The sequence below is a fragment of the Malus sylvestris genome, chromosome 15 (genome assembly GCF_916048215.2).
Source record: "Malus sylvestris chromosome 15, drMalSylv7.2, whole genome shotgun sequence".
NCBI classification, from domain to species: Eukaryota; Viridiplantae; Streptophyta; class Magnoliopsida; order Rosales; family Rosaceae; genus Malus; species Malus sylvestris.
Genome location: NC_062274.1, coordinates 51,581,706 through 51,703,601, shown reverse-complemented (window position 1 = coordinate 51,703,601; position 121,896 = coordinate 51,581,706). Strand labels below are relative to the sequence as shown.

Here is a 121,896-nt window from a genome sequence, read left to right as displayed (position 1 = left end):
TTTTGATTGAGATGAATAGTGTCAGGCCATTTTCGTTAAAACTCCCTATATAATATTTAATGTTGTTCCATTTGCAATTGTGGAGACATAAGTTAACCACTTTGAATAAGAGGACGCCACATGAACTTTTAGCTCAATATGATGAATTAACTCTTGATGTCATGAACAGACCCACCAAACCTTAAAAGGCTAGGCCTTTCCTTGCCCTATAGGTCTTGCCATTGTGCCTTTCTTGGCTCAATGAGGTATGGGTCAACTTTTTGGAGTCTTCCTTAGGTGTTCCGCACACTAGCACCTCTATTTACTAGAGGCCTCCCACTAGCGATTTTGAGTAGCTGCATGCGAAGACTTGTTTACACCACACTAGCTACACATAGTGGTCTGCCTAACATGACTTGCAACCTCCCTACCTAGCTGCATGCGAGGAGTCACTTAAGTAGATCAATAAAATCGCCACTTACTACTCAGAATTCTCTATGTTATAGTTTTTCTCCTATTATTTCTGATTTAGGCATCGGAAGCCCTTCGGCAGGCACCCACCCTATTTTCTAAAGTGTTTGTCAATTAGGCTAACGGTGTTTCTTATTTTGTAAGTGTGATTTTGTCAATCCAACCTTAGGAGATTTGCATCCACAACAATGCTTTGAAGTGAAATGGGTTGTTAATTTTTTTGTTGGATGTCTTCTTTGAAATTTCTATTTACATATATATATATATATATGTATGTATGTGTGTGTGTGTGCATTTTTGTGTAATTGTAAATGTGAAGTAAGTGTTTATATTCTATTGGTGAAACTAACTATTTGAAATTCTATCTCAGCATAAATTGTATGATCTTTTCGCTATTGTATTGAATCAATAAAAAAGAGGTCACTGCTATGACCCCCTATTGTTTGATTCAATATTGATGGGGGACGGGGACGAGCCCTAGCCCCAACTTCTATAAGTCCTTGGTTTGACCTCCCTACTTCTAATAAACTGAAGCGGAGAAATTTTCTCGCACTTGCTCGACCCCCTAAATGAAGTACCTCACCCACTTACAAAGAAATAGTTGGAACTGGGCTCCGAACTATAATAGTTTGCTTTTGCTTCACGTTTCGAAGAGCGGTCTAAACAAATTCGTTAATAAATATTAGAGACAAAAGGTAAGCTTTCTACATATGTATTTTTATCAACTGTAGCAAAGAAATAAACTTCATAAAAGTCAAAATATGAAAAAATGGATAGTCAGATTGATTCAAATCAATTGATATGAATTTGACATGAAAATTAAGCGCCTAAGCTCTTCTTAGAGATTGAATTGGGAAACTAAGCTAAAGGCCCTTTGAAGTACACAAAAAATTCACGGAATTGGCATCAAGGACCAATGCTCCATATTTGTTTAAATTCGAATAAAGTTACGATTCGTTTATAATTCAGAGATCAATGCTCAAACTTACTCTTTATTTCCTTTCAATACTTAATTTCTCTTAACCACTTGAAAACTCTCACTAAATAATACTTATCTTTATATCTGGTCATTGGGTAAAGGTGGACATCAGGTAAGAGTGGACATCTGGTGGGTTGGTCGAGTAAGACTTTAGTCTGTTGGCCAACCCAATAGGCTTGGATTGGAATTGTTCAAATCCATTGACACCCAAGAGAATTGGTAACCCAACCCACCCAAACCATTCTTAGGTGGGTTGGATTAGATGGTTTCCGTGAGTTAGGCTTGATTGGTTTTTTTTCTTTTTACTAATGTGAGTATGAGAGACAAATAATCAATACTTACGACAATTTGGACTTAAATGTGAATTTGATGTTGTTATATCACTACATGTTACTATTCCTAGTACATAAATTTGTACTATTCAAATCAAACATTAGTAAACAAGTGCATTTAAGAATTACTGTTACTCAAGTAGGTCGATTTCAATCAGATTAATAACACTTCAACCCAGCCCAACCTAACCCATCCATTGAACGAGTTTTGACCAAAATTTTTTTTTTTTTAAAGTTTAGAACCCAACCCAACCTATACCAGGTGAGTTGGTTTGGTTGGTTGGTAAACACACTAAAATGCCCACCCATACATTGACGCTTTCTCTAGTGCACATCGAAGCTCACATTTAAGTTACGCATCTGGAAAAAATTGTTAGATCATTTAAGTTACACATAGGAAAAAAAATCATTAAATCATTTAACATAACAGAATTTAACGATTTTTATTCAGATGTATAACTTAAATATGCACTATAAAAAGGAGGTCATTTCATTTCCTTTTGAAAATTTAATGATATTCTCAGCCCAAAGCCCACAAACTCAATGTGGAAAGAATAAAGAAGGGAAATTGGGCCAAAAACTAAATATGGAAAGAATGAGAAGCCCCTACACAATTTTCGGTAAAGACCAAATGACCATGAGCGAGACATCGAATCCCAGCCGTCCATCTCACCACAAAACCCTATTAAACCACACATCACTTACAGCCAGCCGTCGATCCTCAAATCCATTTGGCAGGTTCACTATATAAGAGCTACCTTCTGAACCCCAGAAACCCTAGCCGGTTCTCTCCCACTTGGTCTCGTTACTCTCGGCTGCTGATCTTCCGCAATGGTGAGCCCCCTCACGTGGTCTCTGCTACTTCCATGGAAATTCTCTCTCTGCGTTTGCGAGAGAAATAGCATGATTATTTTCTGTTTGGTTGCTCGGAAAATTGATTGATTACCTCTACTTTTCAATTTATGTTAAATTTCCCAATTAATTGATATAACACTTGAACTTTTATGATTTCCATGATTATTTTCTGAAACACTTACATTTTTAGTGGGATGGATTTGTGTTTCTGCTGCATGAACCATTGTTCTTTGTATGTGATTTCTGGGAAGGATTTTGTTAAACAATTTGTTGATTTATTCGTTGTAGGTTTTCGCCAAAGCTCAGAAATCAAGGGCTTACTTCAAGAGATTTCAAGTCAAGTACAGGAGAAGGCGAGGTATCCATTTCGTCTTTCAAGTTGAGGGCCTTTGTTAATTGTTTGTTAGTGTTCTGCATATGATGATAATTTTAATGTCGAATGTTTTCGGCAGAGGGAAAGACCGACTACCGTGCCCGGATTAGGCTCATTAACCAAGACAAGAACAAGTACAACACACCCAAGTATCGGTTTGTTGTGAGATTTGTATCCTTTTGGCTACCAACATTTGGGCTATTCCCGTTCGGGCTTTCATTTATGTTTCATCTTTTGTTAAGAATAGTTTTTAGGGTTTTTTAATGTTTCGGCATTGTATTCTATGGGTACGTTGTTAGAATTTGAAATGACTGTTTCACCTGTGCAATCTGTGATGTGCACCTTAACATAATCGTTAGACCAACAAGGATATTGTTGCTCAGATTATATCTGCCAGTATTGCTGGTGATTTGGTTCTTGCTGCAGCCTACTCCCATGAGCTCCCACGCTATGGGCTTGAAGTTGGTCTCACAAACTATGCCGCAGGTGTTGTTTCCACCCTCTGGTTATTTTGCTTCACTAGTCTGTCTGTCTTGATGCATGAGTTCAACTTGTTGGGTAGTACCAGTAACTGTATATTTATGATCAGCCTACTGCACTGGCCTACTCTTGGCTCGTCGTGTGTTGAAGAAGCTTGAAATGGATGATGAGTACGAGGGAAATGTTGAGGTAGTGTATTATTTTTTTTTTTTTGTTTATTCAATTTGATTCCCTTCATATCTAATTTTTTGTGAAAATTTATCTGGTATTTTAGGCTACTGGTGAAGACTATTCTGTAGAGCCAGCTGAGAGCAGAAGGCCATTCCGTGCTCTTCTTGATGTTGGCCTGATCAGGACCACCACAGGAAACCGTGTATTCGGTGCCTTGAAGGTGGGTACCACATTATGGTGCTATTTATATTTGATGTGTTCCAAGTATTTGTTTTTAACTTTTGATGATGCTTATGTGTAAATTACTTTGTTGTGTACTTTCACTTTAAGGTAAACGTTCCTATATGGACGACATTTTCGGACTAACAGTTTTGTTATTTTTCAGTCATTATTATCAATAGCACTCTTTTTTCTTTTATCCTACGAACCTCGATTTAAACATTTCTTTGGATGCCTGTTGATGAATTTTATATTGATCCTTGGTGGTACCTTATTTTTCATATTGCTTCCATCCTATACATAACATGGTCTTTTCTTGAAAGTAATTCAATTTTTAATCCACTTGGAGTGTGCCTAACTGAGTTGAAGAATTTTTAATTGATTGCAGGGTGCTTTGGATGGGGGTTTGGATATCCCTCACAGTGAAAAGAGGTTTGCCGGTTTCTCCAAGGATGGTAAGCAACTTGACGCTGAGATTCATCGCAAGTACATTTATGGTGGCCATGTTGCTGCATACATGAGGGTAAGTTTGAGACTTGAGTATTCATGTCATGCATTGGCATTAACTCTGTTCTAGAAGATTTATGTCGGCTGGTCAAAATCCTAATTATTTGTTTCTGAATTTTTATGGACGTTGAACCAAAGAAGAGTTCAGAATTCTTGTCAGGTAGAATAATTAATACTGTTTTCTTAAACTTTTAATTTTTTTTTTAATTTTAGACTCTGGCGGAGGATGAGCCAGAGAAATACCAGAGTCACTTCAGTGAATATATTAAGAAAGGCATTGAAGCGGATGACATCGAGGAGGTGTACAAGAAAGTTCATGCTGCCATCCGTGCTGATCCTACAATTAAGAAGACTGAAAAGCCGGCTCCTCAGGAGCACAAGAGGTAAAGTCTGATTGATTGTACCCAGTTGTTGATGTTTTACATCAAGTCCTCGTTTCATTGTTTGCAAGTAATCAGTGGGAAGTTGCTATCAGATGATTCTAATTTTCATTTACGTAACAGGTACAACTTGAAGAAGCTTACCTTTGATGAGAGGAAGAAGAAGTTGGTTGACAGGTTGAAGGCCTTCAATGATGCTGGTGACGATGACGACAGTGATGATGACGACGAGTACTAAGCATTTGATGGGATTTGTGCTCTAGTTTGTTTTCCCCCCTGGTAGGACGTCTGTTAAATTCTCCTCTATAAGATCTGTTATCTGAGTTAAAAGCGCTACTAGAGTTTTGACAATGTTGTTATGCAAGTTATATTTTGTTTTGGCTATCACTACGTACCTCGACTATATCCGCCCTTCGTCCCGTTTTCTACCATCCAACTTTTCTAATTTCCAAATCTTTTCTTGCATTTTTTGTAGTTGTCCTTGTCGGGATAAAGCTGTGTATTTTCTGTTAAAACCATGAATTTTATGCTTATGTGGTTTTTATCCCTTCTTGCTTTCATTTCTTAAATTAGTGAACATGTTCCGTAATATTTTTTTTTACAAAAGATAGTACACTAAACGAAGTGGCGGGGGATTTGAACGCGAGACTTCAGGTGCAAAGATATTCTCCTAGATTCTCTTTCGATTGAATAAGGATTACTTTCCATGCAAGGTTTCTCAAGATCTCTATATAAACCCTAGCCTTTTATTTTCGACTAGAATCTTGTACGATCATCAACCATTCTCTACCATAATCAGTGACTATTCTATGCATGCCGTCGTCTGCGCGTAGACATATGATGATGATTCATCTCTTCTCTATGCCTTGTCATAAGTTATTCGTCAAGGATGTACTCCGATGTAGTACACACTACATCATTCTTTCTAGAACTGTACCTGTGATTTGATTTTCTTCCAAGTAAGCTGTCCAACACGGATTTGATCATACTCGTGATCAACCCCATTCACCCTGTAGTTGGTGTTTGTGGGTGATTCTAACAAACATCGCCACCATTTGCAGTTGTGCGCTAAATTGGTTCAAAAAATGAGGATCTTAGATTAAATGTTCCCAACGAAAGAAATTCCTATTTCACAAGATCTCTGAAAGTTTGGATGACTTATACTTCTTGTTGTACATCTAGTGACCACAATAATAAAACTACAAAGAGGATGGAGTGTCAACAAAAGACAGCAGGACCTTTCCAAGAGCATCTTCAAAGGAGATGTTAAAATTGCCACGTAGGCATACAACAGTAAAAATGGCAGCCAACTCTTTCCAACCGAGCCTTCAATTTCTTAGGTAGTGCTGAGTCATTTGAAGGCAAAGCCTTTTGCTATCAAATTTGACAGTAGATGTCAAATTTATTAAATGATATTTTAATAGATTAATATAATATATAATAAATGTTGTTATGTTTTTGAAATATTTGATTGGTTGCTTTAATCATTGGACTCCATAAAAAGATAAAAAGTTTATTAAATGACATTATTATTTAACATATCGAGTGAAGCAAAATATTGTACAAAATGTCAAATTGCCACATAAGCTATCAACTATCATTTTGATGTTTAAAATTTGTTATCTCATTTGGAAATGCTCTAACGTACCGATCAAGTGGAAATATCGTATTCTTCTTCTTTATTAAAAAAGAATTTAATGTCCATAATTAATACATAAATAGTATTTAGGTAAGAGTACTGCTCTCCACACATCTTTTTTTTTACTTCCCACACGTTAATTTTTGTCCATTTATCTTCTATAGGATATTGGATCCGATGATCGAAAATTGAGAGGATGCATGAGAATAAAATGGGTGTGTGGATAACACCACTCTAAAGTTTTTGGGAGCGTTTATGTTGTCATTGTAGCTTCAGTAGTCTTTAGTTTTATAATAATTTCAATTTGTTTGACAAAATTCTCAAAACATAAAGTAAAAAAAAAAAAAAATCCTAAGAAGCTTTTTGATTTTTTCCGACACAACAATATTCTATACTAGGCGGGATTTGGACTAAAGAACTGCACTATGAGCTACCAGTAATAATTAAATTTCAAAGTTGTCATATTAATCGAATCTTCATTCATGTGAATCGAATCGCCACCGATGCGAGTCAATATACATCATACATTGTAATGCTAATGGCAATAAATCTAACAAGGTAATTGAAAACACAAGTAAAGAGAAAATGGATGTGGAGAAGGCTTGGGTAGTAAGATTGTAGAAAAGTAAGAAGCCGTTGTCCAATCACATTGGACATCACCATCCAATAGTTGTATAGTTTTTTCACACTTTTTATATGCTTATGATGAGCTCCCTTCATCAAACACATCGTGCATCAATCACTAGTCGACGTGAGTGGGTGAACTTCCTTTCGTCCTCATCACTTAATTGAGTGAAACTCAAAGAAGCAAAACAAGTTAACTACTACATAGTGATACAATGGTTAAGGCGAATTTTATGTTCATATTCCACACGGTTCGTTTCGGGTTCGATATCTGAGACTGATGAATTACACGATGATGACCAGGAAGATATTAAAATGCTTCTATGGGTTTTCCTTATCCTCATAAAAGTGAACTGACGTGGCTTCGCAGCCAGTTGATTCCTTTAAAAAATAAACAAAAATAAAAATTAATTAAATGGTAATAATACGTGGCATATGAGTAGCCCAAAAGTTAAAATAATAATAATAGTAGTAATAAATTGGCGTTACTGTTGAAAGCCACTATCAATATGGTCCATGGAACATTTCAAATTCAATTCATGGTGGATGGAGCATTTTTCTCTTCTTTCAACTTTTATAAAATATTATCCATCAATTGCTTCTTCATCTCTCTAATCTTTATGCTCTCCCACTTTCTCTTTCACCTTTGCTTCTTCTCAACGTTCGGTAGCCTAATTACTAAAAATAGTATAATTTACGAAAAGCAGCGGTGAATTGTGTTGGTGATCATAACTTTATTCTTTAATAATTAGAGTTTTAAGTTTAAATTCTCTTCCGAATCTAGTGTCATGTTTATCTTTTTAAATAGAACACTGTTTTTACATTAACGGGATGAAGAATTTGAACTAAATCACATAATGAGTCCGTCATAATATTTAGTTCGAACTTGTCATCGACGAAAATAAATCGAACCCAAAATTTTTAACTTATAAAAGAACGTGAATAATATATATTTTTTTTAACAAATGATATTATTTACACTAAAGGTGTGGGAGAGTATGCTAAGTCTCATAATGAGCTGATAATAATGTGGTTCAAATTCGTCTTTGGCGAGAATTGAATCTAAGATCTCTTACTTACAAGTAAAGAGAAATACTACTAAATCGTAATATTAAGTGACAAAACGTGAATAATATTAAACCGTAGTATTAGCTGTTAGCGTAAACACAAACACATAATATAATATTGTTTGTCGTAATATAAGAAGCAATAAGAATACTCGTGTGTGTGAGTGTGACTTATGAGTGAGAGTGTGTGGTTTAATTTAAACTTGAGAGTGAGAGAGAAGAGAGAGAGGAGAGGAGAGAGAGAGAGAGAGAGAGAGTAAAAAACTAAAAGAAACGAGTAGGAAAGAGGGTTGAAACAAGGCGATACCCACCATGAACACTTGTCCCTCACATCTTCCACCTTCTTCTTCTTCTGGGTCGATTGTGTTCTGCTCTTTAGACTGAAGAAAGAAAGAGAGGGAAAATCCCAGATGCTCTTCGAATGGGGAAGGGTGAAGCAAATCTACACCAGCAGCAGCAGAGTGACGGGGGTCAGAATGCTTCGGGACTCATCTGTCCTGGGTGTTCGACGGTTTTCAACCGAATCGCCAAAGGCTTGAGCTTTAGATGCGTCTTCGTTTTAATTCTCAGTTTGTCAGTTTTTCTCTCTGGGATCTTCTGGATCCTTCCTCACCATGCTACCAACTCTGGGTTTGATGCTACACGGGCAATTAAGCTCAGCGGTATGTCCTCTATTCCCTCTCTCTCTCTCTCTCTCTACTGTAAATATAGTTGGTTCACTTTGATTATTCTGCTTTTTTGAATTATTTTGCCTCATAATTTGATCTTTCTGATGGTTTGAGCAAATGGGTATGTGGAATTTTCTGATTTTTTGAGCAAATGGATAGTGTGTATCTTTCCTGTATAATTGGGGGTTGCTGGATGTTTTGAGTAAATGGGTTTCTGGTAGTTTACCTTGTTGCGTAGATGTTTGGTAGTCGTGTTAATGTGCGATACGGGTGTTGTGGTGGTTCACCAAATAATTAGGGGTTTTTTGGGCGCTTTTTACATAAATGGGGGTTCTTGATTATTTTAAGGATGGGGCAGCTGGTGTTTGACTGTACTGTATAATTCAAGTCTTCGGTTTAAGAGTTTTTGATGTTCTGGGGAGACGGTAAATCCCCTTAAAGTTAGGATGTGGATGGGAAAGGGATTGGTTCTTTCATGATTTCTGGTAATCATGGAAAGACGAATACCATGTTGAGATTTTCTAAATACAGAGCTTTCACTTTGATTTACTTGAATTTAGGAGTGTTTATGATGCTTAGATTCAACGCATCTAGTTAGACATTAAGACCTAAATACATTTTCATATTTCCAGAAATGCTCTCTTTTTAGTTGGAGTTGATTGTAATATGGTTGGAATAAGATTGAGTCAGAATTGGAAGTGCCCGTAACTCCTGCCTTTTAAGAATACAAAAAACCAAAGTTTTGGCTACCCGAATGTTTTTCCTCTTCAAGAATACAATAAACCAAAGTTTTAGCTGTAATGTAACTTGTGTGAAACATGTCGTGCAACACTGCAACCTAATCAACTTTGTGAACTTTGAACAGTGAGTATTCTTGGAGAATATTAAAAAAGGAACCATGTATTTCGAGCATCATCAATGCAAGGCAAAGTTAAAATTTAAAAAAAAAGTTTGTATAGATTGGTGTCATATACTTTTGAAGGGGCAGACTTCATCTTTATATAAAAATATCATGGTAATTCTTTGAGTGGTCAGACCCTATTTTTGGTTCCTTTTGCTTTGTCTTGTTGCTTTGTTGGCCTTTGGAGTTTTTCTGTATGGTTGTTATAAAATTAAAGGTAATTTTGACTTGAGTATAAAGTGATACCATAAACTTTATAAGAATGGGAGACTGGTGGCTGGTCTTGAGCTTTTCGTGTTTTTCTATCATGTGTTTTGCTTATGTTTGATCAAATAGCTGGCTGATAGAGTTTACTGTTCTACGTTCGGTGCACTGCTTGTTCAGTGTAGTGAATGTTGTATTTTTCATCACTTTATTTAATATTATGTATTATATATCCGGGGGACACGCTTTTAACACACATTTTGACACCCATTTTGTAGGGCCCACTAAATTTAATCCAATGGTCATATGATTTCAGATTTGGGTATTTTTGGTAGACATGGTTTTTGAGGGAAGTCTTAAAAGATAGACGGTTCGGATTGTTGAAATACGTTACCGAGTGGGCCCCACAAAAAATGTGTGTCAAAAGCGTGTGTCCCTGGATCGTAACCCATACATATATATATTTATTATTTATTTATAATTCAAGCTCATAATATTAGCATGCCATAAACATTTTAGACATCTTGCAATCCCCAAAAATAAAACATGTCCAATCATATCTAAAACACAATACTTAGGATCAAGACAAGGTTATGCCTCATAGATAAGATTCAATTATCTGTGTTGAGACAGTAATCATCATATATATTAACGGAGAAGGCAGAATTGGTGAACCATTCATAATAGCAAAATTTCCCTTATGTGTCTCTTTATCTTTTTTCAGCCACAGTTCAGGCATACTTCAGATTGGAAAAGCCAGTTACGGACCTTGTTCCACACATTGGAAGATTAGAATATGATATCAATGGGGAAATAGGTGTCCCAGGTACAAAGGTACAGTTTCAATCTTTTGCCATTATAGACCATATCATATTGCTTTTATACAAAGTGAAGTCAAAGTGAAGTCTGCTTCTTGTCAACAGGTGGCTATCTTGTCTATGCACCAATTTCATGCATATAATTGGACTGAAGTGGTGTTTGGTTTTCTTTCCGATCCAATAAATGTTCCAATAGCTCCTGTGTCCTTAAGTGTGCTGAGGTCATCTTTAGTTGAGCTTTTCCTTAAGCAATCCAATCTTACACTGACAACATCAATTTTCGGGCAGCCATCTACATTGGAGATTCTGAAGTATCCGGGGGGAGTTACTGTGATTCCTGGTCAACCTGCTTCAATCTGGCAGTTACCCCTGATTTTATTTAATTTTACTCTCAATAACTGTATAGATGATATAGTGGAAAATTTTGGCGAGTTAAAGCAGCAGTTGAAGTTTGGATTGCACCTAAGGCCTTATGAGGTATAACACCTACTCTAGTAACTTTTTTGCACACTTCTCTTTAGGCATAAAATTTTGGGGTTCTGATGCATTAAGGTTGTTGGTTCACCACTATTTCCTAAACTTAAGTTGTTACAACGAGTTACAACATTTGTTTTATATTCTAACATGCTAGGACCATCATTAACAATTCAAACTTTATTATAGATCCAAGTTTCCTACTATATATGAAATACGTGCAAGAATTGTCTTTGTTATGCAATGGAAGGCATATATTTAACAATAGAGGTAACAAAGACAACAAAAGGGTAGCCGCATAGAGTGCTGATTTTTCTTCCAGAAGTTTAGAAAGGATAATGAATATACATTTGAATATATACTAGTACTGGTTGATGCTCTCATACTTGTGTCTTATTTCAGTGATACATAACTCTGCATTTTTCCTGTTCATGCAGAATGTATTTTTGCAAATAACAAACACAATGGGTTCAACAACAGCAGCCCCAGTTGTAGTTCAAGCTTCTCTAATGTCTGAGTTTGGAGGCTTTGTGCCCCAGAGATTAAGGCAGTTGGCTCAAACAATCACAGGCTCTCCTGCAAAGAATCTTGGCCTGGATAACTCAGTCTTTGGTAAAGTTAAAAGTATCAGTTTATCTTCTTGTCTGAAAGATACACTCTCCGCAACCCCTCCAACTGCTTCTCCAGCTCCATCTCCAGAGCCATCAATTTCTCCCTATTTTGCTTCTCCAGTTTACGCTCCAGCACCCTCACCTGACATTGATCATCTCTCACCGGCACCATCCAAGGTACCTGCACATTCTCGTCCATGTCCGCTTGAAGGTTCTAGAATTCCTCCATCGTCCTCGCCAACTTCTCGTTCTTACCCTACTGTTCCTCCTACATATCCTCCTAGATTTCCACCATCCTCCTCACCACCTTCATCTCAATTGTCCCCACATGTTCCACCTGCTCCCGAAGTGTCTTATGCTCCCAGTCCAGAAGACAAGGAAAGTGCACAAGACTTGACGTCTTCATCACCTGGCCCATCCCTGTCGTGTAAGTTACAAATAAGTTTTTTTCTTCTCTCCTGCTTGTTATGTAGGATATATGGATTTTGATCTATTGCATTATGTGGTTTCTTGTGTATGGTCTTTGAAGTGTTATATTGGTATACAATTCTGGTTCAGAGTTAAGGCCGATGAGAAGATATGATTCTGTGCTGCTTTAATTAGAAAATAAGTGCCTCTTTTCAATAATTTTGTCATTTAGCAACATAGGTTTTTCCTAATAGAAATAGGTCTTCCTGTAAATGAGGTGTTAGTCAGTTATGCAACTTCTGATACCATGGTTTTGAGTGAGTAGAGTTTCCCTCCTTTACTAATGCGTGTTATGAGAAGTTAAACTTGTAGACTAAAAGAGTATTGTGGCATAATTTTTGAAGTGGGGATTATTCAGGTTTAGCAAAATCGAATCTGAATCTGGTTCAAATATACGAATTACACAGTCGATTTGTACAAGTATATACATTTGTAATTATTTGGATTTTGTATACAAAAGAGAACTTAGCAGATTTTGGATATCTTATTGGATTGAATCCAGTACAAACTGAACTTTGGTGCAACCTTATTGGAGACTTGAGAATCAATTTTGAGATTGAATTGGTCGATCATTTGTATGGTTATGCATCTTGATCAATTTTGAGACTGAATTGATCCACCAAAAGCCTAATGTATATGAAGGCAGATTTTGAAGGGCATGGAAACTCTCTTTACTGCTGTTCACGTAGGAGAACTATTAAGCATTTGTCCACATAGACAAATTAGCTAATTGGCCTTGCTTTACATGTCAATTGTTTGATATTTACTTCTGATATCCGAGTTAACGACATGATGAGTGTTTTTTGCTGCAGCTTTAGCAGTAGGACCTTGGAACAAGGAGATCCGGTTATTGGAACTTTCAGGAGTCTTCATCTTTCTTCTCTTTTGTTGGTCACGGTGATCGTTCCTTTCTCTTCAAGAAAATATGCAAGGCGTACACATCACAACGGTATAGTTTTGTTTTTGGCGTGAATGGTGGAGTGTCAAAGTGAAAAGGTGGCAGGTTCCTTATGCAACACATATACAAGTGAATTAGGAGAAGATTGCAGGTCAAAGCCAAACGGTGGCAGGCCTCTCATCTCCCTTGTGCATTTGTGAGGTCGCGATGACGGGATGTTCTTTCCGAAGGGAAGCCTCCTTGAGATAGTGTGACCAGTTGAAGCATAACCTTGCAGGAGTTTCACGAAAAGAACCCTACCTTTTATCAAATCAACTGTAAAATATGCAGGCTCTTTTTCGAGCATCCGCGACGCGGGCAAAGAAAAAATTGTTACAGAGAAAAAAAAAATTGTATACCATATACTTGTGTCTTTAAAAAGAGAGAAAGAAACACAGTGAATCACTGAGGAGGTGCCCCCTAATTTTTGGTGTCTTTTGTTTTTAATCCCAAGGGAAAATAGTAAGGAGCCAATTAATCTCTTGTTTTCTTGATGTTGTTAGTAGCAGCTCCTAATTTGGCACCAAGGCCACTACGGGACTTGGCAAGAGGCCAATTGCCAACAGTGAAGAGGTAATAGGCGATGGGGTGAAGAAAGTGTTTTCTTAGACGACTGGTTTGAAAATGCTTTTAAAATGATTGAAAGCTTTTTTATGAGAGTGCTTTAGGAATCATTTTTTAGTAAAAATGCAAAGTGAGGCTTGAAAAAACACTTGAAATGTTGGTGCTTTTTATAGGAAGCACTTTAAGTGCTTTTGGAATCTAAAACTACTTTCACTAAAATCATTTTCAGTTATTTTAAAAGCACTTTTAAACAAGCTCATGAGATGAAGCGCTTCTTACATAAACAGTTCCAAAGACCTTCCAAACAAGCTCATGTCTCTAGAAAACTAAACTGAACAAAATTACTGTTTGACATCTTACATGTAAGAAGTCATTGCAGGATGACATAACATCGTTTCACTATACAAACGTCAAACGATGAACTAGTATTCTCTATAGCATCATCTATAGATCCTATCTGGAGAATTTCATTTAATTTGGTTACGGTTTAGTAATCAGCTAATGGTTAATAATAAAAATATTAATTATTACTGTAAATATTATGCTCGATACATATAGATGACTAAACATTCTCGAAATTAATATACTATTTTGAAAATGACATTCAATTAATAAAGAAGATGAACGATTTGGATTAGGATGTTTGTACAGTAAAGACTCCGTGAGTACGAAGTCGTATATGTATGTGACTAGTGAGTGACTGTGTGTGGATTACAGAGAGAGAGAGAAGGGAGGAGAGAGAGAGAGAGAGTAGATTGTCCTTGTAAATGGTTTAAACAGGGCAACTATACCCACTATGAACACTAGTCCCTCACATCTTCTTCATCTTCTTCATCTTCTTCTTAATCTCTCCTCCTGCCATTTCTGTACTCTTTAGAGAGAGGGATTGAGGGGAAATCCCAGATGCTCTTCAAATGGGGAAGAGTGAAGCAAATCTGCAGGAGCAGCAACAGCAACAGCAACAGCAACAGCAGCGGCAGACTCAGGAGGCTCAGAATTCTTCGGGACTCATCTGTCTGCGATGTTCGGTGGTTTTCAGCACAATCGGCAGAGAGCTGAGCTTCAGATGCGTCGTCGTCTTGATCCTCAGCTTCTCAATTTTACTCTCTGGGATCTTCTGGATCCCACATTTCCATGCAATCATCTCCCAGTTTGATGCCAGACAGGAAATTAAGCTCAGTGGTATGTCCACATTCCATCTCTCTTTCTCTCTCTACTGTGTTTTATGCTTCACTTCACTTTGATTATATATATGTTTAATTAATTGGATTTTCCTGATGTTTCGAGCAAATGGGTAAGTGGTGTTTTTTGGGTTTAATGTAAAGTTTTGGGGCTTTCTGGAGGTTCTAGGCAAATGGGTTTTGGGTAGATGTTTGGTAGTTTCAGCAATTCAAATGGGTTTAGCTAGTAATTAGGGATTTTGGTGCTTTTTCAGATAAAAATTGGATTTTTGTGATTATTTTCGGAAAGGGGCAAGTGGGATTTCTCTGTGTTGTATAATTCAGGTCTTGCAATGTTTCACTTGACTCACCTGGCTATATATAGGATATGGGCAAGGCACCTTTTTTATGGACCAAATCCAACCCTTGCATCGAAAATGCCTCTCTGTATGATAAAAAACGCAACAATTTCGTTTAATTCCAACCAAAGGTTTAGTAATTATATATTCCTTTTATAACTTTTGCTTCAACGTATATTGTTTGGAGTATACAAGTTTCATGACACAATTGTCAGTGTGAAATTATCGTTACCATATAGTATACAGCCTGTTGACTGACTATCAAGAGGATTCAATATTCTTGGCGAGGCCAAGCATTCCGACAAGAGGATTGAACATTATTGGCGAGGCCAAGCATTCCGGAAGTAAAGAAAATGTGCAAAAAGATGTATAAGATCTTTAGCTAAAAGAAGAACAAAAATAGATATTATATCAGAATATATAGTGAACTGAATTACAATCTACAGGAGTAGCATATAAAAGCATAATTGAGTTAGTTAAACTCATTAGGAATTAATGTTTCTCATGTGGCTAGCTAGTACATTAAGAAAAGTCCCATATGTAACACAACTCCTAAGTGCTAATCATAACATTCCAAAAGTAAATAGGGGAGGAACTTGCGGTAACGCTGTTTGTCTGGCTGGAACATTTTGTTGCTCAAATTAATCTCACATGAGCATACAAGGTATAGGTTGAATTGAGTAACTAGAGTGAGTTGTCGAGTCTTGATCATTTTGATTTCACTTTCTGATCAAGTAGCTAAGTTTTCATGGTGTCTTGCGGATATGGAATGAAGTTCACTTCAATTTAGGATGGGTGGGAAAGAAATTGGTCCTATCACGATTTATGGTAATCTTGTGTGTGTGCTCGCACTCTTGTGCACTGTGTTCTAATTTTCTAGGCAATTTTTTTTATAAATGTTAGACATGTCTGCCTGTGGCTAAATCATGAAAAGAGGAATATCATGTTCATATTTGCTAAATACAGAGTCTTCCCTTTGAATTAGTTGAATTTAGGAGCACTTATGACGCTGACCATCGGTGGATCTATTTAGACATCAACACCTTTATAAATTTCATACTCCTCGGAGTGCTCTCTTTTCTGATGCGGCGGATTGTACTACTCTATGGGTGGAAGTGACTAATATCCTGCGATGTCCATACTGCTTTTCTACTTGATATCAGTAGCTGTACGTTCTTTACTGTACATTGACGAGGATAAGGATTCTGTAGTCGACTGCAGAAATGCAAATCGTCGGATCTGATAATTGGATGTCTCACTATGTAGTCTGCTTTCATGTAGCCGAACCACCTATTTACCTTTAGTGGACGTAGCAGTTTATGACCATTGTAGATTTACAATGGTAGTGATATATGTTATTCTCATATGTATTCTCTGGTGTTGGTTCTTAGAATGAACTGAGAATAATAAAATGTTAGATAGTCAAGGACTCAAGAAAATTAACTTTTTATTTCCTCACAAGTAAGAAAGGAAATAGATCTATACCTACAAAAAAGGAAATGATAAAGGCTTCAAATAGAACATTCAATGGCTCCTAGAAATAGAAAAGACACATTAAAGTCCTACTGGACTCATAGAACTTGTAGAAATATTGGTAGGCTCATTAATAAAAGGAGATTCCTGGAACAGTTAGGGTACGTTTGGATGAGGACTTTAAAGTTCCAAGGAACCTAGGCCAAATTTGTTAGGATGCACTATAAAAATTAGATGGGTGGACTTGAAAATAATTCCTTGAAAGGTGTCATTTTGAAAGTCCCTCATCCAAGATATGGTTAATGACATTGTGTTTTCATCAGATCCAAATAAAAGACTCTTGATATCATTTGACATCAACTCTTTGACTTTGGATTACCTTCTTTTATTTTCTGATTAGTGCATTGCCATAAGGCACATGTCTTTTTCAAAGAGGCTTTAGTTTTAGAGTTGTCCCAATGAGCTTAGTCTTGGATTTATAGTTTACAAAAGGGGTACATATTTTCTAATCAAGATGTACAGATGCAGTTGATGACATCCCCACATTAATAACTTAGTAGCTAGGGTTTTGTGAGGTCGTGATCTCCTTCTATATCACTGTATGCTCCGACTCCTATTTAAGTGAATAGATTTATGATAGACGAACTCTGAGCAGTCTAAGAGTATGCTTAAATAACCTACAAAAAGAACCATATCTTTTTTAGCATCTACGGTTCTGCAGTGCCAAGAAAACTAAAACATTGTTTCACCAAATGTTTGTATTCTAGTATCAAATACGTCTGAACAAGGACGGAAGCGGAATTGGGCTGATATATATGTATACATATTATATTTAGTTGGATTAAGGAGTGGGTTTTAGATATAGGATAGGCTGGATTAGTTTTTTGTCAATATTGGGCTAAATGTTAGTGCTAATTTTAAGTTTTCTCAAGCTGCGTAGGCTACTGCCCATGGGAGCTATGTATGGTTCTGTCCTTGTTTGTGAAGGCTCAGAATACATCTTTAAACAAAAATATCATGGTGAATAGTTGAGTGGCCTGACCCTATTTTTGGCGCCTTTAGTATTTAGTCCGAAAAAGGACTAGAAAACAAAAATATAAGGTGGGATGAAGTGTAAATTAATATAGGAGCTAGATCTGTGATTTTGACTTAAGTCTGTTTTATTGCCTTGTTGGTACCGTGGTTGGCCCTTTAGTATCTTTTTTATATTGTTGTTTTGAGGTAAATTTGACTGAAGTGTAGAATAATATAAAATTGAATCAGAGATGTACCTCTTCTCTTTATTTATGCAATCCATGGCTTCTGAGTCTAGTATTTTGTGCTTTTATACTGTGTTCATGCTGCATAAGCTTTAAATAACTAGCTGATAGACTTTATTATTGTATCTTTTTGGGCTGCTTGTTTACCGTTGTTTGTGTACTTTTATAACTACATCTTAAATAAGTATTTCATTTCACATCGAAATAATAATGGTGGTAAGTAGTAATAATAATCATAATCATAGTAACAATAATAATCTTAAGAATAATCCTCATCATTTGTCAAAACTCAGTTTAGAGAAACAAATTTGTTAGGAAATCCAAGTAATTGACCTCAAATGCAAGACCACTGGAACTTGCCGCATCCTAGCAGTTACATCAAGCTCATTATATTAGCACTGCCATAAGTATGAAATAATAAGTAAAAATAATTAGCACTGCCACAAACATGTTAGGTGTCATCCAATCCCAAAAGCAAGACATTTCCTGCTATACCTAAAACACCTACGATCAACACAAGGTTATGCTTCAAGTATACTATTCATATCTCTTTTAAAAATAATTTGAATACGATTTTCTCTTGAATAAATGTTCAATGGAAGGACAAAAACTTCACCAAGTATAATGCACTGATTTAGGATATAAAATATATATTAACCAACCTGCTAATATTGTGGAGATAATTGCTGCTGAACTAAGACACACTGATTTAAGTAATGTATTTGTACGGTCCATACGAGAAGTCTAGAACAACCTTTTGCACTGGCCTAAAACAAAACTCAATTAATGCATTTAAAAAGTTGAAAGATTAATTGGAATTTTGATAATAGATTTTTTTTTTTTGCGTTTGTATTTTGTATTTTGTTGATTTGGTAACATGTTTGTTCTTTGTTGCGTCAACCATTTTATTTTTATTGAACTTTATGGTTTCTGATTTCTGTTGCGTAAAGTAGTGATGACTGAAATAAATAGGCGAAAGCTTATATATCTATTTATCTTTTTCCAGCTACAGTTCAGGCATACTTCAGACTGGAAAAGCCAGTTACGGACCTTGTTCCACACATCCAAAGATTAGAATATGATATCAATGGGGAAATAGGTGTCCCAGGTGCAAAGGTACAATTTCAATCTCTTTCCTTTATAGACCATATCATATTCCTTTCATACAAAGTGAAGCATCAAACTGAAGTCTGCTTGTTGTCAACAGGTGGCTATCTTGTCCATGCACCAATTTGATGCATCTGATCAAACTGATGTGGTGTTTGGTGCTCTTTCCGATCCAATAAATGTTCCAATCGATCCAGTGTTCTTAAGTGTGTTGAGGTCCTCTTTAGTTGAGCTATTCCTTAAGCAATCCAATCTTACATTGACTGCATCAATTTTCGGGCAGCCATCTATGTTTGAGATTCTAAAGTGTCCTGGGGGAATTACTGTGATTCCTTTGCAATCAGCTTCAATCTGGCAGAAACCCCAGATTTTATTTAATTTTACTCTCAATAATTCTATATCCGACATAGTGGAAAATTTTGTTGAGTTAAAGGAGCAGTTGAAGTTTGGATTGCATCTGAGGCCTTATGAGGTATAACACTATTCTGGCAACTTTTTGCACATATCTCTTTAGGTGTGAATTTTTGGGCTTTTGATGTATTAGGTCCATTGGTTTAGCACTATTTCGTAAAACATAATGTTTTAAAAAACGCGCCTAGGCGGCTTTGGAGGTGGGGCGATGATGAAAACGACTCTGCCCAGCAAGAGTAGGCTTAAACTCGCCTAGACGTGGTTGAGACGCGCCTTAGGCATTTGACTAGGCCTTTTTTTTTTTAAATGGAGAATTGACGATGAAGAAGATGATATTACCTTTGATTTAGATGAATTTTTTCTTTTTTTCTTTTTTTGTGAAGAAGATGATATTACCTTTGAGTTAAACTTGTTTGTGACTTGTGCACTTTTGAATGACAATGGATATTTGTTTCAGAAAGTAATTATATAATATATATATATATATATATATATATTAATAATTTTAGGTAGTGTGAGGCTATCGCCTCACGCTTCAAGGCTTTCACCTAGGCATGCTATCCATGAAGTGCCTATGCCTATGTTTCACCTTTGCCTTTTAAAACATCGGTAAACCGTGATTAGAACGTGGGATTAGCAGTTATTTTAGTTTCGAACATGCTGGGATCCAAGTTTCGTAACATATTTGAATCTATGCTAGACTTGTTTCAGTTATGCAATAGAAAGCATAATTTATTAGCAATCAAGGAAACAACGACGCAAAATAGGTATAAGGTATATACCATCAAGTATAACTGAAATTTAAATGTTCATCTGGATTTTCATAGTTGCCAAGGACCCAAAATATCAGAATGAGCTAGTATTAGTTGATGGTCTCAGATTTTACATATGTATTTTTGTTAATTTGTTTTTTCTTCTCTTTTTGCAGGATGTATTTTTGCGAATAATAAACAAAATAGGTTCAACTGAAGCACCCCCAGTCGTGGTTCAGGCATCTCTCGTGTCTGATGTAGGTATCATTGCGCCACAGAGATTGAAGCAGTTGGTTCAAACAATCACAGGTTCTCGTGAAAAAAATCTTGGCCTTAATAACACAGTCTTTGGCAAAGTTAAAAGTATCAGGTTATCTTCTTATCCGAAGGGTGCACCCTCTTCAACCCCTCCAACTCCTTCGCCAGCTCCATCTCCAGAGCCATCAATTTCTCCATATCCTGCTTCTCCAGTACCGTCCCCTGGCATTCACCATCTCCCACCAGCACCAGCACTGTCACCTGACATTCATCTTCTCCCACCAGCACCCTTACCAGACATTCATCCCCTCCCCCCAGCACCCTCACCTGATATTCATCACCTCCCCTTAGCACCCTCACCTGGTACTCATCTTCTTGCCCCTGCACCGTCACCTGACGTTCATCATCTCCCACCAGCACCCTCACCTGAGATTTATCATCTCTCACCAACACCTTCCAAGGTACCTGCACATCCTCATCCATGTCCATATCATGGTTCTAGAATTCCTCCAGTCTCCTCACCAGCTTCTCGTTCTAACCCTACTGCTCCTCCTACTTATGCTACTAATGGTTCCCCTTACTCACCTTCTCCGAGTCCCTCGTCTCATTTGTCCTCACACGTGCCAGCTGCACCTGTAGCGTCCTATGCTTCCAGTCCCGGAAACAAGGGAAGTGCACAAGATTCAATATCTCCATCACCTTCCTCGTGTAAGTTACTTAAACTCTGAATCTGGTTATTTCTGCTAAATATCGATTGGCTTTTTAGTGGAATAATTCATACGACATATTTTATATTAAAAAACTTTGCAAAGCACATAAGTTACTTATATAGATATAAGCATAAGCATTTATGACTGTTTGAACTTCTGTACAAAACACAAAATTTAAGCAGGTTTTTGATCTTATTGGATTGAATCTATAAAAGCATAAACTCGGAGCAACCTTAACGCAGACACGAGAATCAATTTTGAGTTTGAGTTGGTGGATCTATTTGTGTGATTATGAATCTCAGTCAGTAATGGATCTATTTGCTTATGGAGACGGAGTTTGAAAGAGAAACAAAACTCTCTTCTGTGCCATCATAACTTAAGAATGGTATAGCCGTTTGACAACCGAGACAAATAAGCAAACGTTTGGTCAGATGAATCATGCATCCATGGACATGTCTTATCCAATTTGTGTACATGATTTCATTCGTGTTTTCCTTGCTTTGTTTGTCAAGCTAAAGTTATCTGATATTTACTTCTGATATGTAAGTTAATCACCTGACGAATGCTTTTTGCAGCTTCATCAGCAGGAGCTTTCTACAAGGAGATCTGGTTATTGAAATTTTCGGTACTCCTCATCTTTCATCTGCTTTGTTGGTTTGGTTGATTAAGGCCGTATTAAATATGCGGAAACTGTCGGAGATCCAAAAACATGGAAGCTTCGACAGAGATATCGATAAAATATCGATATTGATAAAAAGTTTGAAAAAAAAAATGATGTAAATTATAAGAAAAATATGGAAATTTTGAATGAACTGTAGGACAAGGTAGATGGATAGTAGTTAAGTTTGTACGATTTGGACTATATACAGTTCGCGCTAACGAACATTGTCTCTCATAAATTGCTTAATATTTAATGCAATTCAATTGTATATACTCGAAAATTTTATCCATAATTATTATGTTAATGATATGTATGTGTGTATGTGATCATAAGCTTACATTCTCAATCCTCTGAACGGGTAATGATACAAGCGGCTTGCTCATAACAATTGACTTAGTTATGAGCAAGCGGCTTGTATGGTCAACTGTTCAGAGACGGTCGTAATACTGATACAAGCGGCTTGCTCATAACAATTGACTTAGTTATGAGCAAGCGGCTTGTATGGTCAACTGTTCAGAGACGGTCGTAATACACGACCGTCTCTGAACAAAACTCTTATTTAGTCGGTTTTTCATAGAATTGGGTATTAACCACCAAGTATGGTATGAACAAATGAATTGAGCATAAGTGAAACTTTACACGACCGACTCTGAACAAAACTCTTATTTAGTCGGTTTTTCATAGAATTGGGTATTAACCACCAAGTATGGTATGAACAAATGAATTGAGCATAAGTGAAACTTTTTTCTTCTTTTATCTAAACTACATTAATAAAATCCTTTGTCAATCAAAAGAAGGTAGAAAGATAATTTTGTTTTCTACCGTAAAACAAAATCATGAGCAGTAAAGTAAATTCACACAAATTAAATTTTACAATTTTTTTTCAAAGGCTCACCCGAGGATGATCCTAATGTCCTCTAATTTTGAAAAATAAAATATACAAAAGAAAACTTCTTTTTCTAATCCGCATTTTTTTCTCCCTTTTTCCTTTCCATTTTAAAATAAAACTAAAAATTATTTTCACACAAAATGTGGGAGCATATGTTAGTGGTGAGAAAAGTAATATTACACTGCAAAGTTTGCACCAGAGAAGCACCCTTTGGGTTTGAGGTGTATGAGAAGGCCCAATATTGACAACAGCCTAACAAAAGCCCAAATAAAGAGCCCAATCATATGCCAAGGCTACCTATCGAAAGGGCGAACAAAGACCGTTACAACCGTCTTTGAACAGAACAAAGAGATTCTCTCGTCCAACCAAGACATAACCTCAGTGGCATAGTCCGTGCAAGAAATGTTTAGGACGTATTCAGAAAGCGCAATAACATGTCCAATAGATGCTTGCGAGATGGTTACAAGAAAATACATGACAATACATGAAGGAGCAGTACCCGCTGCCGGAGGAACTATAGCATTCAGATGGTATTTTGGCTCATTCAGTAGAACTGGGCATCAGAGCTTTGCTCATCCACACATTTCTTTTTACCTATCAACGGTTGAAATTTAACTAAATCTCAATTAGTTAAATTGCAATCGTTCTAAGAAAAAAAGAGAAAAACGTACCCATTAGGTATCAACAGGTAACTTTTAACGAACTGAGGGATCAGTGAACCTTTATTCTTCTTTATGATAAGAAAAATAACATTACACTTGGATGATACAGCCGCCCAAAGTAAATCCAGCACAGGGGGCAAGAACAGTAGTAAATTTATGAACCTTAAGGGTAACAAATAGTAAAACGTAAACGCCTAATCGGCCTTCTACATTCGTACACAAGGGTCCTTGATCACAAGAAGTTTGGGGATGACATTGCTTCTGCTAGACGAAAATGTCTACGATTTCTTTTTTGTGTTGATGAGGTAGAAAATAGGAGCCTTGTCAGAAAAAATTCTTCGCCCGTCAGCGGATGGAGATTCGTACTTCCATGCAGGTCCTAGAAGCCAGGATGTGGCAACTCCACCAAGCAAGCCTCCAAACTGAGATTCAGATGTCACACCCAATGCAAACATGAGGATAACAGAAACGAGAAGGAATTACGTACAGAGGATCTCTCTGCTTTCTTAATATATAAGATACATATAAGGAACCCTGTGCAAGCTCGTATGACTATCTAAAATAGCGGAGGGGAAGTAATCAAGAAACTCAATCCTAGTGGTGAAAAATTAGGGACTCAAAATTGAAAGCAACTGGACTTGCAGTGTCTTTATGTGTATGAGCGAGTGCGCGCATGTGTGCGTGTTACTGTGCAGAGAGAGAGAGAGAGAGAAGGACACGCGCGCACGCGCACACATTAATTAGCTTCCTTTTAAACATTAACCGAAAGACACGTACTGAAGCAGGTTGATTAGAATTCAAACAGTGTTAAGGAGTGAAAAAGAGACAAGAACATTGCTGTTCAGCCTGTTGTACTTACATGTCCCCAGTTATCAATGCCTTTGAAGAAGAAACCAATAGCCTGGAAGAAAAACATACGTTTATTTCTCCATTATTAATCCAGCCAACAGAAAGGAAAGGGGATTAAGGGAAGCTGATTAAGTTATGAAGATAGACAAAAGGCTCGAGTTGTGGAAAACTTCAAGATTTTGTACCAGAGAAGGAGCATACCATATTCAGGACAATCACGTGTGCTATCTGCTGCAGATCTTCTTTGCCACGTCCAACCAAACCTCTATGTCTCATGACAAACACAGCAAGAGATCCAACCTAAATAAAATATCAGACCCACAGGTTTGACTAATGATACGAGATGAGAGAACAATATCATGCCATAATAGCTTGAAAGAAGTTACACTTGATATTCCACAACACTGAGTAGGTTAACTAACATAGGTAGAATTTTAACACTCAATATTTAAACACAAACTAATCTACTTTTCCCAGGGAAGAATATTCGCTCTTGGAGGAAATTGTTTCGTTTAAAAGAGCATCAAATTGTGAAATGTACTGAAGAGGGAAGAGGGGGATAAAATGAAAACCACGGTATTAATTTGCACTTTGCAGTAATATCAACTGTGTCTGTGTGAATGCAAGACAACGAGACTGATTCTACTGAATTCCTATATTGGCACAATTTAATTAACCCCAGCTTCTCTGGTAAGCTGTATGGTGCATCTAATCTAAGAAATTGAAAGAAAGAGTGGCAGAAGAAACAGAATAAGTGTCTTACTAATCCGAAGACTGCTCCTGATGCACCAACTGCAGGTGCCTCACTGAACCCATAACTCATCGCTGAACCTGATTTTCTCGAAACCACTGAATCAGAATACTAGTGGCTAAGCAAATTTTTATTGGCTATTGTAGAGAGATCATGAGCTGTTACTTGCAATTGCTGAGGCAAAGTAGAGTGCAAGATATCTCTTAGGACCACTAATCTTCTCCATGGTAGGACCAACTGAATTCAAAGAATAACAATTAACCTGTAAACAGAGAAGCACATATACATACATCAGATTGAAATGCAGACATTAAAATGACAAGACATAACCAGTAAAATTAAAAGCGTACCAAGAGGTGCCCGATATTTGCATGCAAAAAGGACGATGTAACGAGCCTCCACAATTGCCCTTTGTCGATGAGGCTATTTATCTATGTATATACAACAAGATGTGAGAAAAAGCCCACTTAATGGCTGTTTCTATATTGCAAAAGAACAGGTTCTCACATTTTATTTTGCACTCTTACCTTGGCTCCCCATAGAAGTAACTCATCTTGCGTTGCACATTGCGCAATATAAACTCTGTCAGTACGATTTAACAAACAATAAGCTGTGTAGAGGATAGCCGGGTTCAATTCTAAAAACTTAAAAAGTATAGAGAAATTGGTTAAAGTGATCAGAAATCAAATCCCGATCGTTGAACTGACCAAAATCAAATAAGGATGGCATAGCAATCAAATATCGACAACATAGCGATCAGATATCTACCACATATTGAAAAACTGATGATTTTGGCAAATTTCCGAAAAATAAATCAAGTAAAAACTAAATTATACATTTATTTCATGATTGTTTTGGGAAGGTGATAAAATGATACTCACAAGATGTTAAGAGCAAGGAGGACATTAGTCCATTGTCTTCCATTGAAGAAGCTTTTAGTGGAAAACCTAGAAATTTGCCCTTCATTTGGGGAATCATCGCTAGTTTCTCCTCCTCCTCCACCAAAGAAACTAAAGCAAGCAGAAGCTGAAGCATTGCTACTTGGCAATGGCAGAAAGTTAAATCCTTCCTTCAATCCGTGCAGGGGACTATGATGGGCAAGTTTCTGCTAACGTTTAACAGTACATAAGAGATTGAAGAACCCATAAACTAATTAAAATTAACAAAAACCCTTGTTTTGTATTACCCATTTAAATCAAATTAAGACATTTAACAATCCGAAGAAAATTGAAAATTGAAAATTGAGGGAGGAGTGAATGAATAGCAATAACAGTACCTGAAAGTAGGAATGGAAAATGGAGCGGAGGCGGAAGTGGTGGTGGTGGAAGATGTGGTGACTGAGGCGGAGAGAAGCGGCGGCGGTGAGGTGATGATGTATGGGGTTTGGAGTGGGACCCGCTCTGGGGAAGGAGAACCATTGCGCCTGAAGCTCACCTGATCTGATCATTCCAAACTTCTTAATTTACGTAACTTCAACCGTATATGATATAAAGGAAAACTAATGGAATAAGAAGGATTTTATCCTTGAATTTTGACGATAATGATAAAATAAATGATAAAGTGAATAATATTAAGATTGATTTTTTACTATAAAAATATAATTTTTCGTTAAAGTAAACAGTATTGGAAATTTTTCCGTTAAAGTTCTCTATATATAAACAACATAAAGTCATTAACTTAGTTAGTGCAATTGTGGTTTGTTACCAGTTGTCTTTAAAAAAAAAAAATCAAACTAGTTAGTGAAGTGCTCCAAAATGTACAATTAATATTTCCTTATAAGAAACTGAAAGAAATACAAGAAATGAAAAGAATTAGCATGTATATAACTAGAGCCCACTCTGAGGAGGGTGTACAAAAGATGCCACCGTACACAGCTCCCGATTTTTAGAAGGGCTCGAAATTTTATTTACGTGTACACAAATTTATTTGTACGTATATTAAAATGTGCAAGATAAGACCAAAGTACTTTTCCAGCACTAGTGGTTTAGGCTTTCCAGCATTTTAACATGTAATATTTCAATTTTATAGAACAAAATAATAATAAAGAAAAAGAAGAGCCTCTGTCTAAGTTTAATACTCAGGGCCGGCCTGCACAAAACAATATTAGGAAACAATGGTGTAATGAAGTACTTACCTGGCTGATTTTAGCATATTCAAATGTGTGTTTTCTACACACATACGGGTCTCTTCTTATTAAAAAAAAGTCGTACAAATATAATGTGAAAAATATGGTAAGAATAACATTTTTGTATATCACACCATCTTTACTCTATTAAATAATCTGGCTATAGAATGATCAAGAGGACCACCAGGTTCTGTCTGCACAATATCATCATCATGATCAACAAACAGTAAATAAGCTTTTTTTTTTTCAAAATAAATTAAAAGAAGGCCAAATTGGATCATTCATCCCCGTGGCCATAGGAAACTTGCATGATGACCCCCGTAGTGAAAAAACTAGGGCTTAAACCCTTGTGGTCAAGAATGTTAGCAAATTTAGTCAAAAAGTAAGATTTCTGTTAAATGACTGTTAAAATTATAGGTAAAACTGTATTTTCAGTTCCAATTGACATTTAAAATAAATAATTTTTTTATAACAATTTACAAAAAAAAATAATGCTTAATTTTTTAAATAAAAAAAAGTCTCAATTCAATGTTAATTGGAACTGAAAATACAGTTTTACCCCAACTTTTAACAGTCATTTAACAGAAATCTTACTTTTAGACTAAATTTGTTAACATTCTAGACCACAGGGGTTTAATTCCTAGTTTTTTCACCACGGGTTCATCATGCAAGTGTCCTATGACCACAGGATGAACAATCCAATTTAGCCAATAAAAGAATTAAGGGCCGGAATCAGAATTTCCATTCCAACTTGCAACCCGTAATCTAATACGTTCAAAGTAGAAAATTACCTCCGGTACGTTGTTGGTAATTATCCATAGTAATTAACGTTGCGTCCAATTAACCAATGCAGAAAATGGCCAGAAAATTAAGAAGAGATTCCACCAGCACCGCCAAATATTTGGGCTTTCTGTCACCTCCTCCTCCTCCTCCTCCTCATCTTCATAGTAATCGTCATTCGGGCTGCAGCTGCTGGCTGCTTGAAGCTCGTAGCGGCAAACCGGGCATGTATTGTGTATGTGAAGCCAAGGGAGTATGCAGTCGGAATGGTAGACATGCTTGCATGGCATCTCCCTCGCTTCTCCGCCAACCTCAAACCCTTCCTTGCACACGGGGCAATTTGGCTCGTTGGCTAACTGCCCTTCCGATATTTTCACCAATGGCAAAGCTCGAATGGCAGAAGTTGCTGCTGCAGAGGGACCTGGACGGTCATTCTCAACCATCCAGGTCCCTCCAGTAACATCATTTACCGCATCCTCAAAGGTGATCCAAGACACTCGTTCATCTTCGTTTTCCGTCCGCCAACGAGACAAGGTATCCAGTAACCGGGCAGCGGGGGACGGTTGTTCTAGGCCTGTAAGGTGATCGATAAGCCTAGGCCTCGAAACATCGAGCTCGTGATTAAACTCGGTGTAGCAGTAAGGAAATAGAATTGCATGTGGGTTGGAAGAGGCAATTCTTATGGTACGTAGGCAGTGTTGGCACCAACTTCTTATTCCGTTGACAATATCACGAGGACGATGAGCCTGCAGTGACATTGTTGGAAATTCGAACGAGATTTTGTTTGCCTTGGGAAGAAGAACGAGGGGAGGACACATATATATATATATATAGTGTATATATATGGTGTAATAGCTAGGCAAGATTTGTGAAGGGTTGAAGGGAGAGAAAAGGATGGCTTTGGCTTTCCGTACAGTTGGAGATTCCTTTTACTAAAACTCCGGTTTGGATTTCTGTACGCTTTACTTTCGTTATGGCGTCTTATCAACTCAACAAAGCAAAGAATGATTTAGACTTGATGTAAAGTCGTATGTGCGTAAACAAAATGCTACACTTATCACATGAGTAATGTTACATTTATCACATTTGTACGAGAGATTTCTCTAATAGAGATGAAGCCTACCAACCAATAAAAAGTAGGTTCTACCTCTATTATTACTAATGTGGTACATCAATTGTGGTATAAAAATATATGGTATAAGTAGGGCATAGGTTAGTGCTGTTCGGTTTTGGGGTTAAATCGAACACCGAAACTAAAATTTATTGCCATTTGGTTCGGTTCAATTTGACAGTAGGAATTGAAGTGAAACTAAACCATTCAATTTTGGTTTGGTTTGATTTCAAACGATTTGGTTTCGGTTTGGACCTAACTTATAGGCTTGTTAAAAATTGAGCTTACCTTATAGGCCTATTTCGGCTTGGGGTTCCCAACTTTTTATTTTGTTTTATTTTTATAGTGTTTTCAATTTGTTATGGCTCCCAAACGAGAAAGAAGAATAGTTTTCGGTAAGTAAAACCAAAATTGATAACCACCATACTAAAATTCTAGGATATCCCTCTGAGATTGTTCAAAATCAAATGGGAAATATAAATCCCAGCACCCAATGACCACTATACTAAAATTCAAGTATCCAAATTCAAATCCATGTACGCCAAATAACCAACTACACCCCCAACACTTAATATGCTAATTACATTATTATTATTTTTTAATTTTTATTTTAATTTTTAATTTTATGTGATTCGGTTCGATTTCAGTTCGGTTCCAAATATTAGGAACCAAAACCAAACCGTTATTTCAGCTTTCGGTTCGGTTTCAAACCTAAACCGTTTCGAAACTGGAAAAACCAATCCGTTCGTTGCAGTCCTCTTTGATCCGTGTTTCGTTCTGGTTTTTGATCCCAAGTTCCCACCCTAGATAAAAGTAACATTTTTGTTAAATAATGGGCGAATTGCTTGCTCAACTACTATCCAATGTTACGGATTTCATTTCAAAAACTAGGGTTTTCGTTATCTATTTTATCAGTAACAGTCAGCAGGTACAAGAGCAAATGTTTGTTGCATATGTACAAGCAACAATTGTTTATAGAAGAACAAATCCTTGATTGGTAGGAACACAGTTTACAACTTGGGCAAAAACGTATCAACTGACAACGTTGGCCATGCGAACGTATACGAAATCTTGATCGTATATGTTCATCCTCTCCGTATAAAATTCCGATTCCTAACAGATTCTTTTTCACAGCGCTCCAAGCTTGTTTTCATCTTCATATCAAATCCACAAGAAATTATACTTAAGTTCCGAAGCTTGGTTGCAAAGCATGGAATACGAAATTCCAGTTTGCCTCTTTCTCAGCTTTGATGTAACTCTCTTGACTGCATTCACTGAGGAGTTATTCCTGGAACAAAAGGAACAGCGGGCTTTTTCGTCTTTGTTTTCTCCACCAATACGGCTTGAGTTGTAAGAACCACTCCGGCAATGGAGACCGCAATTTGAAGGGCACATCTTGAAACCCTACAAGGATCTATAACTCCTCCATCAGGGAGATCTTCATAGTTCCCTGTCATTGCATTGTACCCAACTCTCCAATCAGAACTTTTAGTCTTCTCCACAACAACTTCTCCATCATCCCCTGCATTAGTTGCAATTGCTTTTGCAGGAGCAAGTAGAGCCTGCATACGACATTGACAGATTTTCTTGCATGAAAACGGTGTAGGCCTTCAACTAGGCATAACTGCAATATTAAAGTTTTTATAAAAAGAAAACGCATTTAGGCATAAAAAAATTTAGTTTAATTGTAGAAGCTAAAGACTTTCAAATCCAATGAAAGAGGCCAATCATATGATGATTTTTCTGAGATGTAGCTTCGGGTTTTTCTGTGTGTGCTAGCTAGAAAAGTCCAATTCTGTGTTGGTAAGAACATCGTGAGCTTATTGACTCAACGGATGTAGCCCGTTGTTTAACATAAGGTATAACCATAGAACCATGTGTCAGGATTCCTTGCAAGGAAAAACTGAACATTGAATGATTGGTGCAACAACAAAGAGTGAAAAGACTCAGCAACACTAATGGCATTTTCTCCTCTTTCTTGCCCTATATACAGATAGATGCATGTACGGGCCATGTGGGTGTGCATATGTGCACGCAGATTGATAATGTGCCTGTTTGTACGTGTGAGTAAAGGAAAGAAAAGGAGACCCTCACCTTTGCTACAAGGTCAGCACCAATCTGCTCATCTAAATCTTCCATAGAATCCTTGATGGAAGGAATAAATTCTGAGAGATGTACATATGTGGCACCACCACCAGGCACCACTCCTTCCTCCATAGCAGCAAATGTAGCATTCTTTGCATCCTCGATTCTGAGTTTGCGATCTTCAAGTTCGACCTCCGTATGTGCTCCTACCTAAGGCATATGAAAATCAGTTAATAATAAAACCATGATAAAAATAAAATTTAGAAAATAAGCGAGGGTAGCTCGCTGGAAAAGGGTGTGTATGGTAGTCTGTTTTTTTATGAGAACAAGAAGAGCAAATTGACTGCAACAGAACAGTAGATTCATTTATAATTACTACTTTGCAGCACTAATGCACAAACATAAGCTTTTTCTAATTTGTAGCACAAATGTACAATCAGCATAAAGGAACATATAAAATCGAAAAAGAAGAATTTTCAACACATCATATCAGATATTGTTGCTCTTTCATATCGCAGACCTTAATTACAGCAACTCCACCGCAAAGTTTGGCAATTCTTTCGGAGAGCTTTCTCGACAGGTTTGCATTTTCTGTTTCTGCCAGATCCTTCTTGATCTGCAATATTCTTGCCTGAATCTCAGCTTTAGTAGAAGGGTCTGCAACTATCGTTGTTGAATTACTTGTTATTTTCACTTTTCTTGCAATTCCAAGTTGATCTGATGTTGCACTCTCAAGGGTCAAACCAAAATCTCCAGAGAGAAAATCAGCACCTGAAAGTTGCAATTTGATTATTGTTTTTACTGACACAGAACAAATAACCTAATAACATCATGCCGAAATATTAGTAGTCCGATGTAGAGAACCTATAGTTCTCACAAAGTTTGAAAAACGATGTTGTTTTGTAGACCGATACATTTGATAAATGAGATTTACATAATCATAGTAAAATAATTACTAGCTGAATATATCTCAGAAGCATGTGAAAAAGATAAAGATCGGCATGTGATGAATATGTTCACCTGTCATAAGTGCAATATCTTGCAAAATAGCCTTTTTCCCCTCTGCAAATCCAGGACATTTAACAACAGCGACTTTTAGTAAACCCTGCTTTTTGTTCACCACCAGTGTTTCCAGTACTTGCTTTGAGATATCCTCTGCAATGATTAGCAGCGGGATACTCAGTTGGGTTGTCTTTTCCAATAAAGGAACAATTTCTCTAACAGTTGAAATCTTGTGATCAGTTACTAGGACCTTAGCTTTGTCAAACTCCACAAGAGATTTTTCCTGGTTCGTAATGAAGTGGGAGGACATGTATCCCTTGTCAAACTGTACGGAACAAAAAATATTAATGCATTATTTTGAATATCAAGTAAACAAGAATTCTAACAGAAACTAAAAGAATAAAACAATCAACCAGAGCCCAACTCTAGTTTTGAGATTTGCTTTTGTGATTAGGATTTCAAAATACGTAAGCATAAATATATGGCAAACGATCATTCATTTCTATGATAATTTCCGTAATCTCAATAACTCAACTTTTAAATCCAGAAGTTTATATACTTTGTCATAAGTTTTACTGGGCACAAATCATTTCATTACCTTCAGCCCTTCTTCAACTAAAACAGACGTTTCAAATGATGAGGATGACTCAATTGAGATCACTCCATCAGGGCCAATCTTTTCTATAGCTTCAGCAATCAAATTACCGATGAACTCGTCATTTCCAGCAGAAATTGAAGCTACAGCTGCAGAGGGGGGAAAAGACTTAATATTATATCTATAAGAGATATGAGAACGAAAAAAAATAAACTCGAAAATTGATTTTATGTTATTTGAATGACAAGAAATGATCACCTTTAATGTCATTCCTTCCTTTTACCGGAAGACTCTTCTCCTTCAAGATCTTGACCAATTCATTGACAGTCCTATCCATTCCTTTCTTCAGAGAAATTGGGTTAGCTCCAAAAGCTACTGCTAAAAGTCCACCTTTGATCATTTCTCTTGTCAAAATGACTGCAGTGGTGGTACCATCACCTGCCAAATTATTCATTTTCTTTGCAACCTGCATGTAGGAAAGTAAAGATCTAATCTTTCTAATTTTATGCTTGGAAATGCATCAAGATAAGATTCAGCAAGAGAATTATCTAGCAACCAAGAACAACCTCTTGGATTAGCATCGCTCCCACGTTCTCAATTGTATCTGATAGCTCTATGGACTGAACAATTGTTACACCATCATTAATCACTTTCAGTTTTTCAGACTCAGAAAGAACAACATTACGTCCTGCAGTTTCACTTAAGATCAATCAACAAAGCTCACGTAAACACATCACCAACTAATTATTTGTAAATGTGTAAAAAGAACAAATTAGTTGCATCAGTTTCAAATTGGGGGCATCTTTTAGTTTCATATCACATATAACCGGCAACAAGATTCATGTACGCCTCATTGTTCCAAATGTAAACCACTTCAAGTCCTTGGAACATTATGTGTCATAATAACTGATGTTGTATTGGGCCTTGGTATTTGGGCTTCATTACTTAGCCCATGATTCATGTAAGAGGGGAGGAAACCCTTATTCTATAAAAAGGCTCCCTCAAACTCACTTAAGGGAGAGGGAAACAGACAGAGCGGAAACGGAAGAGCAAAGAGAACAAACACTGCCTCTATAGCCTCCATGTATATTCAACATTCATTTACATAGTGAAACGGAATCAACACCAGTGTGGACGTAGCCTCAACTTGAGGTGAACCATGATATATCTTTGTGTTCTTGTGCGTTTGTGTAATTCACGGTCGGATTTACGTTGGTCCAAGATCGACCCGATTTTGTGCATCAACATTTGGCGCCGTCTGTGGGAATCGACACGAAAAGCTATGTCGGTTCTCTTTCATTTTTCATCACACCACCGTGAAACCCTCACAACCTCCACTGTGCCGTGAAACCCTCACAACCTCCACTGTGAATCAGCAGAAACCTAAGAACCAAACACCTGCACAGTCACAGCAAAACCTATGTCTTTCACTCCATCTCCCAGTCATGGCAGCAGCGAAGGAAACACACCACAAGCAACTCACTTCCTGCAATCACAAAGCAACAGTCTGCTCAACTCCCCAGACAAACACCACCAAGGAACCAATGGAAGAACCAAAGCTGGCCGAGCCCACAGCCACCGAAATCCTCACGACCCCTCCGAGCTCCACTGAAATCCTCCATCCACAACCTCCGCAGGACGAAGAAGAGACCTCTCGAAAATGATGCCTATTTCTCCAACTCATCTACCCTCTACCGTGATCAACTCCTACGATGCCACCTCACGAGCCGACTCATCCAAATCGGCGTCACCGACGTGTTCACTGTCCCCGGTGACTTTTACTTGACTCTGCTCGACGACCTCGTCGTCGAGCTACAACGAACTAACGATTACAGGATGAACAGGATTCTTGACCACATTATTGGGTTGCCAGATTTTAGCCAAGAGCTGAGATGCTTTCAGACTGTGACTTGTTATCAGGCTGTGGTGAATAATCTGGAAGATGCGCTACGAAGAAACCCCACGACAAAGAGGAGATGAGATCTTTTTCTTTTGTTATTTTATTATTATCATTTATGCCCCATTAACATGACAACTCATTGTCTAATAATATTATTATTGCTATACATGTGATATCACAGTGATCATTATTATAAAACGTGGTAAAGTCTGTACATCCACTACACCATTTACATTATTTAATGATTTTATCACATGATCACTGTCAAAAACGTGACAAAGCACATCACATAAAGTTACGCATACATATATACTTTAGTGGAATGATAACTAACAAATGGAGCGGCAACTCCTCCTTGTTTTAGGCTCTTTGCATCTCTCTCTTCTCTACCAAAATTACAAGCACACTGCAAGTTTTCAAAGGGAAACCGTATCCACCCAATTCCATCTGCCAAAAGAAATAAAGCACCTTTACTTTTCCCTTTCAACAAACATCGTTATGATGTTTCATCACGAAACAAGGGATGTCAATTTGTTGTCTTCCCTTTTTTCTTTTTGACTAACCAAAAGTGTCTTTTGGCCACTTGGCCACATACTCCAACATTGCTAACACCACATACTATATGGTCAATGCTTATCATTATAATAAGACTCTATCATGATTATTCCACATGACTATTCCACTACATGGGAAGTCTGACACATGACACATTTTCTTTCTTTGAATGTTAGGGCATGGTGGGTACGGTACACATTTTCTTTCTTTATGGGTCCAAAACGTGGCTGTTCAGATTTTACGCTAATTTTACCATTTAATTTAGGATTATGTTTCCTATTTTATTTGATTATTATTTTTAGTTTCCTAGTGGGAATAAAGGACCTGTTTTTAGGGTTTGTGTGGGGGCTTACAATTTTTTCACTACGCTTTATTTTATGGAATTTTGGAGACAGAGAGAATTGCTAGGGTTTTGGAGATTTTCTACTTGAAGGTGTTTTCAATCATTTTCTTAATAATATTTTCTATGATTTCAATTATGAATATGCGTAACTAATTCCTTTTGCTAGGGCAAAGCCTTGAGCCTTAGCATGAAGATTTTTATTTAATTGCTTATGATTGATTGCATGCATACTTTGAATTGTTAATCACCGGGGATAAAAACTATCTAATTGTCTTAATGCCTGATCACCATTAGGATCTTTAGAAAAGTAATTTGATGCAATTTTGGTCGGAAGGTTCCCTGAAATTGATGCTGGCTTCTTGTGATTAATAATTGTAATTTCACTTAGGATGAACACCACGTCTTAAGGATTGCATGGTTTTTCAAAGGGTTTTCATAAAGCATAATGAGTCTTTCATGTTCAAATTTGATCCAAACGTCCGGCCAGGTTGCAAGTTAGATATACGTTATACGTTAAAGGTTCCAAGTAGAATATAAATTAGGAAAACCTAACCTTCAAAGTGGCATGTGTAGATCATAAGTAATTGGTAAAAGTTCATAGGATTGCTAGGTGATGGTGGAACCCTAGTGCTTTCTTAATTTGATTTCTCCAAAACTGTTTTCTTTTCCCTCTAGTTTTAATATTGCAGATTGTCTTATTTTTATTAGTTAAATTTGTTTTATTAAATTAGACCATAAAAATCAATCATCTCAAGTTCTACTTTACAATAATTAATTGGTTTGTTTCGAATTATTTAATAATCCCTGTGGAGAACGACCTCGCGAGATTCGTTTATACTATAACAACCTTGTGATTCTTGCAAGTATAATAGGAATTTTTAGCCCGTTCACATGTGTAGTAAAATCACTATCACCGAGCAACCGCCTCGCCGCGAGCATTGCCTCAAGCCGAGCAGCCTCACAACGTGTGCTACCTCTAGCTGAGTATTGCTCCACGTTAAGCATCGTCTCATGTCGAGTATTAGTTCTGGACGACATCTAGTCACTTCAGTCCGCACATGGATTGGATTTGAAGTCCAGCCAAAAGACTCTTGACTAAAGACTTGGGGGACTTCTGTTGTACCATATATTGGGCCTCATTACTTAGCCCATGATTCATGTAAGAAGGGAGGAAACCCTTATTCTATAAAAGGGCTCCCTCACTCACTTAAGGGAGAGGGAAACAAATAGGGGAAACGGGAGAGCAAACAGAATAGCAAAGAGAGCAAACATTGCCTCTATAGCCTCCATGTATATTCAACATTTATTTACATAGTGAAACGGAATCAACACTAGTGTGGACGTAGCATCAACATGAGGTGAACCATGATATATCTTTGTGTTCTTGTGCGTTTGTGTGATTCACGGTCGGATTTACGTTGGTCCATGATCGACCTGAGATGTCGCCCAGAACTAATACTCGACATGAGACGGTGCTTAACGTAGAGCAATACTCAGCTAGAGGTAGCACGCGTTGTGAGTCTGCTTGTCTAGAGGCAATGCTCGTGGCGAGGTGGTTGCTTGGCTGGAGGCGGTGCTCATTGCGAGGCGACGGCTTGTGGCGTTCTTCATTGTAAGTATGCACTCGACGTCAGCGTGAGCTCATTATGAATTAATTCTCGACATGACTCGGATCCGCTTGTTGGGTTTGTATATGGGTCTATGTGTCGGTGAATCTTTTAGCTGGAGACTTCAAACCCAATCCATGTGCGGGTTGAAGTGACTAGATGTTGTCCTGAACTAGTACTCGACATGAGGCAATGGTCAACGTAAAGTAATACTCAACTAGAGGTATCACACGTTGAGATGCTGCTTGGCTAGAGGCATTGCTCGCGGCGAGGCGGTTGCTCGACTGGAGGCGGTGCTCGTTGCAAGGCGGCTTGGCTCGTGGCGTTCCTCATTGCGAGTATGCACTCGACGTCAGCGTGTGCTCATTATGAGTTAACTCTTGGGTCCACAAGTCGGGTCTTTGAGTCAGGGCCATCCGTAGGGTCCATGAGTCGGGGTTCGAGCTCAAGGATGTCCAATCTCGTAAGTACCCGAACGAATGGGTGTCCAAGCTCACAGGTGTCCAACTCACGTGGTGGAATAGTCATGTGGAATAATCATGATAGAGTCTTATTATAATGATAAGCATTGACCATACAGTATGTGGTGTTAGCAATGTTGGAGTATGTGGCCAAGTGGCCAAAAGACACTTTTGGTTAGTCAACAAGAAAAAAGGGAAACAACAAATTGACATCCCTTGTTTTGTGATGAAACATCATAACGATGTTTGTTGAAAGGGAAAAGTAAAGGTGCTTTATTTCTTTTGGCAGATGGAATTGGGTGGATACGGTTTCCCTTTGAAAACTTGCAGTGTGCTTGTAATTTTGGCAGATAAGAGAGAGATGCAGAGAGCCTAAAACAAGGAAGAGTTGCCGCTCCATTTGTTAGTTATCATTCCACTAAAGTATATATGTATGCATAACTTTGTGTGATGTGCTTTGTCACGTTTTTGACAGTGATCATGTGATAAAATCATTAAATAATGTAAATGGTGTAATGGATGTACAGACTTTACCATGTTTTATGATAATGATCACTGTGATATCACATCACATGTATAGCAATAATAATATTATTAGACAATGAGTTGTCATGTTAATGAGGCATAAATGATAATAATAAAGTAATAAAATAACAAAAGAAAAAGATCTCATCTCCTATTTGTTGTGGGGTTTCTCCGTAGCGCATCTTCCAGATTATTCACCACAGCCTGATAGCAAGTCACTGTCTGAAAGCATCTCAGCTCTTGGCTAAAATTTGGCAACCCAATAGTGTGGTCAAGAATCCTAGTCGTCCTGTAATCGTTCGACCCTCCAACCGGCGTTGAGTTCGTTGCAGCAGCCGATGTTGGTGAGCCCGAGCTCGGTGACGAGGTCGTTGAGCAGAGTCAAGTTAAAGTCACCGGGGACAGTGAACACGTCGGTGACGCCGATTTGGACGAGTCGGCTCATGAGGTGGCAACCAAGAGTGGTGTTGCAGGAGTTGATCACGGTAGAGGGTAGATGAGTTTGAGAAATGGGCATCATTTTCGAGAGGTCTCTTCTTCGTCCTGGAAGGAAGAGAAGACAGGGGAGGTTGTGGAGGGAGGATTTTAGTGGAGCTTGGAAGGGTTGTGAGGATTTCGGTGGCTGTGGGCTTGGCCGGCTTTGGTTCTTCCATTGGTTCCTTGGTGGTGTTTGTCTGGGGAGTTGAGCAGACTGTTGCTTTGTGATTGTAGGAAGTGAGGTGCTTGTGGTGTGTTTCCTTCGCTGCTGCCGTGACTGGGAGATGGAGCGGAAGACATGGGTTTTGCTGTGATTGTGTAGGTGTTTGGTTCTTCGGTTTTTGCCGATTCATGGTGGAGGGTGTGAGGGTTTCACGGTGGTGTGATGAAAAAATGAAAGAGAACCGACATAGCTTTTCGTGTCGATTCCCACAGACGACGCCAAATGTTGATGCACAAAATCGGGTCGATCTTGGACCAACGTAAATCCGACCGTGAATCAGACAAACGTACAAGAACACAAAGATATATCGTGGCTCACCTCAAGTTGAGGCTACGTCCACACTGATGTTTTCACTATGTAAATGAATGTTGAATATACATGGAGGCTATAGAGGCAATGTTTGCTCTCTTTGCTATTCTTTTTGATCTCCCGTTTCCCCTCTGTTTGTTTCCCTCTCCCTTAAGTGAGTGTGAGGGAGCCCTTTTATAGAATAAGGGTTTCCTCCCCTCTTACATGAATCATGGGCCTACGTAATGAAACCCAAATACCGAGGCCCAATATATGGTACAACAACTGAAATCCTAGATAACCTAAAGGGGTTGACCAACTAAGATGCCACTATCGGTCATGAACCCTCCTATTGATTCTTCTTATAATTCGACAAAATGGAAACAGTATCTCCCTAGTACTCCACGATCACCGATCAATTACGAATACAAAATGGAAACAGTATCTCCCTAGAACTCCACGATCACCGATCAATTACGAATCTTTTTGGTAGTACACTACACCAATATTCATCACAACCGTGCAATCAAAAGTTCAAACCCGACTGAAGAAGGTACCAAATTTTATCAGCTGCACTGATTCAATTCGAAAAGGAAACTACATTCCTAAACATATGGATACACACAATCACAAATCTTTGTAAAGTCATGCAACAATGGTTCAACTTCATTCCTAAACATAAGAAAATACATCATAACAGAAAAGTATACGCTTTCGAAAGGATTAAGAAAACAAACCGAAAAGCGGAACACACCTGGAATAATAACAATTGAAAAGGAGGAAAACCCAGATACCTTTAGGTCCTAAGGTAAGGGAAACAGCATCAGCAAGTTTATCTATCCCAGTTTGTAAGGCATCCCTGCATTCTGTACCAAAAGATATCTTCTTTGCGCCGGTTTTGATCACATGCCTCCTCAAAGCCTGTGGCCTTCTCCAAAACCCAGCTACTCGTTGCTTCTGAAAATTGCTCTGAAGCTGCAATGGAAACCATTAGCCCAAAATCACAGTTGAGAGACAGAGAGAGAGAGAGAGAGAGAGAGAGAGTCTCTTACAGAGAAGAAAGATTTTTGAAAGAAGAGTTGAGAGGAGGAGGAGGAGAAGGAGATAGACATTTCTGGGTGCTGGCGGAACAAGGAGGTTGAGGTTTAGGACAACTTTCCCGGAATTTGAAGGATTTTCCTGGAAATTTTTGACGGGTTTTAGTGTTGGTGCGCAGGGGTTTTGGGAGGTGTGGAGGATGGTTTTGTCATGTTATAATTTTATTTTATTTATTCTGTGATTCATTTAATTACCAACGGTGAGCTAGAATCGAAAATTGAAATCAAAACACAAATCAAAATGAATCGCACCGAATGTTTTGATTTTTGTGGTTTGAAGATGTTTTCAGTTTAAAACCAAATCGTAATATGAAAACATGATTTGATTTCGATTTTGAACATTAAAACCATACTTAAATTGAACCGCATCGCAAAAATTAAATAAATATTTAGTTTAATACCAATATTAAGTCATTTATATTTGAGGCTTTCTTTGTTTTTTTTATGAATTTTAATGTGGCTTGTTACTGTCTTAGGCTTTCCAAAGTCTATAATAACTAATGTATTTATGTATTTGTATTGATTTGAATTCAAGAATAGTCTCTCTTACTCTTAAGTCCACACTCACAACAACAAACACCAGGGCTATCTCAAGCTTTAGTACATAAGGCTCAATGGATTTTTATTCATCAGTTTCACTTTCACAAGGTCCAAGGTCTTCCTTAGAACCACCCTCTCAAACCCGTTCACAAGCTCAAAGACCTTCTTAACCTTTGAAGAGTAAGTGTCCAAAAGGAAAAAAAGAACAAGAGAAAGAGTTGAACGGTAAAAAGTAGTGACTTGAAAATTAAAGAATCAAAACCTTTTTGTTAAACTGCATGAACAATTTATTTTTTTTGAGTTGTATTACTAAGGCCGTAAGGCATTTTGTTGTTGAAGTTTGTTTAAACCTTAGTTTTAGCATGCCATTATGCATTTTGATGATGAATTTTATTTCAAGTTGAATTTTAGTGTGGTGATCATAATTTTTTTTTATTGGATTGTATTAATTGCATAAAGCATATAGTTTGCTAATGATTTGAAACTGAAATCAAAATCGTTTAAAACCGAACCGAATCACAACTAAATTGTTTGGTATCATTCCTGTTTAGAGTTCAAAACCGCGCTGCAAAAAGAATTCAGTTTCGGTCTTGGTTACGCGAACCAAACTACGCCCATCCTGTTTACCAAAAAAAAAAAAAAAAACAAAAAAAAAAATCTACGCCCATCCCTTGATGAATGCGCGAATTGACCAATGAGTGCGGGCCGAGGCGACTCACCCAAAAACCCCGAGTCAACTCACCTGGTCAGGAAAATAAAAAACTCGAAAAAAAAAATAAAAAAATAAAGGGAAACGAAGCAAAACTTGGCTTTCGGATTGGGTTGTGGCCGCGTAGTCGGCTCTCTTCCCCTCAAAACCCCCATTCCCCCAGCCCCTTCTCTCCCTCTTTCGTCTCTTCACTTCTCTCCCTCTCTCTCCAGAGAAGTGAAACTTCCCGAGAAATTCACCGCTTGATTTTCTCGGTATCCAAACGGAAAATAAAAATTCGGAAAGAGAAAGAAAAAATAAAAATGTCGCACGCCGTGTTCCAGACGGCTCAAATCATGCCGATAAACATGCAGCTACCGACGAAGCCGAAGCTGGCGGTTCTGCCGACCCAGCTTCGGATGATGGAGCGGAGGGGTCTGGTGCTGAAGGCGAATTGCTTGCCGTCACCGTCTACTTCCGATGCTGTGGACGGAGACTCCATGGCCATGATGGAGCGCTGCTTCGCGGGGCCGTCGGCCCCCGGCGGTTTGGGTCCGGTTATGAAGGGACAGTATGGTGCGTTTGGTGCGGTTACTCTTGAGAAGGGCAAGCTCGATATGTCTCAGAAGCAATCCAAGTCTAGCCCCGAGGTCAGTCTTACACTGAAATTTTGATTGTTTTTCTTGCTTTATTTGAGTTGATTGAGTTGTTCGGTTGGTTAGAAAATGGGGAAAATGGAAAAGAAACTGAGGGGAGTGACAATCCTTAGAAATGTTTAATCTAGGTGCTGGATACTGGAGTAATTTAGAGATTGTAAACAGGATACAAATTTTTAGGAGAATGAACGAAATTGCTTTTATCAAAATCGGAATTAGTTCAATCCCACCTTGCTAATTTATAGTTTTTACCTGTATACAAAACTTGATGGACCTTTTTGTTTTCGATACAACGATATTCGGGGGAGTGGAGGATTGAGCTAACTCACAGAATGGGGTAGCCATAATTTGGTATCAAACTTACCATTTATGGAAGTCAAACATAAAACATTTCACTCACAATTGGAGAGGAATACCACTACACGTAGTGCTAGTGGGAAAATTGAGCGACTTTTGGTGTTTAATGTGTCAGAAACATTGGATGAGCTAAGATATGAATGTTATTAACTAACAGTTATACTAAGTTGACAAGCCCTTTTTGAATTCCTTATGAGAATGAAATTCATGACTCCAACAACAACAAAGTCTTATCCTACTAAGTGGAATCGTCTATATGAATCCTAGAATGCCATTGCGATCAGTTTTGCGACAAGTCTTTAGTTAGCTTCCCTTGTATTTTCTTAAAGTCTCTTTAAAAGTCTTCCTAGGTCCTCCTCTACCCTTTTTTCCTGAGCCTCTATTTCATAATCACATTTTATAACCGGAGCATCTGTAGGTCTTCGTTTCACATGTCCAAACCACCTTAACCGATTTTCTCTCATCTTATTTTCAATTGTGGCCACTCCTACTTTACCTCGTGTATTCTCCTTCTTAATTCTGCCATTTCTTGTGTGCCCACACATCCAACGAAGCATTCTCATCTCTGCTACACTCATTTTTTGACGTGTTGATGCTTGATTGCCTAACATTCCGTGCCCAATGAAAATCATGAGTAATAATGTTTTTATATTTGTCATATTTGATGCAACAACAAGATTGAATGTATGATGAAACTGGCATTTCATAGATATTTGGACTTTATATGAAGATTAGTGTGTATGTGTGATTTAGAATCTACTTTAACTTTAAATTTGTCTCTCTTTTCTGATTGCAGAATTTAATCTTATATATTCCCAATATTATTAGGGTTTACTAGAATTCAATTATCAAGAGTGACCTATTTGGAATCCAAAATAGATAATAAACAAAGCATGATTATTAATTCCTTCACAAAGGATGTAAAATGTCGTCTTAGTTGCCCATTGCTGTTGTGTTGAAATTATAAACTAACATGATTATTAATTCCAACAAAAAGAAAATGGAAGTAACACTCCTGTTAGTTTCATCTTACCTTGATTTGTTGGGGGCAGGAGGCTGTTGCATTGACTAGAGCGTTTCCATTTGATTTTGTTGCTTTTTTTTCTTTTTGTTCCTTTTTAGGTTGGACAATATTGAGTATCCTATTTAGACTAAACACAAGTAAAATAAGATGCATGGCTCATAAAGCATAAAGTTTGAACTTAGATAAGCACAAACAATATAAGATGTATCAACCATAGGACAATGTATGAACTATAAAATAACTCACTGTACCCTAATAAAATATTAAGGAAACTCATTCTTTGACCAAAAGTTGCTCTAAGGTTTCTTAACCATTCAAGTGCTACCAAATTAGACAATTGTTTAATACTTCACTCTGTTTCTTTCATGAAGCAATTATGACATATAGTTGGCATGTTTTAGTGTACTTCCATTTATATTTTGTTCAGTACTCTATGAAAATGCTAATAATTTGAAATTGCAGACTGCAATTGGGGGAGGCGGTGGAGATATTGGAAAGAGAATAAATAATGGTGGTGGTGATGGAGGTGATGATGGTGGTGATGATGATGATTATTTTGATGACTTTGATGATGGCGATGAGGGAGATGAAGGTGGTCTGTTTAGAAGCCGGATGTTTCTTGAAGAGGTTGGGAATATCCTTTATTGATGAACAATATTGCATATTTGCTGAAAGATTTTTTCTCTTTGGGTTATGTTAATCTGAAATATATGTTGCACTGATGATTAATGAATTTTTCTGCAGCTCTTTGATCGAAAATTTGTTGATGCAGTATTGAATGAATGGCAAAAGACAATGATGGATTTACCTGCTGGGTTTCGGCAAGCTTATGAAATGGTGCGTACTTTTGATAGCATATTTTGTTTGAAGTCTTTCAATTAGATACTACGAACCCAACAAATAAAAATAAAGAGGAAAAGAAATACGTTTGGCTTGATACCAACCTAAATTTTGACTGCAGGGATTGATCAGCTCTGCTCAAATGGTTAAATTCTTAGCGACCAATGCAAGGCCGACCACTACTAGGTTTATTTCTCGTGCGCTTCCTGATGGAATATCAAGGGCATTCATTGGCAGGTGATTTTATTAATTTTTGGAGCAGTTTCTTATGTTTCAAGTCTATCCTTTTGCCAATTACTACCCTCTGGACTGTCCTGAGCCATAATATTTCTAGCATCTTTCAGTAGCTTTCTATTCTAATTAATTTTGGCATGTCTGTTTCCCATTCTCATACTGATTGATGTTGCCATACACGAAAGTGGGCAGGAGCCAGTAGTAGAAAAATGTCTGCAAACATCAAGAAACTTTCATGACACCAATATTGTGATAGAATAGAAGTTAGCAGCCTTTTAAGAACTCGAGTCTCTTAAGATCCATTTAAGTAAGGGATTATATTGTCATACTAAATCATATTAGTGTAAAAGTAAACCATATTAGAGAAAATTGGAGCATTGGTCTCTGCACTATGCACCAATTGTAGCTTTGGTCCCTGGATTAAAAATATATGAAAATTGGCCTCTGAATTTGAGGAAATGTGGAGTATTGTCCTTCACACTAACTTCTGGAATTAAGGACTAAGGCTCCAATTTTCTCATCACATTACTTGGGTGGTCTTTAAGAAAATAGTAGATAATGAAAGACATTAACCGTAATACTCAACAGGTTTTACTTACATTAATCATAGTTCTGAACGGATTTGATAGGGCACAATCTTGATCACAATAGGGAGCTACCTGTTAATAAAGCTAACCAATATCCTTGCAATCCTGAATAAAAGAATATTTTTTTTAAATTATTCAACACATATGCAAGCCGGGGCTTAGGTGATACATATCCAGTTTGTTACATGGTAACATAACTCATAAATAAAAATAAAACTAGAAAAATATAAAAGAAGCTAAAACAACTAAACAAGAAAGTAAAACGGATTTCTGCTTATGCTGCTTTGAATGGCTCTGCCTTGTGACCATGAAAATATGATCTTTAAAATGTTCAGTACCCTTATTTTTTCAAAACCAACAAAACTTAAACTCTAAACCTGAACAAGCAGAACTCCCTTTAGGACTAGGTTGAATTTTATGAACTTTAACACCCCAGTACGAGTAACGAACTCTCACATATTAATTAAGGAGCACTGTAACAACATTTGAGCACCGTAGGAGCAAAATATTACCAACATATAAGTTCCAGTAAGGATCTCCTTGAGCACTTGGAAGAATAATGGAACATGTATCAAATCAAGAAGACTTTTCCCTGCAAAGGCCACGACTGGAAACATAACAAAAATGAAGAGACAGAAATGAACTTTAGTAAATAACTGTTTGGGGAAATCAGATATCTAATGGTAAAAATGGGGAGCCATGGATAGATGGATATGATATAATTCAGTGGCAATGCATTTATGTTTCCTCCCTTAGAGATAAGTTTTGGTGTTCGTTTAATTCTTTAATAAATGTATTGTATCCCTTAGCATTGATGTTTGATATGATTTGTTGTGCAGAATGCTTGCAGATCCTGCCTTTTTATATAGGTTTCTGTTAGAGCAGGCTGCGACAATTGGTTCCTCGGTGTGGTGGGAGTTAAAGAATCGTAAGGGCAGGTGCGTTTCCATGTTATGATAAAAGCATGAAATTTTTGGCAAGTCTTTTGAATATTGAATTCATTGATATTTATTTACTCGAGAACAGGATAAAACAAGAATGGGATTTGGCGCTTATAAATGTACTCACAGTAACAGCATGCAATGCTATTGTTGTTTGGTCACTTGCTCCTTCTCGTTCATATGGGAACACATTCAAGTTTGATTTGCAAAATACGTTACAAAAACTCCCCAACAATGTATTTGAGAAGAGCTACCCACTGAGGGAATTTGACCTGCAAAAGAGATTTCACTCTTTCTTCTACAAGGCTGCTGAGTTATGTATGGTTGGACTATCTGCTGGAGCTGTGCAAGGTTCTTTATCAAATTTTTTGGCCAATAAAAAGGAAGGAAGGTGAGTAATGTATTGCTAATTCTGATTTTTGTTATCTATATTCTGATAATTTTGGATGCAATGGAGAAAGAAATTTGAGATGGAATTTGTCTTACTTTTCCTTTAAAAGAACCAGGAGTTGCGTTGTTCTTTGTTGAATACTCCCCCCATTTCATAAATCTTTGACAATTTTGGATCAAGTAATTTATACCACTTTTGTCCCAATACCTTTATCCTTTCATTTTTTGTTGCATGTTTTTCTTAAGAATTGTAAATAGGTGTTAGCTGGTCACTGGATTGATAATATGCTTGTTAAAGTTATTTACTTTTATGGAGAAGGTTCTTTTCAAATAATAACGCATTACGCAACATAGAAAAGAAATGGAAACACCATTACGTCAACTCTTTAAATTTTCTGCAAACGAAACATTGTTTTTTTTTTGTTTATTGTATTGTCAACAGTTCGAGTGTTCCACTTAAAGAAAGTTACTAGAAGAGAAGTGCTTCAAATTTTTTGAAATAAAATTTTCCTTCTCTTGTCCCCCATTTCGATAAGACAACTATTTATTGTTAGTGCCAACTAATATAATTCGTATGCTTGCTCATACAATTTACTTCCCATGCATGTTCAAATAATTTAGTTCCTATCCAATGTTAACTTGTTTGACAGGTTATCTGTGACGATCCCAACTGTCAAAGCAAATGCGCTCGGTTATGGTGCCTTCCTCGGACTATATGCGAACCTGAGGTATCAGCTATTATGTGGATTTGACAGAGCAATGGTGAACCATTTTGATGTTATTGGGGTCGCCCTGTTTTTTAGCACGACACTGAGGTATGTTTTTTATTCTGTTTGGGCACTTGTATTTAAAGCATAGACTGGTAAATTGCTTATACAAACCCTGCCTTAGAGGGTTTTCTCTTTCATGGTCAATGGTGAACCATATGATTACTCATTTCCCCTCCGTCCCCTTCTACCTTCCACATTCTTCTCTGGCCACATTTATTCATAATGCACTCAAAACTAAGCATTTAACATTTCTAAACTTAATTTAGTTTATATTGTTGCCCTTGATACATCTAAAAGGTAAATCGAGAATGAAAAAATGTTCTAGTTTTGTCAAACGTTTGGGTTCATTGGTGCCTGGTGGGGCCAGCTTAGTGCCCGTTATTTTCAAATTTGATTACATACTTTTGAGATAAATAAGAAGCCCGTGCGATACCCTTTTATCCGGGTTTGTGCAGCAATCCCCAGTTTTTGAATGGCTCGTAATTATGATTGCCTGAACCCCACCACCATTTTTCATTTACTTGGTACTGTAATTGGTATAAGTATCCGGACCCTACTTTTGTCCTGAAATGTCCTTGATCACTTGGGCCTTCTTTTGTCCTGAAATGTCTTTCTCACTAGGCAACTCCTATGGCACTGAACAAAATGCTGCATAACATGAAACGCAAAAAACCATCCTTGGAAGCAGTAAATAATATGCCAATAGTAGACGTCGTTCAGTTCTTTCTAAGCTCTAGTGCTGCTATGCTTCAGAATTGGTTGAATTCTCATATATGGATTCCTAGTCAATAATTTCCTCAGTGCAGCAATGTAGCAATCATTTCTATCCTCTTTCCACTACAACTCCTGAAGGAATTGTCTGTTCCTATTTACTTGCACATATCATGTGAGAATCGGATCGAGTATTTTGGCAAAATAACAACTGTAATTTCTGTGACTTTCTCAAGAATGAATGCTGCCTGCAAGTAGGGAGTCCAAAAAAATCTGAATCGTCTCTCTTAAGTTTCATATGTAAATCTGCATCTCTCTGATTGTAGCGTGTAATCATCCAGCGACATTTGAATTTTCCTTCTTCCGTTTCCAGGACAGATAAAAAAAATCTGTCATAAAACCAAGTTCATCTTGGTATAATTCTACTAGGTCTTCTTTTTCTTTGGTATATCTTAAGTTTTGCTTTAAATGGTAAAATTGCACGATGTATCGAGCGATTCTTTGACTCTCAATTGGGAATGTGGACAGGATTTTGAATGTGCAATTAGGAGAGAGATCAAGGTTGGCTTGGCTTGGGGTGGAGGCTGATCCACTTGTTCACTCTGATGATCTTTTGAAGGTATACAGTAGGCCTTCTGAAAATATTGATCAGCCGTCTTCAAAATGGTTTATATCAAAGAATGCCATCGTTTCTGGGCTTGGGCTCCTCGGCATCAAACAGGGAAATGCCGACTCTGTTGCTGATGGGGAATCATCAACACCTAAGACACGCAGAAAGAGGATTGTCCGGAAGAAGGTGACTGCAAGTTCAGCGTAGTTTAATTGAATGTAATCATTGACAGAGTCCAATTTTGTTGCCCGAGGGAGTTACAACTTGCTCGCGAAACTGTTACGCAAGTGGAGCTTAAGAGGTGTTTGTGCAGAAATTTCTGGCATCTCTGGTAAGGAGAGAAGATTTATAATCTTTAGTTGCTTTATATAGCGTCCCTTCTCTTGATTGCAAGTGCACTGCACTGCCATGTTTACCTTGAAATTTTAGTAAATTAGAAGCTTTAATTTATTTTTTTAGCTAAAAGCGCATTTTTTGAAAGATTTTTAGCTGTTTGTAATTTCAGCCGTGCTAGTTTGTCACATTACTGAAAAATTCAATAATTCAGAGTTTACTTATTTGGAAGTACTTTTAAAATGACTAAAAACTTTTTGGTGAAATTGTTTTAGATTTTGAATAACATTTAAGGTGCCTTATTGATGACGTACCATTCCACAAACACCAGTTATGTGCAATAAGCACTTCAAGTGTTTTTTTAAGATTTACTTGCGTTTTTACCAAGGATTAGAGCCCAAAAATATTATTATCAAAAGTGCTAAGCAATTTTAAAAGCACTTTCAGTATTCTTCCACTCTTTTGATCACATTTGGTGCCCAAAGTCATATTGATGGGATATCGCACTAGTATTTGGATGATTGCCTCCTGAACTTGTAAGGAGCTGGCAATTTCTTCTCTAAACTTTAGTTTTAGCTGATTATCCTTCTACAAAAAATGTATGCAGTAAACTAGCGGAGGAGAAGAAGACAAAAATATGTTGTCCACATTAGGGATGAAATTTTTATTTTTTTGCGTATATAATTAAAATTTAGAAGGGAAATTTGACAACTATAAAAGTTTAGGAGCTAATCGATCTAATTCAGAGAAAAATCGGAAATTGTAAAAGTTCAGAAGGTTAATTTTGTTAAAATTAAAATTAATAGGAAAAGTTGAGAGCTCTACAAATTCGATAAAAAAAATCAACAAATTCCTCATTGATCCAGTACAATCTCTCATTCTGTGAGAGTTATTCCCCCCTTTTGGTGATGGTTTCAATCTTGACCACCATCTTAGGCGCTGACTCTAGCCTCAGCTGGAGAAACCTTCTATGCTGTTTTTTTCCCCTTCCTCCTCATCTTGATTTGCCCTCCTATTCTTCCCTTGTCATCCCTCTTCCTCCATCTGAGTTTCGATCTTCAACCATACTTGCATTCGAGTTGGTGCCGCAAGTTTCAGTGTTTTGACCAACTCACGTGTTCCCAACACCACCACCTTCTCTTTGTTGTCTGCCTGATCTGGCAGTATTGCTCATGGTGTTCCATGGACTTCATCTTATTGATAACCAACTGATTTCCTTCAGTTTTTGGTTATCTTTACTTCATGACTGTGCTCGGGGAGTAGATCGGTATTGGATGATACGATCGAAAGGGCGGTGTTTGGTGGTAGGCATGGATTTCTGCAGGTTGAGATGCACTGTCCTAGCAGAAGTGGTAGCAGCGAACTTCTCGGTTTTTTGTTTGTTTCTTTTGTTTTTGGGCCCCAACCTAGTTTATTGTTTGGCCCGCCTTTTGTTTTTTTTTGTTTTCTTATTCTGGTCATTTTTTGTTTGTTTATTTTGTTTGTGGGCCAGTAATTTGTAAATTTGTGTTGTGTGTTTAATAAAGAAAAAAGGATCATCGCCAGATCATTTTCCTGTGATCTTAAAGATTCTATGATCGTGACTGTTTATCGTACATCATGCTAACAAAAGTTATTTTAAAATTTAAAATTAAATATAAATAATACCTAATGAAAATTAACAGCACAATATACGATGAACGATTACGATTGCAAGATTCCTAAAAAACCCAGCTTAAAGGATCCGGCCTTTAATAAAGGTTCCTAGATTACCGTCCTTTTGATCCAGAAAAAAAAAAAAAAAAAAAACACCCTCGATAGAGAAATCGACAAATTGATCCAATTCTATATTATCTTCAAGTAGATCGCCGTCGAACAGAGCACCGTCCGATTTGAAAGTGGGCCCCACACGCAAAAAATAACATTACAAATTGATCCAATTCTATGTTATCTTCAAGTAGATCGCCGTCGAACAGAGCACCGTCCGATTTGAAAGTGGTCCCCACACGCAAAAGATAACATTAAACATGTCCAATATCTCTATCTCGATCCCGAACCTAACCTCAGCTTCCCTCATCAAATCTCATTCCCCCTCCGTACTGAAAGCTATTAACTATCATTAACTCCATAAATCGCCCAGCCGCTCACGGAGGCTCGTGGCATACGACGATGAGCCACGTCGTGTCAAACCTCCGGTACTGGCTGGTCAACCACCCTACGATTCTCCACTTCTCGTGGATTCCAGGTCAAACTCCAGCCTCCACCCCACTCTTCCTCACTCTCTCTCTCATCTTCTACCTCTCTCTCACCTTCCTCCTCCGCCGCCTCCCACTCTCCCCCATCAACCCCGTACTACTCAAACCAATCACAGCCGTCCACAACCTCATCCTCTTCCTCATCTCCCTCATCATGGCCGTCGGATGCACCCTCACCATTCTCTCCCCCAACACTCCAAACCTCGATTGGATCCTCTGCTTCCCACCCAACACCTCCCCGACCGGGCCCCACTTTTTCTGGGCCTACGTCTACTACCTCTCAAAAATCCTCGAATTCTTCGACACCCTCTTCATCATCCTCAGCGGGTCCATTCAACGGCTCTCCTTTCTCCACGTATACCACCACGCGACAGTGCTGGTCATGTGCTACTTATGGCTGCACACGTGCCAGTCCCTATCCCCAGTGGCGCTCGTGACCAACGCGTCAGTGCACGTGCTCATGTACGGGTACTACTTCTTGTGCGCGGTCGGGATCCGGCCCAAGTGGAAGCGGGTCGTCACGGATTGCCAGATCGTGCAGTTTTTGTTCAGCTTCGTGGTGTCGGGTCGGATGCTGTACTTGCACTTCACCGGGTCGGGTTGCTCCGGGATTTGGGGCTGGTGCTTCAACGCTGCGTTTAACGCCTCTCTCTTGGCCCTGTTTATTGACTTTCACGCCAGGAGTTATGCCAAGAGACAGAATATGGTATCGCGTCAAAAGAATAAAAGCTCATGAATGTTTTGATCAGTCTTCATCGAGTGGTGGTTGTGCTTCTTGTCTTTATGGATGTCATTTATTGAACGGCTACGATTAGTTGAGTACTTGAGTACATTGTAGATTCATTATTCCTCCACTCGAACAATTTTAATTTTTCAGTGTATTTGAAACACAATTACGTGCCGTTATTGATTAAGTGTATTCTTATTATATGGAATGATACAACTTGTGTTCCAATTACATATATAAGTTTCTCGTGTTAGTGCCTTCTTACTTTTATTAGCCGACATTCACCTTTCCCAGACCCTGCGTAAAGCGGGAGCCTTGTGCACTGGGTACGACCTAAAACACAATCACGTGGTGTTATTAGTTCAATCAAATCATAATAAGTGAATTTATTTCCTTATAATACTATATAGGTGGATATGTAAACTTTATCGTCTAGTATTATTAACAAGTGAAATTATATACATATTATTAACATGTGAAATGATACACAACGTAACTCGTCAAGGTTTTAAAAGATGTTAGGTGCTAGTTGGGCGGTGTGCTATGTAAAATTTTTTAATTTTAATTAAATTCATTTTATAACATATAAATGAATATTTGTTTATAAAAAATAAAATACATAATTGTATCGGATACCTAAATTGCAAAATAAAATGACATATAAAGGGTAAAGTACTAAAACATATTGAAATATGAGGAACAAGAATATAATAAGTGTTTATCTAAGTATCCAACAAGTTTGTTACAATTTATTGATTTTTTGTTAAAGCGAGAGTTGCGACCTAAACGGTTTAGGCAGATGCCTAGGCAAGTCTAGACATCATTTCATATTGTTTAAATGCTTAGAAATTAATCGTGATGGTGACCAACCGCTTAACACCTAAGCAAGACTTAAACAACCCTAAACAGAGCCTTTAAAAACACTGATTATAAGTACCAATAAAAATTACTCGTGTCGTGGCTTCTTGCTTTTATTGTTTCATTTATTTGCTTACCAAAAAAACTATGTATTTACTTAGTTTATCTGCACCTTAAATCATGACTATATTAAAAGAATCAAGAAGTATGTACAAATCATAAAACAAAAATCAATGGCTGTTTACTCTTTGGTCGGTGAGTCTTTATTTGAAAATCTTTCATTATATTTTAATTCCTCCTCCTAGTGAGTGGTTAGGGTTTAGTTATCTAGGTTAGATGATTCTTTAAATCTCCAGTTATTTTATTTTATTTTATTTTTTTAACTTTTGATTTTTACAAACCGATATTTCTAAAGAAACCATTGATAACTTATTTCATTTTGATTTTTTCAAAACCGAAAACTTGTCTTGTAATTAATTTCAGCTTTTAGTTTTTTGCTTCAAATTTGGAAACTAAAAACTTGAAATGGTAATCAAACGAGTCTAAAACTTTTTTCATCTACTAGAAGGGTACTTTGAACTCGAACATACGGAGGCATGTACAATGTCCTAAACAGTTGACCTAATCCAAATGAATTCACGTTTAAGTCTATAGCCAAAGAGCTTGGAAAGAGAGAGTATAATTTTTGCACATTAATTTGAAGACATTCATCAAACACCTAATCCATTTCCTTAGAAATAGAAACGCCTAAAGATAAGGGTTAAGAGCATCTCAAGTAGTGTAGGAAATGTTTGCACTCAAAATATACCTATTTTTACTTATTTGGGCAATTTGGGTAAAATATGGCATTTGGAGGATTAATATGCAAGAAAGCTAACTTGGAAAGATATTTAGATGCAAGTGGAGGGGTTTGACACTATAATATTGTTTCTCCTAGTTGTTTGGGTGGTGGAGGTTTGTCTAGCATTTGTTTAATCAAGATACATGCATGTATTGCAAGTAGATGGAAAGGCATCAGCAAGCTTTCGGGCAAGGAACATGTGAAAGAAGTCAACTTGCTTATTTTAAATGTTAGTTTATTACAAGTGGGAAAACATGTGCTAAAAACATGTGGTGGAGATGCAAATTCCCCTTTTAATATTGTTTCTACATGCAAGTTGGCAAAAGTAATGCAAGCTACCCAAGTAAGGAAACGCAAGCTGCCCAAGCTTCTTTCGGGCAAGTACAAAACCTCAGCAGGAGGGTTTCCTCCAGACCTCTATAAAAAGGAGCAGATGCACAAGGATTAGAGACACTCAAACAAACAAACAAAAGCACAAACTCTGCTCAAACCAGATTTGCCCAAAGCCTTCTTTTATCTAGTTTATTAGCTCTGCTGCTCGCTTGCGGTATCGATCTCATTTGTAGCTTTTATGTACTCATTTCCAGCCATATAAATTACAAGCAATCTGCAATTTTAGTCACTTTCCTCTGTCATTTATATTTCCAAGCAACCTTGTCATTTACATATTGTTCTATCTCTCCATATAAGTAAAGTCCTTGTTTTTAAGGCAAACAAAGAACCTTAATTTGAGCAACTCCCACTCAAATGGCACAATCTCTTGATTTGAAGTCAAAAGGCGCAACCTCAATCATTCAAATCCTGTCTACTAGCGGCATCTAGTAGTAGCACGCCCGCACCCACCAATCTCATATGTGAAGTAAATCCCCGGCTTGCCCGCAAGGCACCATGGCGGATTTAGGGAGCAAACAGGAAATTTAGGTATATAGTAAGACAACTACTCAATTAATTACGAACAACATAATTAACAGTTTAGCACAGCAAAATCAAGCTATCTAGTGAGAGTAATTCCACCTCTAAAGACTTTGCGCTAGCACCCAGCCCATTTATCCACTCAAGTGAACAGTAATATACCCCAATGAACAGTAATAGACCAAATCATCTCCACTCCTACCAAAAAATAGCCCAGTCAATTTTATTAAAATATTATTATTTTATTTTTAATTTCTGACTTTAAATTTTTTTGGGAGAAAAAACGTGGACCGTTGATCTGTGATCAAACGATTTAGTTTAAAAGTGAAATTCAAAATATTTTTACCGTTGGAAATCCAATGACAGAAATTGGGCCACGTCGCCCACCCGAGGGAGATGTTAGTGCGCCTGCGCCGCTGGGCCCCGCCTCTGATTTTGTTGTCAGCTACTCGCGCCCACGTGCGCGTATAGGACACGTGCCAGGCGCAACAACACAAATGGCTCGATCCCAAGGTCTGTCAAAAATAGGCTGGTCTGGAGACCAGCTTAGGCTGTGTGCCAGGCAAACACACGGGCTGGAGTGGATTGGCTGAGTCCAAGCCTGTTTTTTCCACTGGGTGCTGGCCTCTTTTTGATCAAGTGGAGCTGCTCTAAGAGACTAAGAGGGTGGGACTTAGGTGACATGTTTATATGGTTGCTAGCTTAAGACATTGAACAATTTATGTCACATCCTGGCCCGGACCCCCACCACATTCCAGGCTCGACTTTGCCGTAGCATGATATTGTCCGCTTTGGGACTCGACCACGCTTTCACGGTTTTTTTTCTAGGAACTCACACGAAAACTTCCCAGTGGGTCACCCATCTTGGGAATGCTCTCGCCCAAACTCGCTTAACTTCGGAGTTCCGATGAAATCCGAAGCCAGTGAGCTCCCAAAAGGCCTTGTGCTAGGTAGAGATGGGAATATACATATAAGGCTTATAGGATCTACTCCCCTGGACGATATGGGATGTTACAATTTAATTATGAAGTTGTTGCGGTGAAAATATGTTATTTACAAATGGGGAATTAGCTCATTCTTTAAGAGGGAATGTAAGTATTATTCTTTTTTTTTCTAAACTACACTGAGAATAAGGGAAAATATTTGCATGTCTGCTTAGAGAGATGGAAAAAGAACAAAATAAGAGGCTAACTTAATCGAATACATTACAGTCATTCACCTATGTTGGAAATTATATATTATAATATGTAATTTAACATTTGCATGAAAAATTGTAACCATGAGTTCGTTTGAATTCACTAGGTGCCTGTTAGCAAAATGGTGTCTACTTATGATGAAAAGTTACATCTTTTTAATAAGCATTACTTGGGTTATATATTAACATATGAAATCATTTTCATTAAATGGTATAAAATTAGAGTTAACTTTTACTCTTGAGAAACAGGTTCCTCATTCTCATATTATTCGTTTGTCAAAATTCCAAGTCGTGTTTTGAAAGTACGGAAAATATAAAGTTCGTCTGAGTCTGAAGATTGAAGTGTTTCGACTTTGGATTATAGATTGTTGAATCTTGGGAGATGGATGCCTACTAAACTATAAGCACAAAAGTACGGCCGAACTTCTGTCTTTAGATTGTTGGAGCAATATTAAAAAAATATGAAATTAACATAAAAATTCTGTTTGTACCATACTTGACCAATCCCGAAACTACCGAGCACCGGCCAACGCTATACTGTCAAGGACCCAGAAGAGTTCCCCTCCGACCAGGAGGCCAATCACTACTCGACACGTGTCAAGATTAGAAGCCAATCAGAGCGCAGCACGTGTCAACATCAAGAACCAATCATAACATGACACATGTCAATGTGACAAAGCTACAAGTTTTTCTATAAATAGGGGTCATTCCCCCACAATATTGCCTAATGCCATTTGTGTTAAATCATTCACAAGAACTCACTAAATTGAGAGCTTGATCCTTTGTACTTGTGTAAGCCCTTCACTACTAATAAGAACTCCTCTACTCCGTGGACGTAGCCAATCTGGGTGAACCACGTACATCCTGTGTTTGCTTATCTGTCTCTATTCATTTACGTACTTATCCTCACTAGTGACCGAAGCAACCAAGCGAAGGTCATAAAACCTGACACTTTCTGTTGTACCAAAGTCTTCGCTGATTTTGTGCATCAACATTTGGCGCCGTCTGTGGGAAACGACACTGATTCCTACTCTCTTCAGCTGTGTCAAGCTGGTTTCTATCATTCGTACACTTTCTTTTGATCAGGCATCCCTCTCCAGCATGGGAAGCGAAGGAAGCCACAGCACACAGAATGACACCCCCCTTGCACATAGTGCGAAACAACGAAAGAAGGAAGGAAAACGAGTTCTTCTTCAAGCTAAAGTCGATGAGTTGGAAGCTCAGAACAACAAGATAGCAATGAGGAATGAGGTCCTCCAGGAGCAATATGAGAAGCTCTTCGAGACACTCCACGAAGCTAGGCAAGCTCAGACACGCGAGCTTGTTGCCCCCGTGGAAGTCAACCATCAACTGGGTGCCCTCCAACATGGAGGGTCACATGCATTCGACATAGATATCCCTGATAGGGAACAGATTACCCCTCGACTTGATAATCAACATGAGGCTTCTCTTAACCCAGTTGCTTCGACCCGAACCATGAGAAGTGGAGGGAGACACCTCTTTGCTGAAGGGGCAGAATGATCGAAAGCCGTCTTTCGCGATTGTCGGGATTTCCTGAAGCAACGTCGAGAGAATTCCATCCATATAAGTTCAAAGATTAATGACCCAAGGATTTCTGAGAGACTCGGTCCCCTGCCACGGCCCAAGCCGGCCACCAATTTGGGGAAGGGGCAACAAGTCCTAGAGAGACATGAGGGTACAGGGGACTCAGAGGTGTTCCGACAGACATACCCTGGAAGCCAGTACAGCGAGTCCAGGGAAAAATCACATGCCCTTGATCAAACCTTCCTAATTCCAATAGGAGATGGAGATTTACGAAAGAAAGCTCCAGTGACACATAACTCCGCTCAGGACCCCCTTGTCCTACAACTTCTTGAGGAAGTAAACAAGTTGAAGGCTGAACGTCAGGTTGAAATACCTGACTGGAACCAACCCAGGCCTGGCCCTCTTACAAGGAGGATCCTCAACACCCCCCTTCAAGCAAAGACAAAGCAAAAGCTTGGCTTGCAACTTTATACTGGAAAAGAGGACCCGATTGAGCACCTTAACCTCTTTGAGTCCACCATGGCATACCGGATGCACACCGACGAAGAGCGATGTCTTCTCTTCCCCTCCACCCTCTCTAGTGGAGCTCTAAATTGGTATTGTCGTCTTACACCTGAGACGGTAGACTCATTTGAGGAATTGAGGAAACTATTTGTTTCCCAACACATTTTCCAAACCGATCGCTTGCACTCTGCAGATGACTTGTACACTATCCGCCAGAAGCCAGACGAGTCATTACGTATGTATGCTGGCCGCTTCAGCCATGAATACTCCCGGTGTGCCGAGGCAGACGACAAGACTGCCCTCAAAGCCTTCACGGCAGGCCTACGTGATTGTTTCTTTAAATACATGATCAATGCCAATACTTGGAAGACTTACTCTGAGGTGATGGCGCAGGCTTATAACCATGCCTCCGCCGAGGCAAAGACATATCAGGAGAAACCCCCTACAACCATCCTTTATCAACAAGTGGGAGGTGGAAGCCAGACTCACCTAAATGAGAAGACCTCGACTTTCCAAACAGCAGTGGCACCTCCCTATGCCTTGCATAATGCTTCACCGAAGCAACAGACATATCAATTTCAAGGCAAGAGGAAGGATTTCCATCCTCACCACTCTCCTTTCAGTAAAAAGAGTAAGGGACACTATCCCGATAACCAAGGGTATCGCCACAATAACGCTCGCCCCCAGGCAGTCAATGCAGTGGGTCAAACCCGCGTCAAGATACCCCCTACCCCAAGGTATGAGACATACACGCCCTTGAATGCCACATGCGCGGCCATTTACCCCAGCATAGCTCACCTGATACCAAAGCCAAAGTCGAGGCACCCAGATTACACGCCGCCGAATAACGCGGGCATGTTTTGTTGCTACCATGAGCATAACGGCCATGATAGCGAGAAATGTATCATCCTCCGTGATCGTATTGAAGCTTTGGCACGAGAAGGAAAAATTGATCAATTCCTTCTTCACCCTCAAAGGGATAACCGTAACCAACGCCAGGTGAATGTCATATATTCCATAAGCGGCGGCACACCCATATCTGAATCTTCCAATAGGGCCATGAAAAACAGTGAACGAAGTCTGAGGCCTGGTCACCAAGTGTTTCACGTGGAAGACATCAGGGGAGGGAAGTATAAAAAACCTAACTGGGATCCGATATGTTTCTACCCTGAGGAAGAAAGAGGCATCATCTACCCTCATAACGACCCATTGATCGTGGAGGCTCACATAGCCAACTTTGATGTTCGACGAATCCTCGTAGACACAGGGGCTTCGGTCAATATCATGTTTGCCGAAGCTTTCAGGGCACTCAGTGTAGCTGAACACTTGCTCGATCGCTCGATTTCTCCTCTGATAAGCTTCTCCGGTGATATCGTGCAACCCTTAGGGAGCATACATTTACCCTTTACTATTGGTACAGGCTCTTACACGGCTACCATTACCACTAACTTCCTAGTGGTTGACTGCCCAACGGCATACAATGTCATCTTTGGGCGCACATGCATCAATGATCTCAAGGCTATGGTATCCACGCATATGCTGTTGATGAAATTTCCAACCCCCCATGGCAACGGCTACATCAGATGAGATCAGCTTAGTGCACGATCATGTTACAACACTTCAGTTAAGCAACAACACTTGCCCGGACCCAAGGAAACCCTGTCTGTACATGACCAAGTCACAAAGACCAGCCTAGATGAAGCGAACTTGGATCTTCCTGATAGCAACAATCAACCCGATGATCCTCGAGATGACTCTTTCACCCAGCAAGCCCAACCTGCTGAAGAGTTGGAGAAGGTACCTATCTCAAGAGATCATCCAGACCGCATGGTGAATATTGGCACCACATTGTCACCACCCCTTCGGTTAGCATTGATATCTTTTTTTAAAGAGAACACTGAAGTCTTCGCCTGGTCATACGAGGACATGCCAGGCATCTCTCCCGATGTCATCTGTCATCGTTTGAGTATTGACCCCAAGATCAAGCCGGTGAGACAGAAGCGAAGATCTTATGACGTTGAACGATACGAGGCAATGAAAGCAGAAGTTGAAAAACTCAAAGGCATAGGCTTTGTCCGCGAAGTCAATTACCCGACATGGGTAGCAAATGTGGTCCTTGTTAGGAAAAATCCGACCAAAGAAAGTCTTTCGCTTCAAAAGGTCTTGTGGAGGATGTGTGTTGACTACACCGACCTAAACAAAGGGTGTCCGAAAGATAGTTTCCCTCTTCCTCTTATTGACAGGCTTATAGACTCTACGGCAGGGTGTGAGCTCTTGAGCTTTATGGACGCTTATTCAGGATACAACCAAATCCTCATGAACCCCTCAGACCAAGAACACACGACCTTCACTACTGACAGGGGACTATATTGCTATAAAGTCATGCCTTTCGGCCTAAAGAATGCAGGAGCAACTTATCAGAGACTGGTCAATTCATTGTTCGCCGAACAAATTGGGAAGAACATGGAAGTTTACGTTGATGATATGCTAGTCAAAAGCAAACATGCTGACCAACACATCACCAACCTATCTGAAACTTTCACCATTCTAAAGAGGTATCGAATGAGGTTGAACCCCAACAAATGTGCCTTCGGCGTGGGCTCTGGCAAATTCTTAGGCTTCATGATTAGCCAACGAGGCATTGAAGCTAACCCTGAAAAGATCAAAGCAATCCTCGACATGAAAGAGCCAATAACTTCAAAAGACATCCAAAGCCTTACTGGCAAGGTGGCAGCCTTAACCAGATTCATCTCTAAGGCCACAGACAGATGTGCTCCTTTCTTCAAAGCACTCAAGGGAAATAAGAAGTACATTACATGGACGGAGGAATGTGCCAAGGCATTCAGGAACCTCAAAGAGTACATGAGTAAAGCCCCTCTGCTCTCCAAACCAGAAGTTGGTGACACTCTCATCATCTATCTATCGGTTTCGGCTTCAGCAGTCAGTTCTGTTCTTATTCGAATGGACAGTGGTGTCGAACGGCCCGTCTACTACGCTAGCAAGGCCCTACAAGATGCGGAGACACGATACTCCAACATTGAGAAATTAGCTCTAGCATTGGTCATGTCTGCTCGGAAACTTCGCCCTTATTTCCAAGCACACGCCATCATCGTGCTTACCAATCACCCTCTTCGACAGATACTCCAGAGTCCTGACACGTCTGGACGAATGATCAAATGGGCGATAGCATTGGGTGAGTTTGACATCTCCTACCAACCAAAACCAGCCAAAAAAGGCCAAGCAGTAGCAGATTTCATCGCTGACTTCACATATCCTGTTGACATTGCTTCTACACCTGAAGCAGTAGCTTCATTACCATCGGAAGCTCAGAAGGTAGAATCAACGACCTCAGCATGGAGTTTGTATGTTGATGGCTCATCCAACCAACAGGGCTGTGGAGCGGGACTAGTCTTGACTACGCCCGACAAAGTAGCAATGGAGTATGCTCTTCGTTTCAAATTCAAGGCATCAAACAATGAGGCCGAGTATGAAGCCCTTCTAGCAGGATTAAGTTTGGCCAAACACCTCGGGGTTAAACAAATTGATATTTTCAGTGACTCCCAATTAGTGGTCAACCAGGTTACCAACAACTTTGATGCTAAGGACAGCTCCATGGCAGCATATCTTGCGCAAACACAACTTTTGCTCAAGCACTTCCACTACCAGATCACCCAAGTTCCTCGAGCGGTAAACAGTCATGCAGACGCCCTGGCTCGCCTCGCCTCAGCTGTGGAAGACAAGATTGGAAGAAAAATTCATGTCGAACTGTTGGCAACACCAAGCACCATGGCCGCAGAAGTATGCAACTTACAACAGGGGGATAGTTGGATCACCCCGATCTATAATTTCCTTGCTCATGGCACCCTCCCAAATGATAAAGTCCAGGCTAAGCAAATTCGATACAAGTCTACCCGCTACCTGATCATCAATGATCAACTCTATAAGCGAGGTTTTAGCCTGCCATACTTAAGGTGTCTTACGCCTGCCGAGGCGGAAATCGTCCTTCGGGAAATACATGAGGGAGTCTGTGGAGATCATGCTGGATCTCGGTCCCTAGCACACAAGACTTTTCGCCAAGGATATTACTGGCCAACAATCCACCAGGATGCCATCAAAGTATCCCGCTCATGTGACAAATGTCAACGATATGCAACTATTCCTCATTCCCCTCCAGAGCCTCTTACTCCTATGATTAGCCCTTGGCCCTTCGCCCAGTGGGGACTTGATTTGATCGGCCCAATGCCGGCAGGGAAGGGCAAAGTCTGTTACGCAGTCGTTGCAGTGGACTACTTCACAAAGTGGGCCGAAGTAGAACCCTTGGCAACCATTACTGAGGCAAAGATAGAAGACTTCGTGTGGAAGAACATCCTTTGTAGATTCGGCATTCCTAATGCGATAGTCACTGACAATGGGCGACAGTTTGACAACAAGAAGTTCAGGTTGTTCTGCTCTAAGTTCAACATCAACTTATGCTTTGCCTCTCCAGCTCATCCCCAGTCTAATGGACAAGTTGAGGCCATCAACAAAATAATCAAGCGCACTTTGAAACCAAGCTTGGACAAAGCTAAAGGCTGTTGGCCAGAATTTGTACCCCAAGTTCTTTGGTCATATCGCACTTCATATCGGACTTCAACAGGAGAAACTCCATTCTCACTTGCCTTTGGCACAGAGGCGGTTGTCCCTGTTGAGCTCGAGCAAGCAACATTCCGAGTCCAGAACTACATTCAAAGTGAAAATGACAAACAACTCACCCTCAACTTGGATTTAGTCGAGGAACACAGAAACCAAGCTCACTTGAGGAATGTCGCCTACAAGCAGCGCATCTCCAACTATTATGACTCTAGGGTCAAGCCTCGTTCTTTCAAAATAGGAGACTGGGTCTTAAAGAAAAGATTACTCTGCGACAGAGTCCCGAGTGAAGGCACACTTAGTCCAAACTGGGATGGACCGTATGAAGTCATTGGCATCAGTCGCCCTGGCTCTTACACACTTAGAAGCTCCGATGGCAAGACCCTTGGCCATCCATGGAACGCTGATCACTTGAAGTACTACTACAAATAGACTCACGATGTACAAGTGTTGAGCTATAGCCGTTTGGCATCCTATGTAATGAAGGCCATTTGGCAATGAATTCAATAAAGAGGTAATTTAGCCAACTCAGCCCTCACTCTTTTACATTCATAGCAAGCGATGCCGGAACCCTTCTCAATCAGAAAGCAATCCGTCTTCCACAGTCACTACAAAACAAGCAACTGAAGACCGTGTCAAGCGCCAAAAAAAAAAAAAAAAAAAAAAAAAAAAAAAAAAAAAACAGCTTCATCCAAAAAGCTTCACCCGAAAAGCTTCACCTCCAAAGCTTCACCTAAAAAGCTTCACCCAAAAAGCTTCACCCGAAAAGCTTCACCTAAAAAGCTTCACCCACAAAGCTTCACCCACAAAGCTTCACCTAAAAAGCTTCACCCACAAAGCTTCACCTAAAAAGCTTCACCCGAAAAGCTTCACTTAAAAAAGCTTCACCTACAAAGCTTCACCTAAAAAATCTTCACCTAGAAAGCTCCCTCTACATACTTTCACCATCAAAGCTTCACCATCAAAGCTTCACCTAGAAAGCTTCATCTACAAAGCTTCATCTACAAAGCTTCACCATCAAAGCTTCACCTAGAAAGCTTCAACACCAAAGCTTCACCTACAAAGCTTCAACACAAAACCTTGCTCCAAATAAACAAATTTTGTTCACAAAACCCAAGATGCCCTTGAACTTGTACAAAAACACTTGGGTAAACATAAACATTTTTTGTTTTACACCCACAAGGGCCCAAAATTTTCCTTCTTATTTATTCACTTATATATGTTCCCAAACATATTATAATAGATCCAACAACAAGCCAAAGTCCCAAGTTTCATAATGGACAAAAGTACAAGCAATTCATCAATAATGAAGGTGCTACAAAAATTGGAATCTGCCCCAAAATAGAAATCCAACCCAAGAGACTTTTTCTCTCTCTCCCTCTTCCGCCTCCTTTCATCTATCAAATTTCTGCAACCTCTGCTCTTCTCCAATGGAGCTGAATTTTGGACACCCTATAGTTCTTGAGCATATGAACAACTTTCAAGAAGGAACCATTTCTGTTTGAGCGACGGAAATTAAAGTGTTGAAGCTCCAAACATGATAGTCGGCTTCTTGCAGATTTCGAAGCTGTTGTGATGTTTCGAAGATCTGGAAATATTTAACCGTTAGTTCATCCTGAATTTTTGATATGTTATGAAAGAGTCGATGAGGAACAACTTCAATGAAGAAAGCATACCGATCTGAACAAGAGAAAATGGAGTTTCGAAGCTCACAACAAATCTGACGGGTTGACAGAAAAATAATAACCAGTCATTCATCATACCTGGATTTCTGGAGTTATACTGCTCCGAGGGATCTCAAATTTGGATATGTTGTAGTTCACGAGCTGAGGAACAACTTCAATGAAGAAAGCATACCGATCTGAACAAGAGAAAATGGAGTTTCGAAGCTCACAACAAATCTGACGGGTTGACAGAAAAATAATAACCAGTCATTCATCATACCTGGATTTCTGGAGTTATACTGCTCCGAGGGATCTCAAATTTGGATATGTTGTAGTTCACAAGCTGAGGAACAACTTCAATGAAGAAAGCATGCTGATCTGAGCAAGAGAAAATAGAGTTTCAAAGCTCACAACAAATCTGACGGGTTGACAGACAAATGATAAACAGTCACTCATCATACCTGGATTTCTGGAGTTATACTGCTCCGAGGGACCTCAAATTTGGATATGTTGTAGTTCACAAGTTAAGGAACAACTTCGATGAAGAAAGTATGTTGATCTGAACAAGAGAAAATGGAGTTTCGAAGCTCACAACAAGTCTGACGGATTAGCAGAACATTGATGAACAGTTACTCATCATACTTGCATTTCTGAAGTTGTACTACTCCGATGGATCTCAAATTTGGATATGTTGTAGTTCACAAGATAAGGAAAAACTTTCATGAAGACGACTTTGCAATCTGAGCTATAGAGAAAGGTGTTATCTTGCATCCACTCAGGCTGATTAGTGGAAACGAAAAGCAATTCCACCAAAGAAAAGATGAAAAAGAGAGAAAAGCTACTAATTGCACTTGATCTTGTCTAGTCAATAGCATGCAGCATCAAACACACAAAAGTTGGAAATATTTTTAGATAAAGCATATACGAATGTGTGACATCGAAACAAGAATTCGTTACTTTGACAAATTAGTAACACGCGAGACACCTCATTCGGCAACTCTCTTCGCCTGAAGACTTGGGGGACTCCCACCATATGCTACTGCACCTTGATACTCGGCAGTTTCACAACCACTCAGTGACTTGGATTTTTCAAGTCTCCAACCGAGAAGTTTTCCTCACTCGGGAAATTAAGGGAACACTACCTCAAACTACATGCTTCACTCACAAAGCTTCAACAATACAGGTTTCAACAAAAGCAAAAATTCAAAGAACTTTATGAAGAAGGCTTTGGTGTATTTAACACAATATGTTGAAATGAAGCAAAGCTTATTTATTAATATTTTCGATAAGCCACAAATATGTACATATACATGAGTCAAAATAAACAAACAAAAGGGAGCCTTCACAAAGGTTGCTTAGGGGAAGTCTCAGCAGTCGGTAGAGCCCCAGAAAGAGAAAGCACCGGAGGGTGGTTATCCGGAGCCTCAGTACTTGACAAAACCCCAGAAGGAGGAGGCATTGGAGGTTCATCATTTGAAGCTTCATTACCAGGTACAGCCCCAGAGGACGAAGGCAATAAATGCCTTTGGAACAAACCCACAAACCGCTGATGATCAAGTAAAACCTTACCATCAGATTCCTTCATCTGGTCAAGCTTCCTCTTCATGTTTGTAGCATAGTCATGGGCGAGCCGGTGCAACTGCTTATTCTCATGCTTGAGCCCTCTAATCTCCTGTTTGAGACTCATCACTTCAGCAGCCAATGATTCAACTTGGCGGGTTCTAGCAAATAGGCGTTGGGCCATATTAGACACAGAACCTGCACACTGAACACTAAGAGCCAAAGAGTCCTTAACAGCCAACTCATCAGACCGTTTGGAAAGTAGTCTGTTATCTTTGGGAGTGAGAAGGTTCCTGGCCACCACTGCAGCGGTCATATCATTCTTCATCACAGAATCCCCAACGGTAAGAGGACCAGTGAGGGATATGAAGGATGGGCGCCATATGTTGTCTGGAGAAGGCGTGGCTGTCTCTTCTCCAAGGTTCAAGTCAAAACGACGGTCGGAGGGTCCAGACATTTTCAAATGTGTTGAAGAGGGAAGAGGTCAGACAAATCAAGATCTTAGAAGTGCAAGAAATGAGCTTCTACTGGTAGAGATTCAAGTGTGCTGTGGAACTTAATGCCAGCCTCTATAAAAATCTGCACTCGACGGAGCTTCAGAAATCGAAGAGGCGTTTGCTTTCTCAAAAGCTGGACTGCTCAGAGACCACGAGGGCCGATCTCAGAAATCGAAGAGGCGTTTGCTTTCTCAAAAGCTGGGCTGCTCAGAGACCACGAGGGCCGATATCAGAAATCGAAGAAGCACCTGCTTTTTCAGCCTCGTCAGCACCTGTCACATGCACAATCAGCTTTGCGGAAATTACGGGCACTCTGTCGAAGATTTCTGGTGAAGTAGAAAGCACGTGAATCTTACTGATCAATCACCGCTCTCCATATGCACCATCAACTCCTCGGGTACCACATATAACTTTGTCAAAGATCTCTGACAAAGTTTAGGCACGAGAATTTCGAAGTTCCAGCTACCCTACTATTACCCATAAGGGTAAAGGAACAGCACCACTGCTTGACAACTGGAAAGTCCCTATGTGTGTCGACCTCCGTGTTTTGCGGCAGGACAGGTTGGCAAGAACGTCCAACCTTTACTCACATTCGAGAAAAGACTCCCAACATAATTACTTTCTCAAAAACCGGAGTAGCACCGCTTTCCGAATCTCGAGAGTCAGATCCTCGACGGGATTGCTTGTTCGAAAACCGAAGAGGCACAACTCTCAGAACTTCGAGAGCCAGATTTCCTTAGATAAAGCTTGTCTGTAATCTCCACACGTAATATCAGCTTTCCAGATACCACATACCACTTTTTCAAAGTGCTCTGACAAAATTAAAACACGTGAAGCTGGCAGCTCCCACTACATTGCTGTGACCAAGAAGGGTAAAGGAATAGCATTACTACTTGTTATTGGGAAATCCCTATATACATTGACCTCCCTCCTCAACGGACAGGCAAACCTGCAAAAATGCTCAACCCTTTCTCGCATTCGAAAAGGCACCCTCAACATAACCTCTCGAAATACTCAGCTTTATTTCCCCCCGATAATACCTCAGCAAATAAGCCACACCAAGAACAAGAGTATCTCATATCATCAGGGTCGAAAGCAAGAGTATCCCATATCATGCTTTCTCCCTGTCTTTGTCTTTGTCCTTGTCCACACCTGCAGGACAAGGAGAAAGAGAGCAGTCAGTCGGAACCTGAAATCAAACCTCCAATTTGGAACTGACTGCCTGGAGCCTTTGCCTGGTTGCTTACTTAGCATTGCTCTCGAGTACTCATCCTCAACTGCTGTCAAGGTCACGAATTCCACCGGCAAATACCTCATGACAGTTGATCAGATATTGGCTCTTTACACTGAAGCTGCCAAGCGTGGATGAGTCACTATGAAGGAATGTTCTGAAGGACCATTTAAATGCAAAGGTTGCACACCACTTCTGCCATGCAAAAGATTGAAGCAGAAGGTTCAACGGTGAGCTGAAACAGATCACTACAGCACGACACCTTTCCATACCACATTCATTATTCCGTCAACAGCAAAAGTATCTCATATCATCAAGGTCGAACGTACTCTAGATTTGATGGACTTGTTTTGACCCTCAAATTTTTGAGTCGGCCTTATACTCTGAAGGGCACCAGAAAACCCTCCAACACAGTTCAAGAATAAGCCTGTGGAAAGTTACTTCTTCAAAAGCAAAAGTATCTCATATCATCTTTTATCCATTTGCTTCTCCTTATCCTGGCAGTTGAATGAGAGACAAGGAGAATGAGAACAATCAACCGGAAGCCGAAGTCAAACCTCTGATCCTGGGTTGCTTACTTGGAAGTTTGACTGCTTACCTTGTCTGTCACCTCTTTCGGCAGATCTCCTAGCTCGGCGACTTGGGGGACTCCTACTATAGGGTTTGTATCACACTTGACTAAGCCCGAAACTACAACTAAGCTTCAAGTGAAATTGATACATTACCTTGTGCATCAACATCAGCTAAATACACCATTCCCGGATGGAGGAAAGGTACTTCCAGAGAAGGGCAGATGAAGATCAGACCACACTTCGGTACTTAGAAGTTTCGTGATTACTCAAGGGATTGGATCTTGCAAGTCCCCAACCGAGGAGTTTCCCTCACTCGGGAACTTAGGGGAGCACTGTTTGTACCATACTTGACCAATCCCGAAACTACCGAGCACCGGCCAACGCTATACTGTCAAGGACCCAGAAGAGTTCCCCTCCGACCAGGAGGCCAATCACTACTCGACACGTGTCAAGATTAGAAGCCAATCAGAGCGCAGCACGTGTCAACATCAAGAACCAATCATAACATGACACATGTCAATGTGACAAAGCTACAAGTTTTTCTATAAATAGGGGTCATTCCCCCACAATATTGCCTAATGCCATTTGTGTTAAATCATTCACAAGAACTCACTAAATTGAGAGCTTGATCCTTTGTACTTGTGTAAGCCCTTCACTACTAATAAGAACTCCTCTACTCCGTGGACGTAGCCAATCTGGGTGAACCACGTACATCCTGTGTTTGCTTATCTGTCTCTATTCATTTACGTACTTATCCTCACTAGTGACCGAAGCAACCAAGCGAAGGTCATAAAACCTGACACTTTCTGTTGTACCAAAGTCTTCGCTGATTTTGTGCATCAACAAATTCCAATGGTAATATTCATAAAAAAAATCACAACATTAATTATGTATGATAATATAAACAATTAGAGAAAAAAAAATACTAACAAACATAAAATTGAAACTTGCATAAATGCAATGTTCAATTAAATTTGAAGTACAAAGTTGTAAAGAAAGAAATAATGGCAGCAATATAAGGAGTTTTGCCAAACCCATGTCAATTACAGTAAAGAATAGAACAATTACCATAATCTTGAAAATATGGGGGTCTTTTGAAAAGAAAAAGACTAGACACTAAAATGTGGGGGTATTTGGAAAAAATTGTATGGACATGAGTCACTTGATGATGCTTCTTATGTAAGCATATAGATGGGCATGACTATTGGGTTGTGCTATTTATTATTTTGGGTGGCCACTGTGGAGCCTAAAATAATCCCAAATATTCTAGAGGCGACACGTGTACTTTTATTCTAGAAGGACAAGACTGCTCTCAATAAATGTGCAGGCTTCTCAAATGCTCCCACGTGCAGCTCACATCACTGGAGGACTCAACAGTTGAACACAACTGCCCACAACTCACCTGCCCTTGGCAAAGAATTAAAAATAAGGATTAATTACCCAAATTCTATCTTTAATACATTCCTAATTGAAGATTGATTCCAATTAAGTAAGTAATCCTAATTTAAATCAATTAGGGATAATTACACCATTATCTCAGAGATATTATTTCCTTTTAAATATCTTGGGAATATTTAGATAATATCTCTCCATTAAACATTATATGGCCGGCCCTAGCCCTATAAATACCCCATATTTTACTAAATTTTCAGAGCTTTGGCAACCCTAAAAAAGCTCTAAACACTTTATTCTCTTAGAGAAACTAACTTAGGCATCAGACTTTAATTAAAGCTTGTGTGAAACTGATAGGAATGGGTATGATTAATTGATTTGCTCCTGCCATATTAGTCAAGCTTGTTCAACAAGTTTGTTTTACTTTTTTCTTTTTCTAATGCTTTTGGAGGCTTCACTTGAAAGAAAATGAGAAGTCCTTAGGTCTACAAATAAAAGATACAAGTAACTTTCTCTAAAGGGGAATCTAATAAAAGATTTCATTGGGCGCATGAGGTTTAGGTCTCTGAGCAAAGGTATTGATTGTTTTGTAGGTGCATTTTCATCAAGATTGAAGATGGCGGAAATTTGCATTAACAAATTGGTGCTTTCATTGAAACCTGATTCAAAATACTCGAAGAAGCCTCTCGCATTAGTTTCTTGAATTTTCTGTTACGTTGAATTTCTCACACGTCGTATCAATTAATTTTTCCTAGAAAAGTTTCTTGATCAATCCCTGGAGAAAGGATACAATGGTAGGAAATTCAGAAACTATGACGAACGGAACCCCGTATGTTCAAGGATTTGGACCGGAAAGTGGAGACGAGGACATAGCCCCAAGTCGGAGGTCCTTAAGGCTCAACGCGATAGCAGAAGGAGCCCCACCTTTGTGAAGCCGCGCCGCTACCACCACCACTGTGATCCACCAGGCCACGACACCACACCCTACCAAACCTTAGGCAGGAGGCCCATGTCCACTTCCAAGCCCATGCATATGAGGCCCAAAGCTTGGCTGCTACCACAGTAGGCCCAGGCAAGAGGCCCAACCCAGAATGACGGTAGGCCCAAACTCGAGCCCAGAATGCGGCAGCAATTACAAGCTAAGCAGTTCAACGGGCCTAAGCCCAAGACACCCAGCCAGTAGGCTAAGATATGGCAGCCTAATGCCAAGGAGGGTCAACGACCATGCAAGCCCAAGGCGAGTAGGTGCCCAACGCACCCCGCAACTCGTTCCGACGACCCGGCCCGCAACCCAATTCATTCCAAGGTCACCTTCTGCGATCCAAATCCTGATCACAGATCCTGTGATCGACTTAGGATTATTTTCACCACACTTTTATGCATGATTGCCTGCTTTGGGCTCAAGCTTTGTACCTGCAGTCCAGTATACTTTCACTTTACATGAAGATACCCATTTTACAGACTATTCCAATCCGAATAACGAGCACCACCTGCCCCAGCAGGTCGCCAATTTGACGAGCACCCTCGCGCAGCAGACCACCTTGGTGAACCAACTCATCAAGTGCATCGAGATACAGCATGCCCCAGACGAGGTGTCCCGAAGTAGGACAAAGATGGAAGAACGTGACTCATTCCAGTGACGTCCCGATAAAGAGCCGCTCAGCCCTCCCTAAACCATGTTTTCGGGTATTGTGCACTCTCGTTTGAGCCTTGGGGAAATGTCTTCTCCCGCCTAGATGCATAGATAAGCGTTTATTCCGAACTCGGCTCATGAGTCAGTGTTCATTCGAGGTTGGGTCTAAACTTCGACGAGCACTCAAGATCTTTTGGGACAAGCATCCATACGAGGCTAGGTCTACAAGGAGATCCTCATACGAGTTAATGAAGTAGGCAGCCGTACGATGCCCAAATGACAGCACGAGAACGGTCCAGCTTAAATTCCACTAGTAGCCCCCGCCAAGTGTGACGACGAACAAGACATGCCTAATAGTAACATGGACCAGCAGGTCAACACCAAGGGCAGCTAAAGGCTTCACTGCCCTACAAAGCACAAATCTAGGAAGCAGTATAAAGGCTTGTAGCAGTGCAGTTGTGCGGATTCCAGCATATTAACACTACCGACGATGCCCTACGAAGAGACGTGGCCAACTTGAGCACGTCACCTTTTACAGATGAGATCAAGTAGACAGAACCACCACAAAAGTTCAGCCTGCCACATTTCACCTTGTTCAAATGATAATGAAGATCCGGACAGGCACTTGATGCACTACCAAAGTGCCATGACCTTTTACGCTAACAATGACTCTTTTATGTGCAAAAGATTTGCCACGACGCTCCAAGGCAAGGCGCAAGACTGGTTCCACACCATGCCACCATGTTCAATCCGGACCTTCAGCGAACTTTCCTTAGTCTTCACTAGGGAATATTCGTCCTACCGCTCGACTAAAAAGAAGTCTGACCACATTTTCAACATAAAAAGTACCCGAATGAGTCACTCCGCACATACGTTAAGAGGTTCAAGGCGAAAAAGGTGAAGATTGTCGGATGCGATGATAGCATCGCATGCTCAGCTTTTCGAAAGAGGTTTCCAGTAGATCGCCCACTTTTCAGAGAATTGATTATGGGTGAGAACTTGTCCCTGGAAAACTCTTATGCTTTGGCAGAAAAGCATTCTCTCTGGGATGAGGAAAAGTGCTCCTAGAAACCGCTTAAGCAGCCGCACAAAGACGCGAAATTGACTCAAAAGAAGGTAAATGACAAACCGGTTAACAACAAAAGCAAGCCAGGAGATAAACGCAGGGACTGGACCCCAACAAAAAGAGGCGCAGCGCCCAAGACATACACCAAGCTCTTAGTCCTGATTAGCCAAATCTTTCGCGACGTCAAGGATAAGCCATGGTTCACGTCGCCGCCACCTTTAAGGGGTAACACTTCTAAGATAGGCCAAACCAAGTATTGTGTATTCCACAGAAGTCTTGGGCACACAACCAATGACTGCACCACATTGAGGAGGTACCTTGAGCAACTCGTGAAGGAAGGCAAATGCAGCGAGTATGTCGACAAGCCAGTCACCCAGCTAAGGCGAAAAGCAAATGTCAATGCCCAGCCCCAACTAAGACGATCTGAATCAACAAAATCTTTGCTGAATCCTAGCATTTGGGGGCCATCAATAACTCCAAAAAGAGGAAGATTCAACAGGAGAGATCGGTCTATCAAGTTCAAGCCGTAGATACTGTACCTGGACCAATCATCGGTTTCACTGAGCAGGACGCTGAGGGAGTAAACTTTCCCCATGACGATGCCTTAGTGATTTCTGCGCAACTGGCCCACGCCATTTTACAACTATCAATCATCTAGAATATGGGCCTGGAAAGCACGATCCAACAAAAAACAGAGGTCTTGACCAGATTCAACGGACTCACTTCAATTGCCATTGACACTATTACACTCGACGTAACCAGCCCACCGATTGTCTCATTGCAGACCTACATGATCGTCAACAACCCATCTCCACATAATGGGATATTGGGTTGACTTTGGCTAGTGAAGATTGGAGTTGTGATTATGCCCGACATTAATCCAGCGATAGTTTGCCACAGGCTGCACGTCGATCCCGCGGCCAAACCTGTGATCTAGAAAATACGTCATTTCGTACCTGAGCGAGTAGCGATTATTGAAGCAGATATCAACAAGCTACTATAGGTCATATTCATTAAGGAAGTAGGGCACTCAGCATGGCTGGCCAACATCGTGCTAGTAATGAAGAAATAAAAGGGAAAATTGAGAGTATGCGTGGATTACACCGACCTCAATAATGCGTGCCCTAAAGACAACTACTCGGTTCCCCGAATCGATCTGCTCGTTGACTCAACATCCGGGAATCAAATGCTCAATTTCTTGGACGTGTACTTAGGCTACAATCAAATTGCCATGCACAAGCCTGACAAAGAGAATACCGTATTCGTGATCAAGCGAGACACATACTGCTATAAGGTCATGGCCTTTGGCCTCAAGAATGCAGGAGCAACCTACCAATGACTCGTAAAAATGATGTTCAAGAAGCAGATCGAAGCCATCGTGGAAGTTTATGTCGATGACATCATGGTGAAAGGCAAGCAACGGTCAGACCACATTTACAACTTGGTCGAAACTTTCGAAATCCTGTGAAAGTACAATATGAAGCTCAACCCAGCCAAGTGTACTTTTGGCGTCTGTTCAGGATGATTCTTAGGATACCTTACAACCCAACGAGGAATCGAGGCTCATCCAAGGAAGATCAAAGCGATCTTGGACATGAAATCGCCCATGACCTTGAAGGAAATCCAAAGTCTGACCGGACGAGCAGCTACACTCAATCGTTTCCTCTCACGATCCACCGACCGATGCAAGGCCTTCTTCAAGGTAATAAAAAAAGCACGGAATGACAAGTAGGACGATGAATGAGAGAAAGCCTTTCAAGACCTAAAGCAATACCTGACAACACCTCTACTACTATCCAAGCCAGAAACTGCGGAGAACTTATACATATATCTGGTGGTATCAGAAATAGTAGTAAGCTCTACCCTTATACCAGAAGAGCTTAGGGCTCAACCGCCTATATTCTACACATCTAAAGCTCTCATCGATGCGGAAACCAGATACCCGAAGATTGAAAAACTAATTTTGGCACTAGTTGTTGCAACTGGGAAACTCAGACCCTACTTTCAAGGGCATCCGATCATTGTCATGACCCAGTACCCACTACGATCAATTTTGCAAAGCCCAAATGCTTCCTAACGAGTGATGAAGTGGGCGTTGGAATGATATGAGCATATTTATGCGACTTAGTTAGTTTGTTTTCTTGCATTTACATAACTAATTTCTACTTATTAGAGTGTTTTAAACTATTTTCGTGTGTTTTTAGGTTTAAATGACAAAGTTGGCAAAAAAGTGCAATTTGAAGCAGTTTGGAGCAGTTTTGGGCATAGCACATGCATAGAGCAAGGTGGATGGACGTTTTTGAAGTTTAAGAGGCTAGGAATATGCTGAAGAGATGAAGAAAATAAAGTCAAGACAAAGAAGATAAGGAATTAGCAAGAAACAAGGAAGCATTATCCAAAAACCTTATCTTACATTATCCAAACCTTATCTTATCCTAACCTTATCCTAATCTACCTAATTTCTAGCTGCAATGAGGACATCTAAATGACATTAGGATACCTACAAATCAGGTTTCTAGAAGCCAAGGCCTTTTCCTAAAATCATGCCGCATCCACCCCTTCTAGAAGCTATGTTTCCTACCGCAAGGACCATTCCTTTTCCTCCCTGGAATCTAAATGAGAAGTGTCATTTTTCCTTGTTGATTTGGAATTTTGATTCCCCTCATTCTTAGCCATTTGCCGTGCCTTCCCTTTTCTCTATAAATACATTGTGCCGCAACAATCATACATCATCCATCTCTCACCACAATTCGCACCACACATCCATCATACACAGAAATCCCTCTAGTGCCGCAGCCTTGCAAGGAGAAGGGAGAGGAGACCCTTGGAGCCGTGCCCTGTCATTCAAGCTAGGATTGCTGGAACGTTCCTAGATGTATTCTATCTTTTGTTTTCAATGTTTAATTTAAGTTATCTTTGTTTAAGTGCAAACATGAGGAGCTAACTCATTTTAGCTAGAGGCGAATTCAAAGCCATGAACATATATTGCATATGAATTGATTACGTTCAGTTATTATTTCATAAATCGTGAATGCAATTTGCTTAACTGTTTGATTCAGAACTTATTCTTGTATGTTGATTAATGAGGCTTACTTATTTTGCATGTATGAATTTGATGCTAAAATATAAGGGAGTTTCACCTAATAGTTATGAACTTATATTTATAAGTAGTGGATGTCACTGGTCATGATCGCGTTGAGTAAAATTTCTGGTAGGAGTATCATGTTGTTCATAGTTACGAATGTCTTGTCAATGCTTATGATTTTCACAGAACTTAATGATCTTTGATATGTATCTCTATCATGTTGTTCATGTAGGGAACTTGATAAGAATAATTTGGTTGCGACGCTGAGTTCGATTCAATGAACTTAGGAAAATCTGATGGTTAATTAGTGTTGTCCACGATTAATCTGGGGTGTTGTCATTCATGGTCAATAGGAATAATAACTGGAAATCGATTTGTATGCATATGTGTAATGTGTGGAGATGAACACTCTAGCTAGCCATTCACCCATTAAAGCACCCAATTTCGTCCAAAGTTGTTTAGAGTCTTTAAATATGTTTGCTTTTTCTTTAAATTCGTCAAAAATCACTCCCCCCTTTATATTTCATGTCTTTTAGTTAGAATATGTCCAAACTAGTTTCTTTTTAGTGTTTTGAGTCAACATAAGTTGGAATTCGTCCATACACATCGTTTTGAGTCTTTTTAGTTCAATGTTTGTCCAAAGTCACCCTTAGTGTTAGTTTTGAGTCAATTTGTTTGTTTTGTGTAGTTTTGAGAAATTGAGTCAGTCTTGAGTCTTAAGAGTCTAGTTGAGTGTATTTGAGTCGATCAGCAGTCCCTCTTAATCCCCGGCCTAGAACGATCCCTACTTATCCATATTACAATTGTCAAAAAGAGGGTTTAAGTTTGAGTGAATCTCATGCATAATTGATGTTGTGATTTATTTTTTTTATTTTTTATTTTATGATTATTATTAAAAAATCTATATTATTTTCATTTTTTTTAAATATTGCTCCAACAACTTATATGTGTGCCCACACATGATATATATTTCAGTGTTGATTAGTGTGGGAAGACAATTCGATAAACGGTCAGAAATTGCTTAGCAAGACTTAGTTTTATTTTCTTATCTTCTCCTCCATCCATTAATTAGTATAGGTAAGAATTTTATTGCATTTTTATACACATTCATATAGGCAAATTTTCAAGTGCGAGGGTCGCAAAAATTGCCAAATGAAGTATCATCTCCCCGACGCTACTTGGTTTTTCCTGCATCATCATCTATATGATATGAGAATTGTATCTCTTTCAATAATATTTTTTTCATTAAAATATGTGGTATAAAGTTTGGGAGAGAATGTATATGTACATAGATGATCTTCGCACACTTCTTTCAACTTCTTATACACAATTCTTTACTTATTAACATTGAATTGAATAAACTCAATAACAAATGAAAAAAAGAAAAAGAAAAAAAAAGGAGAGTAGAGGACACATTTGGTGGATAGGGTAATTAGGTATGGTTCGGATAGTGGGTAATAACTCTTGTCATATTATTTGTGGGATGTTTTGTACTTAAAAACTCTTTGTTAACATAACTTTATATATTTCTACTAATTAATGAAACTCTCTTTGTCAACCAAAAGAGGGTGAAAAGACAACTTAGTCTTCTATCACACAAAAAAAAAAAAAAAGATTGGCAATAATGTAATTTCACATGTCCAAATTTTACTGTTTTTTATTGAAGCCTCACCTATATATGATGTTAAAATACTTCCAACATTAAAAATAAAAATCAAAAAAATCAAAAAATCAAAAACAAAAACCTCACACTCCCCCCTCGTTCTCCCTCTCACCCTCTCTCCTTCTCATTTTCTAAAAAATTGTGTTCATACACACAAAGTGTGTAGGTAAATGCTAGTATAGATACTAAATAAACCAAAAACTCATACCTAGCTAGATCTAAGGGGAAGTGCTATCTTGATGGAGAAATTTAAAGGCAACTTACCCAACATATCAACCTTCATTACAAAATCTACTGTCTGGTCAAGGTATGAGTCAAAGAAAGCAACAGTACCATGAAGCTTCACTAGCTAGCAAGCTATATGTCATCTCCTACTAGTTAGTATTCAGCTCAGGATAACGCTTGTGTTCTCTCACCTGATTAATATATCTTCACCGTATGTGCTCTCTTACTTGGTTAACATATTTTCACTTTATGAACTTCATAACTAAACCGCTCATAAGAGCATCATTTAAATATCATATTTGCATTTACTTGTTGTCAAGCATTGAAACCTCCCCCCCAGACAAACCATAATCTTCTAGGAAATTCGAGTCCCCTTATTTGCATTTTCGTGTTATCCACTAACCAACGCTTCATCTGTCCGAAATGAATCATGCATTCTACTCTTCCTCTGCCCTCCTGCACAATTCATTCATGCAAAAGAAAATGTCAGGCTCTTCTTATTACTCAATTTACTAAACATCGTGTATTCGTGCAACTACACCCACATTTCACTACAAGTTTTCCATCGTTCCCAAATTAATAACGCAACCACACTACGCTATCCTCCAAATTTTCCGTCGTTCATAACAAAACTACAAATGACAGATTCAGATCTCCCTCTTTCTCGATTTTTCAAAAACTAAACTCGAATGGGGACTTAATACATTAGGAAGCGGACTGTAACAATGTGGACCTGTTTTATTATTTTATGTTTTTACAGTACCTGCAGTTGCCGAGTTTCTTTTTTGGGTAATACTAAGGAGACTAAATTTGTAGATAAAGTTTTGAAAACTAAAGGACATAGAAGTTGATGATTGGTTTATCACTTAAACATTGATAAACATGCTCATTCATATTGGTAACTCATAATTTAGTTTGCAAATTTAGTCTCTCTAGCATTACCCTTCTTCTTTTCCCAACTTCCTTCTTTTCAACCGTTGTTGAATCTCCAAGTTCAAATCTAACGTTGAGTAGTCCGTTGTATCATAGAAAATTTTCCCATAGAAGAAGAACGAACAAAAGTAATCATGGCTCATGACCCAAAACGTTCCAAAATTGCTAGAAGGGATCAAGAAACTTTGTATTATGGGTTGAGCTAAATTAGTTTGTTAACAACAAACCACATGACGATGACACTTACTTTACTTTGGATATTAATTTTGTTAGTTTTGAATTGGTGAGAGGGATTTGATGGATGCATAGGGTTTGATTCATAAAATGGGCACAATACACAGAAATCTCCAGAAATCCAATTACGCAAAAATAGAAGTAGAAAAGGTAGGATTATGGACATTACTCTCACTCAACTAAAAGTGTCAAGTGTGTCAACCACTACATGCATGCTTCTGAGGAAAAAGCAGATAATTAGCAAGTGAAAGTGTGAGAGAGTGAGAGAGTGAGAGAGTGAGAGAGTGGGAGAGTGAAAGACCACCCCTCCTTCCCCACAAACGCATTAAAAGTTTGAAACTAGCTACTAGCTACTTCCACATGCCCCGTTCCATTCTCTCTTTATTTTACTTGGTGGAAAAACTGGTTTGTTAGCTAGGGTTTTGCAATTATCACATACAGAAATAAATGGCACTTCAGAGTTCAGAGAGAGAGAGAGAGAGAGAGAGAGTTGGTTCAGGTTTCTTACTGTGGGGTTTTACTGCAGCCAGCTTGCAGAGCTGCCAACTGCACTGGTGGGCCTTACTTGTAAAATGATAGTTAAATTTTGCCTCTTCCGAAACTTCAGCCATCACCCATTCTATTTGCTTCCCGCACTTCAACACACACCACTCCTCCCCAAAACCTACCTTTAGGGTCTCAACTCTCTCCCCCTCCTTCCTTGTTTTGGTCTCGTTCACTACTGTATTCGACCACCGTGACCGCCAGTCACCACCGTCACCGCTACTACTCGACAGATAGCCGAGGGTGGAAACATGGACCTCAACATGAACCTCAACATCTCAAGTACCTTCCAGTATTGGCTGGTGAAGCACCCGGTCATCCTCCACTTCTCATGGATCCCTGGAGAAACACCGGCCTCCACCCCGCTTTTCCTCACTCTCACCATCATTTCCTACCTTGCCCTCACTTTCCTCCTCTCCCACCTCCCTCTCCCGCTCATCAAACCCCGCCGCCTCAAACCCATCACCGCCTTCCACAACCTCAACCTCCTCCTCCTCTCCCTCGTCATGGCCGTCGGTTCCTTAGTCTCCATCTTCTCCTACGCGCCCTACCCCTTCTGGATTATCTGTTTGCCGCCCAAAACCCCGCCAACTGGTCCCCTCTTCTTCTGGGCGTACATCTTCTACCTCTCAAAAATCTACGAGTTCGTGGATACGTTCCTGATCATCCTCAGCGGGAGTTTTCAGCGTCTGACATTCCTCCATGTCTACCACCACACGATGGTGCTGGTCATGTGCTACATTTGGCTCCACACGTCGCAGTCTCTGTTCCCGGCGGTGATAGTAGCAAATGGGACGGTTCACGTGGTTATGTATACCTACTACTTGTTGGCTGCGCTCGGGGCCAGGCCAAAGTGGAAGAGGAGGGTGACGGAGTTTCAAATATTTCAGTTCATGTCAAGCTTTGTTGGGTTGGTTTGGATGCTCATCTACCATTTCAATCGCTCTGCTGGTTGCTCTGGGATATGGGGTTGGTGCTTTAACATTTTTTTCTATGTTTCCCTTTTGGCTTTGTTCATGGACTTCCATCACAAGAGTTATGGCAGCTCCAAGAAAGATTTGTGATCATGATGATGATGGTGTACGGATCTCCAAATCTACGGTGGATTATGGTCGTTATTTGATGAATCAAGACTCAAGAGAGATTAGTGCCCTCGATTTGATCCCTTTTAAGACTTTAAGCTATTGATTTCTATTGCAGTTAAGTTGCATCAATTGCTTTCTGTTTCTCATATTTGAGTAATTTTTAATTAAAAGAAAGTCGTTGGATCCCACATGTTTTTCTCCTCCGTTTTTTTTAATATGTTTAGTGCATGATTATTGTTTCAATATTAACAATAATTCTACAGGCTAGTTTTGGTTTACTGTATTTTCAAAACTGCTTATGTATTGTGTTGTGAGAATAAACGGTCGAGAATAAAAGCAAGTGTTCAGTAAACTTTAATGCTAAAAGTGCTTTTAGTAAAATGAAAATTTTGTTAATATGAAAGTTTTCATTAATTGGTATTGTTCATTTATCTCCAACGAAAAAAAAGCGTTTTTTTTAGAAGCATGTGTAGAGCTGTTCATACTTAGTAATACGATGTATTAGTACCTCTTAACTTATAAGTAAGATGTTTTATGTTTAATACTAACGAGCCCATGAAGTTACAAATGAAGGCTGCCCACACTTGATGAATAAATTGTGCTTTTAAGTTTTAACTACCAATTTATAGAAACAAAATACCCGAAACTGTTGTTTGTTAACATATCCAGCCCCCACAAGTACTTATGTGTGGCTCATTATATGACGAAGAAACTTACCATTTAGCCCAAACCTTACTATTGATTTGATACCCATTAAGTAGGGAAAATTATATTTCAAAACACCAGATAGAGGTTATAACATTATTGTAATCTTTCAATAACATTCAAACTTTGAAATTTAATACCTAACTATGCTTAACTTCAAATTTTTAATGCCCCGTTGTCCTTGTAGAAACCTCTTACTAATCTTCTATTTCTCCCTTTAAACCAGTCGCCACTTTCTTGAAGCTAAGGCCACTCCAATTTTCTCTTATGGACTAGCCAGATACGTTGTCTTTTAGTTATAGGGAATGACTTGTGGAAATTTGTCGATGGGTATTTACCTAATCCACAATCTCTCATTCTCTGAACCTATTCTTTCTATGGTTGTTGGTCAATCCTCTTCCATGGCTAGCTATTTGGATGTTGAATCCTCCATCCTTACCTACACTTGGAATAAATTAATAGATAGCAAACCCACCTAATTAACTTTGCATGTTAACTTATACCGGAAGTGGTAACTTTCCTGGTTATTAGGACATTCTTCGTCAATTCACTTATTTTCTTCTTTTTGTGTAGATTAGTATGGAATATTGCTTGTACTAAAAAACTCATAACAAAAGTGATTCATTAATAATTAAGTGATAAATGAGCATGGGTGAGTTTTCAAGCATCAAAGTTTCAAATGTCTCGTGTACAAAAGAAAACCCTAAATATGATTTGCAGTACTAGAATATACTACATAACATAATCAATTCAGTTGCATTATAACACATAAATTACTTATTAACATTATATTTTAAAGTATAAATTTTGTAGTCCATCAGGTATTACAATACGTGCATTGAGTATATCAGTATAGTATGAGTCCAATATTATACATGCTCGTCGGTGAGTTTTCCATTACAACTTAAAAAGAGAAGAGGGTCTAGTTGTTGAAGGGTGCAATCTCACATTGGAAAATCAAGAGAAAATAACTTACATTTTATATTGATTGGTTAGTATTGAAAAATGCAATCTTACATCATAAACTCAACTTTATAAATTTTGACACTAAAGACATTAACAAGAATACCTACTTCACGCCTTTTTTTATGATATTTTGGCAGCAACTGTACTCTGTATTACCACAAATCTAATTACATTGTATTAATCTAAATTACGAAAATGAGATTCGAGCTAAATAAGAGAAGGAGATGTTACTCTCCAACGCCTTTCACACTTTTCTTTTCATGAAATTTTTTAAGCACCAATATTACTCTTTCATACCACGAGTTAAATCAAATTACCAAAAAGGGAAATAAGTTACTTCAAATCGGGACACCATTAATAGTTATGATCTAAGTCATAACTATCACTACCTCTACCACCATAATATCTTCTCCAACCTTCTCTCTAACTCATTTACTGTCTCAAGACATTTGCTTGAGAACCAGTACGTATTTAGACACTTTTACTCATCAAATATTATTCGGTGAAGAGGTTATGATCAGATCGATGAATAGTACAGCAAAGGGAAGGACAAAAAAAAAAAAACCAAAATTACAAGGGAACTTTAACGAAAAACTTCCGGTACTGTTCACTTTAACGAAAAACCACATTTTTACACTAAAAAGTCAATCTTGGTACTATTCACTTTACTCTTTATTTTGTCCTTATCGTTAAAACTCAAAGTTTTCAAGTCATTTTCATTAGTTTTCCTAAATTACAAATGAACAAAGAGTTCGCACTTTGCATATAATGCGGCATATCATACGTAGGGGTAGGATCGAGAGACAAACATTTTGATAAATATTTTTACACTCATTTTTAGCGATTATATTTTATGGCATTCAAGAGTCTTGATCAAGGTATTAAATATCGATGATATCGAAAATATCGGTAGTCAAAAAACACGGAAATTTCGATAGAAATATCGGGATATTATCGATATCGATAAAAATTGAATAAAAACCACGGAAATTGTAAGAAAAACTTGGAAATTTTTATTGAAACTTTGCAGGATGTTTATTTAGTCAATTATCTATTAGTTTATCACAAAAAATTGGAACGAAATGCATTGCATGATAGATATAACTGATTTAAGTTGATTATATAGCGAGCTGGCAAACATTGTGAGTGTAGAAAATATGTAGTAATTAATGAAAGAAGTTTAAACACACCATAATCATTTATATATAATGAATTAGTACAATATTTTACATTTTATACATTGCAAGGTAAGATACATGAGTGACTTAGCAAGGTCTAAAATATCGATGATATCGAAAATATCGATGATATCGAAAATATCGGTAGTCCAAAAACACGGAAATTTCGATGGAAATATCGAGATATTATGGATATTTTAGACCATGGTCTTGATTAAGAGTGATGTGAAGGCTTTTGAACATTAAATGACGTAAATTTATAATTAATATATATATAAATAAAAAGCAAAACTAGAAAGAATAAAAACTGGAAGAGAGTAAGAGGGAGGGTAAGAGACCTCCGTGTGTTATTACTATTAATCGAGAGATATGATTTCCCTCTAGTTCAAATTGTTCTCATGCTGATCTTGCCTTTTATCCAATGAAAAAATCGTTTTTCACAACCTAATTTATCACTCAAAGATACCAAGAATGAAGAATTAGGGTTTCAAGTTAGTTTTGTTTACCAAACAAAATAATTCAAAAGATTGAGTGATAGTTTGATATACTTTGTGTGCTTCTAATTTTGTTTTAATCGAATCAAACCAGCATGTGGTGAAGACGTTGGGTTTTCTCTCCTTCTTTTCGCGTTCTTGGCCAATACCTATTTCCTGGATTTCAATTTTGTTTTGATTTTTTTTTCCTTCCGAGTTTTATTCTATTAATTGATTCTTATTCATTTAACATAATTGTTTATTTCCTGGATTTCACGTGATGGGTGGATCCTGTTGGCCCCGCACGATGATGGTGGGTCCCTTTGGCCTCGCATGTTGGGTGAGTCCTCTTGACCCCACGGGTTTGCCAATGTGTGGATCTTCTACATATGACCCATTAATTGGGTCCCACGCGATGGGGCATGTTGAATATCTCACATCGGCCAAAGAAAGAAGAAATAAGAGTTTAAATTATCATAACCCCAATCCAACAAATACCAAGGTTTTTTGTGATAAAACCACACACGTGTCGGACTGTGCAAGTAATAATTTAACAAGTTGGGGACAAATCGATGTTGTTGAAAGTGGATCTTTGGCTTGTCTCTCTCTGACAATTTGACACATTATGCATTCGCATACAAAAGATGAACAAAGAACAAACCTTAACACACTGCAAACCAATTGAATCTGCAATCAGTTCTTCATCTCTGCAAGACTGCAACAATCATTAATCCTCAACACTTTCTTCTAAGGTTGTCGCAGATTTTACTCTAAGCATGTTCTTTTATTGCGGGTGGTAGGGGAAGTGCAGGTGGTGTGGCTGGGTGTGGTTGGGGAAGGGGTGAAGGATATTAGGTGTCTTTGGGTTTGAAGAGGTAGGAGTGGATGTGGGAGGTGACTTTGGTTGTGTTTCTTTTTCGTTTTCTTAATTTTTTTTTTTCTAAACCCATTTTATACGTGGGATAAAACAGAATTTAAAGTAAAATTTATAAGTTGGGTTAGAAAGAAAAAAGTTGGGTCCAAATAAAATCTTCCTTGTTTGAATCCTCGCTTCTTATCTACACTTAGAATAAATTCAATGATAGCAAACCCACCAAATTAATTTTGCATGTTAACTCAGCGCGGAAGTGGCAAGTGGTATATTGCTCTGGTTATTAAGACATTCTTCTTCACTCCACTTTTCTCTTTCCTTTATTAGGATATTCATGGGTTAATTGTCAAGCATCAAAGGTTCAAATGTCTAGTTAATTGTCAACCGTTAGTTGTTATTAAGTCATAACTGTCACTAGCTCTACCACCATAATATCTTCTCCAACCTTCTCTCTAACTCATTTACTTTCTCAAGACATTTGCTTGAGAACCAATACGTACGTATTAAATAATTTAGACATATTTTAGTGAGTAAATATTACTCGAATTATGTGATATGTTCGTGCATTATTTGGTAGGGTTCGGTAAAGAGGTTATGACCGGTGCATATTAAAGCAAGGGAAGGACAGAAAAGAACCAAAATTACAAAAAAACAGAGTGTTCGTACTTTGCATAGTTTTTTATATTGGGGTGTGCTATCCACACATCCCTTTTTACTTCTCTCACATCCCTTGTTAATTTCTGTCATTTGATCTTCTTTAATTCATCCGATCTGACGACCGAAAATTGAAAGAGTGTGAAAGAAGTAAAAATGGGTGTGTGGATATCACATCCCTTTTATATGTTTAATCTGGATATGGTTAGAATGCAATGCAGAAAGCACATGCATATGCATCATAATCATATCAAAACGAGAAGAACTTATTTAGAATAAGTTGAAAAGCAGAGTATGCATAAAGTCATAACAATCTAACAAAATAATGAAATAAACTAAAAAGAATTAAAGATAGTTACGAAGCTTACAAACCAAATAATTATATCATGATGACTTATTTTTCTTACTAAATTTTAAGGTTAGTTTGTTCATAAAGACCTAAATCTAAGATAATCTAATACTTAAACTACCAAAATTACTAATAAACCTAAAATGTTAACATTTTTCAACATAACATGTTTCTCGCCATTGTGGCGTTCCAATCAACATATGTATAAATTTTTCTTCATGACATTATATTATTACACTATAACTCCACGCAAGAGGTAACTCGTATTATGCAACTCGCTCTAGATCAAAAGGGTTGGCTTTCTTCATCACAGTTTGAGATCAGATGGGTTTAGGTACATGGCTGATGACGACTTAAATGTTGGATGGTGAGGAGTAGCGGTAGGCAGCTGTAGCTAATTACATTGATATATGGTTCGACTCCTATCTATACTGTTTCTTGGTTTCCTTATAGTCATTGATAATTCCTGCAAACTCTTTTAATATATAGGAGGTCATGGTATTTTTTTGTTTTGAAGTCCCAAATAGTCGGGTAAAAAGGGAAAAGTAATACGAGCGATATTTTACAATAAGAAAATAGGAGATCTAAATTCAGAAGTGGGTTGAAGAGGAAAGCCCTAACCACTAGAGTTGAAAATATAGAATCTATTCCACATATATAATGAGAATTTGCAGAATATATCATACAATCTTTTTTTAAATAAAAAAAAAGTCTCAAACCCTATTTCCAGCTTGCAATAATTATGTAGTTATAATATTATTTTGTTGGAAGTTGAAAGAAGATGTGATGAAAATAAACTCATGAGAACTGGGAAAATTTGATAAATGGGAAGGAGGGATGCTTATATAATTCTCCTGTAATGTTAAGCAGATATATATACACACACATGTATATATAGCTGTTTCTAATGTATTGTAGCAGCTGTAGAGGCCACCACCCTCTAATAAATTTACAAAGACAACCCACGCTGCCTAGGGCTAGGGTTTGGTTAATGTTATCGTTTCGATATAGCAAAGAATTAATATTACTATTGAGACAAAAGTATGCCTACGGTTAACGTTGAAATTATAGGATCGTATACGGCAGAGGCAGAACCAGCTGACCCCACAAACTCAAAAAAAATTCATGAAAGAAATGGGTATTGTCCTTTGAAAACCTGAGATGCCCTTGAAAGTTGTTCTTCAATTGTTCAATGAATCACCTTTATGGGCACTTAGTAAGGTAGCTGCTATTCTCATGCCTTTGTATGCTTTGATATGGGCATCTTTCAATAAGCTTACTCGGCATATGTTGGCATATGTTAGCATACTCGCTTAAAAGCTATTGACATCAGTTGACATGCTTATTTGGAAGTTGTTGGGCATCTGACAATAGAAGTACAATATGACTTGGCAAATGACATCATTGCTACTAAGACTCGATGAAATGCCAATTTTCATGATATACTGGCCAAAAAAATTTGTGCGTTGTGCACACTATTCTTATTGACCCTCCAAATAATTAATAAGCTTATTAGTCGAAATGCCCCCCTGAGGCTCGGGAGGGAGAAAGGGGGTTGCGGGGGAAGTGGGGGTGGGGTTCTGCGTTTAGAATGAAGGTTTTTTTTTGGGGGGGGGGGGGGGGGGGAGGGGTGGGGGATGATGGATGGGGAAGATGATGAAGGGATGGGGTTTTTTGGGGGGGGGGGGGGGGTGATGGGACCTGGGTTTGGTTTTTTTTTTAAATTTTTTTAATATTTAGTTAATATTTTTTTAATAGAAAGTGGGCCATGCCTCATGCCATGCCAACATTTAACAGATGAATTGACAGACAACTGACAGAAGGTATGACATTGCAACAAATTTGAAGATCAGGTATGACATTGAAACTTTTTAAAGACGAGGTATGAAATTGTTAATGACTCAATAGTTGAGGTAGTTTTATGTAATTTACCCAATTCCGAGCAACAAAATCATTATATCAACCAAAATAAGGGTTACATTTGTTCGCAGAGTCATTTCACTTGCAAGACATCCATGTATTGGCTCGAAACTTTGCAATTGAAAAACATTCATTAATAAAATCATTATGCCATTAAGCTATCCTACCCAAAATACCTCCCAAACAAAAAAAAAATCATTTAAAGCAAATGTGCACAGTTTGAACAAGCTCATGCCTAGTAAAATCAGTGCTCAACAATATGAAATTTTTTGTTTCAAACCGTGCACATTTGCTTTAAATGATTTTTTTTGTTTGGGAAGTATTTTGGATATGATAGCTTAATGGTATAATGATTTTGTTGTAATAAATATTTTTCAATTACAAAGTTTCGAGCCAATACATGGACGTCTTACAAGTGATGCTCTACGAACAAATGTAACTCTTATTTTGGTTGATACAATGATTTTGTTGCTCGGAATTTTTCTAATGATTGAATAATTTATTTATAAAATTGCCTAAAACTTATGTGTTGGAATTAGAGTTGTCAAAAATAAAATTGAGACTTGTTTAGTGTGTAGGAATTGAATAGAGGTAAATAATTGTGTAAAAATTGAAATGTTTAAAATACCCTTAACTTTAATAGTCCATTAACGGAAGTAGGTAAAGTGAGACAAAAGAGTTGAAAATGTCAATTTCAGGGGGCAAAGTGAGACAAAACTAGTTTTAAAGGGTAAATTGAGACTCAATGGTAGTTTTAGGGGGCATTTCAACTAATAAGCCTAATTAATATTTCCTGGATCCACCATTGCTATAAGATTTTTAGGGCCTCGAACAGAATAGTGCATCTTTGCTCAATCTCATAGATCAAGCTTAAAAAAACTTGAGTTAGTCTTAATTCTTACCCAAAATTGAGAAGCATGGTAGCGTGAATACTTATATATATATATATGTGTGTGTGTGTGTGTGTGTGTGTGTGTGTTGATACCACACATATTGGGCCTCAGACTTTGACACATTGAGCCTCAACATTTGGGGCCTCATTACCCAGCTCATAATTATGTAAAAGGAGGAGCCCCTTATTTTATAAAAGGGGACTCCTCACAAAGGAAACTCTTCCTCAAATAGACCAAGGGATACCCCCAAAACAGACAAGCCACAAAGCTCACAGAGAAACTCTCTCAAAATCTCTCTTTCTCTGGGGGGACTCCCCCTCACACTTGTAATCCATACATTCATACAGAGAAGAGAAATACAATCAACATCAGTGTGGACGTAGCCCAAACGTTGGGGTGAACCACGATACATCTTTGTGTTCTTGGGCGTTTGCATGATTCACGGTTGGATTTACGTTGTTCCAAGACCTTCTGGTTTTGTGCATCAACATTTGGCGCCGTCTATGGGAAACGACACGAAAAGCTGTGTCGGTTCACTTTCATTTTTTCATCTCACCACCGTGAAACCTCACCATAATATCCACTGTGAATCTGCAGAAACCCAAGAACCAAACATCTGCACAGTCACTGCAAAACCCATGTATTCCGCTTCAGCTCCCGGTCACGGCGGCATCGATGGAAACACAGTCACATTCCTTCCGCCTCTCTCCTCTCACTGACCCACACTGAAGTCACCATCCGCAGCTCTGATTCTCTCTTATTGCTCCAATTTCAACCCGTCCCAACGGCTTCAAAATTTCTCAGTCAGTTGTTAGCTTAATCGGAGCTAATTAGGCTACCGTACGCATAACTAAAATGCGGGTAAACGGAGTGGGAGGTGCGATTTCGGCACTGCTATGTCTCGCCGCTCTCTTCTCCATAGTTGTCACTGAAGATCCCTACAGATTCTTCGAATGGAATGTCACTTACGGCGACATTTACCCTCTCGGTGTCCTGTAAAAGGGAATACTGATAAATGGACAGTTCCCGGGGCCAGACATCCACTCCGTCACCAATGACAATCTCATCATCAACGTCTTCAACAACTTGGACGAGCCTTTTCTCCTCTCTCATCCCACTCTCCCTCTCTCGTTCGACAACCACCAGCGGGCCAGGAGCTCGGAGGAGGAGATGCAGCCTCTGCCGCCTCCTGTCCAGCTCGGCAAGATCACCGAAGAAGAATTAAAGCAGTACAAAGCCTCTGCTCATGGCTATCAAGGGTGAGATCTATAACGTGTCCCAGAGCAGTGGAGTTGGTATACCAGCATACAGAAGTGGCAAGCACAGAACAAGATAAGATTCCACTTCTAAAAAAGGATGTCTGGAGATGAGAAAAGCTGAGGGGGAAGTGGAAAGCAAGATGCCCACTACGTATAAAAAGATAAGTTTTATTATAATAATTTTATTATTAATCCTATTATTATCCGTCTGCCATCTGACAAAAGAAAAAAAAATCAAGAAAGCTTTACTTTTCCTTTTCAACAAACATCATTATGTTTTCTCAATATCATTGTTTATTTAATATCTTATTATTTTATTTGTGTCATGATGACTAATTATAAAATAATAATTTTATTATTTTTATGTCATGATGACTTATGATTAAATAATATAATTATTATTTCTGATATCACATGATTACTACCACGTTATTGATTTATACAACATGTGATTTACCACACAATTGAATAAATCATTTATTCACAGAAAGCACATAGTACAATATTTTGCCTTGACAAACTTTGTCAATTTGATTTATTCATTATACGATCGTACTTATATTGTCATTTATTGTCAGGAATTATTGAGCAACTAGATCCACTAATCAACATTGTTGCTAATTAAAGAAGTCTACCAACTTATAGACTGATGAGCCACATGCTCATGGTGATCTCTTGTCTGACCGGACACCCACTTGCTTGGACATTCGCTTATTGGGAAACCTATGTGCCTGGACCCAACACGATGACCCTACAGATAGCCCCAACTCGATGACCCTACGTATGGCCCTAACTCAAAGACCCGACTTGCAGACCCGATCCGCGGATCCGACACATAGACCCAATATGCGGACCCGAGTCATGTCGAGAATCAACTCATACTGAGTACATGTCGACATAAAGTAGATACTTGCAATGAGGAATACCACGAGCCGAGCCGCCTGGTAGCGAGCATAGCCTCTAGCCGAGCCGCCTCTCAATGAGCATCGCCTCTAGCCGAGCAAATGCCTCGCCGCGAGCATAGCCTCTAGCTGAGCAGCCTCGCAACGAGCATCGCCTCCAGCCGAGCAGTCTCGTAACATGTGATACCTCTAGCCGAGTATTGCTTTATGTTGAGCATTACCTTGGGTTGAGTATTGGTTCAAGACATCTAGCCACTTCAGCCCGTACATGGATTGGATTTGAAGTCTCCAGCCAAAAGACTCTCTTGACTGAAGGCTTGGAGGACTACTGTTGGTACCACACATATTGGGCCTCAGACTTTGACACATTGGGCCTCAACATTTGGGCCTCATTACCCAGCCCATAATTATGTAAAATGAGGAGCCCCTTATTCTATAAAAGGGGACTCCTCCCCCCTCACAAAGGAGACTCTTCCTCAAAGAGACCAGGGGATACCCCCAAAACAGACAAGCCACAAAGTTCACATAGAAACTCTCTCAAACTCTCTCTTTCTCTGGGGGACTCCCCCTCACACTTGTAATCCATACATTCATACAGAGAAGAGAAATACAATCAACATCAATGTGAACGTAGCCCAAACATTGGGGTGAACCACGATACATCTTTGTGTTATTGGGCGTTTGCATGATTCACGGTCGGATTTACGTTGTTCCAAGACCTTCCGGTTTTGTGCATCAACAATATATATGTATGTATATGTATGTAGGTATGTATGTACGTATATATGATGTTGATTTCTCATTTCACCCTTTTCATTTTCACTGTGTTTGAATGAGGAAATGTAAGATTACCAACGACTCCCAAATGATGCAATTTGAAATTGTAAATTTTATTTTCTAAAATTGTGAATCTTTTTGTTTGGCTAGCCTAAAAGAACAATAGAATTCATGAAATGTATATATCCATAGTCATAAATATATAAGTGAGATATAATAGTCGATAAATGTTCTAGTGGCGGCGACGAAGATGTGGTTGGTGGTTGGTGGTTGGTGGCCGCGGCCGCGACGGCGATGATGGTGATGAAGGTGGCGCAGGTGATGTGGTTGGTAGTGGCGGTGACGATGGTGGGTGAAGGTGGTGGTGGCGGCGGTGATAATGATGATGGTAGGTGTGGTGGCAGCAACAACAGCGGTGGATGGTGGGCGATGGTGCGCAGCAACGACGAGGATGATGGTGAGTGGTGGCACAATGTCAATGTCAATTGTGGGTGGTGATGGGAGTGATGATAATGAATGGTGGCGGCGGCGTCAATGTTGATGGTGGGTAGAGCTTGTGGCGGTGATGATGGTAGGTGGTAGTGGTGGTAGCAGCAACGATAGTGAGGATGGTAGGTAGGGTGGCAACGGTGACAGTGATGATGATGATGAGTGATGGTGGCGAGGCAAAAGATAGTGGTGGGTGGAGTTGTCTATTGTGATGGTGATGTTGTGTTAGTAGATGTTGGTCGTTGCAGCTATAATGATGGTAGGTTGTGGTCGTGGTGACGTTAATGATGGTAAAAATGGTGAATGATAAATGTAATTCGATCTTTCTCAATCACATTACTTTTAATCACATTGTTAGGGTATGGATGATGAATGTCAAACCCTGGTCACTAACTTGTACTTCCCCCACGCCCTTTTCAATTTTCCGCCATCAGATTGAATGAATTAAAGAAGATCAAAGTACAAATATTAACAAGGAGATGTGGGAAGTAAAAATAAGTGTGTGGATGTAATATGAGTTATGGAGTTGAAACATAACAATTGTGATAATTGATTAACTATGTTGCATTGTGTGGGCTCAGGTTAGAATTCTTGGAGTCCCCTTATCCTATGGGAGTGCATGATCCGATGGATGGCAAGCAAGCATGAAACAAGGATAGTCTCTGGGGTGAAATGCCACACAATAGTTAGGTCATCTCTAATGGAGATGGCTAAAGGTCCAAAAGCTAAAAAATAATCTGATTTGGCCAAAAACTCATCTTCAACCAATGATTAGGCTATAATTTTATGGAGCCCACCAGACTATAATTTGGCCAAAAAGGCATCATGCTAGCCAAATGTAGCCTCCCTTAGCCCTTTCTTGGGGCCCAACTTCTTAGTTGCAATAATCACAATGTTTGAAAACATTAACGGTAATTTAACTAAATTAACCAATAAATTTAAAGTATAAGCTTAAAACTAATAAATTATTTAGGAGGCTATGTTTAGCCCCTTCGGCTGGAGTCATTAAAAATAATTTTTTGCAGGGTTATAATTCTAGACAAGACTATATTTAACCCTTCTGGTTGGAGATGGCCTTATGCACTAGTTTGTTGCCATCTTGTATGCAAGTGCGTGTATGAGCTCACGCATACGCACCATTTTGAGTTTGACCTGTGTGGCGTTTATTGATAAGGAGTCTCAGGTGCATTCTCATGTCTATTTATTCAACGTGATAAGGCTTTCTGCTTTGCTAGGGTCGCCGGACAGGGGGGAGGGGAGAATGTATATCGTACGTAACTTTATTTTGGTTTGCAAAGAGGTGGCTTCCACAAATCGAACCCATGACTTTTCAGTCAGAAAAGAACAACCTTTCCGTTGCGTCAAAACTCGCCTTCAAATGTGATTATTAAATATGTTGGTTAAATCTATTACATACTAGACTAAGTGGTTCTTGATATGTTAATTTTTCCATGTTTAGTCTTGTGTTGTGGTGGATGCACTTATGATTTATGGTCTCGTGCTTTACTCACATGAGCTTCATAGCTTACCGAATTTTTCATGTGACATCATTCGGCGGTGTAAGGGTTAATTCTTGCAGAATATAACTGTTAGAGGCAAGGAGCTTCCGAACGTGTTGCTGATTTTTTCGTTGCATTATTTATTTCTTAGTGAGTGAACTGTACTAATTGGCTTTGCAGCTAAGATTTCAATATTAACTTGTACATTGAATTTTTGATTAATTTTCACTTTGGTTAGAGACTTCCAAAACTTGTTCCCCATTTTTTTGGTTAGGAGATGCAAGTGCAAAGAGCTTGAAGATGGGATCACACATAACACAGTGAATTGAAAGAAGGCGAGTCTGCAAAGGTCGAATATGGGCCTGAACTGGCTTAATTTTCCCAATAACGGTAACGGCGCATGCCAACAGGGAACTGCGGAACCACCATCAACTGCACCGGCCCCCGGCAGCCCACCTGCCTCAGTTGCCGAGTTTACCGTTGGGGAGGAGGGGTTTCAGTACTATGATGATAACCTGGTGGATGGCCTTTTAATTTACCTATCATAGTTAAACCTACTAATGGGAAAGGCAATTGCAGCACTGCTGGTTGTAATGGAAGCCAGAGGCAAAACTGCCCTTCGGAGGGAAAACGGAGTAGTCATGCCTGTCGAAGCTCATGCAACATGTTCAACACCAATTGGTGTCTGTACGCAAATTGGACACTACACAGGAAACAGATATATCGCACGAAATCGATACAAAAATCTATCTACACAACGAGCACATAACAAAAAGATGCACCTACTTGAACGGCAGTTACTGCACTTGAAAAGCAAAATAATTGAAAGATCAATGAAAAATCAGATTTCAAAGCAAAATTCAGATGGTTTAATTCCAGTTCCAGCATATGCCCAGAACAAGTGTTCCGCGTAACATGTGAGAAACTCAAACCCGACATATTTGTTTCCAAATCAAAGATGCCAAACTCTTCATAGACAAATACACTGAAATCCAACGGATTTGTTTCCAATGACAAACTACATAACAATCAAATTGACCTAGCAACCACAATACGACGTGTAGCCTGTTAAGAAATCATGGCATAAGGAAAATGCATGGTGCACATCTCTACGCATAAGGCAAAACATAACTTGCCAAATTGGAAATGTAAGCACTGAAAAAGAAAATACCTTGTACAGGTTTCACCTGGATGAGATCTAAACCGGCTGGCCTCGTTTCCAAGAGGGACATAACCAGGAAGTCTGAAGAATCTGATAGTTCTCTTATATCTGTCTGTACTGGAGCAAACAATATAAATCCCCTCCTGTGTACTTCATTCATGCGTCTCTCTCTCTCTCTCTCTCTCTCTCTCTCTCTCTTGCACCCAGGCTTGCATTCATTTAGCCAGATCCCTTAACTACTCGAATCAAAAAATCCAACTGAGTGAATAAGAATAACATTGACACTAAATGGTTTCTGTTTTCTGTACAAATATAATGAGAAAACTTTGGTCTTGTTTTTTCTCCAGAAGTGAGTATAAGATTTAATTTGTGAAACTACCGCATATATGCCTAAGAGAATCTATACAGAACTGCTGCTGCCAAGGCTTCTTTCTGACTCGTCTGGATCCTTGCTTTCCTTTCCATTAGGTTTTGGTACGGACTCATCACTTCCAAAAGGTAATACAACTACAGGGGCTGCAGGCACTGTGTCCCAACGCTCCTTCAAGAATTTCATAAACCTTTTAACCATTTCCCTCCTGAACTCAAGCTCTCGTGTGAACAGATCGAAGATAAAAAAGGCAAGAACAAATTTGAGGGGGAAAATGAGGAGAATGGTTGCAGAAGATAACAACACCAGAGCAACCTCAGTCGTTATCTGATAAAAATTGATATCAATATGATTACCTGCAAACTAATCCATGATAAAACCACTTTTTTTCAAAATTACAAGAATTTAAACTATTAATGCATACCTGAGGCTGACCCGAAAGGAAAATTGTATGTATTTTCAGAAGCATGACGTTCAGATTCTGTAAATAACTTTCCACATCATGCATAGCGTCTTTTACAGCTATAATTTTTTCAATGGTATTTGAAGGAGGCTGATCACGGATAGTAATTTTTCCAAATGATCGTCCAAGGCGGCCTTGCTCCTTTAGCCCCTTCAACGTCAGCATGACAGTTGCCAAAATAATCAATGCTGTTGGGAATACATATGACAGCAAATTCCTGGCAAAGTACCTCAGCAGATTAGCTCATGGTAAGATCACAGTGTGGAAATTTAAGGGGTACCACATGCATATGAAATAACCAGTTGAATTGAGTACTCTGATAGTAGGTTAGAGTGAAGAAAGAAAGATAAAATGGGTACTTAAATTAGATTTACGGATTTAATCACATCTTCACCTAAAAGGTGAATTTAGATGATAATACATACTACATGATACCATAGTCATTAGTCATCTCCCCGTCAATGTTCACATAAATAATATAAGACCAGTATCTCTTTAATGAGCAATGCAACCACAGTTATTAGTCATCTCAACTTTTTAGGGGTAACTTAGACAATAACTGAACAAATTAGAGCATCCAACAGAAAACCAAATGGCAATAGGTGGAGAGGCCCAACACGTTACACATCACAATTCAAGCCTTACAATCCCAATGTAAGACGTATTCTCAACACACCCCCCTGCTTATGTCTGTTGGTTTTAACGCGGAATGTCTGATCCGTTACCATGGAAAAGAAACTAGAGTATCCAACCCAAAACCAATGTGCAATGAGTTGAAAGGCCCAAGACATCATATATTGCAATTTGCAATACAAGGATTTACATTCCCTATGTGGGATATACTCTCAACAAAACTCTACCAGAAATGAACCTACCTGAAAATGACTGTATACGCAAGGGAAAGAAAAGAAATTGTCAAGTGGGGCTCCTCCCAGCGCCTAAGTTTTTCAAAGTTTGTTGCAGTCATGGCCAGAGGAAGCAGAAGTTCCTGCAAAGGCAAAATGAAAGCACCGGCACTGTTTATTTTGTTGTTACAGTATGCTTAAAAAATAAGACATAACCATGTTACAGCTTCTCAATGTCAATTATCTTACGACGTGAACATAATGATGTTCATTGTGCAGTGAAGAAAGTTATGGAAAGTAGAGGTTGCCGTCATGGATAAGCAATTTATAACCAACCTTAAATAGATCAATGTTACTGGGTATTCCCTTAAGGGTTGCAGCATCAATTGTGGCTTGAGTTGTTTCAGCTTCCTGCCATTTTTGTTTGCAAGTTCTTGTTGCCCTTTCAACAAGAGCCACATCCGCAACGACAAGATTCTTACTCAATACTAGCCCCAGTCTTGTTGAAGTATTCTTCCAAAAGCTAACTGAAGAACTTGAAGCCCAACATGGAGATCTCTTCCATTTGTGCAAGTAAACACTGCCATCTATGTCAAACACATGATTGCTGCTGCTTTCAATCATTTCATTGGAAGCACTCGTTCCTTGAGCTAGTGGGTTGTCTGCCTCTAAATACTTTGTTATCAGTGGTCCACCCCAATAATTAACTGCTAGAGTCTGAGAAACTACATCACCAAAGGGTACATATTGTAAATATGTAAACTGAACAAGTTTGGTGGGATCATCAAGTAACTTCCTCATAAATTGAAGAGCCTGTAGTCTAGCTATACTATTAATGGCACTGGTCATAGCTCTTTCCTTCCCTTTGTGAGCGCCATAAACATGAAACTTGGCTTCATCATCTTCCTCCGGTCCATAATTATGGATAAACTTGTGTACAGCATTAATTTCACTAATAAACGCATGCCACACGTCTCGCCTCATTTCTCCACCTAAGTCAACAAATTCAAGCACCCATGTTTCTGATCTGTATAGTTTTATCAAAGAAATGAGCTTTTTAAGAAACACCGAATGAACAAAAAAGAATCTGTATTCTCTATTCTGTACAGAAATTAGAGATGGCCTGTACACTTATCACTAACATGATTAATAGATCCTGAACCGGTCTATCATAAATTCAAACTTAGGAGATTTAAACTGAATGACACCAAAGATTTTATTAAGTAGACGACTGTCAAGAAGCTTACTCACTTGGGACCATATGATACAGAGACTGCAGAGTCGAAGAGAACCGAACCAAAAGGTCCAACTTTTGCTTTCTTAACTTGTAATTCTTGTTTCGTAAGATCCAATCTTATAGAATCCTTTTGCCCAACAAGGCCAACTGCCTGCAATATAAAGTGAAAAATAAGAATGATTTGAGACTAGCAATGCCACAACTCAATAAAAAGTTTAGAAAGAAGAAAACAGAAACAGAAACATTTAGTTCAATTGCAAATTCAACTATATCATAAAGTCTAAAAGCAAAACTATATCATAAAGTATCTAAAAGCAATACCCTACGGTACTAGCTATATTGGTTTTCGCTCGACGAAAAATCACAACATGAATTTTCTACCTGTTACAAGTATCAGACAACTGCTAATTTACTAACTCTACACTGGCTAAAAGAAAAATCTCTACAGCTCATACCATCAAAATTTAGGCATCAAAGTGTAAAAAGCACGAAGAAAAGAAAAGGAATACCAGCGCAAAAAGCTGAAGCATTTCCACTCAGGGATTGAGATCTCTGAATTTTGATGTTTGCATTCTTTGTAAATCAAAATTAAGAATGAGAATTCAATACATAGTTCAAAAATAAACCATGAAAAATTGGTTCCAAGTGTGTGCCATAGTGTTTTCTTCTTTTTTGTTGAAGTGCCATAGTGCTTATACAGTTTACATTTACCAATAACCTAATGGACTTAAATGGAAAGGACATGAAGCTATCCCTCAATTTCCAATTCAACAATTCGATGTTAAAAGTCAACGTAAAAGTATAAAACTCATAAACAGATTAATTACCTCAAAATAAATTGCTTTATCAGTTAACGTAACTGTTCCTGGCCATGCCATATTATTCTCCCATTTTAGGACAGGCCGCTTCCTGCTGGTACCAATGCATAAAATTCTCTCCTCAGAAAGGTTGGAACTTGGTCGAGTCTGGTATGATTTTCTTCCTTCGTGAATCCTACATAAATAAGATTTTTTCAACTTGAGCTTCCAAGAACAAGGAGAATTAATTTGCAAATTTAGCAGGCATGTACATTAACATATTATGAAAATGTAATACCTGAGACATCCGTGCACAATGTATGGAAATTAAAAGCCGAAAACTGAAAAAATTGAAAAAACATGATGAAGGATATCTTGATTGAGCCATAGTTGTGACCATGGAAAAGGGCTCCAGTTGTATCCCTGATTTCCGTGACCAAACCATTAGGCAGCTCCCTAGGACTTAAGGTTCCAAGGAGACTACTGGAGAATCTTCTCCACCGACAGGGCTAGAGTGACTGGAAGACACAATTCTCGTGCCAATCGAGGTGCATTCTATACATTGTTAGGGATGGGGAGGCCTCTACCATGAGTTGGAAACTATTCTAAAGCCTATAGTACAAATCAGTAAAGCAATAAACAACTTTCAACTCCTCCTATCAATATCATCAAAGGAATAGAAAAAAATTGAAGTTAGGTACTTTTGTTTAAGACATTTTGTAATAAGAAAAGAAAATAAACTCACTTCCATAAAAGCACTGAAAGGATTTTTGAATGATTATAATTACAGAATCTTAATCCAATTTCTCTACTTATCATGCTTATTAGAAGACTTAATTCAATCATATAGAGTTAGTAAAATAACACAAATATGAAACTCACTTGAGAAGTTCATCAACATAAGTCAACCACGTGCTCAGAGAGATGCCCTGTTCATCACCGGCAAGAGCCTTAAATAGATTATGCACAGTTGACCTATCAGCCACACCAGAAATAGCAGGAGCCATACGAACAAAAGCCTCTTCTCTAACAAGCTTTCTCTGTTCACCAGATAAATAAATCTACTTTAACCGACCACTATCAACAATACAATGTAAGAATGTACACAGGCTAGAACTACGTAGGTTTAACCATTTAGCCTTATTAAAGTAATTCTCTAGCATGTTCTTGGAGGTGACAATTTTTATAAACCTAATTATCTCATAGAGCATGGTATCAGTCATATCATCCAGGCCAAAAGTGGCCCACACCCGCTATTTCCTTCTAACTCATGATAGTCATAATCAAAATTGCAGTTTTAAGCCAAAGTATAATTTAAGTATTTATTTGTTAAACATATCAAGAAAAAAAATTCACTATGTTCTAAACTATGGTTTAAATAAATAAATAGATATTTGAAGAATGAACCTGAAAAGAAGCTTTCTCCGAACCATTAGCAAGATCTTTCCGATAAGGGTTCTCCCATGCAAGCATAGTTATAAATATGAGTCTTTGGAATGGAGGTTCCTGTGGATGCACCAACATTGTCCAGAAACAAGAACCATATACATATTAATTAATCTCAAAATTCAAATTTTCCCGAACAATAAAGAAAATAAAATTAGCTTCAACTACAAATCACCAAATTGAAAAATTCCGAAATGTTAATGACATCATCAGGTTTCTAGGTTCAAGACACACAAAAAGGTCGTACCCAGTGCACAAGGCTCCCGCTTTACGCAGGGTCTGGGAGAGGTGAATGTCGGCTAGCCTTACTCCCATTTATGGAGAGGCTGCTCCCAAGTCTCGAACCCGAGACCTACCGCTCATGGGCGAAGGCACTTGCCATCGCACCAAGTGCGACCTCTTCAAGACACACAAAATTAATTAATTAATTAAATACACAAAAGATGGCTACTATTAGCACATTTCCTATACAAAATCAATAGTACCATTGGGGTCCTTCCCTTAGACAGGAAGAGTAACACTTACAAAATTGCTAAACAGTTGAAACAAGAGGACAAGAATAAAACAAATGATTACAAGTAATATCCACGTAAATTATAACATTAGTCACAAGAACACACTTTTTCAAAACAAAAATTGTAAAACTTTTAACATGTCAGTGAATTATATGCACTTCTAGACAGAACCGCTCTAACAAAGGACACCAATCTTTCCCTTCACCATGCGAGAAAGAATTAGAAACTAGACTAGAGACAATGAAAAGGTTTGCATAGAGAAGTTTCTCAAAGTTGCTTCAAAATAGGAAAATCCACATCTTATTTGGGATATTCGAGAAAGTAACATATGGATAAACCAATTCTTATTCTCGAGCACAAATATGACATGAGAAATGAGTTCCACTTGCAGTAAGTACTACTAACCTTGAGGGAAGGATGAATATCAGAATTATCCCTTGACAGAAACCTGAAGCAGCAGTATTCCACCAAATTGCGGGCATCATTATATGTAGACTCAGAGACAAGTGCTTTAAATATATTCTGCATTTTCTTCCCCGTCAATCCATTCATCCTGCATATCTTAACTTCAAAGAGTTAAATGATAATTCTTCTGTCAGTCTGAGAAGCCTATAAAACCAAGGAAGCTTTTGCATAGTGTAGCCATGTATAACATTCCCCATTCAGGGCAACATGTGAATAAACCATATTAGAGTTAACGGACAGGAAATTGAAAGCAAAACTGTCTCTGCCATATATAAAAATCGCAGGCCAGTTTAATGCAGTAAGATGGATCGCTGATGCATTGCATTAGGATATTTCTTCTTCCTTTTAAAAAATCCCTACCCTTCTTGGAATAAAAAGTTTTTCATACTGTAAAAAGAAAATACTACAGGTAATATTAAAGCAGTTCATCTGACAGGCAAAATTTCATATTTCAAATGAAGAACCATGTCGCAATGGAGACAGATGTAAAAACTTCAAGCCAAATATTTTAACTGAGAAAGAAATTAGAACCAACAAATTCACCTGCTAAATTGCTCTATAGATACAACAGCAGCTAAAGAGAGAATTCCATTTGGTGTTCTGCTATTAATAGTCTGTTCTGCCATAAATATGTCCTCCATATCTTGTGTCTCTAAAGCATCTCTAGTGACAGGCTTTTTAGTCTGGCCAGTTCTTGTCAATGGAGATGCCACTTCATTTATAAAGCTTTGCGTCTTTACTAGCCATGAATTCAACTTTTCTTGCACTGCATCTGTCAAGATACAATAGTTTTAGACAGCCAAAACTCAAAACAAGATTAAAGAGACCTTTTTTTTTTCAAAAAGTGTTTAACGTAGAGCTTATGATGAGCATAGACAAGCAGTAGTACATTCAGCCTAGCCGACAATGATAAATAGTAACTGTGCATCGTTTTCCTTATGCTTTCACTTTCCGCATTCTATACGTAGTAATTGTTTGTACTTTTCTCTTTTATACACCCTTAAAATAATCAAAATTAGAAAAAAAAATTATCATTCAAGAGGCTTATTATATTTTCTTTCTCTATTATATTTCGCAAAACAGAAAAATGATAAAAGCTATATACTTTACGAAACCAAAAGGTTCATGAGGCCTTTCCTTCGATTATCAGCAAGGGACAACGGCAGAGAAATAGTATTTGGCATTGCGTGGAAACTCTTATGATCCGTATCTTCCAGTTCAATCATTCTTTTCAGCATTCTAATTGAATAAATAAGATAGTTATGAATTATGAACAAGCCAATGGTATTTCTTTCTTTCTTTCTTTCTTATTCCATAAAGTGGAAAGCTTTTCAACGAATTCGAGTTCAATCACAATTGAAACAAACATTTAGGACCGTTCGATAACCATTTAGGCCAAAACTTTGGGACATAAAATTGCACTGTATGATATTATTAGTAAACCAAGAGACACATGGATTTGGTTTAATCTGTGGTTTATACATAACTATCACAAAACCAAGTGAATCCCACAATTTAACTCAATCAATGAAACATGAAAAATCAAGAAAATTAATGGAAACAAATAATAAACAAGCATACTCACTTGCATCAACGTCGTTGATCTTCCACCCATCCCCCGGAGACTGCGCCACAATCTTGAACCGCAACTTGTTACGCTCTGAAGAACTCCTGCCGCAATATCCAAGCACAGGACGATTCCCACGCCATGAAAATCCAGGGTTGGGTGCAGCAGGTGATGTTTTGAACTGGGTAACTGAGATTTTCGACAGCATCTTCTTCCCTTTCTCTCAAAATCTTCGGGACTCGAGGTCTGAAAGTAAGCAGGAACTTGCTTGCTGTGGAGCGTGTGAGAAAACCTTACTGGACGAGTGGGGCAGAGTCGGCAGACGGAGAGAAAGGCGGAAAGTGAGAGGCTAATCCCTCCATGTGGTCGGTTCAGCAGACTAATCACTCCATGTGATACATGTGATGTATCATGTATGGCTGCTGGATGAGCAGATTGCTCCAACCTTCTTTTGTCCAAGCTTCCGACATGACATTTGCAATTTACTCACATTTTACTTCCTCAGGTTTATCCATTTTCAGCTTTTCGTGCTTATAATATTTTTTTCGTCTCAGTTCCGTACCAACCATTGATTTCACTTTATTATTCGGAGATTCGTTGAAATCTTACTTTACTACACTTATCTTTCTTTATCTTACTTTTACACCTAAATTTTATTTTTATTTTATTTTATATAATGATGAAATGGATTAGGCGAGTCGCATTTCTCTTTGACGTCAGAAAAAATAAAAGGAAATGATATTTTTGTCGCTTTTATACTTCCTTTAGCTTTTCTGTCAAGTGCTTTGTTAACTGATGACGTGGCGTAATTTAAACCCGTCTAATTTGCCTCGTAGAGCGACAACTCAAAAGTTAAGTGGTTGAGTATCAAGTATAATTTATATATTTATTGAATAGTAATTAGATGACTAAATGATTTTAAGTTTAGTTGATTCCCTTTATATAAATAATTTTTATAAAGTAATTTAGAAAATAGACGGTTTAAATCATGAAACGGTATTAAGTTAAGATGTACCAGAAGGCCCAACAAGTTTAAACTTGGCCCAAAAAGTGCTCCAACTTACATCTTTAATTATGGGAGATTTGCCAATTTCCGAAACATTTTTACGAGTAATTATTTTTATAATACACTTAACGGAGTTAAATTCGGGGTTAAATAGTGTCAAATAAATTTCCACGTGTCACAAAATTAGAGGTGACATATAGATTGTTTTTCCGGATTTACCCTCTTGCAAACCTTTAAAAACTTCTGAACAGAGACACAATGGCAGAGCAGAGAGCAGCATGGCCTTATCTTGTTCTTGGTCACCTACGCTTCTCACAACCACCCAATCCTCCTCCTCCTCCGCCGCCTCGCCATCGACCCCTAAACTAGTCCCCTGTCATTTTCCGGGGAAACCCACCACCACCACCATTCACACACTCTCCAGCTGCAGTTCAAGTTCTCAGAAATGGAGAGCCAAAGTTTCATTCTTTCCTGCATTTTTGAACAAACGCAAAGACACTCAGCCTATCAAGGACGAGCTTCTTGACGCCATTGCTCCGCTCGATCGAGGCGCTGATGCCACTCCGGAGGACCAGCAAACTGTTGATCAGGTTGCCCTTTGCGTTCCCTTTTGTGCTTTTAGCTTTCATTTGCTATCTGGATTCTGGCTTTTCCTTGTATTAATTGTTCTTTGAGGCTAAAATATATGATGGGAATTCTCCTTAAATCGTTGATTGGGCATTTGGGTCTGAAAATTATATACAAAAGAAGAAACTGTTGGAATAATTTTTGAAGAATTTTTCAGGTCGATGGGCTGAGAGCCCACTCCAACAACACCGATTATGTCCCCATTTTACCACCTGCACAATCCTCAGGTGTGGGTTTTATCACAAAAGACCTCTGTGTCGGTGTTAGTTAGAGTGGGGTAATTCCATTTGAAGTACTCTTCTTTTCTCCCTCTGTCCGATGTGGGACAAATGGGGGTTCTAACAATTTCATTGGAGATGAAGAAACACTTAAAATACCAGCCAGGAAACAGTTCATATTGCCATATTTTATGCTTTTGTGTACATTCTAAATGAAATTAAGTGGAATCATCGGGGCCTCGGAGGCAACTAATAATTATTGCATAATTTCTTTGTAGTAGCTTAATCGTTTTAAAAAGAATGTCGAAAAGCCTGTATTAGCATGTTCATTTAGGCTGTGTTTATTTCTATCATCTCATGATTTATCTCAGTAGAGGATGTGTGACATTAGTTTCTGATATCCGTGTGCACTTTTCTATTTTTGTTCCGTGGAATGCGTTTCTAAATAGATTGCACGCAAACTTGAAGCAGTTAACCCAACAAAGGAACCACTCAAATCTGATTTACTCAATGGAAAATGGGAGCTTATATACACTACTTCAAAGTCTATTCTGCAAACTCAGGTAAATCGATTGAGATTTCCACTTCCATTGATATTTATGTCGTTCGAAGATTAGAAGTCTGTCGAGAGACTCTAAGCAAATGAAATTGTATAAAATTGATGTTGTAGCTTCAGTGGATTCTTGATGTTTTGGATATTAGTTTTGTGTACTTCTTGCTCCCTGAGTAATGACAGGCTATGTCAAAAATGGAACCTTGGTATGAAAAATATGTGCGTCACTTAGGACTATACCTACGTACTTTAAGGAAACACCTTCATTTTGATTACCATTCATGTATTTCTAAATGTGACTCAGAGTTTCCCTTCCCCTAATAAATGAGAAAATTCCAAACTAAGCAGATTCAGTACATTTTGTTTAAAAGTTAAAACTGCGACCTGTAGTGATTGATCTTAATATAAACCTTTGTTTAGCGTTCATGTGCTTCTAATCAGTGATGTCCCTTGCCCTTTGTTTGTGTGTGTGTGTGTATGTGTGTACTTTGCTCCATCTTTTCTCTTGATAGATCTCTATTTTTTCTTTGATTTTGCCAGTTGTGAAAAAATTTGAACTTAAATTTTCTATAACTCCTAGATGTTTCACTTGCCTGACATATATATATTATCATGACAGAGGCCCAAAATTTTGAGATCAAAGGTAAACTACCAAGCCATCAATGCTGACACACTTCGGGCTCAAAATATGGAATCATGGCCAACTTTTAATCAGGTACTGTAGAATTCATTTCCTCATTGATTCGCTTAACCTCCATTTGTAAACTTTCTTTGTACTAAAATTCTGGAAGAACATTGTAACCCGTTAATCATTTAGTGGGGTGGAATTCTGCTTGTTGCTTTAGGTTCTTTTGAACACATTAATCTTCCAGTAGCTATGACTTACCTTGTCAAGTAGGCTCTAATTAGAAAAAAAAAGTGGTAAATTACACTTTGCACCCCTGTATTTTGAGTGAAATTTACTTTTGTTCTTAATGTTTTAATTTGATCAACTTCAACCCTGCCATTTACACATTGTTGCAACGATGACCCTTCCATTTACTTCAAAAATAATGAAAAATACATCTTGGCCTACAACGCATGTAATTTTAGCTAAAAACAGGGGATGCAGCAAAATTTGGGTATATTTCTACATGAGGGATCGTGCAGTACTGCGTGTTTTAGGTAGGACTTATTTTTTGTTCCTTTTTCTACCCATAAGTTGGGTTATGGTTGCAATATGGCCATAAAATTTAACTTTTCGTCCATCTGACTTGATGTAGAAATTAAACTGAGGGTTGACATGGTGCAGTGTAAATTTGATTAATTGAAACTTTAGGAACCAAAGTGATTTTTTTTTTTATAACTACAAGGGTGCAAAGTGATCGTTCAAACTATGTTCTATAGATAAAGAAATTCAAATTTTAAGAGGAAACACAGCAGTATACATATAAAAGAAATGGTGATATGTAATGAAAGGTTTGAAGGTTTTTTGTTATATGACAATAAAATCCGTATAGATTTCTGATGAATAATTTACGAAACAGCCAGTACTTTGTTAAAAGTGGACCTTACTGCACTGACTATTCCACATCAAATTCACATCAATCCTCTGTAGGTAACAGCAGATTTGACACCTTTGAATGCAAGAAAAGTTGCTGTCAAATTCGATTACTTCAAAATTGCAGGTTTGGTAAGTGTTCTTGACGTTATTGGCCTCTTGGAAAGGCCAGGCAAAACAATGACGCAGTATTGATTTAGTTTCCCTTAGCAAGTGTTATGCTTTTGAATTTCTAATTGTGTACTTCACCTAACATTAGATTGTTCATATAATAATGATATACAGATACCTATTAAGGCGCCTGATAGAGCTCGTGGTGAACTGGAAATTACATATTTGGATGAAGAGCTTCGGTGAGTGTATGTACTGTAATTTATTGGATGAAGAATTGAAATTGACTACATGGGATCCTTACTTTTAGGTCTGAATATTAGAGTCGAACTGTGCTTCGAAAATTTTTCTCTCGGCTGAAAGAAATAAAGCATTTGTGTTGAGTATACAAGAATGCATGCAATAGTTGAGATATACATCCTCCTCGTAACTGCCTTGGATCGTAGAAAAATATATAAACTTGCAAGGTTGGATAAACCCACTTGTGAAATCTAGCAGTCTTATGAACCCTGAAATGAGATCTGTTATCTTGAGAGTTGTGACACGGAAAGCATAAATATTTGAATATGATCTCTTTTGGAAAAAAGTGAATTTGTGAGGTTGGATAAACTCAACGATTACCACTCGTTGAATCTTTTGCAAGAGCCTTTCTCCATTTCTCACTTGTACTATGTCCATAGGCTAATATGAATATTAGATGCTTAGCTAATCTTCAATTATTACCGAGGTTGTATCGCAATTGAATGGAAAGTCATGACAATCATTTTTCTTATATATTGGCAGTGTCTCAAGGGGCGACAAAGGAAACTTGTTCATCTTGAAAATGGTTGATCCATCTTACCGAGTTCCTGTCTGATGTACACAATCACATTGCAGAATTAGTAACTCATCTGGCCATCACCCTTTCTTGTTCATGACAATGGACTAAAGCGTACAAGTTTTGCCAAGACTTGGTTCTGCTCCAAGCCTCCAAGTGCTCGTCGTATACGTGTTTGTATAAAATATTGTACATGTTACTGATGCATCGATCACTTCCTGCAAGCTAGGCATTTCCCGACCTTTCCATGTTATTTTTTTGTCGAAATATCATGTAAAATGCATAGTTAAGAGTTATGACTATACATTTGAGTACTTTCAAAGGATCACCTTTTATCGGAAGTGAAGCAGCGCTTGCATCCGTCAAGGTTGTAATGAAAAACATAAACGACTTCAAACGATTTGTACAAATTCAAATTGCAACGAAAAGCATATATAGACATTGTGCAAAGTTTGATTTATTTGTTCTCCTCTTCCCATGTTCTGAGGTGAGAGAAGGGGGCCATATTTACACGGTGAAACGATGTTACGTCGTTATTAAAAGGAGCCAAATCTTATCCTTTACTTTGCTCCTTAGTCCCTTCCTGCACTGAAGGCTGGTTCAAAGATACAACATATAGTTTGGCCTCACATTTTCTGAGCCACATGATAATATTCCTGGCCATCAGATTTCTCCTTATCCAAAAACTGAAAAGTAAAAATACCTACTTTAACAAAACAAAACAAAACAAAACAAAAACAAAAAAGAGTTGGAGCCCTCAACCTAAGTTCGAACTCCCACATATATAATTCTAGGGTCACCAACTCTGCTTTGACGTACCATTTGATCCAGAGGCCAAAAGTACGCTACCACCTCATGCAGTAGCGGGGTTGCATATTGAATGCCAAGGAGGATTAGTATGTCAACAATGTGCGGTGGGATACTTCTTATATTCAAAGAAAAAGAAGAAGAAAAATAAATATCAGCAGAAAGAAGCATTACCATCAATGATTCAATGGCTCTCTCTTCACTCAGTCATGCCACTCCACTGAAAACTCATGGATTCTCGTTCAAATACCCCTTTGATTCTTCACCTTCACTCATTGCTTCTTTCTCACCGAAACCAAACCCTACCAGTTCCTGCATAATACCAAGCCACAACAACTTGCTGGGCAAAATTATTCTTGATTCTTTGAAATGGAGGACCGGAGTTTCCTTCCTTTCAGGATTTCCTACGAAAGGTGAAGACATCAACAGCCTCAAGGAAGAGCTTTACAACACAATAGCTCCTCTTGATAGGGGTGCCGAAGCTACCCTGCAGGACCAAGAACGCGTAGAAGAGGTGGGGTACTATTTGAAATTTTCAGTAGTGTTGCAGTCTTGCAGACGTGTGCGTAGCTAAGTTGACTACGACAGTGTGCTCCCACTCTGCACCTGCAGTTTGAATCCCCAACCCCGTAGTTTAACTTTGATTAGAATATCGCTGCAATAGAACAGATTCATCCGTGTCCATTAACATTATGTGACCAAAACCAGAGAATTCAGTAGTTTCATTGTATCATATATGATGCCTCGGATTGGTAACGATTGATGTATTTATTCAGATTGCACGTAAGCTTGAGGCACTCAACGAAATAAAAGAACCTCTCAAGTCTAGTCTGTTAAATGGAAAATGGGAGCTCATATATACAACATCTCAGTCAGTTCTGCAAACACAGGTAAGTATCTAAAGCATGCTATGGGTGATTTATTTGTACTCTGCGGTTCGTTATTTTCGTTCTTACATCTCCTCTTCATTCTCTTCATCATATGTTCTTAATTTCAGAGGCCGAAGTTCTTACGACCAAATGGAAAGATCTATCAGGCAATCAATGCAGATACACTAAGGGCTCAGAATATCGAAACTTGGCCCTTCTTTAACCAGGTGTTACTTCCTATTGTTTGCCTTTTCAATCTCTTTCTTAATTAACTTATTTGCCTAGCCATTTGATGCTTGCTAATGTGGATTCTAAGGGCGCAGAACGCGGCCAGTAGGTTGATCAATGCTCAAGTGTATTAGTATTCACTGAATTCTGCTAAAAAGTTTTTTATTAATGTCAAACAAGTATACCTAGTGTTTATGTGGTGTCGAAAATCGTCTACTGAGGACGTATTAAACATGATTTGTGGTACTTGTGTAATAGGATGTTAGTTGTTCAAATATCCATTGGTGTCAGAATTTGGGAGTTGAGTTGTAACTCTTTGGTTTTTAGTTTTCATCTTCGTCGCAAATAAGAAACAAGAGAGTTTATACATAATCTTAGAAAACTCATTCCTTTCAATTGTTTAAGGGAGTCCGTACATGTCAGATAGCATCTAGAGTTTGGTCTGATGTATAAGGGAGTCTATTCATTCGTTCCAGATGCGACCGGAGATTCTAGATTACAACTTAGCTAATTTCCTAGGCAAGATTACAGTAGAGTTTTGTCTGATGCAAGCAAGCTTCGGTTCAAATAACAGAAAAAATTTGATCAAAGGTTTGTTGATATGACTCTTGCACCATCAGGTCCACTTACGAAATCAGTAAGAGTCGATGGAAACTGTTTGGTGTATCAGATTCAATCGCTTTCTGCACATATATGGTGGACATAATTGCAGTGTGTGATATTACATCTCATGTACTTTTGTATTGTCAAAAATGTCGAAACTCGAAAGGCTCATTGACCAAGCTGTTTTCTTGTAAGCGTGCAGGTTACAGCCAATTTAGTCCCTTTAAACTCCAGAAGGGTGGCAGTTAAATTTGATTTCTTCCGGATTGCTAGTCTGGTAAGTAGAGGATACATGATATGATATTCACTATATCCTCACGCCCTTAATCGTATTGATTCCGGTGTGCACTCTATGCGATTAGAGACCATCGCACCTTGCTGCAGGAATCGTACACTGTTGTCAGGTAGAAGAAACAGACCTTATGCGTGCATATACGTATTTATTCCCGCCATTGTTTTCCAATGTTCTCACAGATACCTATAAAAAATCCTGGAAGCGGCCGCGGTCAGTTAGAAATTACATACTTGGATGAGGAGTTACGGTGAGTGTCCTACGAACTTAATCTTTTGCAAGGGTTTGTAGCATGCAAAGCCTGCAAAATGCAGAGGGACTTGGTTTTTGTGGCATCAAATGTGGAAACTCTTGTGTCATAGTATTTCCTGATGTCGATTTTCGAGTACCAGTAACAGTTTTCTTCTAAAATTGCTCTCATAGTTTTTCGTTTCGAAAAAAAATTAACTTCATTAAGCTTAACTTTTGAATGACTAAATCTTTCTCTAGTTTTATGCTCCTCTCTCTCTCTCTCTAAAGGAGAGACTCTCATTCAACCGAGAGGTCAAAATGGCGGTACTCTAAGCCTATCTATCGCCTCCGTCATGTGTTTTAGCTTTCTCACGCATGACATCACGTGATTGGTTTGGAATACCATTACTTTAGCTTCCCGGGTTGTGTTTAAGTTTTTTTTTCCTCAAAAATCTTTATATTACTAGCATATTTTTTTCTAAAGTTTCATGGTGTGCTTCTAGTGAGTTATTTGTTTTCCTTTCTTTTTGCATGACAGAATATCAAGAGGCGATAGAGGGAACTTGTTCATATTGAAGATGGTTGATCCAACCTATAGGGTCCCTCTCTGATGTAGCATCTATAACAAAACACAATTGAATCACCATTGAGCCTAAAGCCTAAAGGAGTTTAGTGCGTAGACAAAGTGATGTTTTAAATGACTCTAACCTACGAAGAGTGGGATTCAAACTTGCGTGTATGGCATGCACAAATACTATAACGAACAAAGGGATTCGAACTTAAGTGTATGATGGGCACACTATGTCAGACTTGGATGTTCTAATCGTTAATATACAAGAGTTGTAAAATCTTCCTTGATTATTATTCTTGTTTATCAAGTTTGGCCTTGGCCGGAATTTATACCTTAATTAGGGTAAATTCAATCTAAATTCAATTTTGTGAGCTATTATTAGAAACATTTCACTTTTCTAAAATAGGTCCAATTGGAATTCAAGCATATCGCCTCTCTTAGTCTTAATCTACAACCACAACAAGAAGCTTCAAAGCAATCTCAAGCTTTTAGAGTTCACAAGGTTTGGTAGCTTCTGATCCATCGGTTTCACTTTGCAAGGTCCAGGGTCATGCCAAGAATCACATTCTCAAGCCCAAAGATGTCCTAAATTTTCGAAGAGTAAGTGTTCAAAAGAAAAGGGATCGGAAAAAGGGTTAAACGATTCAATAAGTCATTTTGACGTTGAACTATGTTTGAACTTTAATTTTAGCATGACACACTTAACTTATTCAATTGAATTGTATTAATGACATAAAGCATTTAGTTTGCAAAGACTGGTGAGAAAATGCGGGTGCATTAGATGCTTCATTTGTTTATGTTCGCCTCTTGGTCATATTCAACCATCAAGAAATCATCCACCATTTAACAGGTTTTCATTCTTTTGGCTAGAATCTTCTTTGTTCATTTGCTTCTGATTGGATGTAACGGTTAAGATTTTGAATTGTTGAGTTTGTATGAATGTTGAATACTTGTATTAATCTCAATTTTTCTACGGGCCTACAAGTGAGGCACAAACCAAAATCCAAACCAAACAAAAACCAAATGATTTAGTTTCATTTAGGAGTGGGTTGGAAAAACTGAAAAAAAAAAAAAATAGGATTGAAAACCGAACTAAAGTCGAAAAATCTGAACAGAAAAAAAAAAACGAACCGAATCTTTTAAACCGAACCGAATCGAATTTGATTAGGTCAGTTTTGGTTTTTGAGGTTCGGAAACTGAACCAAACCGAAGTTCTTCAAAACCACGTCGTTGTGTAATTATTTTATTAATTAATAATCCTATTCTAGAAACGGCATCGTTCTACCCTTAAGCTAGTAATTCTGTGAGGAAGACGAAATTCATTTAAACTCCTAATTCTCATTCGGCATACATATCCACAAGTGAAGTAATAATAACCCTACGCGTATTCCTCTCTCCCATTTTCCCAGTTCGCGCTGCCTGAGCCTCCTCTCTCTCTCTCTCTCTCTCTCTCTCTCTCTCTCTCGGTCTTCAATCACTCTCTCAAACTCTCTGTCTCTCATTCCCAGCGGCGACCCGCGACCCTTCTTACTCTCAGTCTCTCACACCTCGCCGTCAGTCTATCATCTCGCCGTCTACTTCTTGCCGTTCCGAGTCTCGACAGCAAAAGGTTAGTCTCACACTCTCACTTCTCTGTGTTTAATTTTCTGTTCAAATTGGTTCTGATTGGACAAATAGTGGCCTTACACATTTTCAATTATTAATTTGCATTTTCTGTCGACAAACTTATACAAAAGACGCCATAGCTGTAGAAAGAAAAGAAAAAATTTAAAATTTGAACCTTTGTCGTTAGACGCTGGCTCTTGATACCATGAAAGACAGTAGGATATAGTTTGTAATCTCAACTCAATAAGGAGCGAGGCACTGAGCATTAATATTTCAAATTCTGTGGGCGAAAAAGGGGTTATTTATATTTCGCATTTGGCCATCTGGGTCAGTTCAAGATTTGAAATTTTTGGTTGTTTTTGTGTGCAATGTGCATTTTTTGAGTGAAATATTTAGAGTATTGGTGTACCACTGCAAAATCCAGTTCAGCTGCGATTGTTACTACAATTCTTCGTATGTGGATTAAGATTTTAAGAATAGTAAAAACACACTAATTTACTATTCTTTTAGTTTGTTAAAACAAAGTTTCGGATTTTGACTTAATTGAATTGTGAAGGGGTTTACTGCAAACTGCAAAGCAAATGGTGAGGTATTATATGAGTTGTCTGTCTGGTAGATATGTTAAACCAGAGTGCTCTCATTTCTTCGAGTCAGATTTTGTGATGGGGTTTCAGTGTTCAGTGGATTTTTTACATATCATTTGATATATGTTTGATTTCATTTGGTTCAAGCGTAGTCTTGTCGTTCTTAAAAAAGTTATAACAATGATCATTTGAAAACAGAAAACATAATATACAATCAGAACTAGACTAGAACTAGGAGTAGAACTTTGGACTTGGATTAATCTTCAGTATTAGGCGTGTCCATATTGGAGTGTGATTGTTCTACACCAATTGGAATCAGACTTGGTTTACCACGGTATACACCTGAAGTGGACCATTGGAGTCTTGCTGTAAAAGATGGGAAAGTATTAGAAAAGGAATGGAGGTCTGAAATTCCTATTCCCCGGGGAGGACCTCATAGGTCTGTTCTGTCTTATTCTTTTTGTGTCATTGGTTCGGTATGGTCTTATAAAAATTCAAGATTCATACCAGTGTATCTTCAGAGCGAGAGACTTAGAGGCAGAGGGAGAGAGCGAAAACTGAAGGAAGCGTAAGGACCAAAAGCAAACAAGAAATGATGTTGACTTTGGAAGGAGTGACTGTAAAACTGCCATACTATTCATTCCCAATCCTACGAAGCCCTGTTCGCCGTGCCATTGTGAACTCGCGACCCTTTTCCGTAGCTGCTTCAACTCTCAAAGAAGGCCACTCAGAGACCCCTTCCGCTCCGCCCACATCCATTTCGCTCGGTCACTTGACCCGACCTGATTTTCCCATCCTCCATCAGGTTTGTCTCCACAAATATAGAGATGTTGATATATAATGTGTTACTTATTGGTACTTACCAAATGGGCATGACAGGAAGTAAATGGATCTAGGCTTGTTTACTTGGACAATGGTGCAACTTCCCAGAAGCCTACTGCAGTGTTAAAAGCTTTGCAAACTTACTATGAATGCCACAATTCAAATGTGCATCGTGGGATCCATTACTTAAGGTACAGAATACATAAATAACTAATTAGTTTGAATAAGTTTTAGATTTTGATTTGTATATTAACTAACTCACTATTAAATATTTAAGTTGGAGTTAGGTTCATCTTGCCTTCTATAGCTTACGGTTTCTTCATGTTGTCAACTTAGTGCAAAGGCAACAGAAGAATATGAGCTAGCGAGAAAGAAAGTTTCCAACTTTATCAATGCATCAGACTCCCGAGAAATTGTTTTTACTAGGAATGCTACCGAAGCTATCAATCTGGTTGCTTACTCATGGGGGCTCCAAAACATAAAACCAAATGATGAGGTAGATAGAATTTCAGTGTATTATTTCCATTGTGTCCTTTATTTTATTTTTGTAAATTACTTTACAACAAGTTCATAAAGGAATACACCATTGTGGCGCTATTATTCTTTTCTATTATTATTATTATTTATTTTATTTCTATAGTTACATGTTCTTTGGTGATGGTTTTCTTATTTTATATTCGAGTTTGGGAATTAACATCTCTACTTAGCTCCATTATATCATCTTGTACGAATACTTGTATCAAATAGCTTTTCATGATCTATTCACCACATTATTCTGTAGATTGTTTGTGAATGGACTCTTAAGTGCAAGTACCATTGATCTCGTATTGTTTATGAGCTCGTGCTTAATAAAATCTCTTTTCAGATCATACTTACAGTTGCTGAACATCATAGTGCAATCGTTCCTTGGCAATTTGTAGCTCAAAAGACTGGTGCAGTCTTGAAATATGTGGAATTAAATGAGCATGAAGTCCCTGATGTGGACAAGTTAAAAGATATGCTTTCAAGGAAGACAAAGCTCGTAGTTGTTCATCATGTCTCAAACGTGCTTGGTATGTTTCTCATCAGTTGTTTTCTTTCCTTCTTTGTATATTATGCCCATAGTTGTTTTGTATAGTGAAGCTAAACTGGAAAGCAAAGATTGCATGCAATATCTTTCTTAATGACATGAGCGTTAGAATTCTTGTATTAATTAGTAAAGCTGTTGTGGTCCAATTGATTACTGAAGCTATTCCGATTCAACTGATAAAGAAAGAGTTTATGTGTTCCATGTTCAGTAATTATGTATTCCAGAAAAACCCATCCTGTTATTCTAGTGTTATTCATTTGTACTGGCACTGTCACTAATGTCTGATTGGGTTACTCAGTTCTGAACGCATATCAGTAGGTGTTTACTGGTGATGTCACCAACCTCTCGTCATATTTATATGCTCGAAATCTGGTGTCTAACGGTTATAGATGTATTGTTGCTTTGGTTTTGACCCGAACATCTAAACTGGATAAGCATTGTTTTGTGCAACAGACCATCATGGGCCTACTACTAACTCCTATCCACGTCACTTTACCACCTAGGTCCAGTACGTCTGGTGAGGTTTGGTCAATGGATATATCCAGGTTTGCATTGTATCTTAAAATGCCTCAGTGCTATTTGTAGTGGACCACCTCGTTTTAACTTTTAGATTATTATAATAGTTCTCCAATATGGGATACACATACTTGGCTTGTATGGAGCCACACAGCCCCAACACATTGCAAAGTAAAGTTTCTCTTGGGTGGTTCTTAGATAGGTGGGATGTGCTTCTCTACTAATTAATACAGTAGGTGTCCATAGCGGAGAAGAAGTTGCTGATTCTATGGTTTGCTTTTCAACCTGTTTGTTCTAGGGTCCATAGCTTATGTTCCACAATCTCTAGAAATAGTAGAGATTTGTAGTCCATACTAGATGACTCATGAGACGTTCATGTACGTTTGATTCCTGCCTGCTCTTGCTTTGGGTATACCAACTTTAGTCATGACACTTGTGCTTTAGTTATATCAACTTTACACAGGCCACTGTTGTACGTTGTATCTTATCTGCTGGAGACTAAAAAGTTTCATATACTCAAATAAACAATTTTTTTTTTCTTTCTTTCTAATGATGTTTCAAATGCATCAAATTATTATTTGAGTAAACTCTTTGTATTAGAATAGATTATGGATTTTGTCTCAGAGAAAGCAGATAACAAATTGCGGGACCATATTGATGCATTCATAATTTTTCTCATGCAGGTTCTGTTCTTCCTATCAAAGATATTGTGCTTTGTGCTCATGATGTTGGGGCAAAAGTGCTTGTAGATGCTTGTCAGAGTGTTCCACATATGGTGGTTGATGTCCAGAATCTGAACGCCGACTTTCTTGTTGCTTCTTCTCACAAGGTTAGGATACTTGCTTATGTGCTGAAATCTACCCTTATGGGCAAGTGTATAAAGTAAATATTAAACATGCCTCAGATGTGTGGGCCTACAGGCGTCGGATTCCTATATGGAAAGAGTGATATCTTGTCTGCCATGCCTCCATTTTTAGGTAATTTTCTTATTTAAAGGTTGTCTTCTGAATGTTATGTTTGGTTTGTATAACTATATCTACGAGGGCAATGGCTTATGTGTATTCTCACTATATTATTTTACTTCTTTTTCTAGGTGGTGGGGAAATGATCTCTGATGTATTTTATGATCATTCCACTTACCAAGAACCTCCATCTAGGTTGGTGAATTCACCTACATATTGAAAAGCTTTTTGTTTAAATTAAGGGGTGTGTGGAGGTGTGCTATCCACACACCCCTTTTTACTTCTCACACTTAATTTATGTCCGTTGATCTTCTTCATTTCATCCGATCTGACGGCCGAAAATTAGAAGGGTGTGTGAGAAGTAAAAAGGGGTGTGGGGATATCACACCCCTAAATTAAATGCAGTGATGAGAGCAGCTTTGTATACCATGTTGATGTTATTGTCCAAACTGTCTCCTGTTTAAGGTGTTATCTTGATAGTTGAATTTGAATACGCCAAATCATGGTCGCAAGAATATCAAGACTGTAAATAACAAGTAGAATGCTACAATTTGGTTATTATTAGCACTGATATATCTCATGAATTCATTTTCAAAATATATCAAGACTGTAAATAACTGTCTCCTGTTTAAGTTGTTATCTTGATAGTTGAATTTGAATACACCAAATCCTGGTCGCAAGAATATCAAGACTGTAAATAACAAGTAGAATGCTACAATTTGGTCTTATTAGCACTGATATATCTCATGAATTCCTAAAGTAAGTTGGGTCATTCCTAAAGGGTGTTTTGAGCTACTAAGCACCAATTTTAAGGCACTTGGAAAAGGGAAAAAATCCAAAGCTTTGTGGGATTGCCTGGTATCGGCAATTTTTTGGAATATATGGCTGGAACGCAACAAAAGGATTTTTGAAGACTATACTGGAGCGGGGGCAGAAGTACTTTGGGGGAGAGTAAAATATTGGGCATCTTTTTGGGCTTCAGTTACTAAAGAGTTTAATAATTGCTCTTTATCTCAAATACTGTGGGATTTGTTAGCAGCAGTTAAGTGAGCTAGGTCTAGAATTGGCTGCTATAGCCAAATCCTATTGGGATTTTCCTTTCTAATTTGTTGGTGGACTTCTTATCCACTTCTGTGTATTTCACTATTCTTTAATAAAATTGTTTCTTCTCAAAAAAAAAAATATATATATATCTCATGAATTCATTTTCAAAATATATCTCAATTTGATAGCCCTTTTAATACCTATAGAAAATGTAGGAAACTAGGAATTACCTATATATGACAGAAGATGCTTGTGGAATTTGTACCGAAGTAGTAAAGTAGGTCTTATGTTTTATTCAATAAAAGTGATCTTCAATTATTTGGTTATATGCAAGTGCATACAATTATTCTAGCTGCACTCTACACTTGGCCTTGTTTTACGGTAATATGCCCTTATCCTGTTTCGACCATAATGGAATTTCAGTTTTTCCTTGTAGTTTTTTCCATGAAACATATTGGTCCTTATCCACATGAGTTATACAATAGTGGGCTGCTTTCTGATGTCTTTTTGTAATTGTCCCTCATTAACCGAACTAGGTTTGAGGCTGGAACACCAGCAATCGGGGAAGCAATTGGGTTAGGAGCAGCTATTGATTATTTGTCAGGACTTGGTATGCAAAGGATACATGATTATGAGGTAAGTTGGATTCTTCGGCCTTTTGAATTTCCTGTTCTATTCAACTGGTTTAGACTTTTCTGTTGCGTGGGCTTTTGTTTTGTTTTAGGTTGTAAGTACACATTAGAGAGAGAGTGGAAAATATTTGTATTGCAAAGACATGGCTATTATATATAGGACCCTAAGACATAAATCTGCTCTGGAGTTAGGCCTTGCACTATGCTAATCATACAAGAATTAAGCTGATCAGAAAATTGCAATCAACTTAAGGCTTGAGCTAATTACACAATTGGACAATTCAAGCTGGTGTTGGCATACAAAGGGGTTCTCTGTATGCTGAAACATCTCCCAGTAGAAAAGAGCAAAAAGATTTATCTTTAAAAAGGTGCGAAAAGAAAGGTTCCCAGAAGTAAGAAATGCAGGGACCACCAAGTGGCTTAAACAACAGATGAAAGCTTCTTCCAAACAAAGGTTAACGAAAAAAAAAGAAGTAAAAGTGAGCAGAAATAGAAGTAACTAAGACAAATAATAATAAATTAGACTAGGATCTCTAGTCGAACCTTATTATGGTAAAAAATGCAACTTTATTTTCTTTTTGGTTGGTTCCCTCTTGAAATCTAAATGCTTCTTTTAATGACTTGAATGCCAATTCTGAACATTAGATTTTTCCTTTATGTAAATATCAGTAACATCATTGTAATTGCCATGTTTCTCGTCTGTTTTCTTCTCGAACTTTGACATATATAACTTTTATGCTACATTTCTTTCGTCGTTATATAAATTATGAAGTAGTGTAGTATCCACCAGTTTCGATAATAAGTGTCATTTTTACCATTTTCTGTACTTGTATGAGTGTGTAGTTGGAGTGATTTTCAGTTGAAAAGTCTATAGAGACCTTAAATATACCTTAAGAAGAAAAGAACCAGTGAGCTTCTTTAGAGACTGAAAGGTCGATGCTTGACGTATGACAATTATTTAGTGCTTAATTACTAAACCGCTCTTGTTTACAATTTTCACAGATGTTTCTTGGTAAATATCTATACGAGAGCCTTCAATCTGTCCCCAATATTCGCATTTATGGTCCAGCCCCTTCAGAACACATCTTCCGGGCTGCCCTATGTTCTTTCAACGTTGAGAATATACACCCTACAGATCTGGCAACGTTTCTTGACCAACAGGTATGATGCTTAGCTTCCCGTACTTTGTAATACAAGTGAGCTTCAACAAAATAGCTGATGCTAACTTATGTAATGCCAGCACGGAGTGGCTATCCGATCAGGTCACCATTGCGCCCAACCCCTTCATCGGCAGTTGGGAGTCAGCGCGAGTGCACGTGCAAGTCTTCACTTTTACAACACCGTAGAGGATGTCGATGACTTGATCCGGGCACTCAACGACACAGTCAGCTTCTTCAATTCTTTCAAGTAGAGCTTTGTACTCTTGCCAGCCTACTGTAAATTTTGTATCACCTATTTATTCTACTGTACTCTCTAAGCTTACAAGTTAAGCGTACCGTTTGTGCAATTATTTGGTAAGACTTGAGAGGGATTCTTTCTTTGAATTCAATATTTATATTCCCCTGATCAGCAGCATAATTCTGAAGGTAAGCTGAGAAAAATAGTTTTAATTCAATCCTGATTGTTACGTACTACTAAGTAGTCTGGACTATCGAAGAAAAATTACAACTTCGAGTATCGTTTGTTCGGTTACATGTAAAGACTTTAGAGGGATTCTTATTTTCGAATCAAACTAGGAATTTGTGCCCGCGCGTTGTTGTGGGATTGAAAATTGTATGAGAAATTATGTTTGAAAGATACGAAGGATTGTGCTGCAACATGTTAATATCCTTTGCGTAATTTGCTTGAAGTAAGGGACATGAAAATCTCAATCAAAAGGAAAGGGAAATAGTTAGGGGTGGTTCGGTATGGGATCCCATACCGAAACCCTTGTCCCGATTCCCAAACCGAAATTTTCGGGAATCCCAATTTCAATACCGATCCCAAACCAAATTTTCGGGAATCCTAATTTTCGGGAATCCTAAAATAGTTTCGGGATTTCGGGACAAATCGGGAATCCCGAAATGGTTTTGGGCTTTTGGACTAAAATTTGACATATTATGTTGTCTAGTCCTAGTTTATAGCATGGTCTCCCTGACCTTGAGTACATCATAAAATGTGATACCTCAATAATCTGATCTATGATTCTACTCATGGTGTCTATAATAAATCCTACAGAATGACAGTTCATCATAGTCTAACACTTCCTTGCTTACTTTCTTTTATGTTTACTGTTGTGAAATTATACATTTCACATGTACACATATGTAGCCATCCAGTAGTTTACAATTAAAGAGTCATATGGTATGAGAAGCAAAAACAGAACCACAAACATTAAAGCAAGACCATGTATCTAAGATTCTATAGCCAAAACAAAAATATGGAAATCCGATTCTCATAAAATTTCTTAGTGGTCAAGTAACAAAAAGAATTGGTAGCTTTACATGTAGCTGCACTATTCGTATGCTTCCTTGATATCAAGTTTGGCACAATCCTACCAAGTCCAGTGGAAAGTACCTAATTGACACACAGAACAACTTAAATCTTGATCACATCGATAATAAGAAATCGCACTTTTGTAGTATCTGAACCTTTTAGTTACAAGTTACAACACCATGGAAACAAATTTAGACAGCAAAAATAACAAAATAGACTGGCAAAGGGACAAAATTCATGTTGTAAGCTCATAAACGCGATGAAGACAAAAGGATATAAAAAGTGATCAGACATCAGGAATAATGCAGGCAGTCAATTCAGAACAACTCTGAATTCTGAGATTATTCCCACTTCTCGTAAATGCCTAGTACTTTCATGGCTAACTCAAGGGAAAACCAATGAGCCTGGAAAGTTTTAAACATATGACACCAGTTAACTCAATTTCATCATCTTACTTTATCAGTTGCACAATTGAGGTAAAGTTGTTTTGCAATCTTTATCACTATACAGATGAGGTTGTTTTCGGAGGTTTTTGAAGACCTCCATCATTCACATGTTCATTCAAAAGCATCAAAGCAAGTCTTCAAAAAATTTAAATATTGCTTTATCCGAACTAAAGTTGATTATTATGATCCATAAACTGGGTAGTACAGGCACCAAGCATTGTTAGTTTACCATTCATCTATCTAGAGATCATAAATAAATACAAATCAAATAAAGGCTAAAAAGTGAAAACATATAATAAACTTACTTCTTCAATTTCTTTCTTCTGGGAAGATTTAGAATCTGATGATCTCCAAGCAATGTAAAATAACCTCAGCCCAAAAAATAAATATAGAACTGCAAAGAAAACAAAATTACAAAACTTGATTTGCCATCAAACATTAAAGCAAGACCATGTATCTAAGATTCTATAGCCAAAACAAAAATATGGAAATCCGATTCTCATAAAATTTCTTAGTGGTCAAGTAACAAAAAGAATGGGTAGCATTACCTGTAGCTGCACTATTCGGTGCTGGTGCTGGATCGAGAGTTCTGTGATGTGAGAGAAAATCGCCCGAGAGAGAGAGATCGCGAGAGAGAGAGAGCGGTGGCGTGGCGGTGGCTGCGTGGTGAAGGAAGGCTGGAGAGTCAGAGGAGATAGTATGGTGTGGTGGTGGGCCGGTGGCTGGCCGAAATTCGACACAGAGAGATGAGATGAGGGCTCGGTGAGGAAGGCTGCTGCGCTTCAAGTTCGATCGAATCAATGGAACGGAAGTGAAATGGGAGATCCGACCTAAAAACAAATGAACGATACAGATTAAATTCAAAACAATGAACGGTTGAAATAATTTTCTTATAATTAAAAAATATTATATATATATAATATTTATTTTCGGTTCGGTATGGGAATACCGAAAATATGGAGATGCAAAACCGAATCCCATACCGAAAATTTCGGGAATTTTGGTTTGGGATCGGGATTTTTTCGGTTTGGTTTGGGATTTTTGGGATTTTTTTCCAGCCCTAGAAATAGTTGTGTAAAACAACCCTAGATAAAGATATTAACTTTAGAATCAACTCAAGTATATTAGCAACGCGTGTGCGCTTTGGCCTAAAGAGAAGAGATCAAATCTTCTATACCCAACATAGGCGTGACCTCTTTATGACCTTAATAAGTGTTTGGCACATTAAATTTATGACAACAAAATTAAGAAAAGTTAGAATAATAAATGTGTGAATCACTTATTGGGGTCACATAAAAGCCACACATCCTTTTGAGTGCAGATGGTTTGGTCTCGAGAAGAGAATTTGTGGGCAACAACCAGCAAAGCCCTTCCTTAACAAGAGCAAACTTTGAATCATATAGCATTTCAAAACCCATGTTTGAACAAAGAATTTTAATGTGGAATAATTACTTTAAAGACATAAAAATTGTAACAATTCAACCCAAATTCTCACCAAAAAATAAAAAAAAAAAAGAGCCAAAGAAGTAAATCATATTATTTCTATTTATGAGTTTTTAAGGCATTAAAAACTTATTTTTAAGTTCATGTGGCACTTGGTGAGTGGGGAAGGTTAACGAGTAAGGTGCTAACCTGACCCAAATTAAGTTCCTAAACTAATACCATAACAATTAACGACCTAGTTTACAAAAAAGGTTACATGCTCCTCGGGAAGAGCACTAACTCAATTTTAAAGTAGTGCGCAAATGACTTGTAACTCAG

At 38.4% G+C, this 121,896-nt stretch overlaps 14 protein-coding genes and 2 long non-coding RNA genes across 24 annotated transcripts; 9 read left to right on the top strand and 7 right to left on the bottom strand.

Moving 5' to 3' along the window:
- The first annotated feature begins 2,445 nt into the window (after nucleotides 1–2,445).
- LOC126602433 (60S ribosomal protein L5) lies at nucleotides 2,446–5,293 on the top strand. The gene is made up of 9 exons (XM_050269297.1): nucleotides 2,446–2,595; nucleotides 2,905–2,974; nucleotides 3,069–3,160; nucleotides 3,349–3,475; nucleotides 3,579–3,658; nucleotides 3,744–3,860; nucleotides 4,248–4,382; nucleotides 4,580–4,749; nucleotides 4,870–5,293. The coding sequence occupies exons 1-9, from the start codon at nucleotides 2,593–2,595 to the stop codon at nucleotides 4,982–4,984; spliced, it is 909 nt and encodes a 302-aa protein (XP_050125254.1). The 5' UTR covers nucleotides 2,446–2,592; the 3' UTR covers nucleotides 4,985–5,293.
- Nucleotides 5,294–8,265: 2,972 nt separating this feature from the next.
- LOC126602431 (uncharacterized) lies at nucleotides 8,266–13,651 on the top strand. The gene is made up of 5 exons (XM_050269295.1): nucleotides 8,266–8,738; nucleotides 10,574–10,683; nucleotides 10,773–11,144; nucleotides 11,579–12,179; nucleotides 13,033–13,651. The coding sequence occupies exons 1-5, from the start codon at nucleotides 8,498–8,500 to the stop codon at nucleotides 13,119–13,121; spliced, it is 1,413 nt and encodes a 470-aa protein (XP_050125252.1). The 5' UTR covers nucleotides 8,266–8,497; the 3' UTR covers nucleotides 13,122–13,651.
- Nucleotides 13,652–14,424: 773 nt separating this feature from the next.
- LOC126602430 (uncharacterized) lies at nucleotides 14,425–22,180 on the top strand. The gene is made up of 5 exons (XM_050269294.1): nucleotides 14,425–14,903; nucleotides 18,979–19,088; nucleotides 19,180–19,551; nucleotides 20,419–21,208; nucleotides 21,786–22,180. The coding sequence occupies exons 1-5, from the start codon at nucleotides 14,636–14,638 to the stop codon at nucleotides 21,872–21,874; spliced, it is 1,629 nt and encodes a 542-aa protein (XP_050125251.1). The 5' UTR covers nucleotides 14,425–14,635; the 3' UTR covers nucleotides 21,875–22,180.
- Nucleotides 22,181–23,471: 1,291 nt separating this feature from the next.
- Nucleotides 23,472–26,511, bottom strand: LOC126605757 (RHOMBOID-like protein 10, chloroplastic). The gene is made up of 9 exons (XM_050273193.1): nucleotides 26,299–26,511; nucleotides 25,904–26,127; nucleotides 25,550–25,604; nucleotides 25,373–25,453; nucleotides 25,188–25,284; nucleotides 25,035–25,102; nucleotides 24,473–24,571; nucleotides 24,282–24,323; nucleotides 23,472–23,844 (listed from the first exon to the last, which is right to left on the bottom strand). The coding sequence occupies exons 1-9, from the start codon at nucleotides 26,467–26,469 to the stop codon at nucleotides 23,701–23,703; spliced, it is 981 nt and encodes a 326-aa protein (XP_050129150.1). The 5' UTR covers nucleotides 26,470–26,511; the 3' UTR covers nucleotides 23,472–23,700.
- Nucleotides 26,512–26,638: 127 nt separating this feature from the next.
- On the bottom strand, nucleotides 26,639–28,707 carry LOC126605758 (probable E3 ubiquitin-protein ligase RHC1A). Its single transcript, XM_050273194.1, has 2 exons — nucleotides 27,939–28,707; nucleotides 26,639–27,341 (listed from the first exon to the last, which is right to left on the bottom strand). Exon 1 carries the CDS (start codon nucleotides 28,683–28,685, stop codon nucleotides 27,972–27,974), a length of 714 nt encoding a protein of 237 aa, XP_050129151.1. The 5' UTR covers nucleotides 28,686–28,707; the 3' UTR covers nucleotides 26,639–27,341; nucleotides 27,939–27,971.
- A 1,204-nt stretch (nucleotides 28,708–29,911) lies between these two features.
- Nucleotides 29,912–40,402, bottom strand: LOC126605752 (chaperonin 60 subunit alpha 2, chloroplastic-like). Of its 2 annotated transcripts, none has more exons than XM_050273185.1 (9): nucleotides 40,152–40,396; nucleotides 39,894–40,074; nucleotides 33,287–33,408; nucleotides 32,979–33,186; nucleotides 32,724–32,869; nucleotides 32,144–32,450; nucleotides 31,644–31,894; nucleotides 31,133–31,333; nucleotides 29,912–30,600 (listed from the first exon to the last, which is right to left on the bottom strand). In XM_050273185.1, exons 1-9 carry the CDS (start codon nucleotides 40,209–40,211, stop codon nucleotides 30,310–30,312), a joined length of 1,767 nt encoding a protein of 588 aa, XP_050129142.1. In that variant the 5' UTR covers nucleotides 40,212–40,396; the 3' UTR covers nucleotides 29,912–30,309. The 2 variants fall into 2 exon arrangements, with proteins under 2 accessions (XP_050129142.1, XP_050129143.1); XM_050273186.1 differs by having other exon boundaries at nucleotides 30,359–30,662; nucleotides 40,152–40,402.
- A 1,139-nt stretch (nucleotides 40,403–41,541) lies between these two features.
- Nucleotides 41,542–49,111, top strand: LOC126603523 (protein RETICULATA-RELATED 1, chloroplastic-like). The gene is made up of 8 exons (XM_050270399.1): nucleotides 41,542–42,074; nucleotides 43,924–44,088; nucleotides 44,206–44,298; nucleotides 44,423–44,538; nucleotides 45,962–46,060; nucleotides 46,149–46,454; nucleotides 47,104–47,268; nucleotides 48,463–49,111. The coding sequence occupies exons 1-8, from the start codon at nucleotides 41,748–41,750 to the stop codon at nucleotides 48,749–48,751; spliced, it is 1,560 nt and encodes a 519-aa protein (XP_050126356.1). The 5' UTR covers nucleotides 41,542–41,747; the 3' UTR covers nucleotides 48,752–49,111.
- Nucleotides 49,112–50,850: 1,739 nt separating this feature from the next.
- LOC126603524 (elongation of fatty acids protein 3-like) lies at nucleotides 50,851–52,078 on the top strand. Its single transcript, XM_050270401.1, has one exon. It carries the CDS (start codon nucleotides 51,026–51,028, stop codon nucleotides 51,845–51,847), a length of 822 nt encoding a protein of 273 aa, XP_050126358.1. The 5' UTR covers nucleotides 50,851–51,025; the 3' UTR covers nucleotides 51,848–52,078.
- Nucleotides 52,079–63,556: 11,478 nt separating this feature from the next.
- LOC126602210 (uncharacterized) lies at nucleotides 63,557–65,261 on the bottom strand. The gene is made up of 4 exons (XR_007616026.1): nucleotides 64,448–65,261; nucleotides 64,267–64,364; nucleotides 64,086–64,183; nucleotides 63,557–63,910 (listed from the first exon to the last, which is right to left on the bottom strand). It is a non-coding gene; the product is annotated as an uncharacterized LOC126602210 (long non-coding RNA).
- A 13,412-nt stretch (nucleotides 65,262–78,673) lies between these two features.
- Nucleotides 78,674–79,893, top strand: LOC126601672 (uncharacterized). The gene has a single exon (XM_050268412.1). It carries the CDS (start codon nucleotides 78,872–78,874, stop codon nucleotides 79,682–79,684), a length of 813 nt encoding a protein of 270 aa, XP_050124369.1. The 5' UTR covers nucleotides 78,674–78,871; the 3' UTR covers nucleotides 79,685–79,893.
- Nucleotides 79,894–94,061: 14,168 nt separating this feature from the next.
- On the bottom strand, nucleotides 94,062–102,010 carry LOC126604145 (uncharacterized). Of its 3 annotated transcripts, XM_050271270.1 has the most exons (11): nucleotides 101,526–102,010; nucleotides 100,484–100,712; nucleotides 99,881–100,028; nucleotides 98,922–99,020; nucleotides 98,397–98,554; nucleotides 97,545–97,710; nucleotides 96,732–96,868; nucleotides 95,817–96,507; nucleotides 95,511–95,623; nucleotides 94,597–94,852; nucleotides 94,062–94,499 (listed from the first exon to the last, which is right to left on the bottom strand). In XM_050271270.1, exons 1-11 carry the CDS (start codon nucleotides 101,713–101,715, stop codon nucleotides 94,203–94,205), a joined length of 2,484 nt encoding a protein of 827 aa, XP_050127227.1. In that variant the 5' UTR covers nucleotides 101,716–102,010; the 3' UTR covers nucleotides 94,062–94,202. The 3 variants fall into 3 exon arrangements, with proteins under 3 accessions (XP_050127227.1, XP_050127229.1, XP_050127228.1); XM_050271272.1 differs by lacking the exon at nucleotides 101,526–102,010 and having other exon boundaries at nucleotides 99,881–100,036; nucleotides 100,484–100,624; XM_050271271.1 differs by lacking the exon at nucleotides 101,526–102,010 and having other exon boundaries at nucleotides 99,881–100,041; nucleotides 100,484–100,623.
- A 749-nt stretch (nucleotides 102,011–102,759) lies between these two features.
- Nucleotides 102,760–106,839, top strand: LOC126602608 (probable plastid-lipid-associated protein 4, chloroplastic). 2 transcript variants are annotated; one of them, XM_050269529.1, is made up of 6 exons: nucleotides 102,760–103,103; nucleotides 103,808–103,921; nucleotides 104,531–104,626; nucleotides 105,509–105,583; nucleotides 105,737–105,804; nucleotides 106,346–106,839. In XM_050269529.1, the coding sequence occupies exons 1-6, from the start codon at nucleotides 102,792–102,794 to the stop codon at nucleotides 106,416–106,418; spliced, it is 738 nt and encodes a 245-aa protein (XP_050125486.1). In that variant the 5' UTR covers nucleotides 102,760–102,791; the 3' UTR covers nucleotides 106,419–106,839. The 2 variants fall into 2 exon arrangements, with proteins under 2 accessions (XP_050125486.1, XP_050125487.1); XM_050269530.1 differs by lacking the exon at nucleotides 105,509–105,583.
- On the bottom strand, nucleotides 106,796–107,501 carry LOC126602609 (uncharacterized). The gene is made up of 2 exons (XR_007616169.1): nucleotides 107,361–107,501; nucleotides 106,796–107,065 (listed from the first exon to the last, which is right to left on the bottom strand). It is a non-coding gene; the product is annotated as an uncharacterized LOC126602609 (long non-coding RNA).
- On the top strand, nucleotides 107,064–110,355 carry LOC126602607 (probable plastid-lipid-associated protein 4, chloroplastic). Of its 2 annotated transcripts, none has more exons than XM_050269527.1 (6): nucleotides 107,064–107,700; nucleotides 107,963–108,076; nucleotides 108,184–108,282; nucleotides 109,089–109,163; nucleotides 109,249–109,428; nucleotides 109,948–110,028. In XM_050269527.1, exons 1-5 carry the CDS (start codon nucleotides 107,374–107,376, stop codon nucleotides 109,417–109,419), a joined length of 786 nt encoding a protein of 261 aa, XP_050125484.1. In that variant the 5' UTR covers nucleotides 107,064–107,373; the 3' UTR covers nucleotides 109,420–109,428; nucleotides 109,948–110,028. The 2 variants fall into 2 exon arrangements, with proteins under 2 accessions (XP_050125484.1, XP_050125485.1); XM_050269528.1 differs by having other exon boundaries at nucleotides 107,089–107,700; nucleotides 109,361–109,428; nucleotides 109,948–110,355.
- A 977-nt stretch (nucleotides 110,356–111,332) lies between these two features.
- Nucleotides 111,333–118,780, top strand: LOC126602606 (cysteine desulfurase 1, chloroplastic). Of its 4 annotated transcripts, XM_050269526.1 has the most exons (12): nucleotides 111,333–111,589; nucleotides 112,489–112,608; nucleotides 112,691–112,974; nucleotides 113,049–113,182; nucleotides 113,328–113,487; nucleotides 113,857–114,043; nucleotides 115,260–115,405; nucleotides 115,481–115,553; nucleotides 115,670–115,733; nucleotides 117,119–117,218; nucleotides 118,217–118,375; nucleotides 118,455–118,780. In XM_050269526.1, exons 3-12 carry the CDS (start codon nucleotides 112,762–112,764, stop codon nucleotides 118,623–118,625), a joined length of 1,407 nt encoding a protein of 468 aa, XP_050125483.1. In that variant the 5' UTR covers nucleotides 111,333–111,589; nucleotides 112,489–112,608; nucleotides 112,691–112,761; the 3' UTR covers nucleotides 118,626–118,780. The 4 variants fall into 4 exon arrangements, with proteins under 4 accessions (XP_050125483.1, XP_050125481.1, XP_050125480.1 ...); XM_050269524.1 differs by lacking the exon at nucleotides 112,489–112,608; XM_050269523.1 differs by lacking the exon at nucleotides 112,489–112,608 and having other exon boundaries at nucleotides 112,680–112,974.
- A 677-nt stretch (nucleotides 118,781–119,457) lies between these two features.
- Nucleotides 119,458–121,553, bottom strand: LOC126603086 (uncharacterized). Its single transcript, XM_050269838.1, has 4 exons — nucleotides 121,415–121,553; nucleotides 120,684–120,965; nucleotides 120,441–120,529; nucleotides 119,458–120,093 (listed from the first exon to the last, which is right to left on the bottom strand). The coding sequence occupies exons 1-4, from the start codon at nucleotides 121,551–121,553 to the stop codon at nucleotides 120,031–120,033; spliced, it is 573 nt and encodes a 190-aa protein (XP_050125795.1). The 3' UTR covers nucleotides 119,458–120,030.
- Nucleotides 121,554–121,896: the final 343 nt, after the last annotated feature.

What these genes read in the sequence shown, in the direction of transcription:
- LOC126602433 (XM_050269297.1), top strand. An exon ending in TCTCACAAACTATGCCGCAG is followed by an intron (nt 3,476 to 3,578) that starts GTGTTGTTTCCA and finishes ATTTATGATCAG; the next exon opens with CCTACTGCACTGGCCTACTC. An exon ending in GTGTATTCGGTGCCTTGAAG is followed by an intron (nt 3,861 to 4,247) that starts GTGGGTACCACA and finishes AATTGATTGCAG; the next exon opens with GGTGCTTTGGATGGGGGTTT.
- LOC126602431 (XM_050269295.1), top strand. Translation starts at nt 8,498, where the DNA reads ATGGGGAAGGGTGAAGCAAATCTACACCAGCAGCAGCAGAGTGACGGG. An exon ending in TAGGTGTCCCAGGTACAAAG is followed by an intron (nt 10,684 to 10,772) that starts GTACAGTTTCAA and finishes TCTTGTCAACAG; the next exon opens with GTGGCTATCTTGTCTATGCA. An exon ending in ACCTGGCCCATCCCTGTCGT is followed by an intron (nt 12,180 to 13,032) that starts GTAAGTTACAAA and finishes TTTTTGCTGCAG; the next exon opens with CTTTAGCAGTAGGACCTTGG.
- LOC126602430 (XM_050269294.1), top strand. Translation starts at nt 14,636, where the DNA reads ATGGGGAAGAGTGAAGCAAATCTGCAGGAGCAGCAACAGCAACAGCAA. An exon ending in ACAGGAAATTAAGCTCAGTG is followed by an intron (nt 14,904 to 18,978) that starts GTATGTCCACAT and finishes ATCTTTTTCCAG; the next exon opens with CTACAGTTCAGGCATACTTC. An exon ending in TAGGTGTCCCAGGTGCAAAG is followed by an intron (nt 19,089 to 19,179) that starts GTACAATTTCAA and finishes TGTTGTCAACAG; the next exon opens with GTGGCTATCTTGTCCATGCA.
- LOC126605757 (XM_050273193.1), bottom strand. Translation starts at nt 26,469, where the DNA reads ATGATCAGATCAGGTGAGCTTCAGGCGCAATGGTTCTCCTTCCCCAGA. An exon ending in TACTTCTATGGGGAGCCAAG is followed by an intron (nt 25,454 to 25,549) that starts GTAAGAGTGCAA and finishes GTATATACATAG; the next exon opens with ATAAATAGCCTCATCGACAA. An exon ending in CTTTGCCTCAGCAATTGCAA is followed by an intron (nt 25,103 to 25,187) that starts GTAACAGCTCAT and finishes CGAGAAAATCAG; the next exon opens with GTTCAGCGATGAGTTATGGG.
- LOC126605758 (XM_050273194.1), bottom strand. Translation starts at nt 28,685, where the DNA reads ATGTCACTGCAGGCTCATCGTCCTCGTGATATTGTCAACGGAATAAGA.
- LOC126605752 (XM_050273185.1), bottom strand. Translation starts at nt 40,211, where the DNA reads ATGTCTATCTCCTTCTCCTCCTCCTCCTCTCAACTCTTCTTTCAAAAA. An exon ending in TAGTTGAAGAAGGGCTGAAG is followed by an intron (nt 32,451 to 32,723) that starts GTAATGAAATGA and finishes TGTTCCGTACAG; the next exon opens with TTTGACAAGGGATACATGTC. An exon ending in AGATATTGCACTTATGACAG is followed by an intron (nt 31,895 to 32,143) that starts GTGAACATATTC and finishes TGCAACTTTCAG; the next exon opens with GTGCTGATTTTCTCTCTGGA.
- LOC126603523 (XM_050270399.1), top strand. Translation starts at nt 41,748, where the DNA reads ATGTCGCACGCCGTGTTCCAGACGGCTCAAATCATGCCGATAAACATG. An exon ending in GCCGGATGTTTCTTGAAGAG is followed by an intron (nt 44,089 to 44,205) that starts GTTGGGAATATC and finishes ATTTTTCTGCAG; the next exon opens with CTCTTTGATCGAAAATTTGT. An exon ending in GCCAATAAAAAGGAAGGAAG is followed by an intron (nt 46,455 to 47,103) that starts GTGAGTAATGTA and finishes CTTGTTTGACAG; the next exon opens with GTTATCTGTGACGATCCCAA.
- LOC126603524 (XM_050270401.1), top strand. Translation starts at nt 51,026, where the DNA reads ATGAGCCACGTCGTGTCAAACCTCCGGTACTGGCTGGTCAACCACCCT.
- LOC126601672 (XM_050268412.1), top strand. Translation starts at nt 78,872, where the DNA reads ATGGACCTCAACATGAACCTCAACATCTCAAGTACCTTCCAGTATTGG.
- LOC126604145 (XM_050271270.1), bottom strand. Translation starts at nt 101,715, where the DNA reads ATGCTGTCGAAAATCTCAGTTACCCAGTTCAAAACATCACCTGCTGCA. An exon ending in GATCAACGACGTTGATGCAA is followed by an intron (nt 100,713 to 101,525) that starts GTGAGTATGCTT and finishes GTATCTTGACAG; the next exon opens with ATGCAGTGCAAGAAAAGTTG. An exon ending in GTAACATTGATCTATTTAAG is followed by an intron (nt 95,624 to 95,816) that starts GTTGGTTATAAA and finishes TTGCCTTTGCAG; the next exon opens with GAACTTCTGCTTCCTCTGGC.
- LOC126602608 (XM_050269529.1), top strand. Translation starts at nt 102,792, where the DNA reads ATGGCCTTATCTTGTTCTTGGTCACCTACGCTTCTCACAACCACCCAA. An exon ending in ACTTCAAAATTGCAGGTTTG is followed by an intron (nt 105,584 to 105,736) that starts GTAAGTGTTCTT and finishes AATGATATACAG; the next exon opens with ATACCTATTAAGGCGCCTGA. An exon ending in TATTTGGATGAAGAGCTTCG is followed by an intron (nt 105,805 to 106,345) that starts GTGAGTGTATGT and finishes ATATATTGGCAG; the next exon opens with TGTCTCAAGGGGCGACAAAG.
- LOC126602607 (XM_050269527.1), top strand. Translation starts at nt 107,374, where the DNA reads ATGGCTCTCTCTTCACTCAGTCATGCCACTCCACTGAAAACTCATGGA. An exon ending in ACCAAGAACGCGTAGAAGAG is followed by an intron (nt 107,701 to 107,962) that starts GTGGGGTACTAT and finishes GTATTTATTCAG; the next exon opens with ATTGCACGTAAGCTTGAGGC. An exon ending in AGTCAGTTCTGCAAACACAG is followed by an intron (nt 108,077 to 108,183) that starts GTAAGTATCTAA and finishes TCTTAATTTCAG; the next exon opens with AGGCCGAAGTTCTTACGACC.
- LOC126602606 (XM_050269524.1), top strand. Translation starts at nt 112,762, where the DNA reads ATGATGTTGACTTTGGAAGGAGTGACTGTAAAACTGCCATACTATTCA. An exon ending in TCATGTCTCAAACGTGCTTG is followed by an intron (nt 114,044 to 115,259) that starts GTATGTTTCTCA and finishes TTTCTCATGCAG; the next exon opens with GTTCTGTTCTTCCTATCAAA. An exon ending in CAACGTTTCTTGACCAACAG is followed by an intron (nt 118,376 to 118,454) that starts GTATGATGCTTA and finishes ATGTAATGCCAG; the next exon opens with CACGGAGTGGCTATCCGATC.
- LOC126603086 (XM_050269838.1), bottom strand. Translation starts at nt 121,553, where the DNA reads ATGGGTTTTGAAATGCTATATGATTCAAAGTTTGCTCTTGTTAAGGAA. An exon ending in ACCGAATAGTGCAGCTACAG is followed by an intron (nt 120,530 to 120,683) that starts GTAATGCTACCC and finishes TTTTCTTTGCAG; the next exon opens with TTCTATATTTATTTTTTGGG. An exon ending in AGAAGAAAGAAATTGAAGAA is followed by an intron (nt 120,094 to 120,440) that starts GTAAGTTTATTA and finishes AAAACTTTCCAG; the next exon opens with GCTCATTGGTTTTCCCTTGA.